Source organism: Sphaeramia orbicularis, chromosome 1 (genome assembly GCF_902148855.1).
Source record: "Sphaeramia orbicularis chromosome 1, fSphaOr1.1, whole genome shotgun sequence".
In the NCBI taxonomy this organism is placed as follows: Eukaryota; Metazoa; Chordata; class Actinopteri; order Kurtiformes; family Apogonidae; genus Sphaeramia; species Sphaeramia orbicularis.
The window spans coordinates 56986496-57130674 of NC_043957.1; the positions used below are offsets into that span (position 1 = coordinate 56986496).

The 144179-nt window shown below is 37.9% G+C and overlaps 8 protein-coding genes and 2 long non-coding RNA genes across 15 annotated transcripts in view; 3 read left to right on the forward strand and 7 right to left on the reverse strand.

Moving 5' to 3' along the window:
• Positions 1 to 322: 322 nt before the first annotated feature.
• On the reverse strand, positions 323 to 4181 carry LOC115421477 (growth hormone secretagogue receptor type 1-like; the record flags this gene model as incomplete). Its single annotated transcript, XM_030137709.1, has 4 exons — positions 323 to 1462; positions 1682 to 1872; positions 2890 to 3161; positions 4014 to 4181. Coding segments are annotated over 4 exons (1560 nt in total), but the record flags the coding sequence as incomplete, so codon positions are not given.
• On the forward strand, positions 2931 to 19456 carry LOC115420199 (zinc finger protein RFP-like). 2 transcript variants are annotated; one of them, XM_030136601.1, is made up of 4 exons: positions 2931 to 3087; positions 14156 to 14246; positions 14317 to 14406; positions 16777 to 19456. In XM_030136601.1, exon 4 carries the CDS (start codon positions 16779 to 16781, stop codon positions 18417 to 18419), a length of 1641 nt encoding a protein of 546 aa, XP_029992461.1. In that variant the 5' UTR covers positions 2931 to 3087; positions 14156 to 14246; positions 14317 to 14406; positions 16777 to 16778; the 3' UTR covers positions 18420 to 19456. The 2 variants fall into 2 exon arrangements, with proteins under 2 accessions (XP_029992461.1, XP_029991639.1); XM_030135779.1 differs by having other exon boundaries at positions 2976 to 3063; positions 14156 to 14406.
• Positions 19457 to 23190: 3734 nt separating this feature from the next.
• On the forward strand, positions 23191 to 45864 carry LOC115426805 (uncharacterized). The gene is made up of 3 exons (XR_003936395.1): positions 23191 to 23202; positions 30803 to 30808; positions 45726 to 45864. It is a non-coding gene; the product is annotated as an uncharacterized LOC115426805 (long non-coding RNA).
• LOC115426790 (rho GDP-dissociation inhibitor 1-like) lies at positions 25887 to 48114 on the reverse strand. Of its 2 annotated transcripts, none has more exons than XM_030145034.1 (6): positions 48004 to 48114; positions 39554 to 39742; positions 38000 to 38083; positions 31664 to 31737; positions 30125 to 30188; positions 25887 to 27316 (listed from the first exon to the last, which is right to left on the reverse strand). In XM_030145034.1, the coding sequence occupies exons 2-6, from the start codon at positions 39738 to 39740 to the stop codon at positions 27117 to 27119; spliced, it is 609 nt and encodes a 202-aa protein (XP_030000894.1). In that variant the 5' UTR covers positions 39741 to 39742; positions 48004 to 48114; the 3' UTR covers positions 25887 to 27116. The 2 variants fall into 2 exon arrangements, with proteins under 2 accessions (XP_030000894.1, XP_030000889.1); XM_030145029.1 differs by having other exon boundaries at positions 31664 to 31740.
• A 1573-nt stretch (positions 48115 to 49687) lies between these two features.
• LOC115427323 (NACHT, LRR and PYD domains-containing protein 12-like) lies at positions 49688 to 64712 on the reverse strand. Of its 3 annotated transcripts, XM_030145837.1 has the most exons (12): positions 64596 to 64712; positions 62451 to 62557; positions 61583 to 61684; positions 61044 to 61145; positions 60398 to 60583; positions 59869 to 60092; positions 57074 to 58826; positions 56735 to 56911; positions 55256 to 55429; positions 53187 to 53360; positions 51732 to 51905; positions 49688 to 51567 (listed from the first exon to the last, which is right to left on the reverse strand). In XM_030145837.1, exons 2-12 carry the CDS (start codon positions 62540 to 62542, stop codon positions 51561 to 51563), a joined length of 3165 nt encoding a protein of 1054 aa, XP_030001697.1. In that variant the 5' UTR covers positions 62543 to 62557; positions 64596 to 64712; the 3' UTR covers positions 49688 to 51560. The 3 variants fall into 3 exon arrangements, with proteins under 3 accessions (XP_030001697.1, XP_030001703.1, XP_030001712.1); XM_030145843.1 differs by lacking the exon at positions 61044 to 61145; XM_030145852.1 differs by lacking the exon at positions 53187 to 53360.
• Positions 64713 to 67317: 2605 nt separating this feature from the next.
• LOC115427342 (THO complex subunit 4-like) lies at positions 67318 to 77310 on the reverse strand. The gene is made up of 6 exons (XM_030145865.1): positions 77021 to 77310; positions 74059 to 74211; positions 71482 to 71629; positions 71321 to 71378; positions 67704 to 67875; positions 67318 to 67619 (listed from the first exon to the last, which is right to left on the reverse strand). Exons 1-6 carry the CDS (start codon positions 77198 to 77200, stop codon positions 67599 to 67601), a joined length of 732 nt encoding a protein of 243 aa, XP_030001725.1. The 5' UTR covers positions 77201 to 77310; the 3' UTR covers positions 67318 to 67598.
• A 1917-nt stretch (positions 77311 to 79227) lies between these two features.
• On the forward strand, positions 79228 to 83091 carry anapc11 (APC11 anaphase promoting complex subunit 11 homolog (yeast)). Of its 2 annotated transcripts, none has more exons than XM_030142893.1 (3): positions 79228 to 79369; positions 79500 to 79617; positions 82802 to 83091. In XM_030142893.1, the coding sequence occupies exons 2-3, from the start codon at positions 79509 to 79511 to the stop codon at positions 82945 to 82947; spliced, it is 255 nt and encodes an 84-aa protein (XP_029998753.1). In that variant the 5' UTR covers positions 79228 to 79369; positions 79500 to 79508; the 3' UTR covers positions 82948 to 83091. The 2 variants fall into 2 exon arrangements, with proteins under 2 accessions (XP_029998753.1, XP_029998762.1); XM_030142902.1 differs by having other exon boundaries at positions 79235 to 79369; positions 79508 to 79617.
• An 8702-nt stretch (positions 83092 to 91793) lies between these two features.
• ppp1r27b (protein phosphatase 1, regulatory subunit 27b) lies at positions 91794 to 97161 on the reverse strand. Its single transcript, XM_030142881.1, has 3 exons — positions 96595 to 97161; positions 94420 to 94570; positions 91794 to 92028 (listed from the first exon to the last, which is right to left on the reverse strand). Exons 1-3 carry the CDS (start codon positions 96821 to 96823, stop codon positions 91905 to 91907), a joined length of 504 nt encoding a protein of 167 aa, XP_029998741.1. The 5' UTR covers positions 96824 to 97161; the 3' UTR covers positions 91794 to 91904.
• An 8347-nt stretch (positions 97162 to 105508) lies between these two features.
• On the reverse strand, positions 105509 to 132154 carry p4hb (prolyl 4-hydroxylase, beta polypeptide). Its single transcript, XM_030142867.1, has 11 exons — positions 131827 to 132154; positions 130069 to 130275; positions 126535 to 126668; positions 126230 to 126367; positions 123422 to 123526; positions 123149 to 123274; positions 120755 to 120955; positions 119757 to 119877; positions 116495 to 116676; positions 114786 to 114899; positions 105509 to 107025 (listed from the first exon to the last, which is right to left on the reverse strand). The coding sequence occupies exons 1-11, from the start codon at positions 131963 to 131965 to the stop codon at positions 106954 to 106956; spliced, it is 1539 nt and encodes a 512-aa protein (XP_029998727.1). The 5' UTR covers positions 131966 to 132154; the 3' UTR covers positions 105509 to 106953.
• A 6419-nt stretch (positions 132155 to 138573) lies between these two features.
• The window catches only part of LOC115425385 (uncharacterized), a 17634-nt gene continuing 12028 nt past the window's right edge, over positions 138574 to 144179 (reverse strand). The window contains exon 3 of the long non-coding RNA XR_003936229.1: positions 138574 to 138707. This is a non-coding gene — a long non-coding RNA (uncharacterized LOC115425385). The remainder of the gene's footprint in view (positions 138708 to 144179) is intronic.

Consider the following 144179-nt stretch of genomic DNA (forward strand, 5'->3'; position numbering starts at 1 on the left):
TCCCCCTCTCCCCCAGTCTCTCTCTATCTCTATTGCTCTCTCTTTTCTCCTCCTTTACTCTCTCTCTTTAACCCCAACTGGTGAAGGCAGACGTCCATCCTCCTCAGTCTGGGTCTGCTCCAGGTTTCTGCTGTTAAAGGTAGTTTTTCCTTCCTCTGTCTCCACTCACTAGTGTTTTTTCCTGGAGGATTCTGTTGGTTTCTGTAAATTGGCTTAGAGTCTGGTTTGGACCAACTATGTGTAAAGTGTCATGAGATAACTTCTGTTATGATTTGGCACTATATAAATAAAATTTGATTGATTATATGATCAGTGAATTAAATGTAGGGAAATACCTGATTTTTACTGGAAAAATACAAAATACACAGGATAATGTTATAATAAATGATGACAAATTACTGTAGAAATGTTAAATATGGAGTGAAACACTGATGTGGGAACGGCAGTAGCAGCTTCTGTTTTGAACCCTTAAACAGACGCTGCCGTGTTCATGCTGTCCACACTCATCTGCAGGTGTTTGCACATCCTGGCTCTTACACGGTGGTTGTGGACTGGTGCAGGGTGAAGGTGTGCCCACGCTGCCCCCGTGCACCGGGGGGGCGTTTGTGTACGAGGCTGTAGACAGCGCGGCGGTACGGGGCCGACATCAGGTTGTACAGCAGTGGGTTGATGGCAGCGCTGAGGTAGAAAAGCACCGACGACACCAGGTTCAAGTACTGAGACAGGTAGTAGAGGAGGTACAAGTGGGCGTCGGCCTCTGTGGAAGGGTGGGCGTCGGCCTCTGTGTGTGGGTGGGCGTCAGCCTCTGTGGGCGGGTGGGCGTCGGCCTCTGTGTGTGGGTGGGCGTCAGCCTCTGTGTAAAGGCTGACGTTGGCCTCTGTGGGTGGGTGGGCGCCGGGATCTGTGTGTAGGTGGGCGTCGGCCTCTGTGCCTAGGTGGGCGTCGGCCTCTGTGCCTAGGTGGGTGTCGGCCTCTGTGTCTAGGTGGGCGTAGGCCTCTGTATGTAGGTGGGTGTCGGCCTCTGTTTCTAGGTGGGTGTCGGCCTCTGTGTAGAGGTGGGCGTTGGCCTGTGTGTGTAGGTGGGTGTCGGCCTCTGTGTCTAGGTGGGTGTCGGCCTCTGTGTGTAGATGGGCGTCGTCCTGTGTGTGTAGGTGGGTGTCGGCCTCTGTGTCTAGGTGGGTGTCGGCCTCTGTGTAGAGGTGGGCGTTGGCCTCAGTGTGTAGGTGGGCGTTGGCCTGTGTGTGTAGGTAGGTGTTGGCCTCTGTGTGTAGGTGGGCGTCGGCCTCTGTGTGTGGGTGGGTGTTGGCCTCTGTGTGTGGGTGGGCGTCGGCCTCTGTGTGTGGGTGGGAGTCCAGGTGTGCTGGTTGTTGGTCCGTAACGGTTCCGACAGAAAGAGAGAAGAAGATGGTCCGACCAACGTGGAAGGGCAGCCAGCAGAGAAGGAAGGATAGAACGATCACCCCTGGATGAAAGACAGGAAGGAAGGATGAAGAAAAAAGAAAAATAAACAGGAAGGAAGGATGAGAAAAAAGAAAATCAACAAGAGAAAGAAAGGAAGGATGAGAAAAAAGAAAAACAAACAGGAAGGAAGGATGAGAAAAAACAAAGACAACAGGAAAAACAGTCATTCATTCAAGTAAAAGTGTCTGTTTAAGTGTGTTTTTAAGTGTCTGTTTCTTACCCAGCATTTTAACTGTGTTTTTGTGTTTCTGGTCTCGTCTCCCGCTTTGTGGGCGGAGCCAAAGCGTCCGTCCAATCAGGCTGTAGACCAGACCCAGGATGCAGAAGGGCACCAGGAAGTAGACGTTGGACAGGACCATCATGGCCGACATCAGACCGGAGGAGACCGCCCACTGTGTGCAGCCGCACTCCCTCCTGTCCGGGGACACGCCCACCTCACCCTCCCCTCTTCCTCCTCCCTCATCTTCCTCTTTTATCTGGTCTGGTCTGTGGTCTTGTATCTGGTCTGGTCTGCAGTCTTTTATCTGGTCTGGTCTGTGGTCTTGTATCTGGTCTGGTCTGTGGTCTTGTATCTGTTCTGGTCTGTGGTCTTGTATCTGTTGTGGTCTGTGGTCTTGTATCTGGTCTGGTCTGTGGTCTTGTATCTGTTCTGGTCTGTGGTCTTGTATCTGTTGTGGTCTGTGGTCTTGTATCTGGTCTGGTCTGTGGTCTTGTATCTGTTCTGGTCTGTAGTCTTGTATCTGGTCTGGTCTGTGGTCTTGTATCTGGTCTGGTCTGTGGTCTTGTATCTGGTCTGGTCTGTGGTCTTGTATCTGGTCTGGTCTGTGGTCTTGTATCTGGTCTGGTCTGTGGTCTCGTATCTGGTCTGGTCTGTGGTCTTTTATCTGGTCTGGTCTGTGGTCTCGTATCTGGTCTGGTCTGTGGTCTTTTATCTGGTCTGGTCTGTGGTCTCGTATCTGGTCTGGTCTGTGGTCTCGTATCTGGTCTGGTCTGTGGTCTTGTATCTGGTCTGGTCTGTGGTCTCGTATCTGGTCTGGTCTGTGGTCTCGTATCTGGTCTGGTCTGTGGTCTCGTATCTGGTCTGGTCTGTGGTCTTTTATCTGGTCTGGTCTGTGGTCTTGTATCTGTTCTGGTCTGTGGTCTTTTATCTGGTCTGGTCTGTGGTCTTTTTTTTGGTCTGGTCTGTGGTCTTGTATCTGGTCTGGTCTGTGGTCTTTTATCTGGTCTGGTCTGTGGTCTCTCTCTTTTCTCTCATGGATTGGTCTCGTCTCCTCACTTCTTTGGCTCCGCCCCATTGGTTCTTTTTCCTCCCATTTCATTGGCTCGTACGCCCACCACTCATCTTCTCCTTCCTCTCCTCTGCTTAAAAACGCCCCCTGTCCTCCTTCTCCGCCCGTCCAGCTCACGTCCTCCGTCTGTCCTTCAAACCCCACCTCCTCGCCGTCCACGTCCTCCACTCCGACCATGATCAGCACCGGCGCCGCGCTGACCGCCGCCGCCAACCACAGGCAGCCAATCAGAAGCCTGGTCCTGCGGCGCGTCAGCAGGGCCTTGGCTGCGATGGGCCAACAGACGGCCAGGTAGCGCTCCAACGACAAGAAGGTGATGTGGAGGATAGAGGAGAAGGTACAGCACTCCGATAGGAACATGGTCAGTTTACAGAGCAGGTCTCCAAAAGGCCAGGGGCGGGGTCTCCACAGCTAGGACAAGGACACAGACAGGGTTAAAGGGACCTGTGGGTCCTTAAGGGTTAAAGGGACCTGTGGGTCCTTAAGGGTTAAAGGGACCTGTGGGTCCTTAAGAGTTAAAGGTGGATGTTTGGGTCTTTAAGGGTTAAAGGTGGACGTTTGGGTCTTTAAGGGTTAAAGGTGAATAAAAAGACTTTGCTATGTTCAGGTTCTCAAAAATGTGAAGGAAAAGGTGGGGGGAAAAAAAAAAAATAAACACAGCAATTACAATAGATCACAGGGGTCAAACATGCAGAGCCAGCCCATAAAAGGGTCCAGTCTGGCTCACCAAAGGGTACGGTCCGGCCCCCCAAAGGGTCCAGTCCGACCCACCAAAGGGTCCACTTTGTAAGACAGATGAGGAATAGGAGCAGATGGAACCAAACTAATGTAATGGCTGAGACGAGCACAGACTGAATGTCCTTCTGTCTGATCTGGGACAGGAACGTTAGCTGAAGGTCATGTGACCTTCTGTTGTGGAGGCGGAGCTGCTGTGGTTTGAATGTCATGTGACCCTCTGTTTTGGAGGTGGAGCTCCTGTGGAGACGGAGCTCCTGTGGTTGGACATGCAGCTCATGTGTGATTGTGGAAAACTGGTCTAAGGCCCAGATCCCCCTGAGGACAGGAACCAACCTGCACCACTGTTCCACTGCTGGAGGGGCTGGGGGGGGCGTTTCCTCCTCCAAAGGGGGTCCAACAGAACCAGACCAAGACCCCCTGGGGTAGGCGGACCCCCATCAGATGAGGGGTGTGTCTGAGGCAGACCCTCATCAGGTGAGGTGGACCCCCATCAGAGTAGGTGGACCCCCATCAGAGTAGGCGTACCTTGTACAGGTCCAGCGGCAGCAGCAGGAGGATGAGCAGGTCACTGACGGCCATGCTGCTCAGGTACAGGTAGGAGGAGCTCCTCATGTGTGGACGCAGACACACCACCAGCAGGGTGAGGACATTACCCACAATGCCCAGCAGCATCAGCAGAACGTAGAGCACAGACACACACACTGTCAACGAGAAGAGACGAAGAACGAGAAGAGTGGACACCAGGAAAAAAGGAAGAAATGAAGAAGGAGAAGAGTGGACGCCAGGAAAATGAGAGGAGATGAAGAACGAGAAGAGTGGACGCCAGGAAAAGGAGAAGAGATGAAGAAGGAGAGGAGTGGACGCCAGGAAAAGGAGAAGAGACGAAGATGGAGAAGAGTGGACACCAGGAAAAGGAGAAGAGACAAAGAAGGAGAAGAGTGGATGCCAGGAAAAGGAGAAGAGATGAAGAAGGAGAAGAGTGGACGCCAGGAAAAAAGGAAGAGACGAAGAAGGAGAAGAGTGGACGCCAGGAAAACGAGAGGAGATGAAGAACGAGAAGAGTGGACGCCAGGAAAACGAGAGGAGATGAAGAACGAGAAGAGTGGACGCCAGGAAAAGGAGAAGAGATGAAGAAAGAGAAGAGTGGACACCAGGAAAACGAGAGGAGACGAAGAAGGAGAAGAGTGGACACCAGGAAAATGAGAAGAGATGAAGAACGAGAAGAGTGGACTCCAGGAAAATGAGAAGAGTTGAAGAAGGAGAAGAATGGACGCCAGGAAAACAAGAAGAGACAAAGAACGAGAAGAGTAGACGCCAGGAAAATAAGAAGAGACGAAGGAGAAGAGTGGACGCCAGGAAAAGGAGAAGAGATGAAGAAAGAGAAGAGTGGACACCAGGAAAACGAGAGGAGACGAAGAACGAGAAGAGTGGACGCCAGGAAAAGGAGAAGAGATGAAGAAGAAGGGTGGACAGCAGGAAAATGAGAAGAGACGAAGAACGAGAAGAGTGGACGCCAGGAAAATGAGAGGAGATGAAGAACAAGAAGAGTGGACGCCAGGAAAAGGAGAAGAGACGAAGAAGGAGAAGAGTGGACGCCAGGAAAATGAGAGGAGATGAAGAACAAGAAGAGTGGACGCCAGGAAAAGGAGAAGAGACGAAGAAGGAGAAGAGTGGACGCCAGGAAAAGGAGAAGAGACGAAGATGGAGAAGAGTGGACACCAGGAAAAGGAGAAGAGACGAAGAAGGAGTGGACGCCAGGAAAAGGAGAAGAGATGAAGAAGGAGAAGAGTGGACACCAGGAAAACGAGAAGAGACGAAGAAGGAGTGGACGCCAGGAAAAGGAGAAGAGACGAAGAAGGAGAAGAGTGGATGCCAGGAAAACGAGAAGAGACGAAGAAGGAGAAGAGTGGACGGCAGGAAAAGGAGAAAAGACGAAGAACGAGAAGAGTGGACGCCAGGAAAACGAGAAGAGACGAAGAAGGAGAAGAGTGGACACCAAGAAAACGAGAAGAGACGAAGAACAAGAAGAGTGGACGCCAGGAAAAGGAGAAGAGACGAAGAAGGAGAAGAGTGGACGCCAGGAAAACGAGGAGACGAAGAACGAGAAGAGTGGATGCCAGGAAAACGAGGAGACGAAGAACGAGAAGAGTGGATGCCAGGAAAAGGAAAAGAGACGAAGAAGGAGAAGAGTGGACACCAGGAAAATGAGAGGAGACGAAGAACAGAAAGAGTGGACGCCAGGAAAACGAGACGAGACAAAGAAGGAGAAGAGTGGACGCCAGGAAAATGATGATGATGTGTGAGGACAGGACAGGTATGGAGAGTACCAGTATGATCAAAGGGTATGATAAAGGGTTAACCCTTTAATAACCCTTTAACCCTTTAGTAACCATGTAATAACCCTTTAATAACTATTTAATAACTCTTTAACCCTTTAGCCCTTTAATAACCCTTTAACCCTTTAGTAACCATATAATAACCCTTTAAAGGGTTATTAAAGGGTTAAAGGGTTATTAAAGGGTTTTTAAAGGGTTATTAAAGGGTTTTTAAAGGGTCATTAAAGGGTTTTTAAAGGCAAAACTGACCTAACTCACTGAGTCCGAACCACGGCGTCTCGTCCCACTGTCCCTCGGTGCTGGTCCAGTCCTGCAGGACACAGTTTCCATGGTTACAGCCGCTGTCTGCGTCTCCGTCTCCCAGCTCCATTGTGTCCGCTCTGACACAGAACAGAGGTGGGGTCTGGGGGAACAGTGGGAGTGGCCGGGGGCGGTGCCAGTGTCCCAGGGCGACGAGGTGACGCAGTCTGATGGATTTCCTATGATCGGATTAAAGTAGCGCCGGCAGGGTGGGACAGGAAGGAGGAGCACCACCGAGACGGACCCCCACTGAGACGGACCCCCACCGAGACGGACCACAGGACAGGACAATACGATAGGGACATGTTCCACCCCAGACCACATATGGATTATACAGGAGTTAGAAAACAGAGCACTTAGATCACAGGTGTCAAACATGCGGCCCGGGGGCCAAAACCGGCCCACCAAAGGTTCCAGTCTGGTCCATGGGATGAATTTATAAAGTGCAAAACGAAAAAATTACCCTGAAGATGTCAACAGTCAAGGGTGTCAAACTCAAAAATAACAGCATAATAACCTGGAAATAATGACTCCAAATTTTTTCTTGATTTAATGTGAAAAAAATAATGACATCATGCCTATAAATAATGGCAACACCAATTTTTTCTCTTTGATGTACTGCAAAGAACATTAAATTCTGATTTCCTTTAACAATAAAACGTCAATAACCTGAACAAATATGAACAACCTGGAATGTCTAAAGAAAAATAAGTGCAGTTTTAACAATATTCAGCCTGTTTTGTGTCTTGGTAGATCTGATCTGTAATGCACATGTAGAAATCATAAGTTGAGGCAGAATCTTGATAAAATTGTACTTATTTTTCTTCAGAATTTTTTTTTTTTTTTTTTTTCCAGTTATTCACATCTTTTTTGTTTTGGATAGAAATAGTTTCATCATCTAATGTTATTTTTTGCACTAAAAAATTTGGAGTTGTCATTATTTATTGACTATTCTGCTATTATTTGACTGGTCTGGCCCACTGGAGATCAAATTGGGCTGAATATGGCCCCTCAAAGAAACTGAGTTTGAGACCCCCGCCTTAGATTCAACATGTACTGAACATTTACATTTAAAGGTGCAGTCTGTAGAAATTCTGTTCTCAGTCATTCTAAAACTGGGGTGGGGGCTTATTTCAGGAAAATGTTCAGATTCAACTTTAGCCCAGATTTTCTAACGCTCCCATGTCTTGGGAATAAAAAAAATATGAAAAAAATTTTAATCAAGCCCAACCCCCCACCCCCACCCCGAAAATTACTTTTTCAACCGTGAAAACGTGGGGTTTTTGTCAACTTTCAAACGTTCTGCACTTTTGATAAAGTACAATGTAGCAATCTGCTCATGCTGGGCCCTTAAATGTTTTTTTTGTGAGACATGTCTTCAGAGTGCTTTGCACTACAAAAGGTGTAGTGTCAAGGTCAAATTATAGGTCAAAGGTCACCCAAATGGTCCAAATGCATATTTGATGGAATGAAGCTGTTAATGTGGGTTCTTCCACATGTTGGGCTCAGGTTCTCTCCTCAGAACACATCTGTTGACCACAAACAACTCCCATTCAATAAGACAAATTAAACACAACTATGTACTCCAGGGGTGTCAAACATGCGGCCCAGGGGCCAAATGCGGCCCCCCCAAAGGGTCCAATCCGGCCCGCAGGATGAATCAGCAAAAATTACATTTAAGATATTAATAATCAAGGATGTTGTAGTCGTTTTTGTTCAGGTTCCACACACAGACCAATGTGATCTCAACTAAAATAATAGCATAATAACCTATAAATAATGACTCCAAATTTTCTTAGTTTAATGTGAAAAACATAATATTACATTACATCTATAAATAAGTAAGGACAACTCCAAATTTTTCTCTTTGTTTAGTGTAAAAACTTACATTAAATGATGAAAATATTAACATTTACAGACTATCCTTTAACAATAAAATGTGGAAAACCTGAAATTTTGAAAGTGAAATTTTTATTATTAATTATTCTTCCTATTATTAAATATTTTGTGCCTTTGTAGATCCAATCCATAATATATATGCATGTATAAATGGTAAGTTGAGGTGTAATATTGTTAAAATTGCACTTATTTTTCTCAAGAAATTTCAGGTTTTTTTTCAGATTGTTCACATCATTTTTGTTTGGATAGTTTGCAAATGTACATATTTTTATAATTTAATTTTGATATCACTAAAACAAAGAGAAAAATTTGGAGTCGTCATTATTTACAGGTTATTATGCTACTGTTTTAATGGTTCGGCCCACTGGAGATCAATTTGAGCTGAATGTGGCCCCTGAACTAAAATGAGTTTGACAGCCCTGGTTTGCTCCATGTATTCTCCATATAGACATGTCCAAACGAACAAACGGTAGTGTCACATGACTTTGACATTTACATGTTTATGTCCTGTCATGGGCGACACAGTGGTGCAGTGGATAGACCTGGTGCCTCACAGACACAGGGTCCTGGGTTCCATTCCAACACCAGTCCATGGCGGTGGGACCTGAACTGTGTGGAGTTTACATGTTCTCCCCGTGTCTGCGTAGGTTCTCTGGCTCCTCCCACCATCCAAACACATGCACTGATAGGTTAATGGGTTAATCTAAATCGCCCATAGGTGTGGATGTGACAGTGATTGTTTGTCTCTATATCAGGGCTGTCAAACTGATTTTGGTTCAGTTCCATATTCAGCCATATTTGATCTGCAGCGGGCCACACCAGTAAAATAATGACTTAATAACCTATAAATAATGACAAGTCCAAGTTTTTCTTTTTGTTTTAGTACAAAAAACCCCCAATTAAATTATGAAAATATTTACATTTTACAAAAAAGATGTGAATAACCTGAAAAAACAGAAATTTCATTTGAAAAATTAGTGCAATTTTAGCAATATTATGCCTCGACTTATTATTTATACATGTACATTACACACAGTGTTCCATAAACATTTGGTAACAGGCAGAATATTGTTAAAATTTTGGAGTTTGGAACTAAAATTTGAACAATTTCTACAATATTCCAACTCTTATTATGAACACAACTCCAGATCACAGTGGATCCATAAATGCACCAAACATTTAGTAACAGGCAGAATATTGTTCAAATTGCACACTTCGGGTTGTTCATCTTTGTTTTCATTTATATATTTATTTGCATTTTATTGTGAAAAAATAGTTTTGTAAATGTTAATATTTTCACTGTGTAATGTTATTTTTTTCACTTAATTTTTTTCCACATAAGTTTTCACAAAGAAAATTCATAGTTGTCATTATTTACGGTTTATTGTGTTGTTATTATTACTGTAGATCACATTGGTCTGTGTGTGGAACCTGAACCAAAAGGATTTGGACAACCTGGACTGATCAGGTTTATTTTTGCGCTTTCATCCCGTGGGCCGGATTGGATGGTTTGGCGGGCCAGATTTGGCCTCTGGGCTGCATGTTTGACACCTGTGCTCTATATGTTTAGTCCTGCGATGAACTGGTCACATGTCCAGGGTGAACCCCGCCTTCGCCCGTAAGTAGTTGGGATAGGCTCCGCCCCCGTGACCCTATAAAGCGGGTTCAGAAAATGAATGAATGAATGAATGAAGTGTTAGTGATTCCCACCAAAATGTGTGCTAGTGTTTCCCGCTACACTAATGGCGGCAAATTCAAATGGAATGTCCATGTTTTAATGCACAGGTGTCCAACATGCGGCCCGGAGGAAAGTGTAAATATTAACCTGAACAGTCAAGGGGTTTTTTTTTTTTAAACAATTTTTTTTTTTGCATATTATCTCCATGAAGTAAGTAATGACTAGTATTAGTGTATGTTAAAATGTGAAAAAACATCAGATTAGCTGCATTAAAAATGTTTTCATTTCATAGTTCTCATTCAGTTTATCAGTAAATATGTTTCTTTGCTTCAAAAATTTAATGCATGGCATCCAGCTGAGTGGACATTTTTGCAACTCCATGAAAAATGGGTTCATAAAAACGATTTCAGTTGCATTGTTTTTTTTTTTAATGCCTAGAGGAATAAAAACACTCAGGAAAAAAATCTTGATTAAGGCTCTTATAATTCATGCATGAAAGGGTTGAAGCCATGGAATCGTTTCTCAGAGGATGAAAGTCACTTGAATACACATCAGCGTTTTTACAGTTGATCCTCAGGAGCGCAGGTGTCAAACGTGTGGCCCGGGGGCCAAATCTGGCCCCCCCGCCAAAGGTTCCATTCCGGCCCCACAGGATGAAAGTGCAAACATTAACCTGATCAGTCCAGGTTGTCCAAATCCTTTTGGTTCAGGTTCCACATACAGACCAATGTGACCTACAGTAAAAATAACAACACAATAACCCATAAATAATGACAACTACAAATTTTCTTTGTGAAAAATAATGTGGAAAAAATTTAAGTGAAAAAAATAACATTACACTGTGAAAATATTTACATTTACAAAACTGTTCCTTCACAATAAAATACAAATAAATACATAAATAAAAACAAAGATGAACAGCCTGAAATGTGCAATTTTAACAATATTCTGCCTGTTACTAAATGTTTGGTGCATTTATGGATCCACTGTGATCTGGAGTTGTGTTAATAATAAGAGATGGAATATTGTAGAAATTGTTCAAATTTTAGTTCCAAACTCCAAAAGTTTAACAATTTTATGCCTGTTACCAAATGTTTATGGAACATTGTGTGTAATGTACATGTAGAAATAATAAGTCGAGGCATAATATTGCTAAAATTGCACTAATTTTTCAAATGAAATTTCTGTTTTTTCAGGTTATTCACATCTTTTTTGTAAAATGTAAATATTTTCATAATTTAATTGGGGTTTTTTGTACTAAAACAAAAAGAAAAGCTTGGATTTGTCAATATTTATAGGTTATGAAGTCATTATTTTACTGGTCTGACCCGCTGCAGATCAAATATGGCTGAATATGGAACTGAACCAGACTGAGTTTGACAGCCCTGTTTTAATATTTAGTCTCTAATGTGTCTTTAAAGGGCCAAAGGCCTTGGGAGATCCCACCAGGAAACCAGAGGGAACAGAACTGAGGATAGATTTGATCAAATGTTGGAATGGTATGAAATTTTGAAAAAACTAGTCATTTTGGTGACCTTTAACCTCCAACATGACCTTGACATTAGACTTTTCATACTACAAAGTACTCTTATGATACAATATGGCACTGACAAGATCATTAAATGTCCCATCATGAACATACTGAACTGGACAAAAGAGTGGAGAAGCTGAGAAAGTTGCAATTTTCAGAGTTAAAAAAGTAATTTTCAAGGGTGGGGGGGGGGGGGTGTCAGGACGAAAATTTCAAAAAAATTACACAGGAGTTCTTAGAACATCTTGTTGCATCAGAAAATCAGGGCTAATGTGGTATTTGATATTAAGCCCCCCCCCAATCCAATCCAACTTTATTCGTAAAGCACAGTGGATTAAAGTACTGTACAGAAAAATGAATAAAAACCAAAATAACAGGGAAAAATACAAGAATAGATTAAAAGACATAGAACTGTAAAAAAAAAAAAATAATAATAATAATACAATAAAATAGATAAAAATACAGAAGAATAGATTAAACCTTAATAAAAGAATAAAATACAAGAATAGATTAAAAACATAAAAAAGCTGTACAATTAATGCCAAATTTAAGAGGAATAAAAACAAAAAATCTTTATTAAGGTTCTCATAATCCATGCGTGAAAGGGTTAAGGTCTGATTGGACCCAAAAATGCTGCATCAGTGAATGTTAGCTGACACCAAACAGGATCCACAGATCTAGGTTTGGTTTCCTGGATTTGTGGATCCATCTCCTTCTCTTTTCTTTGTCTTTCAGTGTCTGTAAAACGATAGCTCCCACTGCTTTAAGAACCTGAAAATACAATCAGTCACACAACAGCTCTGCCCCATTTTTTATTAAATGTTCTTCAGTTTAGACAGAATTGAAGCCAACGCTGTCACTCATCTCCCTCTCTCTGACACTCAGTGGGCGGAACCGCGGTGACTTCACTAGCGGTGATGTCACGTGCAGACCCTCTATATATGGACATGGGCTATCCTTCTAAACCACAGGTGTCAAACATGCGGCCCAGGGGCCAAAACCGGCCCGCCAAAGGGTCCAGTTCGACCCGTAGGATGAATTTGTGAAATGCAAAAATTACATTCAAGATATTAAACGTCAGTCCTTGACATATAAAGCCCTACTTTAGCCTCAAGTGGGTCAGATCAGTAAAATACTACCATAAAAACCTACAAATAATGATAATTCCAAAATTTCCCTCTGTTTTAGTGTAAACAAGTGAAATTACATGAAAATGCGTAAATTTGCAAACTAGCCTTTCATAAAAAATATGGAAATACTAGAAATGTCCTAAGAGAAGTAAGTGCAATTTTACTAATATTCTGCCAGTTACTAAAATATTTGGAGTATTTGCAGATCCATTGTGATCTGAAAGTTGTAACGCACATTTACAAATGATAAGCAGAGGCAAAATATAGTTAAAACTGCACTTATTTTTCTTAATAAATTTCAGTTTTTTCATGGTTGTTCATCTTATTCACATTTTTAAAAGGACACTTTATAGATGTAAACATTTCCATAATGTAATTTTACTTTTTGTTTTACTATAAAACACACTGAAATGTTTGGAATTGGCATTATTTATATATTATTATTATATTTTTTTTATTATTGATTTATTTCGAATATGGATATGATACAACCTTCCTGATTACTACTATTTGACTATTTGACTATTATTATGTTATTAATTCACTGGTCCGGCCCACTTCAGATCATATTGGGAGGATATGGGCTCTGAACTGAAGTGAGTTTGACACTTCTGTTCTAAAACAGTTAGAGCCCCTGTGGACAGAACATGGTGTTTGTCTGACACCTAGTGGTCTTTTTAGGTAATAACATCTCACTGCAGACCTATTCTTCAGAACACATACTGTTTCCATCCCTATTTTAACTGGATTCCTACATATATCCAAACATTTTATCTGTCTTATTATTACCTCTCCCGGCATTGGTTTGTCTGTCTGTCTGTCCGTGTGCAAGATAACTCAAAAAGTTATGGACGGATTTAGATGAAAATTTCAGGAAATGTTGATGCTGGCACAAGGAACAAATAATTAAATTTTGGTGGTGATCGGGGGGGTGGGGGCACTGATTGGCCTTGGTGGAGGTCTGCGCTTTCCGAGTGCTTGTAGTTTATAATAAAATAAATCAGTAACTTATCTACTGTTAGTCTACTTTTGTCCAATTTTGCTATTTCTAAAATAAATCATCACATCAATTTATCATAACTATTTTGACAAACAAACAAACTCAGAGTAAAAATCCTGCACCTCCATTGGAGCAAGGTTCTAATAGTTTTGGATTTTTTCATTATAGTTTAGTTTTATTTAGTTTTGACTTCTTTTTCTCTAATTCAGTTCATTTGAATTCATTTTTAGAGCAGGTTTGCTAGTTTTTATTTTCATTGTTTTGGAAATGCTTAGTTTTAGTTTAGTTTTAGTATTAATTTTAGTTTTGTTGTATCTTTTCTCTTCTTCGCCGTCGTATTCAAATAAATCCCACACAGGACTCTGCTGTTTTCTCCCAACTTTAGTCTCCATGTTTCCAGGTAGAGTGGGGACCAGAAGACGATTAAACGAGAAGTGACGGCCCATATGGTGCTAGCAGCTAAAATTGCTCGAGGGAAATAAATCGATTTCATATCAATCCGACATTGACAAAGACGAAAACGAAGGGAATTTTATCCATAATTTTTATCTGTTTTAGTTAGCTGGTAAACACACAATACAGTTTCAGTTAATTATCATTTTTTTCTTTTAATTATAGTTTTTATTTATTTCAGTTAACGAAAATGTTTTTACAATTCTTATTTTTATTATTTTGTTAGTTTTCGTTAACGATAACAACCTTGCATTGGAGGTGCAGGTTCAACAGCTGACTGGACAGATCCTGCTCTTCCTGCTGTTTCTAAACACCCACACTTCCACACCTGCATTTACAGAACCAGAACCAGAAGCCTTCTACATGTCGTTGGTGCTCTGTGATAAAACAACACACGCTCGGATTTCACCATCACATCCAACAGGAAACAGGTCAGAGGCGGAGCCACATTCCACACAACACAGATCACTTCCCAGAACTGAAAGTGAAAGTTGTTTCCAGTGTGAGCGGAGCTGCAGACGTGTGTGTGGAACCGTCCGACAAACCTTAAACCCACTTCATCAGATCTGTTTCCAGTCTCAACGAACAGAGGTGAGTCCAACTGAGCTGATCTACCGCTTTAACACCGCACTGCAACTGCAAACACACAAATACAAGTTCCTCTGTTCATTTCACACCAGCTCTCCTGGAATGGTTCCTCTCACTGAACCACATGGACAAACCCACAGGATTTACATGGATCCTAGATGATTCCAGCCCATGTCCTTTCGATGGTCTGGACTTGGACTGTTGGTCTCTTCCTGGTTTTGTCACCACTAACATTTTCTACAGTTACACTTCAATGAACTTCCTGAACATTTCAAAGTCAAAGGGCCTGATTTACTAAGATCGCACAAACCTTTAGTAAATCAGACCCAAAGCATTGGACTGACGTCATGGATTTGAAACACTGCTGCAGAGTCATGTGACTAACCAGTCAGACTTATAAAACACCTAAACGACTGTTATGGAAATGATCACATTATGATAAACCACAGGTGTCAAACATGTGGCCCAGGGGCCTAATCCGGCCCGCCAAAGGGTCCAGTCCAGGATGAATTTGTGAAATGCAAAAATTACACTGAAGATTTTAACAATCAGTGGTGTCAAAATCATTTTCATTCAGGTTCCACATACAGACACATACAGTCCAATTAGATTTCAAGTGGGTCAGAACCAGTAAAATATTATAATAACTAACCATAAATAATGACAACCCCAGATTTTCCCTTTGTTTTAATTGGTGTAAAAAAAAGGAAAATTACATGAAAATGTTTACATTACCAAACTGTACTTTACAAAATATGTGAATAACCTGAACAAACGGAAATGTCTTAAGAAAAGTAAATGCAATTTTACCAATATTCTGCCTGTTATTAAATGTTTTGTGCGATTATAATGCACATGTGTAAATAATAACCTAATAAACTGTGGCAGAATATTGTTAAAATTGCATTTGTTTTTCTTAAGACAATTCAAGTTGTTCGTGTTATTCAGATTTTTAAGTAAACTTTACAGATGTAAACCTGACCCTAATATAATTTAACTGTTTTCACTGGTATTATTTTACTGGTCCGGCCCACTGCAGATCAAATAAGGCTGAATGTGGAACTGAACTAAAATGACTTTGACAGCTCTGTGATAAACACTGATATTATAATTATAAATGTTTCAAGGTTTAAAGTTCAAGGTTCACTTTATTTTCTCCCATGGGAGAAATTTGGCTGAGACCAAGACAAAAACAAACTGCAACATAAAACACAACACATGCTGCAAAAAACACATCAAATATGTGACATATAATACATAACTTAAATTATTATAAAGACAAAAACCTAAAATACATACATACACACATACACACACTCATACATACATACATACATACACACACTCATACATACATACATACATACATACACACACTCATACATACATACATACATACATACACACATACACACACTCATACATACATACATACATACATACACACACTCATACATACATACATACACACACTCATACATACATACATACATACACGCATACATGCATATATACATACACACATGCATACTTACATACATACATACACACATACATACATACACACATACAGGCATACATACACACATGCATACTTACATACATACATACACACATACATACACACATACATCCATACACACATACATCCATACATACACACATACATACATACACACGCATACTTACATACATACATACACACATACATACATACATACACACATGCATACTTACATACATACATACATACATACATACATACACACATACACACATGCATACTTACATACATACATACACACATGCATACATACATACATACACACATACATCCATACACACATACATCCATACACACATACATCCATACATACACACATACATCCATACACACACACATACACACATACATACATACACACATACATCCATACATACATACATACACACATACATCCATACACACACACATACACACATACATCCATACATACACACATACATACATACATACATACATATACATACATACACACATACATTTGTACACATCATTTGACTTCCTCCTTTTGGTAGCTCCACCTAACTGCTCATTAATGACCTTGGTTGAAACTGGAATAACAGAATGTTTAAAGGGTTGAACCTGCACAGCAGGACTCTGTACCTTCTGCCTGAAGTCAACAGAACACACTCTGGAAACAGGACATGTGATGGTGGTCTGTATTTATGTCTTGCGTCATGAGTGGACCAGGGGTCCCCATGATCTTCCTTTCCATCTTCACCAGGTTATGAATGTGAGTTTTGGATTTGACTGTCAGAGCCCAAACCTGCAGGTGATTTCAGTGATGTGTGTGTTCTGTTGGTCCACAGATATGGCTGCTGCCGGTTGGGTCCGATCTGAAGATCAGTTCCTGTGTTCCATCTGTCTGAAGGTCTTCACTGATCCAGTCTGCACACCATGTGGACACAACTTCTGCAAATCCTGCATCTTTGAATGCTGGGATAATAATGAAATCTACCAGTGTCCCATGTGTCAAAAAGCTTTTGACCCACGACCTGAGTTGTACGTCAACACTTTCCTCTCACAGATGGTGGCTCAGTTCAGACTTGAAGCTCAACATGAACCAAACATCTCCAGCTCAGACCAACAAGCTGCCAAACCAGGAGAAGTTCCCTGTGACGTCTGCACTGGAACCAAACTGAAGGCCCTGAAGTCCTGCCTGGTGTGTCTGACCTCCTACTGTCAGACTCATCTGGAACCTCATCTGACACGTTCAGGACTGAAAAGACATCAGCTGATCCACCCTGTGGAGAACCTGGACGACAGGATGTGTATGAAGCACGACAAACCTCTGGAGCTGTTCTGTAAAACTGACCACACATGTATCTGTCACCACTGCACCTACTCAGACCATAGAAGTCATGACGTTACTCCTCTGAAAGACGAACATGAAGAACAGAAGCCAGAGCTGAAGAAGACAGACGCTGAAATTAAGCAGATGATCCAGGAGAGACGACTGAAGATCCAGGAGATCCAACGGTCAGTGGAGCTCAGTAAGAACGCTGCAGACACAGAGACAGCAGAAGGTGTTGAGGTCTACACCGGTCTGATGGAGTCTGTTCAAAGAAGTCTGAACCGGTTCAAAGAGGAGATCCAAGAAAAGCAGAGGAGCACCGAGAAACAGGCTGAAGACTTCATCAAAGAGCTGGAACAGGAAATCTGTGAGCTGGAGAAGAGAAGCACTGAGGTGGAGCAGCTGTCAGGCTCTGAAGACCACCTCCACTTCGTCCAGAGGTTCACATGTGTCAAAGCTGCTCCACCCATGAAGACCTGGACAGAGGTCAGCGTCCGTCCACCATCATATGAGGGGACTGTGGCCAGAGCTGTGTCTGAGCTGGAGGACAAACTCACAGAAGACATGAAGAAGGTGGTTAAAGCTGAGCTGAAGAGAGTCCAACAGTATGAGGTGGATCTGACTCTGGATCCAGATACTGCCCATCCTAGACTCGTCCTGTCTAATGATGGAAAACAGGTTCATGATAGTGATGAAACCAAGAACCTTCCAGACAAACCACAGAGGTTTTCTGAATGTGTTTCCATCGTAGCGAAGCAGATTTTCTCTTCAGGAAGGTTCTACTTCCAGGTTCAGGTCAAAGGAAAGACTGACTGGACTTTAGGAGTGGCCAAAGAGTCCATCAACAGGAAGTTATCGATCACAGCCAGACCTCAGGACGGATACTGGACCATCTGTTTGAGAAATGGAAGTCAGTACTACGCTTGGTCTGATCCTCCTGCCCGTCTGTCTGTGCAGTCTGGTCTTCAGAAGGTGGGGGTGTTTGTGGATTATGAAGAGGGTCTGGTCTCCTTTTATGACCTAGGTTCTTCAGTTCTCATCTACTCCTTCATTGGCTGCTGCTTCAGTGATAAACTCCTCCCATACTTCAATCCATGGCCTAATGATGGAGGTCTGAACTCTGCTCCTCTGATCATCACTCCTGTCCACACTGAGTAAGAAACTCATCAAACGGACAGATTTTCTCAGATTTACTGGAGTCACTAAACTTAGAGATGACGTAAACTGTTTGAACGTGAATGAACCTGGATCCAAATGCACTGAAATACTAACATTTGTGCTGAGAATAATCCTGGTTTGACACATTCTGATGCCTGTGGTTTAGTCCAATGATAAGGATGGTGGGTTTTTTTTGTTCTTTTTTAAACATTCTTTTTATTGAACATTTTCAAAATGATCCAGTCCAGAGCAGTACGTACAGGTTGTATGAAATGTAAAGCAGATCCAAAATACGTCCACAGCAATGATCTCAAAAGTCCGTGTTAAGTCTGTTTCAGGTCGTTGCAGTCTGAGTTCCCAGATATTCCAACACTTTTCCAAACTTTGCTGTACAGACGTCCTTCTTATTAATATAAAATCTTAGTCTTTCCAGAGAAATATAGTCTGAGATCACAGACTTCCACAGATGGACTGAAGGAGGTTCTTCTCCAACCCATTTGGTCAGAACAGCCTTTCAGCCCAACATAAACACAAACTGAACAGTATATTTATGTGTTCTCAGTGGTTCCAGGATACATCCAAATAGACACAGTAATGGCTTAAGCTGTACCTGGTGCTTAATGACCACACTGACCTCAGCACATATTGGTTTACCAAAACTGTTGAATCTGTTCACATTCCCAGAGGCAGTGAAGTCTGGTCCCTAAAAGAGTTTGACATTTGGGGCAGTTTGGACAGGCCCTTGCTGTAGATTTACTGTACATATATGGACATATATAGACATTTTGTAAAATAGAATATTGCATTTCTCTAAATCTGTTACATATGGATATTTTTGAAGGTAAAAGTAAGATTTCCTCCCATACGCTGGTATTTCATTTCATTTATTAAGATCCCCATTAGCAACTGATGATTCAGTTGCTATTGTTCCTGGGGTCTCCTCTACAGTACATTAGCGTCAAGTCACTCGCCTGTTGACTTTGAATCAAAAAATTAGAATTGAGATAATGATTTAAAAAAATGATAAAAGAGAAAAAGAGAAGAAAAAAATGGAATTGAGAATGATTTCAAACTTTTTGTAGTTCAATAGTATAACATCTTAAATTTGTAAATCCATTACAATTTTTGCTAAAACAGGATTTTCAAGGAAATTACAGAACTTTTTATATGAACTAAATTCAGTCCCTCAGAAAGTTCTCTAAGAATGAATAATAACAGAACTTATCGTTGCTATAATTTGAAATCTCAATCATATATTTCTGTTTTCAATATAGTTTTATGACCTTTTATACATCCTTTTATCATTATAAAAATCATTTTGTCTGAAAAATTGGTGTGAATTGCTTTTTTTTAGCATTTTAATGTCAGATGGTGCCGGTTATGTAGGGAATTTCACTTTTCTCAAAAAACATGTTTTTTTTTTTATTATTAATTAATCAAATGAGCTAAACCACTGGACATTTCTGAAAGAAAGCATTTAACCCTCTGCTTAAGCATGGCTTCATTGGAATTTAAGATTATTTTGTCACTAATCTAAAAAAAAGATGTATTTTTTTTCCCTGCATAACCAAAAATAGGTCTGGACATGAAATAGCTGCTTGTGAAGGATTTTTTTTCTTTCATTTTCTATAGATTTAACTTTTCAAATCAATAATTATGATATTCTGTTGTCTTCATATGGATTTGCTATACATGAGTATTAGATTCTCTGGAAAATATTTCCTCTTAATTGAGATCAAAGGGTCGTTATGACAGGATATGGATGGGACTCAACTTCAGCGGTCTGTCAGCTGGTCTGAATGGAGCCACAGCCAAGTTCCTCAAAACTGGGCCAGTCTCAGAGCTTCTCTAAAGCTTTAGCCACCAGCATCCCTTACTTCAAGACCCACAGCTTCATCAAGAACAAGGAAGCAGCCTACTTCAAAAAGAAGCAGTCCATCCAGGATCCTAGTCCAGATGGACTTCAGTCAGAATGCCAGCAGTCTGTGGCAGGATGAGGTCCACAGTGGTCACTGGTACAGAATAAAATGTAGTCGGGGACTCCCTACATAACTGTGTGACTTGACCCATTATAATTTTAAATTTTTACATTAATCTTACACCATGTTCGCCCACACACACACACACACAAACAGGACATATACAACAGCCCAATGCAATTAAAATAAATAAACAAAATAAGTACTATACATTCGTACTCCTTCACCAACCAACAGCTGTCTGATACAAATCATGAAACATCTTTCAAAATTAGCAATACTCATTCCATTTAATGCCTGTTGTGTACACAAAAAAGTTCTAATTCCTTTTGAAAACATTTTCTATTATTTTCCAACAACAGAAACCCTGGCAATCCATTCCATGCAACCATGGACTGATAAAAAACAGTGCACTGTAACTGATTTGTTCTGCCTAAAGGCGTCTATCTATTATATATATATATTATATTCTTCTTGTTAAAAACTCCACTTCCTGGTTGGGGAGGGACCTAACCCTCACCCATCAGGCCACACCCAAGCCTTTAAGACGAAAGCTCAGGCCCAGCCCGTCCTCTTTTCCCTTTGTTTGACATGGAGCGTGTGGCCTGAGGAAGAAACAAAGACTGAAATGCTTGGACTGGATAGATGCATATCTGAGCGAGTTATACTTTGTGTTACTGTTACTTAAATATCCTTAAATATGTTTGGAGTTGTTTCTGTAATAGTTATTGTTTCCCTTTGTTTAAGACTCAAATCATCTCATCCATGTCATCATCTGCACCATTCCACCTGTAATAATTCTGCCTCAAGAGAAAATAAAAGCAGAAACGGAATCCCTGACCAGTTTCATATCTAACTGCATGCCAATGCAGAAGTTGTAATTATTCCATCACAAATCAGCCCTTCATTATCACCCTTCATAGTTTTTACACTTATTATATACAGGTATCTACTGTTGTTTTCAGCTGAGTTTCCCATGGTTTCCATAAGAATGATAACTTATCAGTGTTCAAATGCTGCAGCTCTGACTAAAATTTGGAGACAAAGTGACTTTGATGAAGACTATCTAAAAGGGTTTTCTAATAAACTGAACTCATCTGGGAGATTACGAGGATCCATTTTGGTTTGTACATAGTGTCTGACCTGAAGGTGTTTATACAAGTCTTTTGTTTATAGTCTGTGTTTAGTTTGCCATATGGAATTTAAGGGATGATTTTACACAAGAATACAGCATAAATTAACGTTACCTGACACGAGTCCAGGTTTCGTTGCCTGGATTCCAGTTCTTTCTCTGAATTGCAGCGATCCATCTGCTTCTTCTGTCTGTGGCTTTAGGTCGACGCTAAAACGATAGCTCCCAGTGCTTTTTAAAACTATTTATGCGATCAATGGCACAACAGCTCTGCCCCATTTTTTAGATCGTTCTAAAGTTTTCGCAGTATTCAAGACAAAGCCTCTACTCATCTCCCTCTTTCTGCCACTCAGTGGGCGGAACCGCGGTGACTTCCGTTGGCGGTGACGTCACGTGCAGACCCTCTATACTCCGGGCAGCTCCTCGCGGCGTCTATTCCCAAACTGCAGGGGGCAGTGTGACACAAACACACGTTTATCACAGTTTAAAAAAAACTAGAGAAGAAGAAAATTATCAATAAACTTACCTCCTCCAGAGGGAAATGTGTGTGTGTGTTTCCTTGTGTTTAATTAAATTCCAGATCCAGCTGAACTCTCTCAGACTGGGTGGGTCGTTTGGCCCCTCCCCCTGGTCTCCACTTCTCCCTCTGGTGGTCTTTTTGCCTTCACATCTGTCCTGAATGTTTTTCCAGGTTTTCTTTGCCCATTCCTCCTCTTTGCTTCTTCTACTTCTACTTCTACCACCAGGAGCTCCTGAAGGTCCGCCATGTTGTCCGGAAGTCTCTTACAGATTTTCTGAGGCGCGCGACGCGGAAAGTGAGATGAGCCGCGCGAAGGGGCGTGGCTGTTAAAATGACGTCAAATGACCGCGTGAAGCCGCGCGAGCTGGCTGACGCGGTAAGAATAAACCAGCCTTAAAAAAAAAAAAAAAACAAAAAAAACAAAAAACCCCTCCATCCTTCCAGAGTTTGGAGCTGTAACCTCTGTGCTGCACTCCAACACATACAGCAGAACCCACATGTTCTACCACCACAGCAGACTGGACTGGACCACCCACAGAGAAGATGGCACCAGCACTTATCTGACTTTAACTTTTTCAATTCTAAGTTAGTTTCAATTTGAAAATGTGATTTTTATTTATTCTAAAAGTTTGTTTTAATTTGAAAGTGTTGGGACTGTTTTCTGAAATCTGTAAATGTGCTTTTTGCATTCTGCACTTTATTAAAGCTAGTCTTTATTTCTAAACATGATCTTGATCTTGATCAGGGGTGCCGAAAAAAGAATGGACAATAACGGAAAATAACCATCTCATAAAAATGCGGCAATTTTCCATAATAAAATACAGTTGTTTGCCTTGACTTTATATGAAATTTTACATATTTTTTGACTTTTTAATGTTTAATAAAGAATATTTACATGTATTAAAACAATCAGATTATCTATAAATATATATATAAATAATTTTCAGTGAGACTCAGTTGTCCAATCCACTGATAAAAACTGTATTTGGACAGTTTATCAGTGCTTATATGTATTATACATTCACAAAAATACATTTATTCAACATTTTTGTTGTGAAACCTCCTAATTACACAAGATATTTGTCAATTAACAGACAAGTCTGGTTCAACTGACAGAACAAATACTTCAACGGTTGTCAGTAATTTTATCTGGTTTTATTTATTTATTTACAGTATTAAACTTTAAATTAACAGTTTAATCTCAAATAGAAAATACATATTTGTGAAATTACAATACATTTTCAAATGTATTTTAACTGTATTTTTCTGTGAAAAATATAATTTTTTTAAAAATGGAAATTTTATGGTTATTCAGTGAGTTCTGTTATTTTACATTTGACATGTAAAATCAGTCTATTTTTGTCATTTCATTGATATTTTCCTGTATCTTAAAAATACAGGAAAAATCTGTAAAATAAATGGTAAAAATTCTGTTAAATTATCATTCATTCATTCATTTTCTGAACCCGCTTTATCCTCACTAGGGTCACGGGGGTCGCTTGGAGCCTATCCCAGCTACATAGGGGCGAAGGCGGGGTACACCCTGGACAAGTCGCCAGTTCATCGCAGGGCTGAACATATAGAGACAGACAGTCACTCTCACATTCACACCTATGGGCAATTTAGATTAACCAATTAACCTATTAGTGCATGTTTTTGGACTGTGGGAGGAAACCGGAGTACCCGGAGAGAACCCGGAGAACATGCAAACTCCACACAGACAGGTCCCACCCCTCGTCGACTAGTGTTGGAATCGAACCCAGGACCTTCTTGCTGTGAGGCACGTGTGCTAACCACTGCACCACCGTGTCGCCTCTGTTAAATTAGATTTTTTTTTATAGTGCAGGATTCTGAAAACATCACAAATGTTGGAGGCCAAAGTTGAGCAAAATCTTTATTGACTGATAAGAGCAATCACACATGATGATAGAATATACAACCCCACCAGCATGCCAGCGTTTTCATAGAAACTGTACAATGTGAAGGAATGTATGGAGCAGGAATACATATTCATAAACATTAGAAGAAAAAAAAGGTTTACATCCATATGTTCTGGTACAGTACAAGTCGATTTTAATTTAGTGTAACAGGTCAGTCACGGTTTAAAAGCCTCCGCTCATCACACGTCTTCCCTTTCTGAGAAGGTCAAAAGGGGTTATGGAAGTAAATGTGTCATCAGGTTTTGAATCATAAATGACATTGAATTTGTAGCACTGGATTTTTTTTTGCACTGAAATTAAGTATCTGAATTTTTTTTTTTTGCATTGAAATTAAGTATCAGAACTTTTGCTGCACTGAAATTTAGTATCTGAACTTTTTTTTGCTTTTGAATTTTTTGCATCTGAATTTTTAAATTAAATTTAAATTTATGAACATAGTTGAATTCAGAGACAAAACATTCAGATACTTAATTTCAGTGCAAAAAAAAAAATCTGATACTTAATTTCAGTGCAAAAATGTTCAGTGCTAGAAATTCAAAAGCTTGTATAACTCAACATCTGAGGAGACAGATTTACTTCCATAGGGTAAAAAAAACAAAAAGAAAAACCCGACAGAACAGCCTGATCAGTTTAGTGTTGGTGACTGAGACCAGACGCCGCCGAGGTCTCCGACGGCGGCAGCAGCAGACGGCGCCTGGCTCCGCCTCGTCCTCCTTCTGGACTTTTCCTGGCACTTCTTCTCCACACCTGCAGGCTACACTTGAATGAGGGAGGAGCAAGATTTAGATTGGGGGGGAGGGGGGGTGGGCATTTACATTAAGGCAAAAGGGAACAGAACCAAATTTTTTTAAAAAACACAATTTCTTATTTTCTAGTGACCACAGGGAGAGCTAAGGCCTCATGGCTCAAAGGAAAAAGAATACGACAGCGTATTAGGGCCACATAAGAGAAAAAAAAAAAAACACTTGTCACTACGAGAATAAAGTCGTTATTTAACGAAAATTAAGTCGTTATATTTCGAGAATGACATCATAATATAATGAGCAGTTGTACCTACTCATCAGTGTAGAACTGTGAACATTTAGTTCAGTTCTTCTTTCATTTGGGGTTCAGACACAAAGGCCAAACACTGAGTCTGTCCTCCATCAACATTAGTTTAAGGACTTTGAAGAGTTTACACACATTTGGGTTTGTTGTCAGAACTGAACGGATTTGTGGTAAATTGTCTCTTTTGTTTAGGACAAACTGCTGCAGTGTTCGTCTGTAGGACTATCAGTGGAAACAGCAGAACTAAACACAGAGGGTTTGTGTTTCTGAACAAACTGAGGATTCTACTGGGAGTTTGAGCCCAACAGAAGGAAAGGTGCTGCTTCACTTGTTGTCTTCGCTGTAAAACCAGAAATTCTGTCGAATTTTCAAAATATTACGAGTTTAATCTCATAAAAATACAACTTTATTCTCGTTAAATAATGACTTTATTCTTGTTAAATGAGTTTTTTTTTTTTAAACTAAGACTTTATTCTCATTAATTACTGACTTTTATTCTCGTTAATTAACAACTTTATTCTCGTTAAATGACTTTTTTAAAACTATGACTTTATTCTCGTTAAATTACACCTTTATTCTTGTTACATAACAACTTTATTCTCGTTACATAATGACTTTATTCTCGTAAAATAACGACTTTATTCTCGTTAACAACTTTATTCTCGTTAAATTACTTTTTTAAAACTATGACTTTATTCTCGTTAAATTACAACTTTATTCTTGTTACATAACGACTTTATTCTCATTAACTACTTTATTCTTGTTAAATAACGACTTTATTCTCATAGTGACAAGCGTTTTTTTTCTTATGTGGCCCTAATACGCTGTCGTATAAGAAAGCCAAGATTCATCAATACTGATTTCCACTGGGTTTTAGAATCTAGTCTCCAGTTGGGAACATTCTTTTTTTTTTTTTTTTGGGGGGGGGGTGTATGTGTGTGCGTTGTATCAGAGTAACTCCACCACACCAGGGCTCCACATGGTTGGTATCAGTCAGTAGTCAGAGTAAGCCCTGTACACACACACACACACACACACACACTCTGTAATGGCTTCGTACACAAGGCATGTGAATTCTGCTCCGTACGCTCGTACATCTGGGCAGGACAGACATGAACACGTTTAGTTCGATACCTAAGGCAGCTTTTGTTTTTTGTTTCTTCCACCCTTCTACTTTTACTACCTTGTTTACTTTGGCCCCAATCCCATTTGAAGGGAAGTGGGTGAACACATTTCGGGGAAAGGACGGAGGCGCCCAAGAGCAGCTCAGAATTGATAGTTTTTTGTTTTACAAGGCAGGTATCGGTAATTATATCAAAAGACAGCGAGAAAGTAGGCGAGTAAAGAAATGCTAAAGATAACTATAGAGTGGAGGGGTGTGTGGAGGGGAGGTGGAGGTGGGTGTGGATGTGGTGGGGTCTGCTATGAACAACAACAGCTGAACAGTGATGTGAATACAGTCACGTTACACAACCACTGATACGATTATATAAAAAAAGGCAAACTAAAGTTGATTGTACAGTTGCTTTTCCACATGTACTTCATACTGAGAGAGGAAGACGCCATTCTGGAGAGGTGGAAGGCGGGGGTTTAATCTCTTCAAGCAGCAAAAAAAAAAAAAAAAAGAAAAAAAAAAGAAAACAAGACCGAAAAAAAAACAAAACAAAAGGTGTGTGTGAGGGAGTTAATGTGCTACATGGCACAGCTCAGTAGTGACGGCGTTTGTGGAGTCAAGTAGTGAACATGGCAGGTTTGGTGGACAGAGGCGCCTCTTGTGCAACCGAGGGAGGTGAAGGATGGACGGACAGATGCGGGCGGGGGGGGGTGGGCTGCTACTGCTGCTACAACTACTGACTGAGTGGTCAGGAGGATGCTGGAGTGTGAAGTACAACGGGGCGGGGACTAAGGCATGACAGCGTAAAATGCACAACAGTTAAAAAAACAAACAAGGCAGAAATGGTGGATGCAGAGGGGAGGGGGGATGAGGATGAAGAACGCACATGGGGGGTGGGGGACCGGGGACTCCGTTCCCCTCCTACAGCCCCCACCCAAACACAAAGGCCTCTCTTCTTTTTTTTTTTAGTCTTTCCAGTCTTTCTTGATGTGGAGGTTCCACTCCCAGGACAGGTGGTCGTGCTTGTCGTCGTCGGTGAACTTGGATTTAATGTTGTAGTGTCCGCGGGCCATCACACCTTTGGGGGCTTCCTCAGTCGATGTCAGGAAATCGTATTCGGTGGGACGTGGCCCGTAGCTCCCCACCATGTATTCTGATTTGTCAACTGACACAAACACAGGAAAAGGATTAGACAAGAAAAGACATGGTCATGTGAGCCTTCCTCCAGGTCTCAGATTACCCATGAAGACCCAGCGCTACTTTTGTTACAGTTCCCAAATGAACTTTTCTGTCTATTTAACCTTTAACAGATTTATCACCATTTATTACAATATTATCCTCTGCATTTGGCATTTTTCTACGTGAATCATGTATTTTCCAATATTTAATTCACAGATCATGTAGATCACAGGTGTCAAACATGCGGCCCGGGGGCCAAATGTGTCCCACCAAAGGTTCTAATCTGGCCCGTAAAATGAATTTACAAAGTGCAAAAATTCCACAGTCAAGGCTGTGGAACTCATTTTAGTTCAGGTTCCACATACAGACCAATATGATCTACAGTCAAATAATAACATAATAACCTACAAAAAATAAGGACTCCATATTTTCTTCTCAGTTTGATAAATAACTTCAAATTTTTGTCTTTGTTTTAGTGCAAAAAATAACATTAAATTATGAAAATATTTACATTTACAAACTATCCTGTAACAATAAAATGTGAATAATCTGAACAAATATGAACAACCTGAAATGTCTAAAGAAAATGAAGCACAATTTTGACTATTTTCTGCCTGTTCCTCAGTGTTTAGTGTCTTTGTAGATCTGATCCATAATGCACAGGTAGAAATGATAAGTTGAGGCAGAATAGTGTAAAAATTGCACTGATTTTTCTGAAGAAATTTCAGTTTTTTCAGGTTATTCACAGCGTTTTTGTTTGGATAGTTTTTAAAAGTAAGTATTTTCATAATTTAATGGGGTTTTTTGCACTAAAACAAAGACAAAATCTGGAGTTGTCATAAGTTATTTCGTTATTATTTTACTGGTCCAGCCCACTGCAGATCAAATCGGGCTGAATGTGGAACCTGAAAGAACATGAGTTTGAGAGCCCTGATGTAGATGTTCATGAAAACTCAGCGTAAATTCAAAGGTTATTACATCAAAACAGAGAAAACTGAAGAAAAAGTCACTTTTCTGCGAGGATATAAATGACTGAACCTAAACCCAGTGTGTCCATCAACTGTCATAGATTCAACTCCATGGGTTTTACTGGTGAATCAATGTCGGTAGGGATGGGAATCAATAAGAATTTCATGATTCTGATTCCATTATCGATTTTGCTTATCAATCCGATTCCTGATCGATTGTCATTGGGTGAAGGAATAAAAGAGTACAAACGGGTGTGTTTGCATTAACTGTCTTTTATATTTCCATCTGTACAGAAAATATAACATATACAGTATGTACAAATAATAAGAACAGATGACGCTGGGCCCGGTTTGGGGGGGGGGGGGGGGGTACAGTGAAAGTGAAAGTAAAGACTCTTTACTAATTCCTCTATTGCCGCATTTCTACTACGTGGAACTGGCTCAACTTTGCCCGTCTACCGATGTGCACCTCATTTCCTTTCCCCTACCTTCGAAAACTTGTATTTGAGGGGTTACGTTTGTTGCCTGCACCAGAACCAGAACTGGGCCCGGATGATAGCCTGCCGCTAGATTCACAAGTGTTGCTAAGTAGCAAATCGATGAATCACATGCTGTGGACAAATGTTTGAACAGATTGGAGGGATTCCACCCTTTAGAAGAAATGGAAGCTTTGACAGTGTTCCAGTGGACCTGGTGTGGTCTGTTTGGACCTGGTGTGGTCTGTTTGGACCTGGTGTGGTCTGTTTGGACCTGGTATGGTCTGTTTGGACCTTTTCTGCCTCAACGCCATGTCCTGACCAAAACAATGCAGCGTATGTGTGATGTCATCGCACATGTGCAACAAAGGCGGAATTGATAAGCAGAATCGTTAAGCAGGCAGGCAAACGATTCCAAGGAATTGAGCTACTGGGATCCGGTTCTCAAAAAGAACCGGTTCTTGATTCCCATCCCTAAATGTTGTAGAACACAGATGTCAAACATGTGGCCCGGGGGCCTAATCCGGCCCGCCAAAGGTTTCAATTTGGCCCGTGGGATGAATTTGTAAAATGCAAAAATTACACTGAAGATATTAACGATCAAAGATATTAGAATCATTGTAGGTAAATTCAATCTAAAGTGGATCAGACCAGTAAAATACTATCAGAATAACCTATAAATAATGAAAACTGCTAATTTTCTCTTTGTTTTAGTGTAAAAAAAAAAAAAAAAGTTATATTTCACAAAAATGTTTACATTTACAGACTAGCCTTTCAGAAAAAATGTAAATAACTTGAAATGTCTTAATAGACGTATGTGGGATTTTAAAAATATTCTCCCTGTTATTAAATGTTTTGTGTATTTGTAGATAAACTGTGATCTGTACGTTGTGATGCACATGTATAAATGATAAACTAAGGTATAATATTGTTAACATTGCACTTTGAATTTTCAGGTTGTTCGTGTTATGTTCAAGTACAGTTTGTGTATTTAAACATTTTCATTACAGAATTTTACTTTTTTCACTCAAAAGTTCTTATCCTATTATTTACATTCTTTCACTGGTCTGGCCCACTTTAGATCATATTAGACTGAATGTGGCCCCTGAACTAAAATGAGTTTGACACCCCTGTTGTAGAAGATGACTGTTTCCACGTTCACTACGGAGCCTCTGAGTGTCCAAATGGGTCATATCTGATGGCCATGAAAAGATGAAACTGTATTCTGCACCAATTACTGACATGGATTGACAGGATTAGTGGATGAACAGGTATTAAACAGTTCCATCAGTAGATGATTTGGGGTCTTTAATGGTTAAAACAGGTGAATGCTGGTTTAAGAGAACTCACTCTTAATTCCTTTCCTGAATGTATTCTGGACATACTTCAGACCTGAAACGATCTCCCTGTTCACCTGGGGAAACACAAACACAATTCAAAACATTTTGCCCAAACCACAAATGCACTGTAGTCTGAAAGACCCTTGACTGATTGATTACTTAACGACTTAAATAGAGTTCGGCCCATAGTGGATACTGGTTTAGAGCAGAAAAAGCCCATAGCTGATATCACCCTCATCAAATTTGAACTGAATATTTATTAATTCTCTTTCCCTTGTATAAAAATACATTTACAAAATATTTCAACCCAAGCATCATGCCGTGCTCATAACACCTTACAATTTTAGATGTATTCTGATTGGCTCTTGGTTTCTACTATTTGACACCGTTATCCAAAGATATCCTAAACTCCAGCACCTTACTGAGTTAGAAGGATGTGAAAAGCTTCACAGACAGTTACAAGTGTGGATGCCCTCAACTGAAACCTACCTTACAATCAGGTTTAAAAGAACACCGTCACTGAAGGATTGTTCTAAAATATTTCTCAAGATCTAAAGAAAATCCAGGTGTGGTTAAAAAAAAAAAAAAAAGCATTACTTTAATGATAAAAAAAAAACGATATTTACAGAAAATAACTGAAACTAGTGTGTTTACTGAATCATCTCAAATAGAACTGTGTACTGGCAAGAATCTGGTGATACGATACAAATCACAATACGAGGATCGCGACACAATATATCATGATACTGTTAAAAAGGCCATTTTTTGTTTGTCTCTTTTTTTACAATAATGATTTCCTGGAAGAATTTAATTACAACAGAAATATGCACAAATACTAAACACATTTTTATATGATCAAAACAGGATCTAATGTTATATCACAAAATGTTCCTGTGTTCAAACTGAAATTATGTTTTACAGACATTACAGTTTAAGATCCTGTTCAAATGTTCCTATTCTATTAGTTCAGAACTACATTTTACATTTATGCATTTGGAAGACGCTTTTTTCCAAAGCGGCTTACAGGGGAAAAACCAAAATAAAAGAATAAAATACAAGACTAGATTAAAGGCATAAAACAGCTGTACAATTAAAAACAGTGTCATACAGAGGAATAAAAAAAAAAAAAATGATAGACTAAAATACAAGAATAGATTAAGAAGAAATAAAACAGCTGTACAATTAAAAACAGCAAAAATAAAAATACCAAGTAAAACAGAATAAACATAATAATACATTAATAATACATCATAACATTATTTTTGTAAAATCCCAACAAAGGAACTACCATTATTTAATAAAACAGAGTTAAATAATAATAAATAAAATATAAACAAAAAAGAAAAACAAAAAAACAAAACTGAACCTCCGCCATATCTGCATTTGAATAAATACCTACAAATATCGATACAGTATTATGAAATGAAATATCGCGATATATTGCAGAACCGATATTTTCTTATACCCCTAGTCTCAAATGAACTAAACAGATGGAAAATATCTTACAGCATCTTTGTTAATAAACTAGTGGCAGAATGAAACGTCTCACCTTAAAGCTGATTTTTATTTTGTATTCGACGCCCTCCTTCAGCACAAAGGTCTGGTTCTTGATGCCGTCAAGGTCTGCAGGGAAACAAGGGACAAGGTTCACAGGTATCACTACTGAGTCCACTCACGTCCACTTCTGTCATATTCCATTCTACAATATGTCACTCTGATATTTGGCCTTTTGTATATTTTCAGTATAATTTTGTGTGCTCCCTCTGCCAATTTCTGGCTTAAGGGGTATTGTAATCATTTTGTCGTCTGTCTGTCCATTCAACAACATAATCACATTATCTGTAGAAGGCATTGACATATCTGCACCACATCGATACTGTGGATGCATCTTGGCATGGAGCAGAAGAATACTGAAAATAGGTGACCTTAAATATCCAACCCTTCTGGGGGAAGGTTCACTCAGCTCTGTGATGTGTTGGGATATGCAATCCCAAATTCTTGTCTTGTTCTGTACCTCGGACATCTACAAGAATCAGTGCATAAAGAAGACAGATTTCTTGTCGAGATCCTCCTGGTGGCCGGGAAGAAGACCAGAACAAAGAACTGGCTTCAGACTGATGCTCCGTCTGATTAACAATGGCTTTCAATCATAGATGATATACTTGTCATGGAACATCTTACATATAAACTGAAGTTAAAAGAAAATCTCTTTATGAAAAACTGGGGAAAATGGCTGACATTCAGAGACAAATGTATCTTTTACGGGACCTTAAATATTTCGACACCAACACAGGCTGTTCTTTTCATTTGTTTGTTGCTCTTTTCCTGCTCCTCAACCTGAGGAGATTGTATTGTACTGATAAAAATGAGAAATAAAAATTGCAAAAAAAAAGGTCAAATGGCCTTGTGCAGTTATAATATCTGAGTACTTCCAAATATATATATGTATGAAATAAGTTTTAGAATCTAATCTAAATTAAAGGGCAGTAACTTTCGACAGAATCTTACACCATATTTGGCCGGGGGGGATTAAAAGTGCACGACACGTTATGTTTATATACAGTCTTTCTTTTGACTTTACGAATCTGCTGCTAAACTGATTTTCATTGTTCTTGTAAGATCTATTCTATTTCTTATGCCCACTATGATATTTCTGGATCAGCAGAGCAAACGGGTTTGCATTTGCAGCATTTGAGCGTTTACAAACCTGAATGAACTGAAGCAAAAGGGAACCCCACCATCAACATGAATGTTATTAGTGGCTTCATTTTAACCATGTGATCGATATAAACACAATAAAAAACACAAATATATAAAAAGACAAAGTATAGTAGTATGCCTTGTATGTGTTTTCATACTTTAACCACAGTTTACATGTACAGTACACCAATACTTATTCATTCTTAAGTAATCTTACATGATCCCTCCTCCAGAGTTTTCCATAAGCATATTTTATTACTTTGGCTTTTTTAGGACACCACATCTTCAGTGTTCAGGGTTTTTTGCAGATTTTCCTCTGAGTGGTGTTACATTCTAACATTATATATGATGTAAATATACAATAGGGATGTAACGATATGAAAATTTCATATCACGGTTATTGTGACCAAAATTATCACGATTATCATTATTATCGCAGTATTATTGAAATTGTGCTCAAAATGTTCAAAAAGTACTGATACACACACTGAAATAATTTAACCAAGTTGTATTTAAAAAACAAAAAAAAAACAAAACATAAAATAATTGGCACAATGTACTTTCTGTTGCAGAAACATTCAAATATTAACCCTTAGTGGTCTGAGCCTATTTTGTCTGTTTTTCAGTACTTCTGATTTTACCTTTATATTAGGGCTGGGCAAGTTAATGCATTATTACCACGTTAACGCATTCATTAAATAACGCCGACAATTTTATTTTATCTCCCATTAATGCTGTTCTGCCTTTCAAGCAAGTCTTAGTTCATTTATACATACGGACTCTTATTTTGAAACTCATGCTTTTATTTTGGCACTCCACACGCACCAAACGCCGGTGCTGGTGTAGCTGAGAGGAGAAAACTTTCCAAGTAATGCTGAATCAAACTTTGTGTAACTCCTGCAGAAGCAATGCCTGTATGCATCAATCATTCTGTTGTTTACTTAATAATTTCACATGCAAACGTGCCGTTGGAAACATGTTTATGACGTTATTTTGCTAGCAGTCACAGATGGGTTGCTAATTCTTTCTGCAGGCTCATGTTAAGTTTATGTAAATTCATTGGTTGTGTTTAATATACCAGCCTTTGAACTAACCTTTACTGATTTACGATGTGATTGTTGTATTAGCAGTCAATTTAAGTTTATAATAATTACATCTATGCATTCTCTGTGAATATGCATATCATTAATAGACATAACTAAGTGATTTATTTTGTCTTTATTTTATAGTTTCACTCTGTCAATCTGCATGATGCCAAGTATGTACATTAAAGCTGCAAACTTCATAGAGGACATATCTGGCATTGTCAATTCAGAGTTTAGCTCGCTGTCTAGCTCAGACTAAGTACAGGCGTCTTAGCGAGGACAGTACAATTCTAACTCCTATTCTTCTGCTTGTGTGCATGTAGTGATTAGCTGCAGATAGACAACAGGTTTAACAAGAAAAGCCGGATGCCCAAAACTTCTGTCCAAATCTGTTCCTGTAGACTCACAGTAAAACTGCAACATACAAACAAAATATGTCTGAGTTCTGTTCACTGCCTTAGTACATTTACATGGCATTATACATTTAAATGAATGGGAAAAAGACCACTAGCTCGATACTAACTTGAATGGGAAAATCCATAGACACGCTAACGATTAGCATTTACAGATTAATTTAAGATTTACGTCTTTTTATCCAGTAACAAAGGTTCACATCAGAGATATTTGATAGTATTCATTCTGACAACAACTGAACATAAAATACTCACAGACAAACATTTTTGGGGCCACACAAACAGAGTGAAAGAAACATGTCTGTTAGTTCCTTCTTATGTCCGAATTGACTACGGGAACACCGCAAGGACAAAACATACATTAGTGCAACTTATTCTGACCACTAGAGGGCCCCCTTTGTTTACTTTGAACAACTGAACATCACATATTATTGGGCTTATTAGTATTAGTACTTATTAGTGGGCTTAAGACTCCTGTCAATCACTCACAAGCAGAAATAAACGTGTGGACATAAACATGGAGAAAAGTAGCGGTCTGTTCCATGGACATTTTCATTATAAATGTCTTCAGATGGTGGAGTTGAGAAGGACACAGGTGTTTGGAAGCACTGACGTGGAATAATTTTTATCACTGGAGTACTTCCAGTCTGAAATATCACTGAAAGGCAATACACGCTGTTGATGCCAGCAGGCTACCCCCCCCCCCCCCCCCGATATAACTATGCGATTAATCACAGAAATCCACGCAATTAATCGCGATTAAAAATTTTAATCGCTGCCCAGCACTACTTTATATACTATATAAACAAATGTTTACTATACCCATGTTTGGTATCTTTTTTTTCAGCACAACTTGATTTATATCATCTGCCTGTTATTTTTTCACTTTAACCTACTATAAAAACATAAAAGGTCAGAAAACACATACACACAAAAAAAGAAAAAAATATCCGATTTGAAAAATGTATATAATTTATTGCATAAATAACACACAGATGCTTAGCGAACCTTTTCAAAGATTTTAAAAGTGAACATTGGTTCCAAATATTAGGTATATACAATTAAAATTGTAATAAATTAACACTGTACTCAAATACTTGACATAAAAGCAGATCTTTACATAGGCGTTTTTTCCCCTAAAAGTGCGGTAATCAAACACGGTTATCATGATAATTAGAATTTAAATGGTACTATACTAACTGTTGGCAATTTTACCACGGTTTATCGTTATACTGGTAATCGTTACATCCCTAATATACAAAGATCCTTATTGAAGTATTCAACTACAGTAGAAAATCTGACTAAACCTCAGCAGCATCACTGGCTTTACATTCAACTCACAGCAGACAAAATATGAGATGTGACCAGATGATGTGAATAAAATACTACCAGTTATTCAAAACAATGGTACATAATTAGGGATTTTAAATGACACTACTACTCTTACTGATACTGCTCATTGATTCAGTGCTTCAGTGGCATTCTTTTTTTAGGTAAGGATTACAGTTTAAATTATGTACACAACTTTTTGTTTTATTTTATCATTTGTATATTGGACTTCTATTATCGTTTTGAACTAATCACCATCACTGACTCGGATTTTCTTATGGTAACAGCTTGAAACAAATGTCATAAATAATTACAATTAATTAATATTTACAGCAAGAGAAAGTAGTCTTTCACTCAAGGCTGTTTTGACAGTGTAGTGGTTTTTCCTGCAGTCTCTAGACCTCCATATCCCCCTGTTCTGAATTTGTGAACAAACTGCCTTTTTCTGAAATGTGTGTTTTAATGCAGGTTCCATACTTCCTCTATATTTAGCTCATAAGTGAAGCCATTCCCATCACATACTACTGACGCTGTAAAACAACTCTGTTGTATTCTAAAACGTGGTTCCCCCTGGGTGCTGACAGTAACTGTGCTCTAGTTCCAGGCATCTACAAATCCACCTTCAGCATGTTTTCTGGCCAGGGCATGTGACCCTCCTCCTCTTCACTTAAATTAGAGTCTGAGTCTCTTTAGTCACAACAACATGCCATCAGATGGACCTGTTCTACAGAACATGACCAGATAGCTTTACAGGAACTGCTTACACATAATGACTAACTCCACTACATCATCTAGTGCACGACTACTAGCTCCTGCACTCTGCAGTATTTTATTCTTTTCCAGGAACTGATTGGAGTCTGCATCACTGCAACATAAACCCTGACACTGCTGCAGTTTATACAGCATTCATTAAAACCATTAACAACCACATGCTGCTACTACCTATATCTGGACTTGATACTTTTCTATTTTGTAACTGCTGAATCATTAACAGTTCATGAGTGGTGAAACTTTTCGGCATTTACAGACTCTGGTTCTGCATGTTTTTCCTAATGCATACACTCAACCCTCCAATAGGCCTTTTCCACCTAATTAGTTCTGCATCTTGAACTAGATCCACTCAGGTTTCTTTGAACCTCCATTCCCTCTAGTGAACCAGTCTAGTTTTCTACAGGTTTCAAGTGGAACTATTTCAATCAAAGATACATGAACAGAGGGCGATGGATACTACACATTGTAGTATAATACTGCATTGTATTAACCCAGCCCCTATCACCTTTTACTCTCTCCTTTTAGCTTTTAATTGAACCGTGCAGATGTTTTAATCTCCACTAAACACTGGGTTTAGTTAGCTTCTATTCCTTTTTAACCAGTCATTTCCTTAAATTATTTATATAAGGCCTATACATTTCTTGTTTACAGATTCTAAAGGTCAACCAGAAATACAGTATTTATTTATGTGTTCCTGTGCTCAATACCAATAAATGGCTCTTCTTCATTAGGTATATAAATAACCTAGAGTTAGGCTTGTGCTGTACTAATGTATTTAGATGATCAGAAATGTGGTTTGTTGTTGACTCTTAGGCTTTTTACCATCTATATTATCAAAGCCAAGTGGACTCTGTGTACGTGCATGCATGTGTGTGTCTGGGGACTCACACAAAATCTGGAAAGAGCTGTCTGCTGCAGTTTGGCATATGTATGTACTTTTGGTCAAGGAACAGACCAGCGAAAAGAGCAAGTTGACAGGACCACTATTTTGGGAGATATTAGTAATTTTGTAATACAACAGCCTTACAATGACGTTGCTATACCCAGAACGCTTTCGTGGTGACTGCTGGACAAATGTGGTGCAGCATGCACAAACACACAACAGCATAAAAACTACCACATCTAGAACCTGTGGTTCCCCATGGGTCAATGCGCTAGTTTACGGTTTAATTGTCAACTTAAATTTATTTTGTGAAAGCTACTGCTGGGATCACCGATGGGATCCAGATGCTTTTGACCACTGACAAAAAAATATGGTTTACTTTCACTAACATAGTGGGTGTCTGTTCTTTTCAGCTGAGCAGAGAACGGAACACACAGGACAAAATGTTCTGGGTGGACACAAAACTAGGCCAGCTGAGGGTAGAGACAGCCTCAGAGGTGGTGGTCTCAATGTGATGGGTCACACACTGTGAATACAGTTCGGCTCAGGCTGTCTGGAGCCATCATGAACTGCTTTAGCCTGTTTTATGCTGACATACATTCACCACTGTCCGTTAGGGTGATGTGAGGACAAACACAGTGCTCATGAATTATAAGCATTTTGAGGAAATCTCTGCCTCATTAAGCAGCAGACCAGGAACTGACCTTGCAGGTCGAGGACCAGGGGGTTTGGGGCGCCTTCACACACCAGAGACATTCGGGTCACTTGGACATTGGGAACAGAGGGATCTAAGGAGAGAGCAAAGAAACACGCAGTTTGTATGATGATGGGTTTGAATATTAACATTATGAACTACCTAATGACATTAATGATCATTTTTCCTTAACTGTAATACAAACATCCCAGGCTTTAATTACTTAATTAAAAAAAGATAACCCATGACATCAGGATGAAAAACAATTTAGACAAACAGGTACATTTCATGCACACTAAACCCTCACAACCCCCCCCCCCACCCCCACCCCCACCCCCCCACACACACACACACTTTATTCTGAGGCTGGGGTGTCGATAAGGGGGGGTAAACATGACAACAGACAGTACATCAGAGGTACAGAAGCGTTTGACGCATGTTAAGTTTCCCTTTCGGTTTTCGGTAGTTATGGAGCGCACCCCCCTATGCCCCCCCCCCACCTTCACTGGTCTCCTCCACTGTACCAAAAACAAACTGAAATGTTTCTGTTCTGTTACACCCCTACTTATTTCTGTGATTAAAGGTGAATTGAGCCATTGTATGTAAGACTGTGCATATGTGAACTGTTTCCTACTGACCTAATGGCAGTGATTTAAAGTGATTTAGTTTAAAGTAAGCAGAGTTTACTAATACGCTGCCTGGTCACACATCACTTTGCCCCTCCTGCTCGCTGATACTGCCCTCTGGGGCCGGCGGGGGTAATAGAGGGCAGGGGTATAATAATTATTGAGCTCCAAGGATCTCTGTGTGGGAGAGTATGTGATCATTATTTTGTGTACAAGAAAATATCAGGCTAGATAAACATTGTTTTGCTAACTTTGTGCAACAAAATGTGACAAATGTATAGTTTTGTAGTTAGCTCTCTCTGAAAAATGGCAGTTCTACAGGCATAGAATTATATTGATTGATCTCCAAAGGAACCAAAATTAACCCCTGGGATCACTGACCAGATGAACTACAATGAATTTATATTTATGTTATTGATATTATTACATGATATTTATACGTTGTAATATTTATATGTTACACGTTCAATATATTCAGTTAACATTACTTAATTCCCAGGTCATTGCTCTGGCATCAGGAACCACTTCCACATCTCTCTCCCCTTTCCACAGTCAAGTGCATGAGTAAGAACACCTCTAGTTTCTGATTCACTGGAATAGTGTTGTGTAGATTAGTCCGAGTCACTTAGTTGTTTATCAGCTTCTTTTTTCTGAGTATCTGACCCTTTACTAAGCCCCTGTCTATAACCACTACTGTCCATAGTATTACGCAGCGAGCAGTGTCCCCGTGATCTGCACGGTTAATTTTCGAAAAGCATGGCCAAAAAAATGGTGCATAGCAGGCTCAAAGCCGTGCTAATTATCCATATATTTTCCTCTTACCTTGTCACAGCCTAAAATTGGCTAAATCCATCTATTTTTCACAAAAATGAAACAAATCATTAATTAACTCTACAGGGTCCCTGAACATGTCAGTGCGTCCCACACACACACATTACCAGATTCAGTAACCGATGCACCAAGCAGGGCTTCCTTATATTTGCGTAAGCTCTCGTCATCCTTATCCAGCTCCTGAATCTCTGCCAGGGTTTTCTGCGCTGGTGCTTTGTAGTTCACTGACTCTGGCTCATCATTTTCGGCTGCAATGGCTGCTATCTGCTCCGGAGTCAAGTCATCCTCAGCCATGTCTGTGGAGAAGTGTCAAATAATAATGATGGATTAGATTTATATAGCACTTCCTATTAATGCATACTCAAAGCCTGTACAATGGATCCATTATTCATTCACTCACACATTCACACTCTGATGGTGGTAAACTACGTTCGTAGCCACAGCTGCCTCAGGGCAGGCTGATGGAACAGCCCCTCCGACCACCACCAAACATTCACACGCATTCATACAATAGTTGGCCTGATCACAATCAAGGTGTACAAGTATATTTGCATCAGTTATTAATCAGTATTGCAAAAAGATACCGCCAAAACCATTCCCAAAAATGTTTCTTTGGCCATCTTATTACTAGATCTTGCAATCCTCCAAATTTGAAGAAAATCAGATAAAAACTGATAAAATGGCGACCCAATGAGCGTGAAAACGTGCACAATTTTGTTAGAGAGCAAAATTATTATACAGAATGTTTTGTAACACAATAAATAATTACTACTCAACTCCTGTCTTTTTTATTACAAAATACACACATCACATTGCTTTTCATTTATTGATCATTTTTGTTGAACAGCTGTTTGATTATGAATTCTTATTTTCAGTATTAAGACAATCCACCATTTTGTTCTGAAAATCCTTCTTTTCCAGCCCTTTAATTGTAATAATAGAATGGGAACCTGTTCTTTCAGTATTATTAGGACTAAATATGCACAACTAGACAGATTTTGGTATGCTCCCTGGCTGCAGAAAATTTGGGAACAATGTGTCAAACAGATGTTTACATCGATCCCGCATGTTTTCAATGGTGCGTTGTTCACCAAAATTCATGTATCGTCCGTACACCAATATACTTCCATCAATAATATCGCGTATATGCCTTATAGATCTATTGTTCTAACTTGTTCACAAATGTTTCTTTCCTCCTGTACCTGGAAGACTTAGTTCCAGATGGAACACAGATGCCACCATGTGCTCAGACAGATTTCCATTCACATCTGGTAGAGTCCATACACCAAGTAGTGTCTGTACACCAGATTCAAAATATGTGGGTCTAATTTTATTGTTTCTGTCAATATATGGAATTTTTCAGCAGGCATGCTTTGGACACCACATCTATGCAATAAACAATACAGGATTCTCCTGAGTGCTGAAACATTTGTATATCTGTGTAGGCATTAAATATGGAGGCTATTAGGCTGGAGTGTCCGCACACCCAATCATTTCTGATTTGACAGGTACAAGCCTGCAAAATTTTTAGTAGACACCAGAATAAAAAAAATATTTTGGACTTTAAAGGAGAAATATCAGACAAATAATATGGCCTGTCTGATTTTTTGATAGAGTATTATTATTTTTTACCTATATGTGCACCCTTTCTGGTACCCTGGATTGTGATCAGGCCGTAGCGTGAGTAGCAGCACTGGAGGCAAGGTGGGTGAAGTGTCTTGCCCAAGGACACAATGGCACGTGACTAGGACAAAGCGGGATTTGCACCACCAACCCTTCTGTTATTGAATGACCCGCTCTACCTCCTGAACTACAACCGCCCATATTGCATGTGTCATAGAGGCAAAATAACAGCGTAAAGGAATGGAAAGAAAACATGTACAAGGCAGAAGGACAGAAAGATAGAGGTCATGGAACCAGGAACTTTGAAAAACCACACCAAATTATCTGGGTTAAATAAAAAATAATAATAATAAAAAAGACTTTCCCCAGACTTTACCTGAAAAAAGTTACTGGTAGGGGGGTCTAGTCAGTGAGCAGCTGTAAACTTTTTTATTCCATTTCTACAAGCTTCACATCGTTTGTGTTTTGATCATTTGGAAAATGGAGCAAACCAAGAGAAAGTGGATGAATGACCAGGTCCATTTGCCAAATAAGCTTTCACTATTTAGCTCAAGCTGAGCTGAGTGTATTCGGGTGCATTGCAATAATCTGTCTGTCCAACTGAATATCAGCTCTCCCTCAACAAAGGCATTTCTATCTCAAGGGACTTCCTGGTTAAATAAAAGAATATCATCTGGATAGTGAGTCAGAACCTTGTCGAACATATTTGTTGAATTCATTCTTTTTGTGCTCCATTTTCGAAAATTAATACACTGTTTTGAGCGTATTCAACTTGAGTTGAGCTGAGTGTATCTAGCACTAGTCCAGCCAAACTCAGTGTATTTGTCTCACTCCTATGAGTGTATTGCAATCATCTGTCCATCCGAATACTTTAAAGCAGGGGTGCCCAATCCTGGTCCTCGAGAGCTACTATCCTGCATGTTTTCCTCTTCCAACACACCTGACGGTCATTATCAGGCTTCTGCAGAGCTTGAGGATAGGCTTATCATTTGAATCAGGTGTGCTGGAAGAGGGATACATCTAAAACATGCAGGATAGTAGCTCTCGAGGACCAGGATTGGGCACCCCTGCTTTAAAAAATGTATTGAGGAAATATGCCCAAAACAGCCTGGACCTCATTGAACATATGTTGAATGCGCACAAAAAAAATTCAGCAGGTCTTCGAGCAGTCGGCAACTCCAAACAACTGATCCTCATTTGATTACATTTTCAGGAACTTTGGGGTGTGGTGGAAACACAAAGCACACAGATTACCAGGAATTCTTTTACCCAGGTAAACAAGTTGTTGGTTATCAAAGTCCCTGGTAATCTGGTGGAAAAGGGGCTAATATGCATGAATGTCCTGCCTACTGCACTGGTAGCTGCTTTAAGGTGGCCATACACTGTGCGATTTTGGAGACGATTTCTCACTTGTGCGACTCTTTCTGGGATGGGTCCAGATGTGCCTCTAATCGTGTGTGGTGCTTGGTGCAGTGTACATGGGCTAAGGTGAAGCCATTAACACCTCACAACCACCTCACGATCAGCAATCGTGTGTTCGCAAGGAAAACGGAGCTGTTTGAAATCCTGCTCGCTCCTCGTGAGGGTATCGCACTGTCAAAGCAGTGCCACGAGCTGATGTGCCTCAAATTCTTACACATGTGCGAACACAGAAGCGTACAGTACCGTACAAGCTAACAGTAGCTGGCTATTGTCCTAGTGCAGTTTAGCTGTTGCAGCTTACTTCTACTTCTCTTTGCTGTAGGATTGACAGCCCATACTGTCCACATCTGAACAACCAGTTCCTGCACCAAACACGTCATTGTCTTTTCTTCTTTTTTGATTCCCCGCAGATAATGGCTCATATTGCCAAAGCAGCTCGTTGGTTTTTGTTTAGCACTACCATTTCGTGACTCACGCCAATACACAATCGTCTATGCACTTTTACGGATTCCTTGGTATTTTAACGTTGTATTTCCTAATCCAACACTCGAACGTGTCGTGCGTCCTCTAGTGTATGGTCCTACAGTGTGAGCAGTCAGGTCGCATACGAGTGTGAGAACATGAATCGTGAGCCTGACTTCACGATTGATTCGCACAGTTTGAGATGGAGCTGTGTGCAGCAATCGAAATAATCGCACAGTGTATGGCCGCCTTTAGGTTGTGCAGCATCAGCTCACCTTTTCTCTACTGCTAGCGCTGACCCAACTGTGGCTACTGTGTGAGATCACCTAAAACAGGGGTGTCCAACTCATTTTAGTTCAAGGGCCACATTCAGCCTAATAGGATGTGAAATGGGCCAGTAAAATAAATGCAATGAAAAAAAGTAAACTTACATTATGAAAGTGTTTACATCGACAAAGTTTCATTAAAAATGTGAATTACACAAACAACCTGAAATGTCTCAAGAAATGCAAGTGCAATTTTAACAATATTATGCAGTCTATCATTCATACATTTGCATTATTACAACATAGTGGATCTACAAATACACTAAACATGTAATAACAGGCAGAATATTGGCACAATTACATTTACTTCTCTTAAGATATTTCATTTTGTTTATATTTGTTCAATTTATTCACATTTTTGGTGAAAGGATAGTAACTAAACGTAAACATTTTCATGTAATTTTACATTTTTATTCTTAAAGAGAAACATTTGGAGTTGTCATTATAGGTTATTATGATGGTATTGCACTTGAGATCACATTTGTCTGTATGTGGAACCTGAACTAAAATGATAATGACGTCATTGATTGTTAATATCTTCAGTGTAATATTTTGCATTTCACAAATTCATCCCAGGGGCCAGGTTGGAGCCATTGGTGGGCCAGTTTTGGCCCACAGGCCTTGTGTTTGACACCTGTGACCTAAAACACTTATCTGAAATAACATCACCATCACAAAGAGAATCATGAATGAGGCGTTGTACATCACAAGCTTCTCCCCGAGGAAAAGGTTTGTGGGAAAAGCTGTGGATCTCAACAGGCGCAGACACTATTTAGGTCACAGAAAAGGGACTGACTCTTAAGGTATGACAAAAAATGAGCCCAAAGGGATGATTAAAAAAAAATAAATAAAAAAGAAAACTGGCTGCCTAGCTTCTGCTCTTTCACTGCAACAAACATACAAACAAATCATAGATTAATACAGCGGAAGCAGAGAACTACTTTTACACATATTTCATTTGAGAGTTAATGCAAAGCTTAGTGGCACTGTAACAGTCAATAACTTTGTTTTTTTCTTGGTTTCCTCTGTAAAGAAGGTTATCATAGGAAAAGCAATTCTTAAACCGAAACATAATGAGTAACAAAAACAGGAACAGCTTTGTTTATGCTGCAAGCCTTCGTGTGAAGGCCATCCACAGGCCCTGCTTCAGAATCCAGTGCAGTGAGGGAAACAAGTCTGAATAGTTATTTGTGTGTCTATTAGGGTTGGGAATCTTAGTTGTAAGGCCGAAACAATACGCATCTCGATACAGCATTTCCGATCCAATATAGTAAAGATACATGTGTGGTATCTCGCGATGAGATTCACACCCAACTCATGATACAGACCGATTAAGCACATTCTGATTCAACACATTCATTCTGGTAAAAAAAAAAAAAAAAAAATGTAATGCAATTCAATGAGCTTGATTATTTATTTATCAAATAAAACCATGACTTTTCACAAAGTGGCTTTTGTGCGATTTCAGAACACATGCCTCACATACAGTCAGTGAAAAACTTAGGACGCCCCCTTTAAATCTGTGTTTCCAAAGTCATTTCTCTGTATGTTTCTCATGCTCAACTTCTTGCTCCCTCCCCAAATCAATTTAGTATTTGTAATGTAGGTAATACAGAAAAAGGTTCTGTCACTTTAAGAGAGACCTGCGCAAGGTATTCTGGGATGCGCTGTTTGATATTTATGTCACTGTTTAAAGGTGCGGGAGACTTTTGTGACCAATTTTTCATCAAATCTGTCAAACCTCAGTCATATCCTCAGTATCATGAATCTGTAAGTCTTTCTGTCTTTACTCACCTGAATCTCTTGCATTACGGTGAACAGTTTCTTAGTGCCATCCACCAGAAACAAACCATGTCTTTACATTCAGAGCCGGGAGGGAACTCGGGCATCTTTGGAATTTTGTTGCGACGTGCATTGTGGGAAAGGGAGGTTTGCACAGCCGCCTGACAGCGGCAGCGCAACCATATGATATTATATGGATGAAACAAACACGACGCGGAAACGGCTGAAACGCGGAAATGGCTGGAGGAATATGAATAGAGGGAAGGGAGCTCCTGCCATTTCCACGTCGTATCTGTAGCAGCTGCCGCTGCCAGATGGCTGCGCGAATCTCCCTTTCCCACAATGCACCTCTATGGGAATAAAGTTGAATACAAGAACAGTCCTAATATTATGAAAATAATGTCGTCATATTTCAACAATAAAGCTATAATATTACAAAAATAATGTCATATTTTTAAAAACAGGCAGGAAAAATATCATAATTTATGAGAGTAAAGTCGTTCACACACTTCGCCTAATGGAGAACTTGGAACATTTTGTGAGATTATACTTTCATTTGTGGTTTACGCACGGCAAAATACTGAGCCCACCATCAACACATTATCATTAATTGAAAGCATCTGAAGCGGGTTTGCTTTGTCGTAAAAACCAAACGGATTTGGAGCAAATTGCCTCTTTTGTGGGGGAGGAACTGACTGGAAGTGGTCAGCTGCAGGGCTATTGGTGGTTACACCACAACTTTATTCTCGTAAATTATGATATTTTTCACGCCTGTTTCTAAATTATGACGTTATTCTTGTAATATTATGCTTTACTCTAAAAATATGACAACATTATTCTCATAATATTACAACTTCATTCTCATAAAATTATGACTCTTTTGGTATTCTCGTAAAATTATGGGTTTTATCTCAATATTTTAAGACTGTATTCTCGTAGTGACAAGTGTTTTCATTTTCTTATATGGTCCTGATACGCCGTCGTACTAACATTATTTTATTTTACAGCTCACATCACATTGTTCAAAAAAAAAAAAAAAGGTGCCTTGAATATAGCTTAACTCTGCTACATGGTGCCTTATTCCCTGCCCCTGGTTTGAAGTCCTGTGTGCACACCTCTACTCTGACCTGCCTAAACTGGCAGCCGTCAGAGGAATGTCTGCAAGCAGCGAGGAGACAAAGTCACTTTAGAATGTACTCACGAACATGTCTGAGCAAGAGAGCAAGAGCCCAAGACCCAAATTCTCCCCTTTTTTTGCCATCTTTACTGCGTACAACTACACAACAGTATGTACGGCCTTTTTCCATCTGAAAGAACCAATTACTGGGGATTAATTGTAAAAAAGATTAATTTATAACACTTAGGTTTTATAAATGTTCATTAGCGGGTCGCACACATTATATGTGATCAAATATCTCCTTATAAGGCACTCGACTATACTGTCATCCTCTGACATTTGGATAATGAGACTGACTTCCACTGTCACTCAGCCTTTTAGGAAATGACTATCTAGACCTGACAGAAGACAGGCCACATGACAAAAAACTGCAGCAAAGGAGTGCAGGCTCTTTTTATTGAGCATTCGTTTGATCTCAATATGCAGTCAGTCCGCTGCTTTGCATAACTTAATTTGATACCCACCAGAGAAAAATTAGATCAAGGCTGTGTATACTGACAGTGGTGGTGGGATGGGATGGGTGGGGGGCTTCAGCATGAATATATTATGTAACTGCTGGCATTGAACCCTCTGTCACTGTGTTGAAAATCCAGTGGTGCCTCTTCCCCGTGCTTTAAGTAGATGGAGAGATTCCCAGTGCAGTGGCCATGTCTGTTGCAGCAGGAGGTGGTCACGTTAGAATTTTTTTATATAAATATCAATTTGTAATAGAAACTATGAGATGTCTGCAGTCCTGCTCTATTTCATCATATCTGTTTGGTTTCTTTAGTTCAGTGCTGGTGGGAAAGGTCAAACTCTAATGACAGGTTAGCCAAATATAATATAAGAGGTCTCATTATGCGCTGTCATGCAAAATAGCAACATTAATAGATTTCATCATGACTGCACTGGAATCTAAATCTGAGGAGGCCCACTCCACCCAGCTACAGGGGGAAAAACAGCCTTTGGCAAGCAAGCTGCTCGCTGAACGGGACAGGAAGCTGGCAACTTCAGATGGATATGCACAAAAGGAAGGAGGCTGGAGTCTGATTGTGTTTCTGTATGTAAGTGAGGTTCACGTCTGTCTGCTCCACAGTTTCCACTGAGGACAGAAATCCATTTCTATATTCAACAATATCAAACTGAAGGGCTGAGGCACCAGGGTCTTTGAACCTCTGCTGGTTCTGACAACACATGTCAAGAAGACACTCACATTTGTACAAAATTATCGTTTACTTGTCACTTAGTAATACTAGAGTTTTCAGAAATATAAGCGTCTGTAGTTTGTGACTCATCAATAGAGCTTCGAGAAAAATCTGAAAATACGAAGCTTATGGTGTTACCACGTGACTTTTAAGTGATGTAGTCTTTTTTTATGACATGTATGTGTCAAACAGTGTGGAGCTAGCTACCTCTATAGTCTGGCATCTTTTCAGAGAACCGGCTGTTCTATCAAAGTGACAGTGCTAAACCCAGACAGCTTCAACACACTGCGGCTCACTACACTTACACATGCTGCCTGCTTCAAACAACAGCAAACACGGAGGATCCTACTTCTGTTATCGCTGTCCGTCTCATGTAGGGTGGGACTGACAGACAAGCGGCTAACGGGTTTGTTCAGAACAATTCAGCCAAGCTAACTCCAGCCCAGGGCTAGCATTAGCCTGGACACTTCCACCAGCTAACGGCGGACAGGAGTGAAGCTGAGCGGCTTTTCAGGGACGTACGCCGCGGAGGTCCTCTGAACAGAATGCCACTGGGTGTACCTGAAGACGAAGAGCCTTACCTTAAAATTAAATGCAGTTGTATTGCAGGTGCCTTTGCTGTAAGTGCGTTAGTTGCTCTGCGCTCCTCTGCCAGTATGGCGAACAACAGAACGGCGCCGCCCCGTGCGCCGCCCGCGCAACATGTTTCCGGGAGCATGCATGCGCACGCCGTACGTAAGCGACGTGCCCGGATTTGCGGCGGAGGCGCGCCTCTCAAATGAGGTAAACGTGCAGCCTGATTTATTTTATGATGTTTGAACAGGATGAAAAAAAAAATAAATGTTTGAACAGGATGAGCAGCATGTATGGATGTAAATCTGTCTCATTAGATTTTGAGTTATAAAAGCTATTGAATTTCTAGCACTGAATATTTTTGCACTGAAATTAAGTATCTGAATGTTTTGTCTCTGAATTCAGCTATGTTCATAAATTTAGAATTTTAAAAATTCAGATACAAAAAATTCAGATGCGAAAAATTCAAAAGCAAAAAAATCAGATGCAAAAAATTCAAAAGCAAAACATTCAAAAGCAAAAAAAAAATTCAGATACTTAATTTCAGTGCAACAAAAGTTCAGATACTTAATTTAAGTGCAAAAAAAAGTTCAGAGACGTAATTTCAGTGTAAAAAAAATTCATATACTTAATTTCAGTGCAAAAAAAAAAATCAGATACTTTATTTCAGTGCAAAAAAAAAAAAAATTCAGATATTTAATTTCAGTGCAAAAAAAATTCAGTGCTATAAATTCAATGTCTTTTATAATTCAGAATCTGATGACACAGGTTTACTTCCATAACCACAGCCCAACGAAAGAAATGTGACATAGTGTAAGGCACAGGTGTCAAACATTCGGCCCGGGGGCTAAATCCGGACTCGCCAAAGGATCCAGTTTGGCCCGTGGGATGAATTTGTGAAATGCAAAAATTACACTGAAGATATTAAAAGTCAAGGATGTTAAAATCATTTTAGGTCATTTCAGTCTTAAGTAAGACCAATAAAATACTGTCATAATAACCTATAAATAATGAAAAAAGCTATTTTTTCTCTTTGTTTCAGTGTAAACAAAGTAAAATTACACAAAAATGTTTGCATTTACAGACTAGCCTTTCACAGAAAATGTGAATAACCTGAACTAATAAGAACAGCCTGAAATGCCTTAAGAGAAGTATGTAGAATTTTACTAATATTCTGCCTGTTACTAAATGTTTTATGTATTTGTAGATCCACTGTGATCTGTACATTGTGATGCACTTGTATAAGTGATAGACTATGGTGCAATATTGTTAAACTGCACTTATTTTTCTTCAGAATTTTCAGGTTCATATATTTTTATGTTATGTTCAAGTATAGTTTGTAGATGTAAACATTTTCATTAAGGAATTTTACTTTTTTCACTCAAAAACATAGAGAAAACTTTGGAATTGATATTATTTATAAGTTCTTATCCTATTATTTTACTGGTCTGGCCCACTATAGATCATATTAGGCTGTATGTGGCCCCTGAATTAAAATGAGTTTGACACCCCTGGTGTAAGGGATACTACCAGTGCCGGGAGGTAGACACACTAGACAAAGTTCTTTTCCCCCTTCTTTTTTTCATAACATGGCTATTGTAACCAAAATTATCAGTTATCATTATTATGGCGGAATGGTTGAAATGTGCTCAAAATGTTCAAAAAGTACTTACACACTCTGAAATAATTTAACCAAGTTTTATTTTTGCAAAATAACAAATAAAATAACAAGTACAATGTACTTTCTGTTGGCAGAAACATTAAAACATCAAACATACAAATGTGCATTAAAGATTGCACCTTATGGCCATAAGAGGGAACTGCACTTTGTGCAAATTGTAGATAAGAACCAAGACTAGATCTGGTCTTACAGATTTAAGAGCTGATACAGAAAGAACACTTTCACTGTTTCATGTGCCTTATCAAGAAATCAAATGAGCATATAAAAGCAACACTACCATTTTAAACAAAGTAATGTGGCACAAACATTAACCACATTAAACCTTTTAGTGGGGGGGGGGGATTATTATTATAATTTTATATTTATTCATGAAATACACAGAACAAAACTGGCACATTTAAACAGAACATGAAATGTGGTATACAACAAGGCACATAGAATATCAAAAGGCAGAAGTACTTTAGAAGTAATTATTGCAGAGAAGATATAAAAAAATGGTGAAGGGAAAAAAATCAAATAAAGTGCATAAAGACATAGGCATCCCTGAGTTTGCGAGGTCAGAGGTCACTGAAAATATTAAGATCATTTTATGCACTGTGCAGAGCTGCTGCATTTATCCTTTTCATCAGTCTTAAAGAGCTGAGGCTTTGTCTTTGTCCATTTGGAGCTGTGAATGAAATATTTAGCTAACAGTAATAGGTTGTTTAAGATCAGGTCATACATGTTGACCTTCAAAATGACACCAAAGATAATGTCTTCCTTGGTAAGAGGAACAGATAGAACCATTTTGGTTGACAACCAGTCTTGAAAATCTCTCCAGAAAAGCTGTTGTGTACATACATTCAAAAAAAAAGATGAGTGGTAATTTCAGTATCTTGTTCACAGAAACTACAGCTGTTGTAATCAGTGCCAGATCTCAGTCTCAGCAGTTCATTGGATAGATACACGTTATTTAAAAATTTGAAGTGGACTTCTTTTGTCTTAGGGCTAACCGGGTATTTGATGTATATAGTTTGAATTTTCTTGATGTCAGATTCTGAAAACCGTCAGTCAGTCCCAACGTGATATCATAAACACACCACTTTTAACTGGCGTGTTATCTGTACGCATTATAAGCTTTCCACGTGTATGTTCACACCACGTAAAATAACACGTGATTAGCTGTTAGGGATTAGTGCGATTAGCAGCTAGCGTGATTAGGGTTAGGGTTAGCTTTAGGGTTTCTGGTTATGGATATGTAAACCAGAGATCTTGGTGTACACTGACACACCATCAAATGGCGTTGAATAACACGCAAAAGGATGAAACTGCGTATGTATAGCACGCCAAATGCAACAAGAACTGGTGTGACATACAACATGATTTCATGATCAGTCTGTCCATCCAGACAGGTGTGGATGAGGGAGGAGGTCCAGGGTCACAGATAGCCTATAATGATTCTTCATTCTAACCATAATGCTGACAGATGAACGGAAACAGCAGGAGCAGAGGCGTTCCTTCTGGGTTAAATAGCGCATGCTTCATCGCAAATACTGAGCGAACGATGGTTTAGCAAACGCAACAAGCCCAGAAAGGGATTTTGCGTTCCTTAAGCTGACCCATCGTTAGCTCAGTATTTGCAATGAAGGGTGCACTGATGGGTGTGTTCACTATTTAACCCAGAAACAAGCCCTGGGGCTCCAGAGAACAGGACCAGGGCTCCAGAAGACCAGGATGTGGGTGGACCTGAGGCTCTGATGGTGGAGCTGTTCTCACATCAGTGATGTGGTCCAGTCTCAGCCTTTGTAACAGGAGCTGTTGCTGCTTTAACATGTGGAGATCATCAGGATCCAGCTGGTCCACACACAGCCCAGATCACCAAGACCGGTACAGAGATCAGAACCCCTACCATCTGATGAATGAAGACAGAAGAAGAAACCAGGAATCAGTTAAGTTATCGTACTGACGAAAAAAAACACTAACCAGCCAACCATGATCTGATCTGATTGGTCGACTGTTCTCTAAACCTGAAACTGTTCAACAAACTGACATGGACCGACTCCGACATTTACTGACCTCAGTTTCTGCTGAGAAGACTCTGGACTCTGCAGAAGATCCCTCAGCTCCTTCACATCTTCCTGCTTCAGGTTGTTTTTGGTCAAATCCAACAGTGTGAGATGGGATGGATTGGACTTCAGAGCTGAGACCAGAGCGGAACAGCTGGTCTTTGATAACCTGCAGCCCCTCAACCTGAATAAAAAATAAATGACGTAGATGAAAATCTATTACTGTTGTACATTTGTTGTATTGTATTTATTTATTTACTGTATTGCACATTTACTGAATGACTTTGGACACATTCATCAGGGTCGGACATTCACACTGATACTTGGTTCAATTACAGTCCACAAACTGATCTGACTCAAATCAAACTGTTTTAGAAACTGAGACTGGTCTCATGAAATTGCGTTGTATGTCACACCAGTTCATATGGCATTTGGCGTGCTATACCTACGCCAGGGGTGTCAAACATGCGGCCCGGGGGCCAAATTCAGCCCGCCAAAAGGTCCAGTCTGGCCCTTGGGATGAATTTGTGAAATGCAAAAATTACACTAAGATATTAACAATCATTTTAGTTCAGGTTCCACATTCAGACCAATGTGATCTAAAGTGGGTCAGACCAGTAAAATATGATCATAATAACAACTCCAAATTTTTCTCTTTGTAAATGTAAATATTTTCATGTATTTACACTAAAACAAAGATTAATTTTGCAAAAAATGTGAATAACCTAAAAAAATATGAATCTGAAATGTCTTAAGAGAAATAAGTACAATTTCAACAATATTCAGCCTGTTACTGAATGTTTTGTGGATTTGTAGAGCCACTGTGATCTGCAAGTTATAATTTTACATGTTTAAATGAAAAACTGAGGCAGAATATTGTTAAAATTACACTTATTTTTCCAGTTTGTTCATGTTATTCACATCTTTTGAAAGGATAGTTTGTAGATGTAAACCTTTTCATGATGTAAATTTACTTTTTTCACTCTAAAACATAGAGAAAAGTTTGGAGTTGACATATAATAACATAATAATATACAAATTTTACTGGTCTGGCTCTCTTCAGATCAAATTTAGCTGAATGTGGCCCCTGAACCAAAATGAGTTTCACACTCCTGACCTACGCAGTTTTGACCTTTCATGTGTTATTCAACACCATTTGATCGCATGTCAATTTACGCCGTGATCTCCGGTTCACATGACCATACCCCTCAGTGTGTGGTATTTGACACAGCCTGAACATACATGTGGAAAGTTCATAATGTGTACAGATAACACACCAATTAAAAGTGGCGTGTAAATTTACACAAGTCATGATATCACTTTGGACCTCTGAACGTTGTCTTCAATAAACAGTTCTGTGGTCGTTTGCAGATGTACGGTACATTTGACTTGTACATAAAAGAGGTTCAGATGTTAATGAAATGTAAACTGGGACAAACTGGGACTGTGCAGACAGTGAACTGACCTCAGAACCTGAAGCTGACATTGTGGACTCTGTAGTACATCACACAACCGCTTCACTCCTGAATCCAACAGGTTGTTATATTCCAAGGTCAGGTGTGTGAGATGGGATGGATTGGACTTTAGAGCTGAGGCCAGAGAAGAACAGCTGGTCTCTGATAAACAGCAGAAAGTCAACCTGAATAAAGAATAAATAATAACAATAAAATACAACATAATATAATGATGGCATGCGCACAGACAGACCCTTAGTGATGCTCAAGCTCCTACCCTTTTGTCCTGGATGAGAAAAGTGCCCTTTCTGCTGAAGCCCGATTGTTTCTTCATTCCAAGGTTCTAATAGTTTTGGATTTTTCATTATAGTTTAGTTTGATTTAGTTTTGACTTTTTTTCCCTAATTCAGTTAGTTTTAATTAGTTTTTAGAGCAGGTTTGCTAGTTTTTATTAGTTTTCATTATTTTCTAAATGCTTAGTTTTAGTTTAGTTTTTTTTTTATTATTTTTTTTTTAATCTCTTTTCTCTTCTTCTCTGTCGTATTCAAATAAATCCCAGACAGGACTCTGCTGCTTTCTCCCAACTTTAGTCTCCATGTTTCCAGGTAGAGTGGGGACCAGAAGACGACTGGAAACCACAAGTGAACACAAGTGACAGACCCTTAAATATCATATGGTGCCAGCAGCTAAAATTGCTTGAGGGAAATAAATCGATTTTATATCAATCCGACACTGAAAAAGACGAAAACGAAGGGAATTGTATCCAGAATTTTTATCCGTTTTAGTTAGTTTTGTAAGCAAACAATACAGTTTCAGTTAGTTATCGTTTTTTTCTGTTAATTATAGTTTTTATTTATTTCAGTTAACAAAAATGTTTTTACAATTCTAGTTTTCGTCATTTCGTTAGTTTTCGTTAACAATAATAACCTTGCTTCATTCATCAATAGTTAAGAATCAAAATACTCTGTCATCAATTCCCCACAAATGTGTTTTGATAGGAGTTCTTTTGAGAAATCTGCCCCACCATGCTCCATGTCGCTCACCAGCCCCCGCCGGTTGCGCCCCTTCCTTTTCCTCCTCCACTTAGCGCTCATGCAGTGCTGAACCAGGCCAGGCCAAACTGCTGCTGCCTACTTCTCTGACCCACAGTATTAGACAGACAGGTCATGACAGTGTTTGTGCAATCCCCTGACATTGTTTGGTGCTAAATTAACCATAACATTAGCGCCACTGAAAACATTACGAAGCTACTGGCCCGATGTTTCCTAAAAAACAAACAAAAACACAAACAAACAAAAAAAGCCTCAGGAAATCTGTGACTTTAAAGCCTTGTTCAGTCGTTTACTGGCGTTTGTCATGTTTAATGTAGAGAGAAAGGGAGAGAGATACAGGCAAGCAGAGAATTTACCGACAGTTTGACTGTTCTGCAAATTAGACTATTACACTAGTTTGCTGTCATTTAAAATTGTAATTATTAAATGAAGGTTGGTCTTAAGTTGAGCTACATGACAGTCCGGTGAGGTATATTGTGGAATATTACTAATATGTTTATGCTTAAAATGTCAGAAAACAGTAAAAAAAATGTGTGTACTGTGTTGACAGCTTTATAGAAATTCTGTAAGTCATTATTGATTATTGTGGCCTTTTTTTTTGGCTTGAACACCTGCCCCCCCCCCCCCCCCCCCCCCCCCCCCCCAAACTGTCTGTGCATGTGTCTGATGTAGACTGAAGTCCATTAATGAACCAGTCTGATGTTTTCAGACATGCAGCTCAGAATTACTGTGTTCTATTAATTTTCAAGTAGTAGTGGCTGATTTTTCAATCATAGATTTAACTTTTTACCAAACAAATATTCATTTTAATGTCAAACTTTAAAACCTTAGAAAATGAACAAGGTTTGTTGGACTCCGACTCATGGACAAGTGGACTCAATGCCTCTGAGTAGAGGAATTTAGTTTTTTCAAAGAAATATTCTATGATATAATTGTTCAGTGTTTGCCCCTGCCTCATCATCGAGATGTGAAGAATAAAAAAAAAAAAACGTATAAATATACAAAATATCAGCAAACAGAGAACCGACCTCAGAACCTGAAGTCGACATTGTGGACTCTGTAGTACACCACATAACAGCTTCACTCCTGAATCATTCAGGTCATTAGAACTCAGATCCAGTTCTATGAGATGGGATGGATTGGACTTCAGAGCCGAGGCCAGAGAAGAACAGCTGGTCTCCGATAACCTGCAGGAACACAACCTGAAAAAAGAATAAATGATGTAGACTGAAGTCCATAAATGACCCAACACTGTGCTTTAATTTAAAGCTGCGGGAGACTTTTGTCACCAATTTTTCATCAAATCTGTAAAACCCGAGTCATAGCCTAAGTATCACAAATCTGTAAGTCTTTCTGTGATTACCCACCTGAATCTCTTCCCTCACGGTGAACAATTTTGAAGTGTACTCCACCATAAACAAACCATGTGTTTACAAACAGAGCCAGGAGGCAACTCGGTTACCTTCGGAATTTTGGCGCGACGTGCAACAAACACGATGCGGAAACGGCTGGAGCTCCACTTCCCACAATGCAGGCCTATTTTTTGTTTGGTTAAAATGTCTGAGAAGGACTGTTGATGCTTGTGTCTTGCAAGTTTTTTGTTCTGCTCTTTACTGTACATTGTTAATGTTACAGTGAACTTTAGTAGAAGGTGCTCATTGTTGAACGGCTGTGTGTCTGTGTTGTTCCTTCACTGTCAATGTGATGACGTCATCATAACACTTGTCGATTCGACTTTGACTTTATTGACAAATAAGTCGATCTGAAAAAATCTGAAATCAGTAATGCCCTTATAGACAGTGTAGATCACAGGTCTCAAACATGCGGCCTGGGGGCCAAAACCGGCCCGCCAAGGGGTCCAGTCCGGCCCTTGGGATGAAATTGTGAAATGCAAAAATTACACTGAAGATATTTAGTTTAGGAGCCAAATTCAGCCCAATTCAATCTGAAACAGGTCAGAACAGTAAAATAATATCATAATGACCTATAAATAATGACAACTTCAAATTTTTCTGTTTGTTTTAGGTAAAAAAAAAAAAAAGTGTTTAATTACATGAAAAAGTTTACATTTACGAACAGTCCTTGCCTGAACAAATATGAACAATATGAAATTTTTTTAAGAGAAGTAAGAGCAATTTTTTTTTTCATAATATTATGTCCTTTATTAAACATTTTGTGTCTTTGTAGATCGCAGGGGCATAATATTGTTAAAACTGCACTTATTTTTCTTACAAAATTTTAGTTTGTTCATGGATGTTCATGTTTTTCACATTTTCTTTAAAGGATAGTTTGTAAATGTAAACACTTTCTTGATGCAGTTTTACTTTTTTCATTCTAAAACATAGTGAAAAGTTTGGAGTTGTTATATTTATTTTTTTTAAATATATGTACAGTATATTATTATGTTATTATTTTACTGGTTCTGGTCCACTTCAGATCACATTGCGCTAAATGTGGTCCCTGAACTAAAACGAGTTTGACACCCCTGGTGTAGATAGTGAACTGACCTCAGAGTCTGCAGTCTGCAGTTTGGATTCTTCAGTCCAAAACAAAGAATCTTCACTCCTGAATCTGTCAAATTCACGTTAAAACTCAGGTCTAATTCAACGAGATGGGAGGGATTGGACTTCAGAGCTGAAGCCACAACTTCACAGAGATTCTCCGAGAGTCCACAGTGGGCAAGTCTGCACATGAAGGAAAAGTTAAATACGATGACAATTTTTATTGAATATTTACGTCTTGACAAAGCTAGCTTCATGTTTCTTTTAACACCAGTTCTTTGACACACACTATTTTACAAACAAAAAAATGACAGAAAAATAACGTTAATAATCACAAGTACTCACTGAGCCTTTCTACAGTTCCTCACAGCTGGGATTAGTCTCAGTTGTCCCTCATATGATGTGTTGTACTTCTTCAGGTCCAACTCATCCAGAACCTTGTCTGACATCTGCAGCATGTAGGCCAGAGCTGAACACTGGATCTCAGACAGTTCCTTCTTTGATCTGTTCTCTGACTTCAGGAACTCTTGGATCTCCTGATGGACTGAGTGGTCGTTCATCTCCGTCAGACAGTGGAAGATGTTGATGCTTCTATCAGGAGAGATGTAACCAATGTTCATCTCCTTCAGGTTCTTGGTGATTGCCTGTATTGTCTCAGGACTGATGTCTGTTTGACCCAACAGACCTCCTAAAAGTGTCTGGTTGGACTCCAGACAAAGGCCATGAAGGAAACGAACAAACAGATCCAGGTGACCGTTTTCACTTTTGAGGGATTTTTCCATGGTTTTTTTCAAGAACTCATCGAGTGTTGAATTATGGTTCCAGTCTCCCAGAAACCCCGCCAGAACCTCTTTGTCGTTGGTGGTGTAACAGTGGTAGATGTAGACTGCAGCCAGAAACTCCTGAACACTCAGATGAACAAAGCTGTAGATGGTTTTCTGGAGGATCACAGTCTCTCTTTTGAAGATCTCTGTACAGAGTCCTGAGTAAATCAAGGCCTCTGTGACATCCAGACCACACTGCTCCAGGTCTTCATGGTAGAACATGAGGTTTCCTTTCTCCAGATGTTCAAACGCCAGCCTCGCCAACTTCCGAAGAACCTCTCTATCAGCCTCCGTCAGCTCTATCTCATGTCCTTTTTCATACTTGTTCTTCTTCCTCTTTGTCTGGACTATGATGAAGTGTGAGTACAGGTCTGTCAGGGTCTTGGGCAGCTCTTCTCTCTGGTCTGAAGTCAACATGTGCTCCAGAACCGTAGAACTGATCCAGCAGAAGACTGGGATTTGACACATGATGTGGAGGCTCCTGGATGTCTTGATGTGTAGGATGATTCTGTTGAACAGATCTTCATCAGTGGATCTCTTCTTGAAGTACTCCTCCTTCTGGAGGTCAGTGAAGCCTCGGACTTCTGTTACCCTGTCCACACATGAAGGATCGATCTGATTGGCTGCTGCAGGTCTGGAAGTTATCCAGATGAGAGCTGATGGAAGCAGGTTCCCCTTGATGAGGTTAGTCAACAGGACGTTGACTGGTTTCTTCTGAGTGACGTCTGAAACCACCTCACAGTCGTGGAAATCCAGTGAAAGTCTGCTTTCATCCAGGCCGTCGAAGATGAACAGAAGTTTGCAGACGCTGATCTGCTCTGCTGTGACCTTCTGTAACGTTGGATGGAAAACATGGAGCAGCGTCAGCAGACTGTACTGCTCATCTCTGACCAGGTTCAGCTCTCTGAACGACAGCAGAACCACCAGACTGACGTCCTGGTTTTCTAAACCCTCTGCCCAGTCCAGAGTGAACTTCAGCACCGAGAAGGTTTTTCCAACTCCAGCCACGCCATTGGTCAGAACCACTCTGATGGGGTTCTGCTGGTCGGGTAAGGCTTTGAAGATGTCCTGACACCTGATTGGTTTATCTTGGAGGACATTCTTGGAAACTATCTCCAGCGTCTTCACCTCATGTTGGGTATTAATGTCTTCACTCTGTCCCTGTGTGATGTAGAGTTCAGTGTAGATCCGGTTTAGACGGGTTCTACTTCCTGTTTCATCAGTTCCTTCAGTCACACATTCACATCTGCTCCTCAGACTGAGTTTATGTTCATCTGAAACCACACAATAAAAACACGGTTTCTCTGAGTTCATAACAACAACAGATTCCAAATACAGGACTCTAGACCTGGCTCTGCTCATCTGTCCATGAACTGATGATGGACTAACACACAGCTGGACATGGAACAGCTGAGCAGGTCTTGGTCCTGGATAAAAACATCTGCACTTCAAACACATGTTCAGGTTGTCAGATTGAACTGATCCGATTAAAACCGGTCAAAGACATGAAGAAAATATTTCATCTTGACCTGATGGTTTAGATCAGGGCTCTCAAACTCATTTTCTTTCAGGTTCCACATTCAGCCCGATTCGATCTCCAGTGGGCGGGACCAGTAAAATAATAATATAACAACCTATAAATAATGACAACTTCAAATTTTTGTCTTTGTTTTAGTGCAAAAAATCCACTAAATTATGAAAATACTTACTTTTATAAACTATCCAAACAAAAAAGATGTGAATAACCTGAAAAAACTGAAATTTCTCAAGAAAAATAAGTGCAATTTTAGCAATAATCTGCCTCAACTTATCATTTGTACATGTGCATTATGGATCGGATCTGCAAAGACACTAAACACTGAGGAACAGGCAGAAAATAGTTAAAATTGTGCTTAATTTTCTTTAGACATTTCAGGTTGTTCATATTTGTTCAGGTTGTTCACATTTTATTGTTACAGGACAGTTTATAAATGTTAGTATTGTCATAATTTAATGTTATTTTTTGCTATAAAACAAAGAAAAATTTTAAGTTGTCATAATTTTTAGGCATAATGTAATTTTTTTTCCCACATCAAATCGAGAAGAAAATATCAAATCATTATTTATTGTAGTTTTTTTTTTTTGCTTTTATTTGACTTTAGATCATATTGGTCTGTATGTGGAACCTGAACTAAAATGAGTTTGACAGCTTTGACTGTGGAATTTTTACACTTTGTAAATTCATCCCACAGGTCGGATTGGAACCTTTGGCATTTGGCCCCCGGGCCGCATGTTTGAGACCCCTGGTTTAGATTAAATGTACAGAATCAGTCTTACTCTGTACAGTGCTGTCCACCTGCGGTCCAGTTGTGGTTCTGGATCTCTTTCCACACTGGGGACAGGAGGAGTCTCCTGATGGACTGGACTGGTCCCAGTATGAAGTGATGCACTGTCTGCCGAACCAGTGTCCACAGTTGGTCTGGACCGGATCAGTCAGGACCTTCTTACACAAATAACAGGACTGCGGGTCCACTTCAGGACCAGAACTCCTCTTCCTCCCTCTGTGGATATAATCACATATTAATGATGTTTTAAACCTGGATTATTCATCAATAACCTTCACTTCCTTAATGGGTTATATTTATTCAGCTCTAATTAACTTGAAGAACAAACTAATACATGTGACAATAGAAATGCAAATGCAATGAGCATCACTTGAACTCTAATCCTACATGTACTGACCTATCATCTGTTTGAATGAGGAAATAAAGCAGCCAATCAGAGAGCCCGTTCTGATAGCAGGAGGTGCTAGGAAGCTTAGAGGTTTTTAGAGAAAACAAGTAGGTCCAGGTTGATCATAAATCACCTTGAAGGCCCAGGGTCTTCATTCTTTTTTTCAGGACTGGTCACCAACTGTTGGACTTTGGTCCAAATTTGTCCAGTCTGTCCAGGTGGTGAAGACGGTCCTGGTTCATTAAAATCTGGAGGGGCGTCTTTAGACCAGTCACTCTTCATAGACGGACAGACAGATGCTGGAGACTCTGATCTGTATCTGATAAATAATAAAGTCATTTTATCAACACAGTAAACAGTTGGACAGGGGGATAATAACAGCATAAACATACAAACAGAAAGCTTATAATACATATACATAAAACGCCAATTCAAAGTGGTGCCTATATTTATGTGAGTCATGATATCCTGTTGCATTTTGCAAAACCTGAAGAAGAAACCTATAACCCCCACCACCACCACCACCACCACCACGATGTCCATATAAGGAGTAAAAATGGACCCTAGGGGCAGAATATACAAAGAAAACAGGATCGGTCCTAGAATAGAGCCTTGGAGAACCCCAAAGCCTAAGGATGAAGCAGAAGAACCAGCATATTAAAAAGGAAACCCTGAACTCCTCACCCTTCTGTCTTCTCGTCTTTATTTAATGCTATTTAACAAATGAAGACCAATCAGCTGAATGTCAATCAGTAAATAGTGTGAACTAGTGGACTCACTGTGGAGCAGAGGGTCCTGGTTCATTAAAATCTGGAGGGGCGTCTTTAGACCAGTCACTCTTCATAGACAGACAGACAGATGCTGGAGACTTTGATCTGTGTCTGATAAATAATAAAGTCATTTTATCAACACAGTAAACAGTTGGACAGGAGGATAATAACAGCATAAACATACAAACAGAAAGCTTATAATGCAAATACATAAAACGCCAATTCAAAGTGGTGCCTATATTTACATCAGTCATGATATCCCGTTGCATTTTGTAAAACCTGAAGAAGTAAACTATAACCCCCCCCAGGATGTCCAGGAGTAAAAATGGACCCCAGGGGCAGAATATACAAAGAAAACAGGATTGGTCCTAGAACAGAGCCTTGGAGAACCCCAAAGCCTAAGGATGAAGGAGAAGAACCAGCACATTAAAAAGGAAACCCTGAACTCCTCACCCTTCTGTCTTCTTGTCTTTATTTAATGCTATTTAACAAATGAAAACCAATCAGCTGAATGTCAATCAGTAAATAGTGTGAACTAGTGGACTCACTGTGGAGCAGAGGGTCCTGGTTCATTAAAATCTGGAGGGGCGTCTTTAGACCAGTCACTCTTCATAGACAGACAGACAGATGCTGAAGACTCTGATCTGGGTCTGTAAAATAATAAAGTCATTTTATCAACACAGTAAACAGTTGGATTGAACAGTATGTTAGTGTCATTAAGCTCTGAACGCTTCATCTTCTCTGACCTTTGTTCATCACTGATTTGGATTTTCATTGGGTCTGAAGGAGACATTTGGATGTTAAAAACGAAATCTTCCAACATTTCCTCTGGATATTTCAGGACGTTTTTTTAGCAGAAAGAAGAGTTTTATTGTCATAGATCTGTTTTTCTGTTTTGGGGAAGGGCAACATGTTTCAGACTATTAACAGTTTTATAAAGTCATTTAAAAATCATTTCATTTTTAAAAATGTCCTAAAACTATTAAAACTTAGCTTTTGGAAGTAAGAGTAATGACATTATATTATCATTTTGTTCAACTAAATAATTATGAAGATGTTCCTTAAGAAGTGAAATCAGAAAAGACATGATGATAATGAGCTGATTTCATGACAGTAACAAAGTTTTATTGTAAAAGCTGTCATTTTAAGCGCATGTAATTAAATTTATGTGGAGTTAGAAGAGGACAAAGGTCATCTAGGACTGTTTTTTCGACCCTGATATCATTTTATTGTTATCAGACAGTGATGTTGGTTCAATTTGCAGATGTCGACTCATCTCCACTTCACCACCAAATTAAAAAGGAAACTCTGAACTCCTCATCCTTCTGTCTTCATGTCTTTATTTACTGCTGTTTAACAAATGAAGACCAACCAGCTGAATGTAAATCAGTAATTAGTGTAAACCAGTGGACTCACGGTGGACCGGAGGGTCTTGGTTCATTACTGCCCCCTGGAGGATCCTTCATAGATAACTGTGCTCCGTCCTCTTCATCTACGCTCAGACTCATACTGTCGACTTCAATCTGAAACCACAACAAACCAATGAATGTTTTATTTTAGACATATAAAAACAATACCCCCCCCCCCCAAAAAAAAGATCAACATAAGAGTCCATTAAACCCCACTAATTTTTTGTCTCTCCCAGTACTCCAGATAAGCAAACCTTATGCGTCTGAAATAGGGATGTAACGATATGAAAATTTCATATCACGGTTATTGTAACCAAAATGATCACGGTTATCATTATTATCGCGATATTGTTGAAATTCTGCTCAAAATGTTCAAAAAGAACTTTTACACACACTGAAATAATTTAACCAAGTTGTATTTTGAAAATAAATAAATAAATACAATAATTGGCACAAAGTACTTTCCGTTGGCAGAAACATTCAAGTATTAACCCTTAGTTAGTATTAACCCCAATTTGTTTCTAGTTTTTAGACTACTTAACAGTTTTCTTAAACAAAATGATTTTTTTTGCATAATATCTCCATAAAGTGAGTAACAACTAGTGTTAGAGTATGTTAAAATGTGAAAAAACATCAGATTAGCTGCGATAATTGATGAAAAACTGAGTTTTAATGAAAACTGCAGATCTGTGTGTAAACAGGGCCATCAGCGCCTCCACTGCCTTAGGAAACTGGAACACTTCCACATTGACTGAACCATTTTAACTTTGTTTTATCGTTCCTTTATTGAATCTGTTTTATTTTTTTGCCTGGTGGCGTGGTTCGGTCAGACCTCAGCTGCAGAGAAAAACTCACTGAATCAAATAGTCAGATGGTCCAGTCGCCTGATTGGTGAGTCCCAGTCTTGTCCCGCCTCCCTGTCCACTAAACAGGTCCAGAGGATGGCTTCATCAGTTCTTAACAATGACTCCCATCCTTTACCAGGGGAAATTCAGCTCCTTTCCTCTAGACAGAGGTTCTTAGTCCCAAGGTGCAGGACACAGCGTTATAAAAACAGCTTTGTTCCTGTTGCCATCACTGAGCTCAATAAGAAATAGTGACATTACACTTTATTAACTTATTTAGTTATTTATTCCATTTCTTTGCTCTATTTATTATTACTGTGATTTCAAATGTTTAAATTTTATGTTCTTATCCTGATTTTTTTCCTGGATTGTTTTTATCTTTTCTGGTTTTTATTGTGTTTTATTACATCTTGTTTTAATTTATTTGATCTTATCCATTTTATTCTTTTACTTATCCATGCTGCTATACAGATGAATGGTGGAACACTGAGCACTTTCTGTCCTGTCTGTAAGCGTGATCAAGTGCCTGTCTTGCATGTTTAGTGTATGTGTTGTTGTAATGCCAAGGCAATCACCTAGACTGCAAAACAAATCTACCTACGGGAACAAATAAAGTAACCTTGACCTTAAAATGTTTTTATTTCATAGTTTTCACACAGTATATCACTTTTTGATATTGCGTTACAGGCATGGTGCCTAGCTGAGTGGACTTTTTTGTAACTCCATAAATGCCAAGAGGAATAAAAACACTCAGGAAAAAAATCTTGACTAAGGTCCTCATAATTCATGCATCAAAGGTTTAAATAAAGTTAAAAAAAAAAAAAAAAAAAAAAAAAGGAAGTAAGCCTTTATGCAAATACCCCTCTCCATTACTTGACACAGGTTCTCAAGTCTCGGCACATCTCCTATCAGCACTGATTGCGGTTTCTGTACGTTTTAAGTGAAATAACCGCAATTTAGTACAAAAAAAAAAACCCAACAGTTGTGACAGACAGGTGTGTTGTGTTTGTGTATGTAGTGTATGTGTGGGGTTTTATTTGGATGGCGCCATTTCATCTGAAAGGGAGAAAAACGAAAGTTAACAGTGACCTCAGCTCATTTCAGACCACCTGTGGCTCCACTGTTTGGGTCCAGTCACAGTTCCTATGTTTGTACTGACACCTGAAAAAAAAAAACAGTCTGGACTTTACGAAGAAACCAACTCTGGTCTGTTTTAAACCAAGTACGTGTGAACCCCTCCAACCCAGTGGACTCACATAAAACTCACTTTCACTGGAAGATTATCTCATAAATAATGTCACTCTTACCTTCGACTAAACGTCTTCGACTTCAACAAACGAACACTGATGGTCTGGACATCTGGACACCTGGACATCTGGACCTGGAGCTGCTGATGTGACCCTCCACTCCGTGCCGGGGTTTCACAGCGGAACTATCGCGACAAGATGTTTCGAAACCTCGCGTCACCAGGCGAAAAATCACGTGACTCCTCAAATGAAGCTTCATTACGTCACGTGTCACTGCAGCTTTGAATGAAGGGCGGGATGTCAAAGTCCAAATGCTCATAAATGGACACAGTCCCCCAGAAGGTTGTGGGGTTTCAGAGGAGGAGTTTGACTTGTGTTACAGTTTCAGTGATTTAGAACAAAAGAAGGTGAGGTTTACGGTAAGAGTAGAACAACAGATGAACTGGCACAGAGTTACACACACACACACACACACACACACACATTGATTTATATACCTGCATACACATACACACATATTAGGCACACATACAGACAAACATTAGTTCATTAGTTAGTTGGTTAGTTAGTAAGTAAATTAGTATGTTAGTAGGTTGGTTAGTTAGTATGTTAGTAGGTTGGTTAGTTAGTAAGTAAGTTAGTATGTTAGTTAGTTAGTAGGTCAGTTAGTTAGTAAGTAAATTAGTATGTTAGTTAGTAGGTTGGTTAGTATGTTAGTTGGTTAGTTAGTTGGTTAGTTAGTTAGTAGGTTGGTTAGTTAGATAGTAAGTAAGTTAGTATGTTAGTTAGTTAGGTCAGTTAGTTAGTAGGTTAGTTAGTTAGGTCAGTTAGTTAGTAGGTTAGTTAGTTAGTAGGTTAGTTAGTTAGTAGGTCAGTTAGTTAGTTAGTAGGTTAGTTAGTTAGGTCAGTTAGTTAGTTAGTAGGTTAGTTAGTTAGGTCAGTTAGTTAGTAGGTTAGTTAGTTAGTAGGTCAGTCAGTTAGTTAGTTAGTAGGTCAGTTAGTTAGTAGGTTAGTTATTTAGTTAGTTAGTTTGTTTGCAAAAGGGTCTTCTCCAAAGCTGGAGAAGTCATCTCAAAGAAGAGGAACAGAGTGAAACCAAACACAGCTGAAATGATTTTGTTTTTAAATAAAAAAATCTTTGAAACACCCAAATCCCATTCCCAATGTCACAAGCATTTCATACAACTACTGTCATCACAGTCCCTTGTTGGACAAGCATTTCACTTTTTATTTTGTAAACATATTTCTGTATTTCTATCACTCTTTCAAAAATTATATATATATATATATATATATATATATATATATATATATATATATATATATATATATATATATATATATTTAAAAAATTCGCTTTTTCATCAGTTACTAGAAATTTCAGGCGACCCCACATGGTGTCCTGACCCCAAGGTTGAAAAACACCATTTTAAACATTTCAGACAAGTGGTTATGACTTTATAAGCACATGTAGAAATGCTTCAGTGCACTCTGGAAATGACTTGATATGTCTAGGAAAACTACGCCACCTTAAAATGCACTATTGCAAAAAAAAAGCAAAAAGATTCCTTGACCCTAGAGGTGATCAACTGCAGAAATGTACTGTATTGTTACTGGGTTACTGTGACTGCCAAGACAAAATTAAATTCAAAAAGTTTAGATATTATCAAATCAAATTTTATTTATATAGCACCAAATCATAACAAAAGTTACCTCATGACCTTTTACATCTAGAACTGGTCAAACTAGACTGTTCAGCCAATTTACAGAAACCCAACAGAAATCCTCCAGGAAAATACTGATAAGAAAACAGAATAATAAAGTAATATAAGCAAGGAATGTTTAACTTGATGAATAGAGGGAACATTCCTCCTGAATTTACCAACAATAAGTTAATAAGAATTAACCAAGACTTAAATCATAGACACATGAGAAGTGACGTGTTTTTCTTGGATTTAAAACATAGCATTGTTTGGAATAAATGTAATTGTAAAAATTTATTTCAAGTTACAGCAGAAGATAAATGCAGCTTCACCTTTATTTTTTCCTTTGTAAATGTATTTTTCTGCTTTTCTATTAAATCCCACTGTCTAGTAAATATTACTACATTCCTGCTTCTCTGAGGTTTTCCTAAGATGGTGGGAACCATGTTTACGGTTGAGTTCATTTGAACTACTGTTTTTCATTGGTTATTACATCAACATAACAATGCATTTTACTCTATAGGTCCGTCATGTTTCTAGTGTCATTGTCCTTAGAGAACCACATAATATCCAGAAACAATTCAACTTTCAGACACTTTCCATCTAATTAGAGAACATCCATATGGAAGTAAAGCTGTGTCATCAGATTTTGAAGTATAAAAGACATTGAATTTGTAGCACTGAATTTTTTTTTTTGCACTGAAATTAAGTATCTGGATTTTTTTTTGCTCTGAAATTAAGTACTTGAATTTCTTTTGCACTGAAATTAAGTATCTGAACTTTTTTTGCTTTTGAATGTTTTGCTTTTGAATTTTTGCATCTGAATTTTTTGTATCTGAATTTTTTAAATTCCAAATTTATGAACATAGTTGAATTCAGAGACAAAAAATTCAGACACTTAATTTCAGTGCAAAAATATTCAGTGCTAGAAATTCACTAGCTTTTATAACTCAAAATCTGATGAGACCGATTTACTTCCACACATCTAGTCTGACTGAAGACAAATCATGTGGTCAAGACACAGTAACTTCCTATTTACCCAAAAAATTAAGAATAAAAATAACCAAATCGTGATAGAATAAATTCCATTTAGTATGTTTATGTGCAAAAATATTTAAAAATGTTCACAATTCACATTTACAGCAATTGGCAGAAGTAATTACAATAACTGCTAATGTCACATTGAGTCAAAAATTTCAATTGTATTCACATGACTGGAAATAAAAAAGGCTCAAATTTAAAAGAAAAAGTAGTCCATATTAAAAATGGCTCTGAAAAAAAAAACTGTACAAAAAATAACTTCAGAATAACTGAAATGAAGGCCGCCACCAGATTAAAATGAATCTTGTCTTGTCCTCTTCTAGTTGGTGTCCATCTGAAACTGAAAGAAGAGAAACAACTTGATAAACTATCACAGAAGGGCCTGATTCCAGATTGAATGGCTGTGTGTAATCTGAGTGCTCACCTTGGCGTTGTAAGCATCCAACTGGGCATCCAGCTCCTCCGCAGAAAGCTGTGGTCTGTTCCCACTTCCTCTTCCACGGCCTCTGAAACTACCGCTGCCGCCACCTCTCCTCCAGTCTGTCCTCTCACTCCTGTCAAACACTGGCTTTCCCAGTCTGCTTCTGTCAAATCCTCTGTTTAAAAGAGAAGATGATCCATTGAAGGAGTCTTAATTTTTACTAATAGTGAACATATGCCCTATGATGACTGGGACCTAGCAGATAATGGTCTAAACCAGGGCTGTCAAACTCATTTTAGTTCCGTTCCACATTCACCCCAATATGATCTCAAGTGGGCCGGACCAGTAAAATAATACCGGTAAAAAAAAGTAAAATTACATTATGATAATGTTACATCTACAACTGAGAAATCTGAATAACGTGAACAACTTCAAATGTCTTAAGAGAAACAAGTGCAGTTTTAACAATATTCTGCCTGTTCATCATTTACACATGTGCATTACAACTTACATTACAATTACAAATAGGGCTGGGTACAAAAATAGATTTGATGGATTTTGGATCGATTTCTTTTTAATTTTGCGTAATTGGTTAATGGTGGATGAGATCGATTTTTCAGAGCAGGACTGCGAGTAAATGACCTGGAAACCGCCGATGCAGAGGCGTGACTGGCTCCGTCTCACGAGCCCCTTGGTCGTGCTCACGACGGTTCTGGCGTGGGAGGAACGTGGAGGAAGGGTGGGGAAAACCCCCCACCACCACGGGAGGTCCTCCCAGCCTCAAACTAGTGATGGGACTTTTGGCACTTTGAAGGGAGCCGTTCAATCAGGAGCCGTTCACTGAAAAGAGCCGTTCAAAAGACTGGCTCTTTTATGTTTTTGCATTATTTTGAAACACCAGTGTTTTAATGACTAAACAGGCTACATGTGATGATTGACATTACATTTTAAAGGTGTTTAATTGGCGCGGCAGTAAATATTATCTTATTATGCAATATTATGCAGCAGAAACAATACTTTCACAGTCCGACTGAACAATACCTGACGGAGAAGGCGCTGATGCGACAGCTGAAGAAACTGACGACACACTCGCATAATCACTGTCACTTTCAATTGTAGAACTCGTATCATCTGTGACTGTGACATTTGTGGAACACAAGTACAGTCGGTGCTGAGTTTTCAAATGGCGGTGCAGATTATTCGTTGGCCCACACTTGAAAGATACATATTTTTTGCAAATATTGCAAGTTGCATGCCCATCTTTTCTTTCTGAAAAGCGCATCCAAATACTCCTCCTTTTTCTCTGGCTGATTACTCATAGGTGCTCATTCAGTCACTCTCAAACTTTTCTCTGGTTTTGACCAGTCTTCCAGCTCCAGTATGCTCACCTCACACTTCAAACTGTTGTTTTTTTGCTAACTTCTTGCCATGAGACATGTGCAGTGCACAAGCACTCTTTTTTTTCTGCTCGAACATTCTCCTCCTGCCCAATGCCTCCCCAGTGATGCTACATTGACAGGCAATCAGACACTCCCTCTTTAAAAAAAAAAAAAAGAAATGAACGTCTCTTTACAAAGACTTGGTTCCCATCATTCATTTCAAAGAGCCGTTCAATTCGTTCATGAATGTCACATCACTACCTCAAACTGGAACCCGCAGTGCGGAGGAACTGGCCGGCAGAGGCGGGTCGCAGAAGCCAGTTGTTCTAGAAATATTAACTTGGATCACCTGTGGCTGAGTGTGGAGTTAGAGGAATAGTAAAGTGGAAATCACAAAGCTCCGCCCACCCTCCCCCTCCAGTGAGTTTCTTGTACCAAGGGCCCAACATGAGTCTGTTTCAGGGGGGCCAGACTGGTGTCAGTGCCCCAGGGTGACAGTAATGAGCCTTAAGGCTGGAAGCAGCAAGTATAAAACAGAATAAAGATGAAGAAGAAATCTGTTCTGATCCACTGTAGAAATAATGGACATGTTTGTGTTCATTATTTCAGAGCAGATTCATCTGTTTACTGATGAAATGTCAGATTTATTTCCTTTCTAATGTCAATATAGATTCTGTGTTGCATGGCTGCAGTAGTCAAATAATCAAGTTACAACTCAAAATTGTACTTTGGTATCACTACATGAATCTGAATCAATCAGTTTATACTGAATCGAATCCTAATTAATCGATTCAGAACCTTATGAATCGAAATCGAATCGATTAAGGAAATTGGCCATGATACCCAGCCCTAATTACAAATACACAAAACATTTAGTAACAGGTAATTTTATTGATAAAATTGCATTTTCTTTTCTCAAGACATTTCAGGTTGTTCATATTTCTTCAGGTTATTCACATTTTTTGTAAAAGGAAGGTCTGTTAATGTAAACATTTTCATGCAATTTCACTTTTTTACACTTAAACAAAGATAAAATCTGCAGTTGTCATTATTTATAGGTTATTATGATAGTATTTTTCTGGTCTGACCCAGTTGAGATCTAACTGGTCTGTATGTGTCTGTATGAAACCTGAATGAAAACGATTTTGACACCATTGATTGTTAATATCTTCAGTGTAATTTTTGGCATTTCACAGATTCATCCTACGGGCTGGATTTGGCCCCCAGGCCGCATGTTTGACACCTGTGGTCTAAACTGTACTTTGTGTTGAATGTCAAAGTAATGAGCAACAGATTTACCATAGCTGTGCAAACAGACACATCAGCTGTTTTGTCTTTATAGATTTAACCCTTTCATGCATAGTGGTCACTCCAGTGGACAGCTGTTCTACGACTGTTTTATTGTTTATTCATGGGTTTTGTTGTTTTAGTTCCATATCAGCCAACACAGTGGACTCTTATGCATCATCCAAAACACTGCAATTCATACAATTACTGTAATTTTGCTGTTCTTGATAAACCTGATCTGCAGTATCATGTTTTAGTGTAAATCAATTGCTAATTGGTATTAGACTGTAATTAACAATTTTTTTTGCATATCCCCCTGAGACCCAGCAATGCATTTTGTCCTCTGTAGGGGACAAAAGTTTGACAGTTTTACTTTAAAAATGCAGTGCATTACAAAGGACATTCCATTAAAAAAAAAAATCAATAAATAAATAAAAATTATTTTAAAAATGTATCTGAAAAAACTGTTGCATTATGCAGTTTCCAATCGAGGCAATTTTTTAATGTAAAAAAGCTACAACTGTCAGTTTCCTGGGTCTCAGAAGGATTTTACCTCCATGAAATGAGTAATAACTAATATTAGACTATGATAAAAATGTGAGAAAACAGTAGCAATTTAGCAATTAGCGGCATTAAAAATGTTTTTTATTTCATAGTTTTCACACAGTAGATCACTTTCTGATGATGATTTTTAAATAAATGTTTCTTTGCTTCAAAACTTAAATGCATGGTGTCCAGCTGAGTGGACATTTTTGTAACTCCATGAAAAATAGGTTCATAAAAAAAAAAAAAAAATCAATTGCATTGTTTTTTCACGCCTAAAGAGGAACAAAAACATTCAAGAAAAACATATTGACCAAGTTTCTCATAATTCATGCATGAAAGGGTTAAAAACCTGAAAAGGCAGGCCTGTGACCCCTCAGTCTGTTATGTCTGTAATGGCACATGGCTTACCTTTGTGTAGACTGTGTGTTAACCCCTGATGTCACTTGCTGGATTTTCATTGGACGGCCTAAACAATTTAAATAAATATTCATATGTTAAAACTTATCTTAAGCAGAAGTACAGACAATTCATAGATTGAGTGATAAGTGACAGATAACTGGACCCATTACCATCCAGTGGGACTCCATTGTAGTGCTTCATAGCCTTGACTGCATCTGCCTTATTTTCAAAGTGAACATCTGCCGTTCCTTTACTGCGACCTGACTGATCGTAATGCACAGACGCTCTCCTTAAGGTGCCGAACTCAGCAAAGAGCTCCTGAAAAACAAAGAACGTGAAAATGTCAGAGGTCTAACGGATGAAGAATGGCAAAACATCTGCCATTTTCAATGGAAAAGTACAAAGTCTCACTTATGGAAAGAATTCTGTTGGAAAAATGTAACTTGTTTCTTTATTACCCCTAGCCATAAATCACACTATACAAATGGGAATTCTCAGTGCTGGAGGAATAGTAGCTGCCACACTGCACATCATTTCCACATATTCTGGGAATGCCCAAAAATTAACCATTATTGGAAAGAAATACATAAAGCCATAAAAATCCTTCTTAATACCTACTTACCTTTTGATTTTAAAACAATGCATTTGAGATACATTTCTCCACAGGTCAAAAACATAAACAGATACTTATTCAGCATATTACTAACTGCAGGAAGAAAGGCAATAACTAAACAATGGATGACACAAGAAGAACAAACATTAAATAACTGGATAGACATAACCATGGAAATTTATAGGATGGAAAGAATAACCTTTACTGTAAATTTGAAGATAGATTTTTTTGTGCAACACTGAGAGGCATGGGTGAAATATGTGAAGCCTTAGAGATCTGATTTTGCTAAGATGAATGCATGAATATGAACCCAAAAATCCTCTGAAGGAAATATGTTTTTCAGCTAAAATTTCTTTAGGGGGTCAAATGAGTGGCCATTTTTGTAAAAGAAAAAAAAGTTGTAAGAAATGCATAGAACTGTGTTGAAATAATGCTAATCCATTTGTGCACAGACTACTGATATTATTTGACAGTGGAAGTTCTATTTTCATAAATATTGGATTTGGGATAACACATGTATATGAAAACTTTTGCTGGTGGACGGACGTGACATTACCCATGATGCTCTGGTCAGTACCAGTACTTTATTAGTAATAAACTTATAGACTTACTATTGCTAATTCTCCTCTTATTCATAAATGTTCGTATTGTGGATCTAAAACAATAACAGCTTAGACAAAAACACTAAATGTGTCAGTGGACGGATGTGACATGGTTGTTGTGGATCCCATCATACTGATGCTCTGCAGCCATGTCAGCGTTTACACTAATGATCCCTGTGCAAAAACTAGGAGCACTATTATTTATTGTATAGTTTGTCATCATATTAAAGAGGAAATAACAATATAGAATTGTTATTTCTTTATAAAAATGCTTATTATTAGAAAACTGTTGATTTAAAAAGTGACGTGTGACAGTCTTAATATACAGGGTGAGGAAGCAAAATGTACAATATTTTGAGGCAGGGATTGAAAGACAGTGTATGACCAATTAGTTTATTGAAAGTCATGAGAATTTATTTGCCACAAGAAAACTGACATAATAGAAAATGTTTTTATTCTATGTGTCCTCCTTCTTTCTCAATAACTGCCATCACACGCTTCCTGAAACTTGCGTAAGTGTTCCTCAAATATTGGGGTGACAACTTCTCCCATTCTTCTTTAATAGTATCTTCCAGACTTTCTGGTAATAGTTTTGCTCATAGTCATTCTCTTCTTTCCATTATAAACAGTCTTTATGGACACTCCAACTATTTTTGAAATCTCCTTTGGTGTGACGAGTGCATTCAGCAAATCACACACTCTTTGACGTTTGCTTTCCTGATTACTCATATGGGCAAAAGTTTCTGAAAAGGTATGGATAATAGTGTTAGGTATGATTATGACATCAATATATGTTTGGTTTCAAAACAATTGACGTAGTGCCTGCTGAGAAAAAACAACTAAATGTTCATTGTAAATTTTGCTTCCCCACCCTGTATGTATTGGTGTAACATAAGCAGGATGGATCAGCACCATACTCCATACTGCAACCTGTAAAAATAAAACATGTGATATGTAGGAGAGAATCTTGTGAGAAAAATTGGGGAATCTAAAAGAACAGAATATTTGTTTTTCAGGTAAATTCAGTTAAAATATAACTTGGCCATTTGTGATGTGAAAATATAGCATTAATTGTGATGAAATTGGACATTTTTGAGCTGAAAACATAGTTCATATGACCATCAACACGTTGAACAGAACTGAAATCTTGTATATTTGCTGAACTTGCATTTACCAACACAAAGTTCCTTTGGGGATTCACTTAGATTGATTTCTTATGCACAAAGACAGAAATAAGACCTCTAAGCAAATTTTAGCTGTTTTGTGTTTTTATTTATCTTTATTTATACATTGATTCTTTACTTTGAGATCCTGTATACCAGGACCATGATGAGCTGCTGTAAATGTTTTTGTTTTGTTTGTTTTACACCTACTGTCTGGATGTGTATAGTTTGTGTTTGTTTTTTTCAATGTGTGAAAAAAATCTGAATCCTTTCAATAAAAAGAGAATTAAAAAAAAAATGTCAGAGGTCTTGCTTGCTACACTATGCCTCGGTAATATCAAGTGGGCTAACAAAGGTTTGATGAATTACTTGGATATCCGAGTTGGACACACCAAAGTCCAGATTGGAAAGCAGCAGCTTGGCACTGTTCTCCACACCTCCTGCACCTGGAGATTCTCTTCTGCTTCTGCCACTGTCATCCTCAAACATGTCATGCTGCCATTTGTCCGGTAACTCTCTGGGCTGTGAAAGACAACAAACGAAAAACTATCAGGTTCTAATTGTTCTATCAACGTTCATAGGAAGGGATGTACCGATTACCAGTATAACGATAAACCACAGTAAAATTGCAGACGGTTAGTATTACCGTTTAAATTCTAATTATCATGATAATCATGTTTGATTACCGCACTTTCCACGCAAACTTGATGTGGAAAATGGTTGAACAATGGCCATAAGGTTCCATCTTCAATGCACATTTGTATATTTGATGTTTACATGTTGATATTTGAATGTTTCTGCCAACAGAAAGTACATTGTGCCTATTATTTTATTTGTTTTGGGTTTTTTTCAAAACATAACTTGGTTAAATTATTTCAGTGTGTGTATTAGTACTTTTTGAACATTTTGAGCGCAATTTCAACAATACTGTAATAATAATGATAACCGTAATAATTTTGGTCACAGTAACCGTGATATGAAATTTTCATATTGTTACATCCCTATTCACAAGAAACAGGAGGTTGAGATCAAGGAAAAAAGTACTTTATTGCTGCTTGCGGTATTTGTTGATACTGAATTGAATATTTGTTAAATAATCTTTGTTATGCATTTAATTGTCTTGCACGAAATGTTCTTGTTAAATGAAGGAAAATGTATCCTATTGCTGCAATAAATATGAATAAGTGCCACTGTGTGACACACTGTGAGTGTGACTGTGCTGCTGGACGTTGTGTGGTGGGTTGATGTGTCCTCCTCTTCTTGGGCTCTGCGTGCTGCCCCCCCATAGCCAAATTAATGTAAATTGACTCATATAAACTCAAAACAGATATTAACAGATACAAATACATTATCACAAATATTAAATTCTTTAACTCGTTGTTGGATTGTGACTGCCTCCGCTGCTACCACCGCTACAATAATACTAGCAAATTAGGCTACTGGTATTATTATTATTATTACATATTTTTGTATTATTACAACAATTATTATTTTCCTCCTCACTCCCCCCTCTCTCTTTCTCTTTCATTCACACCCCCCTCTTTCCCTTTTCCCTAACGCCACTCACCAAGCTATATTGTTTAGCTGTTATTTACATTTATAATCTTTTTCATTGTAATATGATGTTGTCATTGTTGTTGTTTGTCAATACTCTGTCGTCGTTGTTTTTGGTTTGTGTGTTTTTTTGTTTGATTTTCCCTTTGTTTATGTTGTTTTTCTGTCCAGTTTTGTTAACTATCACTAATTTAAAAAAAACAAAACGTGTGTGTGTGTATATATATGTATGTATGTATGTATGTAAGTGCCACTGTTTTTTGCTGTTCATAATCCGACTATTGATAGAAACGGTCATTAGTTGCAGCCCTAGTGACAGAAGCTGTAGACCCCTCATAAACGTTAGTCTTCAGCCAGAATTAATTGAAATGATGATACATGACAGGGTTGGTCCAGCATATACAGATCTGATGAAGATATTTAACCCTTTCAGGCATACTGGTCACTCCAGTGGACAGCTGTTCTACAGCTGTTCTCTTATATATTCATGGGTTTTGTTGTTTTAGTTCCATATCAGGACTCTTATGCATCATCCAAAACACTGCAATTCATACAATTACTGTAACTTTGCTGTTCAGATAAACCTGATCTGCACTAACATGTTTTAGTGTAAATCAATTGCTAATTGGTATTAGACTGTAATTAACAAACTTTTTTTTTTTTTTTTGCATATCCCCCTGAGATCCAGCAATGCATTTTGTCCTCTGTAGGGGACAAAAGTTTGACAGTTTTACTTTAAAAATGCTGTCCATTACAAAGGACATTCCATTTAAAAAAAAAAAAAAATCAATCAATAAATAAAACTAATTTTAAAAATGTATCTGAAAAAACTGTTGCACTATGCAGTTTCCAATCAAGACAATTTTTATGTAAAAAAGCTAAAATTGTCCATTTCCTGAGTCTCAGGAGGATTTTATCTCCATGAAATGAGTAATAACTATTAGAGTGTGATAAAAATGTGAGAAAACAGTAGCAATTTAGCAATTAGTGGCATTAAAAATGTTTTTATTTCATAGTTTTCACACAGTATATCACTTTCTGAAGATGATTTTTGTATAAATGTTTCTTTGCTTCAAAACTTAAATGCATGGTGTCCAACTGAGTGGACATTTTTGTAACTCCATGAAAAATACGTTCATAAAAAAAAAAAAAAAATCAATTGCATTGTTTTTTTTCATGCCTAAAGAGGAACAAAAACACTTAAGAAAAAAATATTGACTGAAGTTCTCATAATTCGTGCATGAAAGGGTTAAAATTTTGTACTGTACACTCAAATGTTGTTAATAAAGTTGTAAAAAAAAAACAACCAACAAAAAAAACTGAGGGTCCGTTGGAAAACAAAGGACAGAGTTTTGGTTCCATCTGATCTGCTGGTCAGTGCATGTGGGGATGAGTTCAAAGCCCATCTCACGTCATCTGCTTCAGTTCAGTGTGTGATCAGAGGAGCCACAAAGAGCGGCCATTTTGAACCTTCCACTGAGGCCCGGCTCCTGAGGGAACCTGCTCTGAACACACTCATTTAGCAAAGGGACAGTCTGACTAAGCACCCTGACCACAGCACAGACCCGGGGGTACTCCACACGGACAGTTTCTGATCGGTACCACACGGGTTCTGTCTTTTTCGGAGTTTGTGTTAACTGTTCGGTACTCACACACACTGATCCTCTGATACTATTTACCTCCTAGTGTTTTCATTGTCGGTGGTTCTTACCCTGGTGGTCTGTTGTTGTTACCCTGGTGGTCTGTTGTTGTTACCCTGGTGGTCTGTTGTTCTTACCCTGGTGTACGGGGCCGGTCTGTTGTTCCTCCTGAACTCATTCTTCTGCCGGTTGGACCTGGACCAAGCACCGGCCCGGACCGAACCTCCAGCTCTGCCCGCTCTGGACGCTCCTCCGCGGCTCCCTTTCTTATTCAGCTTAATAATATCGTCCAAAGACATATTCATCTTATCCGCCATTGTGGACAGTTTAGACTTTTGTTAATGTCCCAGATGAAGAACTTTGTGTTCCTGTGCGGATGTTAGTCAGCGGTGGCGCGAGCGGGATAGTTTGCGGAAGTAAGTCGTTGGTGGCCCCGCCCCATACTCCGCCCTCCCTTTGAAATATTATGAGCGTGACGCCCTCTAGAGGAAATGCCGAGGATTTATTTTTAAAGCGACTTCAGCCTCGAAATGTGAGACCAGGGCTTCAAAGTGATTTGAGTTCAGGGGCCACATTCAGCCCAGTATGACCTCAAGTGGGCCAAACCTGTACAAGAACACTGGAAAGAAGTAAAAATTAAATTATCATAATGTTAATATCTACAAAAATCTGAATAACATGAACAACTGGAAACATCTTAAGAAAAACAAGTGCAATTTTAAGTCACTTTATTGATAGAGCACTTTTCACAGACAGTCACAAAGTGCTTTATCAAATCAAATTTACAATATACAATTATTAGATTTTTTTTTTTTTGCTTAATTCAAGATTTTTTTTTTTTGCTTAATTCAATATTCTTTTTTGCTTAATTCAAGATTTTTTTTGTTAATTCAAGATTTTTTGCTTAATTCGAGATTTTTTGCTTAATTCAAGATTTTTTTGGTTGAATTCAAGATTCTTTTTTGCTTAATTCAAGATTTTTTTTTCCGCTTAATTCAAGATTATTTTTTTGCTTAATTCAAGATTTATTTATTTATTTATTTTTTGCTTAATTCAAGATTTTTTATTTTGCTTAATTCCAGATTTTTTTTTTGCTTAATTCCAGATTTGTTTTGTCTTAATTCAAGATTCTTTTTTGCTTAATTCAAGATTTTTTTTTGTTTAATTCCAGTTTTTTTTACGCTTAATTCAAGATTTTTTATTTTGCTTAATTCAAGATTTTTTATTTTGCTTAATTCAAGATTTTTTTTGCTTAGTTCAAGATTTATTTATTTATTTATTTTTCTTAATTCCTGATTTTTTTTAACATCTACAAAAATCTGAATAACACAAACAACTGGAAACATCTTAAGAAAACCCAGTCCAATTTTAACAATATTCTGCCTCAGTTTATCAGTTTATCATTTACACATGTGCACTACAACCTACATTACAATTACAAATGCACGAAACATTTAATAACAGGCAGAATATTGGTAAAACTGCATTTATTTATCTTAAGACACTGCAGGTTTTTCACATTTTTTGTGAAATAACAGTTTGAAGTATAAACATTTTCATGTAATTTTACTTTTTATTTACACTAAAACAAAGATAAAATTGGCTGTTTTCATTATTTATAGGTTTAATATGATAGTAATTTACTGGTTCTGACCCACTTGAGATCTAATTGGTCTGTATGTGGAATCTGAATTAAAATGATTTTCACATCCTTGATTGTTAATATCTTCAGTGTAATTTTTGCATTTCACAAATTCATCTCACGGGCCAGATTAGATCTATCTATCTATCTATCTATCTATCTATCTATCTATCTATCTATCTATCTATCTATCTATCTATCTATCTATCTATCGTTCTATCTATCGTTCTATCTATCTATCGTTCTATCTATCTATCGTTCTATCTATCGTTCTATCGTTCTATCTATCGTTCTGTCGTTCTATCTATCTATCTATCTATCTATCTATCTATCTATCTATCTATCTATTGTTCTATCTATCTGTCGTTCTATCTATCTATCTATCTATCTATCTATCTATCTATCTATCTATCTATCGTTCTATCTATCGTTCTATCTATCGTTCTATCTATCGTTCTATCTATCGTTCTATCTATCGTTCTATCATTCTATCATTCTGTCATTCTATCGTTCAATCTAGCTATCGTTCAATCTAGCTATCATTATCTATCTATCTATCTATCTATCTATCTATCTATCTATCTATCTATCTATCTATCTATCTATCTATCTATCTATCTATCTATCTATCTATCTATCTATCTATCATCCACTCCAGAAGGTGGCGGTAATGCGCATACAGGCTGTGTGCCACAAACCGCCTTCAACAAAAGAAGAAGAAGAAGTTCTCCCAGCTGTCAACTATTGACCAACACCAATGAATTCGTTGTTGCAAAAAACAACATAACTTCACTGTATTTGTATATCTACAAACACAGGTTATCTGGCGCAATAGACGCTGCGGGTAAGCTAACATCTTTGCTCTGCTAAGCTATTTAGCTACTTGTTAGCATTAGCTGTTGCGCTAACCTCAGCTGCAGAGGCTCATACAGAGCAGAGTGTTTTTGTTTTTGACTGTTTTCGGCTCTTGTCAGTCCCGCAGAATGAAGGTTAAAATCCGCCAGTGGAACGGTGTGGCGTCCTGGTTGTGGGTAGCCAATGATGAAAACTGTGGGATCTGCAGAATGCCATTTAACGGCTGCTGTCCAGACTGTGAGTAACAGAGCTAGCTTAACTCCATATGCTACAAAAGGAAGAAATCATGTTGTGCTGAATTCTACTCCCTGCCGAAAACAGCTCCCCCTTCCTAAGTCAGCCATAAAGAGGACAAAGGGCACCAAATTCCCCCTGTCACACCAGAATAACTCCAAATGTGAGCTGCTAAAGTCATTTCACTGCTTTAGCTTCACAAGCTAATTCTGATAGAGGATGCAGTTTTCAGCAGTATCTGATGCTGAATTCTGCTCCCTGCCGAAAACTGCATCCCCAGCTGCAGGTGATGTGGTTTTCAGCAGTATCTGTTTATATTGTTTTATATTTTGTGTGTTGTGTATCCAAGATTTAAACTTAGAAAGTTTTATATACCTTACAGTTTGCACATTCTTTAATATTAAACAGACAAAAAACATAACTGCAATATTGTCCTCTTCATGGCAGACTTAGGAAGGGGGAGCAGTTTTCGGCAGGAAGTAGAATTCAGCACTACACCAAGTTGTTTATTTTGATGTTTTTCTTTAAGATATTTCAAGTCCACAGTACTGTTACAATCAAAGTACACACCACAGTTAAAACAGTCGAATGAAATGCCTGCACATTCTTTAATATTAAACAGATAACAAAAACATAACTGCAATGTCTTACAATATTGTTAATTCCTTAATTGCTACACAGGTATGATGGTGTTAAGAGGTTGAATAATTCACAGTTAATTTCATACCCTACAGTCAAAGGAGAAGAAGTTGTGACAGGGTGAATTTGGTGCACATCATCCACTTCATGGTTGACTTAGGAAGGGGGAGCAGTATTCAATAGGGAGTAGAATGTGTCTGATCATAACAGTAGTTGTGCCGAGTTGTTTATTTTGATGTTTTTCCTTAAGATATTTCAAGTCCACAGTACTGTTACAATCAAAGTACACACCACAGTTAAAACAATCAAATGAAATGCTTAATGTTGTGTGAGCTATTTACATTCTACATACAGTTGAGCCGAAAAATGAGCGTGATTCTTAAATTAAGCATATGTCCCAATTGTTGTGCCAAATTTTACTTCCTGCCAAAAACTGCATCGCCATCAGCTGCCGAAAACAGCTCCCCCTTCCTAAGTCAGCCATAAAGAGAACAAAGTGCACCAAATTCGCCCTGTCACACCAAGACCATTTTTAGTCTAATACTATCTAGGGATGTAACGATATGAAAATTTCATATCACGGTTATTGTGACCAAAATCATCACGGTTATCATTATTATCACAGTATTATTGAAATTGTGCTCAAAATGTTCAGAAAGTACTAATACACACACTGAAATAATTTAACCAAGTTGTATTAAAAAAATAAATAAATAAGATAATCGGCACAATGTACCTTCTGTTGCAGAAACATTCAAATATCAACCCTTAGTGGTCTGAGCCTACTTTGTCCGTTTTTCAGTACATTTGATTTTGCCTTCATATACTATATAAACAAATGTTTACTATACCCATGTTTGGTATGTTTTTTTCTCAGCACAACTTCATCTATATCATCTGCCTATTATTTTATTCACTTTAAACGACTATATCAACACAAAAGGACAAAAAAACACACAAAAAATAGAAAATCCAATTTGAAAAATGTATGTGATTCATTGCATAAATAACACAAAGATGCTTAACCAAACTTTTCAAAGACATTAAAAGTGAATGTTGGTTCCAAATATTAGGTGTATAAAATCAAAATTGTAATAAATTAAAACTATACTCAAATATTTGACATAAAAGCATAACTTTACAGAGGGATTTCTCCCATAAAAGTGCGGTAATCAAACACGGTTATCATGATAATTAGAATTTAAACAGTAATACTAACCGTCTGCATATTTACCGTGGTTTATTGTTATATTGGTAGTCGTTACATCCCTAATATTATCACATGTTCTTTTGATATAATCACAAATCATAGGATCTACATCCACCAGAAACTGATACAATTCCCAGTGTGTGTTAATTGCATTTGATGACTTCAGTTTATGTCATTGAATGTTTGTGCACATGATGCAGACTGTGATTATGTGGATAAGACATGACGTGAAGGGTTGCGTTGAGTTTTGAACCAGAACTTCAACAACTCTGACTCATAACCCTGATGTATGTAGGGGAGTGTGTGTGTATTTTAGTGGACTGGGTTATGAATTGTGATGGTTAGCTTATAAAACCATTTATGGTATGTAAGCCATTTGGGAAAAAACAGATGGTGAGAAGTGTTTTCTTCATTATACTGAATACACTTAATGGTATTTAACCCTTTCATGCATAGTGGTCACTGCAGCGGACAGCTATTCTACAGCTGTTCTCTTGTATTTTCATGGATTGTATTGTTTTAGTTCCATATCAGCCAACACAGTGGACACCTATGCATCATCCCATACACTGACATTCAGACCATTACTGTAACTTTGCTGTTCTTTATAAATCTGATCTGCACTAACATGTTTGAGTTTAAATCAATTGCTTGTTATTGTTAATAGACTGTAATTAACCATTTTTCTTAAACAAAAACATTTTTTGTTGCATATTATCTCCATAAAGTGAATAATAACTAATATTAGAGTATGTTAAAATGTGACAAAACACCAGATTAGCAGCATTAAAAAAATTTATTTCATACTTTTCACACAGTGTGTCAGTAAATACATGTTTCTTTGCTTCAAAAATTAAATGCATGATGTCCAGCTGTGTGAATATTTTTGCAACTCCATACAAAACAGGTTCATAAAAAAATCAATCGCATTGTTTTTTTTACGCCTAAAGAGGAATAAAAACACTCAGGAAAAATATCTTGATTACGGTAAAAAACAGTATTCAAAATCTCTCTGACGGGACATTTTAGAGACAATTTGACCCACATTTTTACTTTTAAATTCATTTTTGCTTTAGTTGGACCATAATGGATTATCCAAAACAAGGAGCTACTTTATATTGAAATAAACGTTGGAATGCAATCAATTAAATTTCGCTCTCTGACAGGACATTACTGTGATTTGACCCATTAAGGTTTTCATAATTCATGCATGAAAGGGTTAATGTACTTAATGAGGCAGAATTGATCGATGGTAACCAGTCATATGTCTTGTTGTGAACATGATCTGAAAGCACAGTGCTTTAGTCCTGTGTGACCTTTATGTCGTTTGTTTCTCAGGTAAAGTCCCTGGAGACGACTGCCCGCTGGTCTGGGGTCAGTGCTCCCACTGTTTCCACATGCACTGTATCCTGAAGTGGCTGAACTCGCAGCAGGTCCAGCAGCAGTGTCCGATGTGTCGACAAGAGTGGAAGTTCAAAGAGTGAAGGAGCTGCTGCTGCACAGATGAAGGAGGAGCTTTTATCAGCTGTAAATAATGACTTTTTTTTTTTTTTGTACCTCTGTATCTAATTTGACTAATACCTGTCATCATGTTACATATTTGAATAAAAAAACAAGTTAATGTGTAATTACACTGTATGGCTTTTTTTTCTTTCCATCTGTATAATTTGAAGCCTCCATGGCAGTGTTTTAGAGACAAATTATTTAGATTGTTCCTCTGCCAGTTCCTGATTATGCTTTTAATTCGTTTTGCTGACGTTTACCACATCTCCTTTTGTTACCAGTTTACTCCTGAGAGGCATGTAATGGCTGTAGTGGAAGTGGAATAGGATTTGAGATTTTAAAATCAGGGGTGGGTAATTAAGTTTCCTATGGGGCCACATGAGAAACTTTGACAGTTGTTAAGGACCGTATCAGTACACTTGCAGCGCTTCTTAATATATCTATATAAATATACAGGGTGGGGAAGCAAAATTTACACTATTTTGAGGCAGGGATTGAAAGACAGTGTATGACCAATTAGTTTATTGAAAGTCATGAGAATTTATTTGCCACAAGAAAATGTAGATAATAGAAAATGTTTTTATTCTATGTGTCCTCCTTCTTTCTCCATAACTGCCTTCACACGCTTCCTGAAACTTGCGCAAGTGTTCCTCAAATATTGGGGTGACAACTTCTCCCATTCTTCTTTAATAGTATCTTCCAGACTTTCTGGTAATAGTTTTGCTCATAGTCATTCTCTTCTTTCCATTATAAACAGTCTTTATGGACACTCCAACTATTTTTGAAATCTCCTTTGGTGTGACGAGTGCATTCAGCAAATCACACACTCTGACGTTTGCTTTCCTGATTACTCATATGGGCAAAAGTTTCTGAACAGGTATGGATAATAGTGTTAGGTATGATTATGACATCAATATATGTTTGGTTTTAAAACAACTGACGTAGTGCCTGCTGAGAAAAAACAACTAAATGTTCATTGTACATTTTGCTTCCCCACCCTGTATATACTTTACTATAATACAAAAACAGTAAATGCAACAATACAATAATAAAATGAAAATGTGGAGCACAGAATACAACTATTTAATGAATATTCACAAAAAGACTTTAGAAAATGTGGCTCCACATTAACTTTACATGAAAAACTATAAACACATCCAGCTTTGTTTGTTTGCATATCACAGTTCCTTTTTGTTTTCTTTACCTCTGACTTCAGTAAAGAAATACTTAAAAGTCCATGTCTTGTTAAAAACTCTACATTCGGAATCAGTCTTTCTTTTTTTGCCGTTAGCTGACATCTTCATGGGCTGAAACTGACCAACAAACCAATCAGTGCATCAGCCTTACGCAAGTACAGAAAGTATGTGTGGGGAAAAAAAAAAAGTAAATTAGCAGATCCTTCAAAATAAAAGCAGTGGGGTTGTACTGGTTACATCTGTTATGATGATCTATATTTGCACTGACTTTTACTTTACCACTGACCTCATGTGGGCCAGTTAGGGTCAGCTGTCTGGCCACATGTGGCCCCCGGGCCTTACAACACCCAGGTCTGCTTTAAATGAAAAATGAATATTGACTTGAGCGGTGTCATTATTAGGCAGGTAAATAACATAAATTAAACATTTTTGTTCAAATTTAAAGAAAATCTATTTATATCAAACCATTTTTATGATGTATTTCTTTCCTTTGTGACCGCCTCCTAAAGCTGCTGCAGTTTCACACCAGAACAATAAATATTTATCATCTGCAAATAACACAAATTTTAACACATTTGATACCATGCAAATGTTATTATACATAATAAACAGTTTAGGACTTGAAACGGATCCTTGAGGTACCCCACATGTAATATTCACCAGTCTGGATTTATACGGATTTATTTGTACAAACTGTAAGAATATAACTCTTTAACTAGTTCCTAACGATACCTTGGAAACCATACTGACAGCGTCAAATGCTTGTTAGCATCAGTTATTTCTTCTACCAAGTCAGTTAGTGCTAAGCAAGGTTATTATCATTAACAAAAACTAACGAAATGACGAAAACTAGAATTGTAAAAACATTTTCGTTAACTGAAATAAATAAAAACTATAATTAAAAGAAAAAAACGATAACTAACTGAAACTGTATTGTGTGTTTACAAAACTAACTAAAACGTATAAAAATTATGGATAAAATTCCCTTAGTTTTTGTCTTTGTCAATGTCGGAATGATATAAAATTGATTTATTTCCCTCTAGCAATTTTAGCTGCTGGCACCATATGATATTTAAGGGTCCGTCACTTGTGGTTTCCAGTCGTCTTCTGGTCCTCACTCTACCTGGAAACATGCAGACTAAAGTCAGGAGAAAGCAGCAGAGTCCTGTCTGGGATTTATTTCAATATGACGACAGAGAAGAAGAGAAAAGATTTAAAAAAAAAAAAACAAACTAGAACTAAACTAAAACTAAGCATTTAGAAAATAACGAAAACTAATAAAAACTAGCAAACCTGCTCTAAAGACTAATTAAAACGAACTGAATTAGAGAAAAAAAGTCAAAACTAAATAAAACTAAACTAGAATGAAAAATCCCAAACTATTCGAACCTTGGTGCTAAGGCTGTCGATCTCTTATATCTAATTCATTAAAAACTCATGGTTCTCAAAACTGTCAAAACATTTTATGAAGAGCTTTCCAAGTTTTTTTTTTTTTTGTTTTTTGTTTTTTTGAAAACTGGGAAAGTACTGATACTGGTCTGTAATTAGTAAAGTGGTGTTTATCTCCTGCCTGGTAAATGGTTATGGTTATCTTGCTTTATTTTTAAGGGACAGTGTGACTGGATACTTTGTATTTTGCATATCATGACACACATACACAGTATTAGTATTACCAATTATTATTAGCAAGCATGTTGTTTGTGTTGTTTCATACAAAATTAGGAACTGTTGTTTTTTTAATTCAAGTAGAATAAGTTGTTTGAGTCGACAGAGGGAAAGAGTAAAAGAGGACATAGATGGTTGAGAACAACAGCAGATGGGCTACAACACCACTTAAAAACAGCCCTGTGGACCAAGGTAATAATAGTGTTGGACTTTTCATTCTAGTTTAGTTTTATTTAGTTTGGACTTTTTTTCTCTAATTCAGTTCGTTTTAATTCGTTTTTAGAGCAGGTTTGCTAGTTTTTATTTTCGTTATTTTCTAAATGCTTAGTTTTAGTTTAGTTTTAGTTTTTTCATATCTTTTCTCTTCTTCTCTGTCGTCATATTCAAATAAATCCCAGACAGGACTCTGCTGCTTTCTCCCAACTTTAGTCTGCATGTTTCCAGGTAGAGTGGGGACCAGAAGACGACTGGAAACCACAAGTGAACACAAGTGACGGACCCTTAAATATCATATGGTGACAGCAGAGAAAATTGCTTAAGGGAAATAAATCGATATATATCAATCCAACACTGACAAAGACGAAAACGAAGGGAATTTTATCCATAATTTTTATCCATTTTAATTAGTTTTGTAAACACACAATACAGTTTCAGTTAGTTATCGTTTTTTTCTTTTAGTTACACTTTTTATTTATTTCAATTAACGAAAATGTTTTTACAATTGTAGTTTTCGTCATTTCGTTAGTTTTCGATAATAACCTTGCTGTGGACCCTCTCCAATGACCCAACCACACCTACAAAGGACACTGTACGTATGGAGGATTTAGTTCAACAGGTGACACTGAAGACTGGGGTTCGATTCAAGGCAGCAGAGGGCGCTGTAGGTAACTCTGCCCTCGGTAGGTGTCCCCCAAACCACCCTCCAATGCCACCCTGCCAAGACCTCTTGCCACATTAACCTGTTTAACCCTGGGCATATTTTCAGGGGAAAAACGCCTAAACAGACAAACCCAAAGTAAATGAAGAATTCCTTCACAATAATAAGGTTCATATGGATGTTCTTGGTGTCTGTGGACATTTACAGACCTCACAGCATCTATTCCCATTGTCTAAAATATTGTATCTATTACTCTGCCTGAGTAAACTGGAACAAACTAAAAGAAAAATTCGAATTTTTTATCCTCACCTGTTTTTTTTCGGCTGGATTGACGATGATATGTGTAAATTAATTGTTCGTGTTGGAGATTTTTAATAGCGTATATTTCACCCCACAAAGATTAAAAATCATGTTTGAACATTAAAGTTTGCACTGAAATACACTTTTGATGCACTTTTATTAACATTACTCAGTAAATTTGCCAGTGTAAAAAATGCAGTGTCAAAGTATTTTAATTCTTTCGGAGTTATTCCAACAATGGACAGAGTCAAATTTAACAAGATAACTTCCAGTGTTGGTGAAAATAATTGGAGTTAACAGAGGTTTTACACTGTCAGTGTCATATATTCAGTGTTAAAGTAAATCGACTCTCTCAAAGTTAATTCAACACCGATAAGAGCAAGATACCTTTCAGTGTTAAAAAATAATGACTCTGAAAAGCCCCGCCCACAAACCTCCGCATTCAAACTGAGACAGAAGTTGGACTCTGGCATCGCCATCTTCCTCACATGGAAAAACTGCGTTTGTCAGTTTGTGTAAATAAACTCTTGCTTTTGTTTTTCCATCCACGCAGAATCTGTGCAAGAATAAAGTTACGTCTTCGTTGTCAGTGTTGGGTACGTGTTTTCAGTTACTGAATTTCAAATGGATAAGGTGATGTTTTTCATTTTACGTGTCATTTTATGTTTACTTTTAATCGCAATATTTCATTTTTACTTGGAATAAACTGGGAACAGAAATAATTGTATCTTTTTTTTTTTTGGCCCCGCAGACACTGGGACTATAGTCCATCATATGTAACACTGGTAGGAGGCAGTTAGAAATCAACACTCTTTGGAGTAATTTATTTATCAACATGTAGTGTTAAGTAGGTTTAACACTGGAAAAGTTATTTCTTAACACTTAACTCTTCAGTGTTGAATGTGAATAACACTATGGGTGTGACTTCTCACATAGTGTAAAACTTGATTGACACTAATTAGTGTAGTGTGGTGTAAAATATTAACTCTTACTAGAGTAAAGTTGACTCTGGAAATGTAACTCTATCTTCAGTGTAAATTTTACACTTTGTAGATAGGGACCATATGTTCACTGAGGTAGTGTTAAATTTAACTCTTTAAGTGTTATATAAACACTGGCGATTTTACTGTGTAGGGTCTAAACTTTGAGCAAAAGTTGAAAAAAACATCCATTGTCCTGATTTATTATATTTTTATAGTAGATGAATATTAATATAATTTTTTCGGCCCGCGGATGGGCTGATAGGGCTAAAGTGGATTTATTCACCTGTCCATGTAAACTTTTCTAGATCCACCACCCTTTGTCTGGTTCTAGATCAGGGGTCTCAAACATGCGTCCCGGGGGCCAAATGCGGCCCACCAAAAGTTCCAATGTGGCCCCTGGGATGAATTTACAAAGTGCAAAAATTCCACAGTCAAGTCTGTGGAACTCATTTTAGTTCAGGTTCCACATTTTTATTTATTTATTTAACCTTTATTTAACCAGGAAGTCCCTTGAGATGAAATCTGTTTTTTGAGGGAGACCTGACCAAGAGGCACATCAGTACAACACAAATGAACTAACAGAGGATAAAACTACAGACAATTAAGACAACATAAAATGACTGGAAACATAAAAGCTACAAACCAGTTTCAGAATAGCAGTCACACACTTCTGTTAGACAGTTTGATAGAAGAGATTTGAAATCACCCAAGGCAATGAAATGCTGAAGCTGAAGTGAGTTTTGCAAATTGTTCCATGAGCGAGGTCCATCGTAGGAAAAAGCTGTTTGACCAAGTTCAGAGTGGACTGTGGGGACTCTGAGGAGGAGCCGATGGGATGAGCAGGAGGTGGATCATCTGGTGAATGGAGACAGGAGGAGACAGAGATATGGGGGTAGTCTGCCCAGTACAGCCTTGGAGGTAAATACAAGTACATACATACAGACCAATATGATCTACAGTCGAATAATAATAGTATAAAACCGACAAAAAAGAATGACTCTGTATTTTCTTCTTGGTTTGATGTGAAAAAAATATTACATTATGCCTATAAATAATGAAAACTTCAAATTTTGGTCTTTGTTTTAGTGCAAAAATAACATTAAATTATGAAAATATTGACATTTACAAACTATCCTGTAACAATAAAATGCGAATAATCTGAACAAATATGAACAACCTGAAATGTCTAAAGAAAATTCAGCACAATTTGAACTATTTTCTGCCTGTTCCTCAGTGTTTAGTGTCTTTGTGGCAGATACTTCAGGGCCAAAACAGGGCTGAGCAGCCACTGCAGGAGCCACAGAAACTGAAGTCAGGGTCGTCATCCAGACCGATAGACCAACAACAGTGTCTTTGTAGATCTGATCCATAATGCACATGTAGAAATGATAAGTTTAGTCATAATATTGTTAAAATTGCACTTATTTTTCTGAAGAAATTTCTTTTTTTTTTTTTCAGGTTATTCACATCTTTTTTGTTTGGATAGTTTATAAAAGTATTTTCATAATTTCAGTCAAGATCTTTTTATTAAAGTTTTCTCAGAATAATACAAGTGCAGTGCTGAATGGTCATCAAAGAAATCCCAAGTAAGCATAGGTGTAAATTAAAGGCAACTAGCACCATAGAAAAACAATTAAAAAAAAAAAAAAGCAGAGCAAACAACAAACTACAAATAAAATAATCCCTCCTCAGTCATTGCCAGTGCACTAAAAATAATAATAAGGGCTCACTATCATGGCAAAAACCTACAGTAGGAGTAGGTATGGAGTAAGCAGCATTATTAAAGTGCACTTAAAAGTCAAGCATTTACAGGGTCTGGAATGTTTTTACACTCAACAAAAATATAAACGCACCACTTTTGTTTTTGTTCCCATTTTTCATGAGCTGAACTCAAAGATCTAAAACTTTTTCTATGTACACAAAAGGCCTATTTCTCTCAAATATTGTTCATAAATTTGTCTAAATCTGTGTTAGTGAGCACTTCTCCTTTGTCCTTTGCTGAGATAATCCATCCACCTCACAGGTGTGGCATATCAAGATGCTGATTAGACAGCAGGATTATTGCACAGGTGGGACTTAGGCTGGCCACAATAAAAGGCCACTGTAAAATGTGCACTTTTACTGTATTGGGTGGTCCAGGGGGGTCAGAAAACCAGTCAGTATTTGGTGTGACCACCATTTTCCTCGCACAGTCTTCTTCATGAATTCTCTGAAACAGCTTTGGAGATGGTTTATGGTAGAGAAATGAACATTCAATTCACAGGCAAAAGCTCTGGTGGAGATTCCTGAAGTCAGCATGACCAGTGCATATTCCCTCAAAACTTGTGACATCTGTGGTATTGTGCTGTGTGATAAAACTGCACATTTTGGAGTGGCCTTTTATTGTGGCCAGCCTAAGGCACACTTGTGCAATAATCCTGCTGTCTAATCAGCATCTTGATATGCCACACCTGTGAGGTGGATGGATTATCTCAGCAAAGAAGAAGTGTTCACTAACACAAATTTAGACAGATTTGTGAACAATATTTGAGAGAAATAAACCTTGTGTGTACACAGAAAAAGTTTTAGATCTTTGAGTTCAGCTCATGAAAAATGGGAGCAAAAACAAAAGTGGTGCGTTTATATTTTTGTTCAGTGTAGGAAGGGTCCCCACACTTTCTGGAATTTCCCATTTGATTGCTGGAGTGAATATCTAATTTTCTCCAGTTTTAAGCAGGACATAATGTCTTCTAACCACTGTGCATGAGTGTGGGGGGGGGGGGCATCCCTCCATCTACACAGGATTGCTCGTCGAGCTAGAAGGACGGCAAAGGATAAAGTGCGTTGTTTTTCTGTAGGTAGTTTAACTTCACCTTCCATTCCACCAAACAGAGCAGTAAAGGGCTTTGGTTCTAACTTGATGTTTAACAGCTGAGAAAGTGTATGAAAAATTTCAGTCCAATATTTGTCGAGGCTTGAACAGGACCAGTACATGTGGATGAGAGAAGCTTCTGCATGTTGGCATTTGACACAGTGTGGACTAATATCAGGGGATATGGAAGACAAGTTTGCTTTTGAAATACAAGACCTTAAACTATATTAAACAGTGACGTGACGTGCACAGTATTTTCATAATTTAATGTTTTAGGGTTTTTTTGCACTAAAACAAAGACAAAAATTCGGAGTTGTCATTATTTATAGGTTATTCTGTTGTTATTTTATTGGTCCGGCCCACTGCAGATCAAATGTGGAACCTGAAAGAACATGAGTGTGAGAGCCTTGTTGTAGATGTGATCAAAAACCATAGTCTCCTTTCCGGTGCTTTAAAAGGTTTTATTTTCAAACAGATCAAAGAAGGGAATGCTTGACAATTATTAAAGCAGTGCACTCTGTACAATTTTTATAAAAGTATAAAAATCATATTGAAAATCAACCAGGATACAAGACTTCAATAAAAAGAGAAACATTCTATCGTTAGGGTTTGCAGCTGTAAACACAGTCACTCATTTGGAAGTCAACAACACAGCTGTTTCTGGGTTTGCTAACTGTAGCTAATGAGCAGCGCAACAACAACAGCTTCAAGTTGCACCATTTCAGAAGCCATCCTCATACCAGTGACACGCCAAATACAAAAACACACCATCTGTCCAATTCACTGCAGTCCACAGACTCGGAGCGCTCCCCTGCGGAGGCCAACAGGAGGGAAGGCCCTGCTGGATCAAGTTCAGTCCGTTCAGAGGGCAGCCCCCACCCCACCCCCACCCCCACATCCAGATTCTTTGACCGTCGAGGCTGAGACGACCTCATAAAGTCAGGATGCTGGGCTGACACTGCTCTCCTTGCGTCTCCGCTGCTGCCTGACTGTCACACAGACTGGGCGGCTGTAGGTTTCTCCACACACGTGCATCAGTTTGTGGTTTTAAAACCCACAAAGTCTGTCAGTCGTTGACGGCCAGGCCAAAAATCTGCAGCAGCTCTTTGTTGTCCGGCTCAATGAGGTCAGCTGGTTTCTCCCCACAGTCATTCTCCAGGTCAGGGTCAGCGCCCAGCGACAGGAGGTAACTGCGAAGAAACACAACAGAGGAGACTCTAAGCACAAGGCCTCGCACTCATGTTCTTTCAGGTTCCACATTCAGCCCACTTTGATCTGCAGTGGGCCGGAGCAGTAAAAATAATAACAGAATAACCAATAAATAATGACAACTCAAAATTTTTGTCTTTGTTTTAGTGCAAAAAAAAAAAAAAAATCCCATTAAATTTTGAAAATACTTTTATAAACTATCCAAATTTTAAAAAAAAAAGTGAATAACCTGAAAAAAACTGAAATTTCTTAAGAAAAATAAGTGCAATTTTAACAATATTATGACTAAACTTATCATTTCTACATGTGCATTATGGATCAGATCTACAAAGACACTGTTGTTGGTCCATCGGTCTGGATGACGACCTTGACTTCAGTTTCTGTGGCTCCTGCAGTGGCTGCTCAGCCCTGTTTTGGCCCTGAAGTGTCTGCCACAAAGACACTAAACACTGAGGAACAGGTAGAAAATAGTTCAAATTGTGCTGAATTTTCTTTAGACATTTCAGGTTGTTCATATTTGTTCAGGTTATTCACATTTTATTGTTACAGGATAGTTTGTAAATGTGAATATTTTCATAATTTAATGTTATTTTTGCACTAAAACAAAGACAAAAATTTGAAGTTGTCATTATTTATAGGCATAATGTAATATTATTATTTTCACATCAAACCGAGAAGAAAATCTGCAGTCATTCTTTTTTGTGGGTTCTTCTGCTGTTATTATTTGACTGTAGATCATATTGGTCTGTATGTGGAACCGGAACTAAAATGAGTTCCACAGCCTTGACTGTGGAATTTTTGCATTTTGTAAATTCATCCCACAGTCCGGATTGGAACCTTTGGTGGGACGTATTTGGCCCCCGGGCCACATGTTTGAGACCCCTAATCTTCACTGTAAAAAAAATCTGTAATTTAACATAGTTTTTACTGTTTATTTTACAGGTTTTTCCTGCATTTTTAAGATACAGGAAAATACCAGTGAAATGACAAAAACAGACTGTGATTTTACAAGTCAAATATAAAATAACATGAAAAAACTGTTACTGTGAATAACCAAAAAATTTCAATTTTTTAAAAGAATTTTTTTTTTTCACAGAAAAATACAGTTAAAATACATTTGCAAATGTGTCATAATTTCACAAATATTTATTTTCTATTTATGAGATTAAACTGTTCATTTAAAGTTTAATACTGTAAAAAAATAAATAAATAATAAAATGAGATAAAATTACTGACAATTAACTGTAAAAGAAGTATTTGTTCTGTCAGTTGAACCAGACTTGTTTGTTAATTGACAAATATCTTGTATAATTACAGGAGGTTTCACAACAAAAATGTTGAATAAATGTATTTTTGTGAATGTATAACATATATAAGCACTGATAAACTGTCCAAATACAGTTTTTATCAGTGGATTGGACAACTGAGTCTCATTGAAAATTATTTATATATATATTTATAGGTAATTTGATTGTTTTAATACATGAAAAAATTCTTTATTAAACATTAAAAAGTAAAAAAAAAAAAAAAAAAAAAAAAAAGAAGCAAAATCTCATGTAAAGTTAGGGCAAAAAACTATATTTTAATTATGGAAAATTACTGTATTTTTATGCGATGTTTACTTTCCGTTATTTTACAGTATTTTTTCGGCACCCCTACTGCTGGAATAATATCCTTTTTTTTACTTTTTTTTTTTTTACAGCATAATGTGACTCTGTGTTGCTATGGAGGTCAAGCAGACACAGGAATGCAGCTGATCCTGCGGTTTGTGTTATTGCTATGTGTGTGTGTGTGTGTGTGTGTGTGTGTGTGTGTGTGTGTATGCTGATTTGTTCATCCAGAGCTTAAACATGTCTTCTCATGCCTCCTTTTGGTTCCATTTTAGGGAAAAATGGAAGTGTCATGTAGATGGGAGCAGAAATGTGATTCACCTACAGGGAATTAACCCTTTCATGCATGTATTATGAGAACCTCAATCAAGATTTTCTTTCCTGAGTGTTTTTATTCCTCTTTAGGCATGAAAAAAAAAGGGATTGAAATGTTTTTATGAACCTATTTTTCATGGAGTTATAAAAATATCCACTCAGCTGGACACCATTTGCTTAATTTTTAGTCTGCATTGGTATTTATTGATTATGTATTGTTGATTATTTAAATGCATTTATTTGTAGTTGCTTTCAATAACCCTGTATTTGTGCACTGATTTATTTATTTGTCTCATTGCACTTTGGATGTGGGCTGATGTCTGCGGTAAGCTGCTAATGAACTGCCCGTATGGGATAAATACAGTTTTCTGAATCTGAATCTAGGCGTATGCATGCAGACTTTTACACCTCTTATGAGTGGTTGTTGTCAGAAACCTGGATGCTCACCGTGCGATGTGTGGGAATCCGTCGCTGCAGGCCATGTGCAGAGGAGTCCAGCCCTCCTCGTCCCTCTGGTGAATATCTGCGCCGTACTTCACCAGCAGCTTCACACACTCCAGGTTCCCAGTCAGCACAGCCTCATGGAGGGCAGCCATGCCTTCACACAGGACAGGAAACAGGAAAAAAGGTCAGCACAGATCAGGGGTGGGTCACATAGGGGGTCACATGTGGCTCTTCAGCGTCTGTCTGTGGCTCCTCTGGTCCAAAAACAGAAGGAACATTCTGAAATGAACTGAATGAGTCATTACTTTCAACAGTCTTATTCTTAAAGGCCTAAATCTATTCTAACTTTGTCCATCTGCAAAAATGCACAGGCTTTAAGCGGAATAAAATAATTTTGACGGCATAAAAACCAAAATGGATTATTTTCTTGCCAAATTCAATACAAGATGCTCAATTTGCATTTAGTTCGTAGTTTGTAAGAAAGCCACTATTTATGAAACATGAGCTTTTTCTCCATTACACAAAGTAATTATGTTTAGGAAATAGTGTCCATCATTAAAAAAAATGGTATAAATCTTGAATGTTTTATTTCTTGTTGCCGTATAATTTCATAAATGCACCAGCCATTGCAATATCGCAATAAAAATACAACACTATGCTTATGTAAAAAAGAAAAAAAAAGGGTGTCTAAAAATATTTCTGTACTGAGTAAAGCAAAATATGTGTTGGATTATAAAGCAATGAGAATTTGATATTGTTCACTTATTCTGCCATGTTTGAGTTATTGTATTGAAGTATGGGGTAACACATATATGAGGAACACAAAAGAGACAGAAAAGAGCAATAAGAATCATGTCTAATGTTAATTTCAGAGAACATACAAATGAGTTGTTTATTAAATCAGGATTGTTTAAGTTTACAGAGTTAGCTGAATTAAGGACATTCCTGATTGAGTTTAGAGCAGGAAATGGACTTTTGCTGCAAGTTTGCAGAGATTATTTGTTTTAGTATGACAGGATGAAGAACACAGAAGGAGGTTTAACTTTAAACAGCAAAGGGTTCGGATTAATGTGACGCAAATGTGTATTTGTGTTGTGGGGGTCAGGATGTGGAATTCTTTGGCAGTGGAAGAGAAGAGCTGCACAAATATTTTTCAGTTAAAGAGGTTGTATAAGGAAAGAATAGAGAAGCTTTATAAAAGCATGGAATGAAATAATTCAACTTATGGATGTTGGATTTGTTACCTCCGCCAAGGAGGTAATGTTTTTGCCAGGGTTTGTTTGTCTGTTTGTTTGTTTGTCTGTCCGTTAGTGTGCAACATAACTCAAAAAGTTATGGACAGATTTGGATGAAATTTTCAGGGTTTGTTGGAAATGGGATAAGGAAGAAATGATTAAATTTTGGTGGTGATCGGGGGTGGGGGGGCCCACGGGGGGGGCCACTGATCAGCCTTGGCGGAGGTCTGCGCTCTCCGAGTGCTTCTAGTTTTATTTGTATTGACTGTCATGTAAACTGTTTACTGTAATAACTGTAATGGCAACGTATCTGATGGAAGCAGATGTTTGAAGAAAGGGGCAGGTATTAGAAGTTTACTTCATCCTGCTCCTTTCCAGTCATTTAGATTTAAATAAATAAATAAATAAATAAATAAACTAGAAGCACTCGGAGAGCGCAGACCTCCACCAAGGCTGATCAGTGGCCCCCCCCGTGGGCCCCCCCACCCCCGATCACCACCAAAATTTAATCATTTCTTCCTTATCCCATTTCCAACAAACCCTGAAAATTTCATCCAAATCTGTCCATAACTTTTTGAGTTATGTTGCACACTAACGGACAGACAAACAAACAGACAAACAAACAAACAAACCCTGGCAAAAACATAACCTCCTTGGCGGAGGTAATAAATAAATAAATAAATAAATATTAGAGAGCAAACTAATCCCAAACAGCCTACAGCAGAGCAGCCACCTCATGGTAAACTGCAGATGGGTTTAAATATGTTTTTCATGGCTCCAGTCAGATTTCTTTCTTTTTTTTTGGAGACAAAAATGGCTCTTTAGGTTGTAAAGGCTGCTGACCCCTAACGCAGATCAACAGAAAACAGTACAGTGTCATTGTATACTCAAGCAGGACATCCACTGCATTTCCCCGTTTGGTTGTGTGGGGGTGGAGTCTCACCTGACAGGTAGATGGTGTCCAGAGTCACTCGCTTTGCTCGGATGAAGCGTCCAATCCTCTCCAGCTCACCTTGTCGTACGTAGTCCTGGAAGACGATGTCGTTGGGGAAGTGCACGTTTCGGACCGGTTTCAGAGAAGCTGTGGCTTTGCAGCTCAGAGGGACGCTGCAGTTCTTGGGGTAAGCTTCAAGTCCAATGGTCTGGGGCACGGGGTACTGATAGTACTTCATCTTGGTTTGATTTACCTAAAAATCTTGCAAAAAACAAAAAAAACAAAAAACAAAGCAAACAACCCACAAACAAATCCAACCAAAGGCTTCAGATCAGACTCAGACTGCTTTTCCTTTAAGTCTTCAGGTCTGAGTAGACTGTGTCCAGGTCTGGGTCGGTCTTTGTGCTGCAGAGCTGTGGCTGTGGTTCTCAGGGTGGTCCTCTGGTGTTCTGAGCTGTCACTCGCCTTCATCTGGGTCTTTTTATACTCTCTGTGAGGCTATTTTCAGGAGCTGACATGCTGCCCATCCAGTGGCAACACATGGAAGATGAGTAGCCCTGCGCCTGGGTTCCCCCCTCCCACTAACCTGGTGGGACGCACAGCTCCCATCTCAGGTCATGACAGACAGTGACCCCTTCCTCTTGTTTACCCCCCACCCCCATGCACTTAAAAAAAGACGTGAAACCCCATCATCTGAGGAGGAGGAGGAGGGAGGTGGAGGTGGGCATGATTTCTTGTAAACACAGGCCGGATAAAAGTGGTTTTACTGCAGGAGTGTGTGTGTGTGTGTGTGTGTGGGGGGGGTAAGTAGTAGTAATCTATGAGTTAACCTGCTGAAAATAAATGGGCCCATGAAAGGGGTTGAGTCATAAGACCCTTTTACACAGAACTGTGTAGTAGTAGCAGCAGTACTAGTACTGTTAGTACTAGTATTTGTAGTAGTAGTATATCCACTGTTAGTACTTATATTTGTAGTCGTAGAACATCCACTGTTAGTACTTATATTTGTAGTAGTAGTATATCCACTGTTAGTACTAGTACTTGTAGTAGTAGTATATCCACTGTTAGTACTTATATTTGTAGTAGTAGTACATCCACTGTTAGTACTAGTACTTGTAGTAGTAGTATATCCACTGTTAGTACTAGTACTTGTAGTAGTAGTATATCCACTGTTAGTACTTATATTTGTAGTAGTAGTATATCCACTGTTAGTACTAGTACTTGTAGTAGTAGTATATCCACTGTTAGTACTTATATTTGTAGTAGTAGTATATCCACTGTTAGTACTAGAATTTGTAGTAGTAGAACATCCACTATTAGTACTAGTATTTGTAGTAGTAGTATATCCACTGTTAGTACTAGTACTTGTAGTAGTAGTATATCCACTGTTAGTACTTATATTTGTAGTAGTAGTATATCCACTGTTAGTACTAGAATTTGTAGTAGTAGAACATCCACTGTTAGTACTAGTATTTGTAGTAGTAGTATATCCACTGTTAGTACTAGTATTTGTAGTAGTAGTATATCCACTGTTAGTACTAGTACTTGTAGTAGTAGTATATCCACTGTTAGTACTAGTATTTGTAGTAGTAGTATATCCACTGTTAGTACTAGTACTTGTAGTAGTAGTAGTATATCCACTGTTAGTACTTGTATTTGTAGTAGTAGTATATCCACTGTTAGTACTAGTATTTGTAGTAGTAGTATATCCACTGTTAGTACTAGTATTTGTAGTAGTAGTATATCCACTGTTAGTACTAGTATTTGTAGTAGTAGTATATCCACTGTTAGTACTAGTACTTGTAGTAGTAGTATATCCACTGTTAGTACTTGTATTTGTAGTAGTAGTATATCCACTGTTAGTACTAGTACTTGTAGTAGTAGTATATCCACTGTTAGTACTAGTACTTGTAGTAGTAGTACATCCACTGTTAGTACTAGTACTTGTAGTAGTAGTATATCCACTGTTAGTACTTATATTTGTAGTAGTAGTATATCCACTGTTAGTACTAGTATTTGTAGTAGTAGAACATCCACTGTTAGTACTAGTATTTGTAGTAGTAGTATATCCACTGTTAGTACTTATATTTGTAGTAGTAGTATATCCACTGTTAGTACTAGTACTTGTAGTAGTAGTACATCCACTGTTAGTACTAGTACTTGTAGTAGTAGTATATCCACTGTTAGTACTAGTACTTGTAGTAGTAGTATATCCACTGTTAGTACTTATATTTGTAGTAGTAGTATATCCACTGTTAGTACTAGTACTTGTAGTAGTAGTATATCCACTGTTAGTACTTATATTTGTAGTAGTAGTACATCCACTGTTAGTACTAGTACTTGTAGTAGTAGTATATCCACTTTTAGTACTAGTACTTGTAGTAGTAGTATATCCACTGTTAGTACTTATATTTGTAGTAGTAGTATATCCACTGTTAGTACTAGTACTTGTAGTAGTAGTATATCCACTGTTAGTACTAGTACTTGTAGTAGTAGTATATCCACTGTTAGTACTTGTATTTGTAGTAGTAGTATATCCACTGTTAGTACTTGTATTTGTAGTAGTAGTATATCCACTGTTAGTACTAGTACTTGTAGTAGTAGAGGTATATCCACTGTTAGTACTAGTACTTGTAGTAGTAGTATATCCACTGTTAGTACTAGTACTTGTAGTAGTAGTATATCCACTGTTAGTACTAGTACTTGTAGTAGTAGTATATCCACTGTTAGTACTAGTACTTGTAGTAGTAGTATATCCACTGTTAGTACTAGTACTTGTAGTAGTAGTAGTATATCCACTGTTAGTACTAGTACTTGTAGTAGTAGTATATCCACTGTTAGTACTAGTACTTGTAGTAGTAGTATATCCACTGTTAGTACTAGTACTTGTAGTAGTAGTATATCCACTGTTAGTACTAGTATTTGTAGTAGTAGTATATCCACTGTTAGTACTAGTATTTGTAGTAGTAGTATATCCACTGTTAGTACTAGTACTTGTAGTAGTAGTAGTATATCCACTGTTAGTACTTGTATTTGTAGTAGTAGTATATCCACTGTTAGTACTAGTACTTGTAGTAGTAGTAGTATATCCACTGTTAGTACTTGTATTTGTAGTAGTAGTATATCCACTGTTAGTACTAGTACTTGTAGTAGTAGTATATCCACTGTTAGTACTTGTATTTGTAGTAGTAGTATATCCACTGTTAGTACTAGTACTTGTAGTAGTAGTATAACCACTGTTAGTACTAGTACTTGTAGTAGTAGTACATCCACTGTTAGTACTAGTACTTGTAGTAGTAGTACATCCACTGTTAGTACTAGTACTTGTAGTAGTAGTATATCCACTGTTAGTACTAGTACTTGTAGTAGTAGTATATCCACTGTTAGTACTAGTACTTGTAGTAGTAGTATATCCACTGTTAGTACTAGTACTTGTAGTAGTAGTAGTACATCCACTGTTAGTACTAGTACTTGTAGTAGTAGTATATCCACTGTTAGTACTAGTACTTGTAGTAGTAGTAGTATATCCACTGTTAGTACTAGTACTTGTAGTAGTAGTATATCCACTGTTAGTACTAGTACTTGTAGTAGTAGTATATCCACTGTTAGTACTAGTACTTGTAGTAGTAGTATATCCACTGTTAGTACTAGTACTTGTAGTAGTAGTATATCCACTGTTAGTACTAGTACTTGTAGTAGTAGTAGTATATCCACTGTTAGTACTAGTACTTGTAGTAGTAGTATCCACTGTTAGTACTAGTACTTGTAGTAGTAGTATATCCACTGTTAGTACTAGTACTTGTAGTAGTAGTATATCCACTGTTAGTACTAGTACTTGTAGTAGTAGTATATCCACTGTTAGTACTAGTACTTGTAGTAGTAGTATATCCACTGTTAGTACTAGTACTTGTAGTAGTAGTATATCCACTGTTAGTACTAGTACTTGTAGTAGTAGTATATCCACTGTTAGTACTAGTACTTGTAGTAGTAGTAGTATATCCACTGTTATCCACAGTCTATTTTGTCTGTTTTTCCGTCCTTTTGTTTTTGCCTTTATATACTATATAAACAAATGTTTCCTATACACATGTTTGGGATCTGTCTTTCCAGCACAACTTCATCTATCTCATCTGTCTATTATTTTTTCACTGTAACCTACTATAAAAACATAAAAGGCCAGAAAAAAAAAAAAAAAAATCCAATTTGAAAAATCTATATAATTTGATGCATAAATAACACACAGATGCTTAACGAACCTTTTCAAAGACTGTAAAAGTGAATATTGGTTCCAAATATCAGGTATAGAAAATTAAAATTGGAATAAATTAAAACTATACTCAAATATTTGACATAAAAGCAGATCTTTACATCGGTGTTTTTTTGCCTAAAAGTGCAGTAATCAAACACGGTTATCACGATACTTGAATGTAAACGGTGATACTGTCTGCAGTTTTACCGCGGTTTATCGTTATACTGGTAACTGTTACATCTCTGGACATTAATAATATTTTATGTCAGACTGTTCCTTTGCTCCTACACCGGGATGAACAGTTTAGTTTTAAAAGTCCAGACGGTAGTGAGATGCATCATGTACGACAACACAGCTGGAATTCAACCAAAACAAATGAACAAAACTCTGTCACCGCTGGAAAACTACACCGTTTTAATCCTAACGTTCCTGACATTTGTACTCAGTGTGATAAGGAAACACACACTTTGGTTCATTGTATGTGGACCTGTGAGAAACCTCCGAATTTTTGGAAAGACACTCTTAATTTAACCCTTTCATGCATGAATTACGCGAACCTTAATCAAGATATTTTTTTTCTGAGTGTTTTTATTCCTCTTAAGGCATGAAAAAAAAGAAAAAAATTATAAACCTATTTTTCATGGGGTTACAAAAATGTCCACTCAGCTAAAGAAGGAAAGAAACATGTATTTACTGATATACTGCATGAAAATTCTGAAATAAAAACATGTTTAATGCTGCTAACCTGATGTTTTCTCACATTTTAACATACCTGCATGGAGATGCCATGCAAAAAAAACCCCAACCAAAAACAAAAACAAAACAAAACAAAACAAAAAAACAACGAAAAAAAACTTGTTAAAAAAAACCAAAACAAAACAGTTAATTGCAGTCCAATAACAAATAACAATTTTTTTTTACACTCAAACATATTAGTGCAGATCAGGTTTATCTAGAAGAGCAAATTTACAGTAATGGTGTGAATTACAGTGTGTGGGATGATGCATAAGCGTATCCACTGTATTAGCTGATATGGAAATAAAACAACAAAACCCATAAATATACAAGAGAACAGCTGTAGAATAACTGTCCACTGTAGTGACCACTATGCATGAAAGGGTTAATTTACAGCAGTGTTTTTCAACCTTGTGGTCGGGACCCCACATGGGGTCACCTGAAATTTCTAGTAATTGATAAAAATAAAAATTTACTAATAATTATATGGTGAGTTGACAGAGACAATCCCAATCCATGAAAGACACGACAAATTGTGAGTGTGAACCTGCAGCACTGTGGTTCTGTTTATGTGTCAGATGTTCATTGTGGTCAGTTTCAGATGCTGCAGCTCTTTCATAATTCATAGTTTCAGTTCTTGTTTGTTCAGTATTAATTGTCCTCCTTGTAAATCACAGCTGGACTGACTGGACAGATCCTGACCAAGGAAAATACAATTCTCCCTTTGTGCAGTAATCTACACCTGGATTTACTGCCTCTGTCCACAGTAATATACATTATATAGACTACATATCATCTAAAATTAACGTTTATTTGCAACACAGTATAGCAAACTATTACATGATCAAAAAAACATCAGTTTTAGCAAAAAAAAAAAACCCAAAAAAAGTCTCCGTTTTGAATGTCTGGGGTCGCGAGAAATTTGTGATGTTAAAATGGGGTCATGAGCCAAAAAAGGTTGGAACCACTAATGTACAGATTTACAGAACGTGTTTTCCCTGTGGAGCCAAAATGGTGTATTTTGCACATCTTTTCTGAGCAGTTTCAAGTAATTGGAAGAAAAAGGAAACTTTTAGATTTTTGTTTGTTACAAGCCAAATGAGTTATTTCTTTGAGATGGAAAGATATTCAAGGACCCACAGCGAACCAATGGATTAAAGAAATGTCTTCTAACCTGGCACTGGAAAAGCTGACGTACCTGGACACAGGAAAGACCCAAGACTTTTAAAAGATCTGGACACCTTTTTTAAATTTATTTATTTATTTATTTATTTTTTTACAATTTTTAAAGGACTTGTCTGTATAGTCAGTTAAGTTGTGTCTTTCAAGTATGTTTTGTTGCACTGGGAGTGGGTGGGGGGTGGTAGGGATTGTTTTAATGTGTTGTGGGTTTTTTTTGCTTGTTGTCATAAAACAATGAAAATTACAAATATATTTCTGGAAAAAATAAATAAATAAAATAAAATAAAATAAAATATAAATATAAATATAAATATATATATATATATATATATATATATATATATATATATATATATTAGGGGGGGCAAGTTAACGTGTTATTACCACGTTAACGCATTCATTAAATAACGCCGACAATTTTTTTTATCTCACGTTAACGCCGTTTTATTATTGTTCTGCCTTTCAAGCAAGTCTTAGTTGATTTATACATACGGACTCTTATTTTGAAACTCATGCTTTTATTTTGCCGGTCCACACACCGGTGCTGTGTGTATGTGCAGCTGAGAGGAGAAAACCGGCGAACTTTACAAGTAATGCTGATGTTTAAGCTAATTCGTTTATGCTAGCAGTCGGAGATGGGTTGCTAATTCTTTCTGCAGGCTCATGCTAAGTTTATGTAAATTCATTGGTTGTGTTTAGGTCTCATATGTCAGCCTTTGAACTAACCTTTACTCATTTACGATGTGAATGTTGTATTAGCAGTCATTTTATCTCGATGCTAACTTGAATGGGAAAATCCATAGACACGCTAACGATTAGCATTTACAGGTTAATTAAAGATTTACAACGTCTTTTTATTCAGCAACAAAGGCTCACATCAGAGATATTTGATACTATTCATTCTTACAACAACTGAACATTAAATACTCACAGGCAAACGTTTTTGGGGCCATACAAACAAGAGTGAAAGAAACATGTCTGTTAGTTCTATGTCCGAACTAACTACGGTAACACTGAAAGGACAAAACATACGTTAGTGCAACTTATTCTGACCACTTCAGGGCCCCTTTGGCTTGCTTTGAACAACTGAACATCACATATTAATGGGCTTATTAGTATTAGTACTGATTAGTGGGACTAAGACTCCTGTCAATCACTCACAACTGTAAATACACTGGTGGGGACATAAACATGTGTAAAAGTAGTGGTTTTTACATGGACATTTTCATTTTAAATGTCTTCAGATGGTGGGGGGGAGAAGGACACAGTTGTTTGGAAGCACTGACGTGCAATTATTTTTATCACCGGAGTACTTCCAGTCTGGAATATCACTGAAAGGAAATACATGCTGTTGATGCGCCCCCCCCCCCCCCCCCCCACAACTATGCGATTAATCGCAGAAAGCGATTAATCGCAATTAAAAAATTTTAATCGCTGCCCACCACTAATATATATATATATATATATATATATATATATATATATATATATATATATACATTAGCAACATTAGAAGACATGATTGCAGTATTGCTCCCACAAACCACAGTCCTCATGTTTAGCTGAGCTCTGCAGTGCTTCAGCTCAGTGTTCTGCTTATGGGTGCTTCTATGAAACTGGGTACATTTGGTACCTGGCAGCTTTTTAGATCCAATAATAAAAGAGAAATTTAGACATATTCCCCCCATGATGTACCTAATGATGACCTCTGATGCAAAAAAATATTTATACTCTTGCTCTGAGCCATTCCAAAATTAATGAAATTTTAATAAAATATTGGGGCCAAAAATAGAACCCAAATATGGACATTAACTCTCCCTAGGTGTCAGTGCATTAGATGTGTAAACATGTGTAAATGCTCTTCTACAGACTCTAAATAAAGACGCTGTGTTCAGTGTGTGGATCCTCGTGGTTTTTCTAATCCACACATGAGTTTGGCATCAGTCTCAGTCTCATTCCAGGTTTGGTGTGGAACCCATCGTGTCCACTGGTGTTACATACAGAACCTGAACCTTTAAACACTAAAAAATCGTGAGTGATTTTGCAACAGTGGCCATTTTTGTGAAACACTCTGACTTGCATAAGTAGTTCAATTCCCAAACTGTACCAGTGACAGAATACAGAGATATTCCAAAAAGTAGCGTTTAATTTTCATATCTTTTTGGCCACGTTACGTGCAGATTTTTTTGTATTAAATATAATGTAAAATAATATAAAAATGTGTTTTCTTAAAAAATAGTTTCTCTTTTATCTCAGTAAATATTATATATAAATATAGAAGAGTAATGTAAGAGGAAGAGGGACATATATTATTAATAATATTGTAGAGAGAGGGGGTGGGATTAAATAAGTTACACTTCTTCCCACCCCTTTTCGGGCATGTAAATGCAATTATTGTGCTTTGCTTCTAAGATTGTTATGATTCTTGATATTTGTATTATGTATGTTTTGCAAGTGCATATATGTTAAATTTCATTGCATGTTCAGAATAAATCACTAAATCAAATCAAATATTTATTTTTAAAGTAGACCCAAAGTGCTTCCAAACCTGCTTCATAACATTCGTCTACATCTGGTTTGAATTTTTAGCCTCTGACCTGTTTTTAGGACCAGTTTCATGGAAGAACCCACATGCATCGATTACATTAAGATATAGTTTCACTGTTTTTTTTGTTTGTTCTTATAACACACTGAAAATGACAATAAATATATTTTTAAAAAAAACCAAAAACAAATGAACAAAACTCCAGACTCGTGTTTGGGTTTTTTTCTTCTTTTTATTGGCCACCATTTCACGTTTCCACATCAATTTGGATATGATGGAATGCTTTGTTGAGGTTCCCCCACCGTTGTACAGTTGTTGAACCCATCCCCTTACTGTGCTCAACCCTCCCCGCCAACCCACACTCACACACACACACACACACACACACACACACACACACACACACACACACACACACCTGTGGCAACGAGGAAAGTGAGTCAAAGGGGATGTGGGAGGTACAGTATGGGTGGGGGGGGTGAGGCTGTGCGTCTGCTCCCTCATACGCTTCAGATTTAACAGACACTTCTCTCGGACCAACCTGACCTGTAAACCGTACCAATCTCTGTCTGCTTTAGTAACCGCAAGGAATCTCTGCTTAGGCGTGAACGCAGTGCAACCTGTCAGAACTGGGTTCACAAACCGGCCCAGGTCTGAGAGTAGTGTGTCCAAGGGCCGACTGACCGACTGCCCCCACAGGCCAACTGACCACAGCTGGGCACAATGGTACATTAAAAATGACAAAACCTAAATTAAAAAAAAAAACAAAAGAAATACTCAGTGATAGCAATTAAATAACAGGATTTTCCCCAAAAAAAGTTAACCTTTGTTCCATTTTAGAAAAAGTCAGCAGCCGTGCTGAAACGAGGACACTGTACTGAGAAGTTATTTGGGAATGAAGAAAAAGAAAAGTAGACTTCCCCCACACGAACATAAAGAAAGAATTGGTCTCAGCTACAGAATGGGGGGAGGGAAAAGGGAAAGGGGAGGGGCTTTGTGCTACACTGGACAAGCTCTGAGGTGAGGGTAGTAATAGTGAAGACTTAAATACAAACACACTGATAGGATGGCCCCATGTCCCCTGAGACATCAGTCCTTCCAAAAACCACCAGGAACCAGGTCCTGTGGACTCTGATCCCAGGGAAATGAACACTGGCAGCACCCCCCTTTAGGTATGGACATGTACAGGTCACATGACTGGTTGAACTCTTACCCACAGTGAACAATGGCAAGAGGAAGGAGGGGAGCGACCGGAAGAAAAACAGAACATTTTTGAAAACTGGATTTCAATGCCATTTTTACATTTGGTTTAAAATACTCAAGGCAAACAGCTGATGTGGAGCTTTGTAGAGAAGGCATTGAGGTCTCCATAGAGGTGGTGGTCTGTTCCACAGAGCCCTGCCAGCTGGGACCAAACCAGTCCAGCCACAAGTGACAAGGGTGGAGATGTGAGGTGGCGAAACGCTCCGGCCACGCCACTGATGGACGAGCTGGCTACCAGACCACTGACGGACCGAGAGGCAGTTAAAGGGGAAGTATTAATGTTCGTAGGACAGGGAGGGGCTGTAAGAAGGTGAAGGTGATGGTGACTGGTGGAAAGGTTGGGGAGGGGCGGGGCATGTCTCCTCTCTTCTCTCTCTCTCTCCTCTTCCAGCTCTTACAACTCATCATGTCCATCATCCTCTCCGTCTGAGTCCTCATCCTGTCCTTCGTCCACATCATCCAAGTCCTGGAAAACAACAAGGGGCGGACAACGACAAACATGAGTTCTGTAACAGGACGTAGGTCAGGGGTAGGGCTGCTCGATTATAGAAAAAAAAAAAAAAAAAAAAAAAAAAAAAAAAATCACCATTATTTTAGCAATTGAAATCACGATTATTAAAAACGATTATTTGTTAACCTTAAAGTTGTTTATTTTTTTCTTGCAAAACAATGTAAAATATACTCTTTAAACATAAATAAAGCTTTTAACCACTAAAACAAAGTATGTTCACTTTTGTATGAAACAAAAAAATCTTTGAATGCAAATAAGTGTACTGTAAATTCAAGTATGTTTCCTTTTGTAAATAAATAGTGCACTGTAATTAAACTGCTATAGACTTGCCATAGAACTGTAGCAATAAAAAAAACAAGCTCACGTAAAGTGCAAATTATAAATTCCAGTATGTTCAATGTAGTATGAAACACAGTAAATTCAGTGGCGTGCCGTGAGGTTTCAGTTCAGGCCTTCTGTATACATCAGCCATCTAGAATACGTACGTTAGGGTTATACGGGTTAGGTTAGGTTAATACAGGAGTTGCAGCGTAAAGAGATTCGGAAACTGAAGATTGCATTGCGGACAAAGTTGTAGACGGAGTTGTTTTTATGTGTTTTAGTTTTTCATGAGATTATGATAAAGGTGGCGGTGGTTAAACTTTAGATGGTTACAAAGGTTTGTTGTGTTAGCGGTCGGTGCGGACACAACTATGAAACACTTTTTGCACGTGTTGTGTTTTTGCTCTTCGTCTTCTTCATCAAACCCAACGTGATTCCATACAATTGAATTGGACTTGCCTTTTTTGTTTACCAAGCACTTCTGCTGTGATTCTCCTGCCGTTTTTCCAGACCGCTAGGTACAACTGTCCTCTTGGGGTGAATCTGCCGGCTAGCTGGCAGCAGTAGCTTAGAGGGGGGCGGGGCAGAGCAGCTCATGGGAGCTTGCCTGCGCGTGAATTAAAACGACTCAAAATTAATAATCGTTTTTTCTCGATTACATAATTTTTGTAATCGTTGCGTGTAATAATCGAAATCGTAATTGAATTTCGATTAATTGCACAGCCCTAGTCAGGGGTGTACACTCATTTTCTTTCAGGTTCCACATTCAGCCCAATCTGACCTCCAGTGGGCCGGACCATCAAATAACAGCGTAATGGCCTATAAATAATGACAACTCCAAATTCTGTATATACAAAAAATCTGATTAAAGTATGAAATGTTTTTCATCATGAGAAATGGGAAGAAATCTGTCAGTTTCAGTGGTCTGCCACAAATTTGTTAGAATGGAGAGAGCATTGTTGGAAAAATGTGGGTAGATTTTTAAGACCCCCCATCAGGGTAAATCCAGAGGTGGTTCTTCTGAGCGTTGGACACAGTGTGGATCAAAGGAGGCCGATCATGATCATGTGTTCTGGGACTGAACCAACACGCACCGATACTGGAGGGATATTCCCAGGACTTTAATATCGGTCTTCAAACTTCATGTCACCTTTAACTTTGTAAATCTATATCTTGGTGATGTCTCGCTACTAGAGCGGAGGGAGGATACAAAATTATTACAGGTGCTTTTAGCAGCCAGCAAGAAATCTGTTACTAGAAGGTAGTTAAAGCCAACTCCACCAACATTAGAAGACTGGTACGAGACCGTCTGGCAAATTTTCAAAATGGAAAAATTGACTTTATCAGAATCGAGAGGGATAAATTTGACCATCTTTGGGACAAATGGATTAAGTTTGTATCCTCTAGCCGTCCAGAATTTGTATCACTCCTCTAAGAATTTCTTCTTTATAATCTCCCTGTCTTTATTCTTAGCGAATGTTTTACTTTTGCATAAACATGTGTAATGTTTAAAGAACCCAGAGGTACTGAAAACTGTGATTGTCTTTTTTTTTTTTTAAGGGAGAAATACCAAAACTGTAAGCACTCAGTTCATGTTTTTTGGGTTGTTTTTTTTTTTTTTTGACACTGTTGTATGTATAAAATAAGAAATACAAAAAGGACTCTAATAGATATCATGTATGAATGGTAATGCTGAGATATCTTGCTCCTTTTCCAATAAAAACAAAATAAAAAAAAAAAAAAAAATCTTTTTCATTTTACAAATGAAAATTTTTTTTAAATGTTTAAATTTTATGTTCTTATCCTGGTTTTTATCCCAGATTGTTTTTATCTTTTCTGGTTTTTATTGTGTTTTATTGCATCTTGTTTTTATTTATTTGATCCTATTTATTTATTTATTTTTACTTATCCATGCTGCTATACTGATGAATAGTGGAACACTGAGCACTTTTTGTCCGGTCTGTAAGCGTGATCAAGTACCTGTCTTACATGTTCAACGTATGTATTGTTGTAATACCAAAGCAATCACCTAGACTGCAAAACAAATCTACCTACAGGTACAAATAAAGTAACCTTGACCTTGAAACTATCCAAACAAAAAACTAGAAAAGCACAGAGTGCAGACCTCCGCAAAGGCAGATCATTTTTATTTTTTTATTTTTCTTTATTGTTTATATCTTATTTATTAATATTTAACACTGTTTTATTAAATGCTAGTTCCTTTGTTGGGATTGCACTCAAATAATGTTCTGATGTTAGTTCTGAACTAATAGAATATGAACATTTGAGCAGGATCTGAAACTGTAACATCTGTAAAACAGAATTTCAGTTGTAACAGTTAAATTTTGTGATATAGCATTAGATCCTGTTGTGATCAAACACAGATGTGTTTAGTATTTGTGCATATCTCTGGTGTAAATCACTTCTTCCAGGAAATAATCATTTTTAAAAAAGAAACAAACAAATAATTGCCTTTTTAACAGTATCATGATATATCATGATATATTGCATCATGATCCCAATATTGTGATTTGTATCGTATCGCCAGATTCTTGCCAATACACAGCCCTAATTACTAATGAAAGCAACATTAACTTTAAGAGCTGTCAAAACCAAGGTTCTAATAGTTTTGGATTTTTCATTATAGTTTAGTTTTATTTAGTTTGGACTTTTTTTCTCTAATTCAGTTCGTTTTAATTCGTTTTTAGAGCAGGTTTGCTAGTTTTTATTAGTTTTCGTTATTTTCTAAATGCTTAGTTTTAGTTTAGTTTTAGTTTTGTCGTCTCTTTTCTCTTCTTCTCTGTCGTCGTATTCAAATAAATCCCAGACAGGACTCTGCTGCTTTCTCCCAACTTTAGTCTCCATGTTTCCAGGTAGAGTGGGGACCAGAAGACAACTAAACGACAAGTGACAAGAGGTGACGGACCGTTAAACATCATATGGTGCCAGCAGCTAAAATTGCTTGAGGGAAATAAATCGATTTTATATCAATCCGACATTGACGAAGATAAAAACAAAGGGAATTTTATCCAGAAATTTTATCCGTTTTAGTTAGTTTTGTAAACACACAATACAGTTTCAGTTAGTTATCATTTTTTCTTTTAACTATAGTTTTTATTTATTTTAGTTGACGAAAATGTTTAAACAATTGTAGTTTTTGTCGTTTCGTTAGTTTTCGTTAACGATAATAACCTTTGTCAAAACAATATATAAGACATTTTAAGGCCTAAAATTCATTGATTTTATTTTACATTTTAAAGAAGGTGCCCATATATACCCTGGAAAAAATCTCAGACTCAAAACTAACTAGTGGAATACATCAAATCACTCCCTCACTCAGAACACGTAACTAATACAGTCATCAACAGCAAAGCATATAGAGCTAATGACATGTTGAGTTTGCATCCCCATTCCTCCACGTCTAGTCTGAAGACAGCTGGGCTAAGCAGGTGGACTCATGCAGACGGCTGTTAGTGCAGTCCAGTGCTGCACGTGCTGCCATCATGGGAAGCCTCAGGTCCCCAGGCTAAAACCAGTACCATTTTACTGGCTCACCAGCAGCTGCTTAAAGTATTACTGGACTAGAGTCTACCGTGGTAAAATTAGACTTCTGAGAATGGGGCGTGTCGACAATAGTGGAGTGGAAAGTGAAGGACCCACACTGGTGTGCGCTGCAGCAAACCAGTCAGTGATTCAAATGCATGACTGGTGATGTCTTGTATCCTCAAGTTTCTATAGAAGTGCACAAATCTACAACAGTAACACCATCAGATGAATCTATTTTCCTTTTATTTAGACAGTGCTGTCAAAAATACCTGCATCTTTAGATCACGAACCTCATCTGACAAATTCCTTGCACATCCTATTCAGTTCAGGCTTCCATGTAAAATTATCCAAATCCACAATGTGCCCAGATGTCCCACTGAATGCATTTTTCTTATTTCCATTTCCTACCCTGTTTTCCAACATTCTCCCATGTCACTTTGCAATCTAACAATTAGGGGTGTAAGAAAATATCGGTCTTGCAATACATCACGATATTTCATTTGACAATACTGTATCGATATTACAAAGTACTGTATTGATATTTTTAGGTATTTATTCAAATGCAGATATTGTAGAGGTTCATTTTAGTTTTTTTTTGTTTATATTTTATTTATTATTAAGTAACATTAATTTATTAAATAATGTTCGTTCCTTTGTTGGGATTGCACAAAAATAATGTTCTGATATTAGTTCTGAACTAATAGACTATGAACATTTGAGCAGGATCTGAAACTGTAACATCTGTGAAACATTAAAGTTTTAACAGAGGGAAATTTTGTGATATAGCATTAGATCTTGTTGTGTAAATGTGTTTAGTATTTGTGCATATTTCTGTTGTAATTCAGTTCTTCCAGGAAATAATCTTTTAAAAAAGAAACAACCAGTAAAAAATTGCCTTTTTAACAGTATCGTGATATATCGTATCGTGATCCTAGTATTGGGATTTGTATCGTATCGCCAGATTCTTGCCAAAACACAGCCCTGGTAACAACCTTTCTGTACTTTCTACCCATTGACAGAAAATTAACTTCAGCATAGGCTGCAAACTCTCAAAAAATACAGAGCCTCGACATAATTAAGTACAGACGTCTTGAAATGTGAACAAGTGTCTGTGCATCTGTGTGGTAAGGTTCGTGACGATCCTGTGGATTCTCCAAGACACTGGTCAGCATCATTTTCCTAAACACATGCTAGTATATGCTTACTTTAAATTATCTTTTCAAAAGAACCAGTGTGTAAGATCTAGGAGGATTAAAGAAATTGAGAATTATTGTATTTTCACTGACTTACAATCGGACATTTAGATTTACAGAGGAAGCAGGTCACTGGTGAGTTTGACATGATTCTCATATTATAATTATTCAACTAATGTCGGTTGAACTTCATCTTGTGCGCGTGCTAGCGTTTTGTGCCAAACATCCATCTAAAAAGTGTGTCACTACTAAGTTTACACAGGTCTATTTTAGGTCCTTTTAGACATGACACTGAATATGCATGTAAAAAGCACGGGGTGGGGGTGGGGGTACATCAATGCCAGACCTGGGGCTGTATTCCTAAAGATTCTTAGTGCAAAGACTTGCTCCTAGTGGCCAAATTCTACAAAAATTCTTAGAATCATAATGTTTTCTTAGAATTTCCCCTAAAAATGAAGAGTAGATCCTAGTAGAGATAAAAGCTATTCCTAAAGAATCTAAACCCTTACAAGAGCTCCTAAGGTGAGATCTGTGAAGAGCAGGGAAGAGGAGTTCCATAAGCAGAGGACAAAATGGCCGACAGAAGAGGCAGGAGGGAGATTCTCCAAACACTGGATGACAGTGACTTAATTAGACGCTACAGATTGGATCGTGCAGGAATCATATTTGTGGTTGATCTCATTACAGATGCACTTACTTCTCCAACCCAACCCCACAATGCAACACCACCCCAAATTAAAGTCATCACAACACTCAGGGATTTGACAACAGGGAAAATGCAACAATGCAGCAGTGATGACCTGGGTCTGTCACAACCGTCCATCAGCAGGGTCATCAACCAAACACTGATAAACAGCACTGTCACAACCTCCTGAGGCCGGTCAGCAATCACAGACACTGATGAAAGCTGAGCCTGTTTACCCTCGTTAAGACCAAATTGAGTTGAAATGTTGAAAGTGCAAAAATTACCAGCATGCCAATTAATATGAGCAAATAAATATAACCATCACCGTGTGAATAGTGCGCCAGTGGGCCTGAGTTTTTTCACACATTTTGTCAGATAATTTGGCTCAGATAGTAGAGCGGGTTGTCCAATAACCGAAGGGTTGGCAGTTCGAATCCCGCTCTGTCCTAGTCAGTCTGTTGTGTCCTTGGGCAAGACACTTCACCCTCCCTGCCTCCAGTGCCACCCACACCGGTGTATGAATGTTTGGTGGTGGTCAGAGGGGATGTAGGCGCAAATTGGCAGCCACGCTTCTGTCAGTCTGCACCAGGGCAACTGTGGATACAGATGTAGTTTACCACCACCAGAGTGTGAATGTGAGAAAGAATGAATAATGGGTCAATAATGTAAAGCATTTTGGGTGTCTAGAAAAGCACTACATAAATCCAATCCATTATTATTATTAATTTTAAAGTATAGCTTACTATTCATTTAACAGATATTTTCTTTTATGTGAAACATTAGTTACAATTACACAGTCTTCATAAGATTAGATTCTACAGGGGTTGGACAAAATAATGGAAACACCTTAAAAAATCAACAAAATATAATTTAATATGGTGTAGGTCCGCCTTTTGCAGCAATTACAGCCTCAATTCTCCGAGGTATTGATTCATGCAACTTGTGAATTGTTTTCAAAGGAATTTTAAGCCATTCTTCAGTTAGAATACCCTCCAACTCTTTTAGAGACGATGGCGGTGGAAATCGACGTCTTCCTTGAATCTCTAAAACTGGCCATAAATGCTCAATAATGTTGAGGTCTGGGGACTGTGCCGGCCATATGAGATGCTCAACTTCATTAGAATGTTCCTCATGCCATTCTTTAACAATTCTAGCTGTATGGATTGGGGCATTATCATCTTGAGGTGAAGGTGTTTCCATTATTTTGTCCAACCCCTGTATGATTAAGTTTATGGATTTGAGGGTCCATCCCTTGCCCATTATCACCAAAAATATATTTTTTTTCTAGCTTTTAGGATCAACCAATCACAGCTTTTGAAATGATGAGTCATACCTAGCAGCAGGGTCAACCACATGTCCTCACTAAGATAGGAGTTTCTGTCCATTCCTTGCTCAGAGTTCTCAGAGTGTTCTGGAATCACTCCTAAGCTAAGACTCCTTGCGAGGAATTTTTAGGTGAAGTTAGGAGCTCTGTGAGAGGATTCTCAGAATCTTCAGGAATACGGGCCCTGAATCATTAGCCACTTTTACACAGATCCTGGAAAAAAGGTCAGATGGTGATCCCACCTTTTTTCCACTATTGACTGATTTCTACCGCGAAGCCAAAGGAGCAACAGAGGTGAGACAGGCTGGTTGTTGTTGTTTGGAACATGTGGAAGAGGAAGCACACACAGCAGTATTGAAATTATAAAATCCCTACAAATGATGACGTTAACTAAAAAGACACAAATCTGCAAAAATTTGCAATTTTCTGTTTGCAGTTGCAGCCCAAAGGTAAATGTGCTTTTTTTCCCTCATGCAACAAGGGGAATTTCAAAAACATCAAGTGACAGATGGTGAAAGGAAGGAGACTGAGAATCCTTCCACTGTGAAAACTTGATGCCTTAGAAATGCAGGGAGTTAGTGTCACAAACCCTGGTAATAATACATCTTCAGACAGAGAATATGGACATGTCTTAAGAAAATCTCACCTCTGCATCCAGATCGTCATCATCGTCTCCTGCAGGGGCCCCGCCCTCCTTGCCACCACTCTCCAGGAACTTTGTGAAGCCTTCCAGTGTTCTCTCCCCATTGTAGTCGATCACCTGGCAATGAGAAGTCACTTCAGATACATGTGCATCTGACTGCATAATTTCATTTCCCCAGTTTTCTATTACGGCTGTAAGAAAATATTGATTCTGCAATACATTGCGATATTTCATTTCACAATACTGTATCGATATTAAAAAGTACTGTATCAATATTTTTAGGTATTTATTCAAATGCAGATATTGTGGAGATTCATTTTATTTTTTTTGTTTTTCTTTTTTGTTTATATTTTATTTATTATTATTATTTAACAATCTTTTATTAAATAATGTTAGTTCCTTTGTTGGGATTGAACTAAAATAATGTTCTGACGTTAGTTCTGAACTAATAGAATATGAACATTTGAACAGGATCTTAAACTGTAATGTCTGTAAAACAGCATTTAAGTTTGAACACAGTAGAGCTGCAACCGATTAATCGACTCAAAGTGATCCAAAAAAAATTATTCAACCACAGTTCTCCAGAATCAAAGCTTTGTTTCCTTCATTTCTCTGCTGTTAAACATTGGTTCCACTGTTGTGTTTCACACGGACGCTTATTGTGACGCACAAAGAAGCTTCAATTCAGGTAAACTGCAATAGAATATCTCCCTTCAATCAATTCGAGTTGATTAATCGAATCAGAACTTTTTGCATTGACTTCAAGCACCTAATCGATTTATCAGTTGCAGCTCTAGAACACAGGAACATTTTGTGATATAGCATTAGATCCTGTTGTGATCAAATAAAGATGTGTTTAGTATTTGTGCATATTTCTGGTGTATCATGATATATCGTACCATGATCCTAGTATTGTGATTTATATCGTATCGCTAGATTCTTGCCAATATACAGCCCTATTTTCTATAAACTACATCTGAGACCGATTCCTAATTGGGCCATTCTAAAAGAAGCCGGGCACTCTGGCTATATCCCTGCATCTTTCTCTTCTCTCATAACTCATCACCTAGACAAGTTGTGAACACCTGGAAGGCAGAGTGAGCAAATGGAAAAATGCATTTGCTTTCTTCGAGGATGTCCTTTGATTGCACTTTTAATGTGCATCTTCTTTTAGCAATAAAGGCCTCCTAAAGGGCACCCCATGGCCACAGCTGCAGCTCCATCCTTTCTTAGCAGCTCTATATCATGTGCATGCTTCTTCTAAGTAGGGTCACAGGCCAATCCCTCTACCTAATATAGGACGACCACAGTATAGAATTCTCATCACAGTCTGCTGAACTGAAGTGTTGCACGAGACCGCCCGGTTAATAGATGAATTATGACAGGTGCAAACTGAGTAGTATCTTCAAGTGAAGTCATGGACGAGGCAATATATTGCTTAAGAAAATGACAAGGCCAGCAGGCTCAGGTTTCTGCACGTGATTAACAATGCAATCACGGGCCAATAATGACTCTCGCAGGACGCTTTTGGCAACAAAATTAGACTCAAATTACCGGCCAGATCACTATAACTCACAGCTGAAAAGAAACCGAGGGATACAGGAGGTGAAGACACTGATGCTTTCTATGCAAGTCGTTCAAATGTCCATGCATCTCTTTTCAGCTCCAGAAAGTATTCCTGGCGCATAAATAGTCAGTTACTGGGCGCTCACCTTGCGATCCTCTCCTGCAGGGAAGAATTTAAGAGTGGGGAAACTGTGGACTTTGACTGCCTCGATCTCATTGGCTGTGGAGTCCATCTTGGCCACAATGGTATCAGCGCTATCCTTATATTTCTCTCCCAGCTTTTCCCAAATGGGGGCCAGCTGTTTGCAGTGTCCACACCAAGGTGCATCTGGAATGACAAAAAAAAAAAAAAAAAAAAAAAAAAAAATGATAAGCCATGTATTCCAACATGGTGAACATTTCACTCACATAACCAAAGACATGAGTTTATTTGGTTGAAAACATAATTTGCATAACCCCCTGCCTTTTTTTTTAATATTTCTTAAATTTGCTTTATATTTTTATTGAAACATGACTATTGCATACACGTTTGGTCATAGAATATACTTAACCACAGAGTTAGACACGTAATAGAGCTGCTTTGTGATCCATATTGGCCTTTTCAGTCACCATAGTATTGTTTTTATTTTTTTAATAAGTACAGTATGTCAATGTCTAAGCTTTAGGTGTTAGTGTGGCAAGGTTCTCAGGACTCTTGTAGAAGTAATGGGTTACAAATACCAACAGACCAAGCTGTACATCACCTAATTTATGACTCCCAATCTCCCTTTATGTATAAAACATAGTAGGTGTCCAAATTTGAAGTACTAGTTGCTTGGTATCAAATCTATTTTTGTGTATAGTGAGAAGGAGCTGGTCTCATGTATCAACTCTTCAACATCTGAAAAAAAGGCAAAGAAAAGAAGGCCAAGACTCAAGTTTCAGACACTGCAGTAAAACAGCTTTGCCAAACTTCTCACCCAAGGGCAGTGGGTCTTAACTTCCAAAACAGAAACCATTCACCAAGTGAACTAGCGGTGAAACTTTAGGCTTTTTTCACATAGGACTACTATGAGCAAACACAATGACTGTAATTTGATGATTCTGTAATTGAAAATACATTCAACTACACTCAGGTAGACTGGTTGTTTGACATCTATGAAAAAAGATACAACATCAATGTAACTGACAGGTTGCTATGCTAGTGAGTTTCTCAGTCCATTTATAGTGATACTTTAACTCGAGTTTGTGCAACGCGTTTCACTGCTGAAAAAATGATGAAGAATTACAGTAAGTGCATCAGTTACAAGCCTAGATTCTGAACTGTGACATGAAATGAGACCTATTTGCACAGATGCTTACAATTTATGCTTTTGGGAAATGTTTTTCGATTCATTAGAAAACTCCAGTGGGACATATTGCACCACTACAGTCTGGATAATTAATGGAAACACAGCTAAATGGACAGGGAAAAAGTCAACTTGTGTTTACGTCATCTAGATGTCAAATAATGTTGGTCCAAAATTATGCAGAAAGGCATCACTTCTAGTAAGATATGACAAAAAGTTATGACACATAGCCAAACTCTCCAGAGACCAGAGAAAACCAGAGGAAAACTTGATAGTTTGGTTGCAACTCATCTACATATTACAAGATATAAATAAAGTTGCAATCCAGATCATGGATTGTTTTTGACCTCAAAAGATTATAATACGATCCTTTGGCTGGTTCGCCCAGCCCTACACTGGCAGCAGGAGTACATACACTGGAGATTTTACATGGAGCCTGAGCTTCATGGCCTTATTCCCCTTTGGCTAGTGAGGAGGAAAGTCCGCACCTGGCCTGTCAGGGAGTATGAACTTACCCCACTGTGCATGATAAGCTGTATTTAACCACCAGTGAAAATTGGGATGTGGTTGCTCAAATAAAAAAATCCAGCTGCTATATTTAACCCTATCATTTCAACAGTAGTGTCTGGTAACAAATCAATTTTAATGTGTAGTGAGAAAGAGTCTGTCTCATGCATCAGCTGTTTGACATCTGAAAAAAGGGCAAAGGAAGAAAGGCCAAGATTCATGTTTCAGGCACCAGCTTTGCTAGGTTTTTCACCTACTAGCAGCTGCGCTCAAGTTCCAAAACAAAAAAAAACTTTTACCCAGTGAACTAGTGGTGCAAAGCACCACTGCTGACCCATGATCCATTGGGAAGTTTGGTTACTTAGCAAAACAGAAAAGAAAGAGAATGCGAGTGTGGCCTATGTTCTCCCCTTTCATCAAGTAAATATGAAAAAAAAAAGGCACACTCAGTAAGGCTGTAATACTACAGACAGACAGATAAATACGATTGATCTCAGTACCTCTGCCTTTAACAATGTGTGGTACAACTATGATTGAATTCAACTGTTCGAACACTTGTTTAATGAAAAGACAGCAACAGTGAGCCTGTTCACATGCACACCAATACTCCGATCATTATCCGATTTCTGGAGTTATCCGATTATTCAAGTGATCATGTAAACAGGATAATCTGATAGGCTTTATCCAATAACGGCAGTTATCTGATTAGGAGAAATCTGATTAACACACCTAGATTTCTCCTCAATACTCCGATGTCTTCACGCATGTATACAAGTCAGTCTGATTTCTTTTTGGTTTTTTTACATCCGCACATTTGTGTTAAAAAAAAAAAAAAAATCTATATAGACGGAAGTTATGCAGCGACAACATGAGCCTAAGGAAAAAGGTAAACAAAGAAGGAAATGAAGGATAGCAGCAACATGTGACCTATTTTGTAGTCTTATTAGCTCCTCCCACATTAGGACAGCTAACGCTGACACCGTAGGCATTGCCATGGTAACAAGACAAGATCAGATGTTTTGAAAATGACAGGAAGTGTATGTCTTACATCATAACATACGTACGTACTCCAAAAGAAATCAAACTGACTGAAACATGTAAACCAGGGTTTTTTTGATTATCGCATTTCTCAAGTGCATGTGAACATGTCGCATCTGATTACAGCAATTATTGGATTACTGCCAATTACCTGATTTTTATGGTCATGTAAACAGGCTCTGAATGAACATCTGACCTATGGTCAGCCAAGATCTCAAGTGTCAAAACAACATAGTGAGACCACTCTGTTCGTTTTACCACATGTTTTTCTTTGCTCTTCTTGTCCTTGAAACGTTTGTTTGGTTGTCGAAGTCACGACACAGTGAGTGAGTGCACTGTATCTTATTTGTAGGAAAAAATATAGCTCTGTCCAGTAATATTAGGTTATGTAATGTGGTGGCTACAGTTATTTTATAGTCAGATAATTCATGATATTCTAGTCTCCCTTTTTTCTAATTTGAAATGTGATTGTATCTGGATCATGATCCGAACTACGATTTTGTGTTTTAACAGCAACAATGAAAAGGGTCCTTACAGAATTCCACAAATACATTCTTTGTTGGATCGAAGGCAATCTCCTCAAAGTTCTTGCCGACCAAGACCTTGACTGGGGTCTTGTCCCAGTCTTCAGGGATGTCCTGGCTCATAAGGTGAGGCTGTGAGAAAAGAGAAAAGTTCAGTATACACTTTAAATCATTTTGTTCCAGTCAAGAGCACTCTTACTTGACAAACTGATGTAAAAAACAAAAAGGTCAAGTGTGCAAACTTTCATGTTTGTTGAGCCAAAAAGTGATGGTCAAGCAAGTTATGTTAATGAGGAAAGCATGAAAAGCAACTAGGGATGTAACGACTACCAGTATAACAATAAACTGCGGTAAAATTCCCGACTGTTAGTATTACTGTTTAAATTCTAATTGTCATGATAACTGTCTTTGATCACCGCACTTTTAACACAAACTTGATATGGGAAATGGTCAAACAATGGCTATAAGGTTCCATCTTTAATGCACATTTGTATGTTTGATGTTTACATGTTAATATTTGAATGTTTCTGCCAACAGAAAGTACGTTGTGCCTATTATTTTATTTGGGTTTTTTTTGTTTGTTTTTTTTTTTTTTTTCAAAGTACAACTTGGTTAAATTATTTCAGTGTGTGTATTAGTACTTTTTGAACATTTTGAGCACATTTCAACAATACCGTGATAATGATAACCGTAATAATTTTGGTCACAATAAGCGTGATATGAAACTTTCATATAGTTACATCCCTACAAGCAACAAAAAAAACTCCAAAGAAAAACAAACCAGTACTTTCTGAATGTTCTAACTATTTCAGAGTAGCTACATTCTGAATCACAAACACCTGCATCTTCATAAAACCACAACAGAGAATGAACAGAGCTGAAGCATTGGAACCCCCCCGATATGCCAACCTGTGCAGACCATGGCTTTAATAGGAGTGGGGATTTAACGTACTATTACTTAATCTCGACCACTACTGCATTGTGTAAATAACTATTCAACAGCTCTGACCTTCAGTTTGCCCTCTGTGAACTTAGTGCAGAACTCTGTGATGCTTTCTGCTGTGATGTCATCAGACTCAGGCTTGTACTTGGTCATCTCATCCTCCAGAGTGATGAGGCGGATGGCGGGGCACTCCTCTTTCTTCAGGCCAAAGAACTCCAGGATGCGCTGGTTGTCGTCAACGTCACTGTCGATAAAGATGAACAGGATCTGGACAGGGAGATGGAAATTCAGCGTTTAATTTGAGCAGGTCACACAGAAGCTGACTTTCAAGGATTCATGACACATTAGCAATGAATAAAATCTTTACAACAATATATATTTGAGTTTTATCGAATAATCAAACAGGTTCATGAAAGGGTATCTTTAAAAGTCTCTGATCTCAAAACTGTATAAAGAAGTAGAAAGTTTAAAAGGTAACAATACAGTGGGTACGGTTACATGATGTTTTTTTAAATCTGATTTATTTTTCCAGAAGAAATTAATCCGGAAATAAAGTACTTTCTCTTCTGTTTACATGGAAATGTTAAACCCAAATAAAGGTTTACATGAGAAACGTTTATTCAGTTCTTGCAGCCCTTCTGTTAGCTTAGCTTAGCATGTTCACTGCATTTCCATGGTCACATGTAGCCAGTTTTTTTAAAAGGTGATTTGTTGTCTTTTGCAAGTGATTGTGAAATCCGATTCTCCCTAATTATTTCTTTAGATCTGCGACTTACTGCACTTGGACAATCTTGGGACTGTTGTGTTGACGGAAGTTGGAAAATCTTTTTGTTGGAAAGGATGCATGCGCTAAATTAGCTTTGCTTTACTGTTTTAGCTTTGCATTAGTTTTTATTTCCCCAGATTTTATTAGTGCAGTAAGTCACATCGCCATGATTTGAGCCTCAGTTTGTGATCATATTGACCCCACCGGACTAAAGCAATGTTTAGCGAGACTTGAATTTCACAAAATCACTCATAAAATACTACAAATCACCTATAAAAGCCTGGCTACATCTGACCAGAGGAATGAAGCGATTATACTAAGCTAAGCTAACAGAAGGGCTGCGAGAACAAGGCAATCGGTGCACTGCAGTGCAAACTGATTTGCCCACTTATTGAACTCATTAGTGCATGACAAATAAATTAATAAAAAAACAAGTGGTGAACTGTTCCTTCAGGGTTTTCCAGGCTGGTAGATCCCATCAGAATAGCCCACTGGAACGCTTTGGTAAGACTAGACTGCAGTGCATATTCTTCTGCCAGCGCAGAATGTGTGCGTCATCACGACAGGACAAGTTAACGAGCATGCGCAGAATGGAAGGAATAAAGTTCAAACGGAATAATGGGTTTACATGTCCAAGGAATAATTTAGCCTGGATTCAAAAGTGGATTAAAACAGTGACTTTAATCGGGTTTAGATTTACTCCAAACTTTTCTTTTTCAACTGGAATAAGGTGTTTACATTGGCATCTTAAATAGGATCTAACCTTTAATCAGTTTAAACCAGGAATAAAAGTTGTCATGTAAATGCACGGAGTATATATAAAAGAAAAGTGGGGGAAAAGAGGTGGGAAGAACGTTATCGTAGGAGGAATGGGAGTATATCAATGAGCAACAATGGAAAACAACATGCTCCCCATCATGGAGGGAATATGGTTGGCAGAACATTGTGAGATATTTGATTACACCAGCGCAGAAATCTCAGGATACAAGATGCTGGAGACTATGTGGTGAAAGTAAAGCCAATCATTTTCATATATTTTTCATATACTTTTTGACAGGCTTTGAAGAAAAGCATGGAGAAAATTTTCCAAGTCCAATTTCCATCCACATTTGAATCACACATTCACAGGATAAATATCTAATCAGAATATTGTTGGTATCAGGTAAAAAAGCCATCACTAGGAAGTGGCTAAAAAAGGATGCACCAAAAATGGAGGACTGGATAGAGGTTATAGGTGACATCTATAGGATGGAGAGGTTGACTTTCTCTGTCAGACTGGATTCAGACAAATTCACGAAGTATTGGAAAAACTGGGTTATTTTATAACACTATTAGGAACCGATTTTGCTTGATAAGAGTAATGTGCATTTCGATTCATGTAAACCCTTGGTTCGTGCTTCACATGTTAAATGTTGAATGCTCATCTTATACAGGGGAAAAGAATGGAATGTGAAATATATTTGTTATTTCCCTTTATATTTTGTGTTGCTTTGTATATTCTTACCATTTTTGTCAATGCTCCCCTGTTTGAGTATGTTTTTGGTTTTTTGGGTTTTTTTTTTTTCTTTACATACATAGAAGTCATGCAACTGATGTAAAATGCAAAGATGATGCTGACTGAAAAAAAAAAAAAAAGATAAAAAGATAATTACAAAAAAAAAAAAAAGTCTCTGATCTCTTCAAACAGAACTTACCCGCCCCTTGAATCCCTCTGCCGCCTTCTTAAATTGGTCCATTTTGTCCTGGAAGTCTGAAGCAGCTTTGGGCAAGAACAGCAGGATGTGGGACTTGATGTCTCCACCAAAGATTTTAGGGGCAGTCTGCAGAGAACCGAAAAGAAACAAGTATAAGAAGTGACAATTTACACTTTTCAGTCAAGGAGTGCCATTGATGTGGATTTAGAAAAAATAAATAAATGGTGAAAGGTCATTCATGAATATAGTCCATGTAAGGATGACCGTCATTACCTGCTCAGTGAACTCAATGACCAGAGGCAGCTGGTTGGCCTTGACAAAAGCCAGGAGGTTTTCTTTGGTCAGCTCTCCATCAAAGGTATTACGGCCCTCATCAAACTAAAAGCAAACATGGAAACATTCAGATGTAAATACTGTCCGCCCAGCTGCTGTTCAGTCTAGTCTGCCTGTGAACACCAAACCCATTTACCAGACAAAACACCTCTTAACACTACTCACTAGAATCCTCTGGAAACCCCCCCAGTGGGCAGAGCAACCAGCAGACCGTACGGATTTACCAGCTTTTAAGAATAGACCTGGAGGTACAGCTGTGCCAAGCAGCACTTACTGGCACACAAAAGGAGGAGGGCGTTTGGCTGCTAACACCCTGCCAGTATTACAGGCAATGAAACCCAAGACCCTAACCCCTGCAGCTATAAACAAGTGACAGGGGTTGGCTGTTTATTAAGAGTGAGCCCCTACTTTGAGAGTGTTTTTCTGACAGCAGACACGTGGCTAAAGTTACAAACAAGGATCAGAGGCCAGGCCATAATAGTAAAGGGAATGAACCGTCTGTGCAAGCGTCAATGAAGCAACAACACAAATGTGACATTTTGGGTGTTGAAGACACAAGGTTTGTGGGATCATTTCTGATTTGTGATCTGAGTGAGTTAGATGTTGGATTTCAGCCTTAAAGACCCATAACTATTTTTGTCACAACTTTCAAATAATTTTTTTGTCTCTCAAGTGATATGTCACCAGTTATTAGAATATAATTGTGTTTTTCAGTGAAAATCATGACATCATGTATTTTCTGATGACCATGAAAAGACAACAAACTGTATTTTACACCAATTATTTAAATGCATTGTTAGGATTAGTCGATGAACAATTATTAAAAATGTTAGATCAGTGGATGATTTTATTTATTATTTACCTTTAAACACAAAGTCCCATTGAGATTAGAAATCTCTTTTCCAGGGAGATCTGGTTGAGAGTCTGGTTTCGACCGACTCTAGTGTATATGTAAAGTGTCATGAGATAACTTTTGTTATGATTTGGCTTTGGTTATATTAATACAATTTGATTGACACATAAATTTGATTGAGACCTGGTCAAGTTAGCAGCCATACAAAGTCAAAACTAGATAAAAAACACAGATGACACAATTAATAAAATAGAACAATTATTATTATTATTATTATTATTATTATTATTATTATTATTATTACCATAATGGCCTCAAGAAAAACAGTGACATTCCTCCTTCACTGCATTCTCCATGATACTTTTAAAATCATTAACAGATGAATGTTTGTAGTTTAAGACTTTTTGAAGATTATTCCATGGCCATGGTGTATGGCATTTTGGTTGACAGTGAATGTTTAAGTCTTTATGGGTTAAAAGATAATATCTTTTTGTGCTGTGTTCTACCTATATTGTTTTTGCATTTTTTGGATTAAAAAGAACATGTTTTTGACTCACTCTCCACATTCCTGCTCGGTCTCGAGTACTACAGTTTCAGCAACGTCAACACGACTGTGTTGCAGGCATGGATATTTACCATCTCAAGTTCTGATCAGCAGCGTGATAAACGCAACACTTAAACACATCTGCTATTTTTCACCCCTTTTTTTGTCACCATGCTGTGATGCCAATTAGTTTGTTTTTTTAACAGGAATTCTCCTTGGTTGAGGGGAACATACAATTTGCTATTTTCTGTTGTGCTTGACCTAACAATATCAAATGTGATACACAAAGAAAAAAAAAATTAGGTGAACTCTTCTGTCAGTTGGAAAAAAGTGACAGATGACAGTTGGAAAAAAAAAATTACTTTCTTTTCTCTCTATATGAAATGAATACATGTCAAAATGACACAGGCAAAAGTAGGTGAGCTCACTGATCACGTTACTCAAACTATATGGCAAGGGGGCCTCTGGACCATCTTTCAGTTACTGAGGAGTTAGACGCCCTGACATTACCCAGTTGCTTAATTTTTTATTTAGTACACCATGGACCTTGAACCATTTTGACAAATCAACATGACAACAGAGATACCAGTTTCCTGATAAGAATGCAGGATAAACTATGACCTTGGCTGTAAGAAATGTTGCAGTCAGTACGTGGACAATTAGAGAAGTGACTAACCTTCAGCATAAAGACACTGTGAGTCTGTAAGGTGTTGAGTCAGTTACAAGACACTGGGGAGAGACATGACATTCTTGGGGGTGAGGCTGTGAAATTCAAAGAACTGAGGCTCATCTGAAAAACGTTGGATGTGCACAACAGTGTTGGGTCATCTGGCTTAATTCAGCTGTGAGCCAGTCAAACACATGATGCAGGCCCACTTTCATGGTGGATTACTCTGCAGCATGAGCACTATGTTTATGCAGTTCCATTTCTTTTACAGTTCAAAGTGGACTGCATGCTGCTGTCCAAATAAAAACAATTAAATAACCCAAAACATAGCCTTTTTGGTATTAAGTAAAACGTGTCCGAGCCAATGGGGCTTCTTGGGGGGGCATGCCATCACCTTAAACAGCTCTTAGCTCAACATGTTGAAGTCATTCATCTTGTAGGCTGAGCAGCAGGCCCACGGCAGGCACGTCTGGAAGGCTTGGGTATCACAGACAGCCCCAGTTTAGTAACAGAGAGCGTAAACAGTGAGGTCAACAGCCTCACATTACCAAGATATAGATTAAAAGCACTTCAGCAGCGAGCCCTAAACTTATCCCATTCATTAATTTATTTATAATCTATGTTCTATATATATGACACTGATCTATAGCTCCAAAATTAGTTCCAAACCAAGACTGTACGTACCTTCTTGAAGAGGACAACGCTGTCCTTGGACACTTCAAACTTGGAGTACACAGCATCATCTGAGGTCATGGCAAAGGGAATGTCATCGATGGCCTCAGCTGCTTTTTCATAGGCTTGAGCACCAGGGGATGAAGCATCCTGCAGACACAGGCCCACAAAAAATAAAACTTTGTGCAAGTGATCCCGTGATTTAAAGTTTAATACACAATTGGTGGATTTTGACTTTCAAGAAATGTAAATTAATGACATAAAAACACAATAATGTCCAGTGCAATAGTTCAAATCTGGAGAGATCAGGATCATACCTTGAAGAATCCAATGACTGCCACCTCATTGTCAGCGATCAGAGACTCGGCCTTGGTGACTTCTGCCAGGGTGGCGACTGCTGGGCCTGTGCGCTTCTTCAACCAGCTGACGATATCATCTGCCTGTCTGCCAGCTGCAACATAAAACACAATAACTGACTGGACTACCTGTGTGTGCAGAGAGAACATTTAACTGCAACACATTCCACTTATTCTAGACCAGGGCTCTCAAACTCATTTTAGTTCAGGGGTCACATTCAGCTAAATTTGATCTGAAGTGGGCCGAACCAGTAAAATAACAGCATAATAACCTATATATAATGACAACTCAAATATTTCGTCTTTGTTTTAGTGCAAAAAAACCCCAATAAAATCATGAAAATACTTACTTTTATAAACTATCCGAACAAAAAGGATGCGAATAACCTGAAAAAACTGAAATTTCTTGAGAAAATCAGTGCAATTTTAACAATCTTCTGCCACAACTTATCATTTCTACATGTGCATTATGGATCAGATCTACAAAGACACTAAACACTGAGGAACAGGCAGAAAATTGTTAAAATTGTGCTTAATTTTCTTTAGACATTTCAGGCTGTTCATATTTGTCCAGGTTATTCACATTTTATTGTTACAGGATAGTTTGCAAATGTAAATATTTTCATAATTTAATGTTATTTTTGGACTAAAACAAGGACAACAATGTGAAGTTGTCATTATTTATAGGCATATTATATTTTTTTCACATCAAACTGAGAAGAAAATATGGTGTCATTATTTCTTGTAGGTTATTATGCGGTTATTTTACTGTAGATCATATTGGTCTGAATGTGGAACCTGAACTAACATAAATTCCACAGCCTTGACTGTGGAATTTTTCCACTTTGCAAATTCCTCCCACGGGCCGGATTGGACCCTTTGGCGGGCCGCATTTGGCCCCCGGCCTGCATGTTTGACACCTGTGTTCTAGACAATGTGACCAGTTAATAGATTTAAAAAATAAAAACCAAAGTTTCCCTTTAGATTTTTAACAAAGGTAAATAAACATTATCTATAATGAAGCAGGAAGGGACATAAATGACCTCAATCTAAATCACTGTTTCTCAATCTTTTTTGACCAAACACCCCTTTACATTATCATGACCCTCCTGCCCCCGAAAAAAAACCCAAATACATTGGGGGGGGGGGGCGGTTGATTGAGCTTATTTATGTTGCATAGGTAGTGCGTGACAGACGTTACCACTGAAGACCAGGGGGTGAGGGCACTGACATAACATGCAGCTACGATATTGATACTCATACAGACTACTGCCCCCATTTCAGTCTCAGCACCCCCTTCTCAGCTTTCTCATGCCCCCCCCCCCCCCCCCCCCCCCCCCCAAACGGTGTCCGAACCTCCCGTTGAGAAACACTGATCTAAATACTGCCACACCTCTGGGGAACATGTGTTTAAGTACATTTTCACTACCCTTACTGTGGTTAAACTGTACACACAGATCTGTGGAGACACCCTTCATAAATTTACTAGTGTTAAAATGTGGTGTAAGCCATTCCTGAGAAATATATTTAGACAATAATATCTGTGCTCAGTGACCAAAGAAACACTCCCTGCCTTCAGAACTTGTTCAAAAGCTCTACTCCTGAATTCAATGACATGAATTTTAAGACCACCAATGCCCCCTTTTGTCCGTAGAGTGGAACAGTGTTATTTCATTTTGGCCCACACAGAAGGCATAGCTTGCAAACTGTGGAGATACTGACTTCCTATGACAAAAACTGTACTGGGTAAGAATCACTTAGTCCTTTAAAGTCTGTGCATCATTAAAGGAAAAAAAAAAAATCTACAGTAACTTCAGCTGTGGTGGAATGAAATTACGTATGTATTATGACTGTATGCAACTTTATATATGCACCATTACATCTGTGAGGCAAGTAGTGCATGTTTTACCACAGATGCCTAAAATGCAACATACACAGTAATGCAATATGTATTGGTCATTTTAATCCAAAATCATATATAGTAAAACACTGCCCAAATTAATGTCTAGATTGTACACGTTACTACAATTTTTCCAAAATTTTGAATGTCAAACTATAGTATTAGAATATTATGATGTATGATACTTTTTTTGATACTTAATTTTTTCCAACACCTCATGCAACTTCAAAGGCTACCTGAAAAATTCTTGACAAACATTGATTACTATAATCATCATTATTATTATTACTGTTAATATTGTTATTATCATCATGCCTAATAAATAAGTTAAAAGTCGGTGAAGTTGAAAAAATGGTTTAGGTTTCCTTGAACTAAGGAAACACTTAGACTTGGTAGTCAGGCAGAACCAGTGATGCAACATGGGGCAATTTCACTGTGAAATGCACAATAATACAGCACACAGACGTGATGCACTGCTCTGAATACTTGAGCAGTGCATGCGGGACAGTAATAGGGTGTTTTCTACAAGCTGTATTCAAGTCAACAGTCCATTCCACAAAACACTTCCCAACATCCTCCTCCCCCTCCCTTTTTTGTAAACCAAGCCTGGCCTGACCCAGCAGAGAAGAGGCGACGTGAAGAACTGCACATCTCCCCGCTTGGCCAGGAGGCGGACTCAGAGTCAGCATGAGGAGAACGTGCAGAGGGCGCCCGGCCCAGTGTGCTTCAGTCATACTGCTGAAAGCCAATTGGCTAACACTTGGGTCATGCTGCTACACAGCTCATATTACCAGAACGTACAAACTACAACTGTTCTCAGAAAATACAATCATCTATGAGACCTGAATGACAAAACTTTCATTATGACAGGGCTTACACAAGATTGCATCACTTTATGTAAAAATAAAGGAAGTTCTTTGGGCATAGAGAAAATGTCTCAGGATATAAACGGTTCTGAAAGTCAGCATGAGTATCTTAGCATCTGACATGCCTCCTGCTCTTTAGATTTGCAGTGCATTTATAATAATAGGGCTGCAACTATCTATTTCAGTACTCAACTACTCATCCACTACTGTAACGACTTATTTCTATTTATTGTAGCAATAAAAAAAGACATTACACCTTTAACAAGAACACTGGGTGCACAGCAACTAGAATGCGATAGATAGATAGATAGATAGATAGATAGATAGATAGATAGATAGATAGATAGATAGATAGATAGATAGATAGATAGATAGATAGATATTCAACAAATACCGCAAAATACTTTCTTCAGTTAAAAAGTGCATTTTGTGCATAACAATTACAGTGCCTAACAAAGTTGGTTTAACGAATAACTAAATACTCAAGAGTTGCAATCAGCATTAAAATAAACATTTTTCCTTGAACAAAGAAGTCACCAACGACCTGGCGACTACTAAACTAGTCGTCGACTAATTTTACCTTTGACAATTTGTCAACTAGTCATTGTTGCCCTACATAGTAATAGAATTGATATACTACCAAAAAAAACTGCATCAATAAAAACTTGCTTGTACATGTCTTAATTGCTTTAATTTAAGCCTCATCTGATTCAAACAGCTGAATCTTACCAGAGTACTCTTTGGGTGACCCCTTCTCTCCACCCTTGAAGAATTTGATGGTGGGGTATCCTCGTACGCCATATTCTTGGGCCAGTTCAGTCTCTTCTGTTGCGTCTACTTTACCCAGACGGATTTCAGAGCCCTCAGACTTCAGCATGCCAGCAGCCTTGGCGTACTCTGGAGCCAGGGCCTTGCAGTGACCGCACCATGGGGCATCTGTGGAGTACATAGAAAGGTTTACATTTGAGCCACATTAATACTGGGCAAAATAAGTGCAAGAAAAACAGCAAGACCAATCACTGATCAAATTGGCTATTATTTGTAAGTTAATGTCAGAAATTCTTCTCACAATTTCCAATATTTATGAATTTCTTAAAACCCAAGCTAACCCATGATGGTATTTAACAGACTAAGCAACTTGTGCCTTTGTGTTAGAGCAATGCCCCTGTTCAAGAATATAAACAAGTTTGTTGTTTAAAACTATAAAAAAAACTCCAATGAGAATCACTGATACATGTCCCAATGTCCAGCCAGTTCTTAGCAGGATAATTTCATTTCTCTGGTTGTTTCATATGATAATTTGAACGCCATGGTTGTCAGTTACACATTTAAAGGAAAGGACACGTCTTCCCAACACATGATCAGCTCTGCAGGAGTGACACGTCAAGTAAGTGACCTGCATTGCATCACCTTATGTTCTTGACAAGGAACAAAAACTTCCTTGTTTTATTCCAGCTCATATAAACGTTCAGATGAACTTTTGTAGAAGTACACGTCAACCTAGCTCCAGACGCACACAGTCCCGCCCAGCTGAGCGGGACGTGAGCAAACTATGCCCCCCCCACCAGAACCCCTCCCACTCTGAGCCCATTGGACACGCTCTCACACGGCGAACTCTGACTGGTCCACGCGTTTGTCACTCAACTCGAGCAGGTCAACAATCTGACAAAAGTGTAGCGGGATAGGCCTGCAGGCTGAGGGAGTCCAAACCTGAGCCAGAACACTACAGATGCACGTCCATAAACACAGGTTAGGTTCAATTATTAATGTTAGGAGGTGGATGACCAATGGAAGCATTTCCACAAAGCACAACACAAAGCAGGCAATTCAGAAAATGAAAGTTTCACCGAAACTTTTATCAACTAATCGAAACTTACAAGCTGTGGGCGACTGAAAACACACATTCTAAACCCAGTGATGCTGATTATTCTGATCTTTCCTTTTCCTTTGTGACTGAATACTAACAGTGTTATTACTGCACCACGCCTGTGTTCACTGTCAGTCTGTTTCATACTGTGATGATGACTGATAAAATCCCACAGATGTGGTCAAGTAATACCAATGCCAAAGCTTATAATTAGCTGAAATACGATTTACTCTAATGATAAAAAGCTGTATTGACAACTTTACACTACATCGGCATGTTGGGTGTCCGAATCCAAGTTTAGCATTAGATAACGCTTCGATGCTAGTCAAACTCAACGGGGAAATAGTCTTACAAACGCAAACAGGGTCTTAAACCCCGTCCACTTCATATTTACATAGTCTGCACCATTAACGCTTGGCAAATTTTAATTCCGCATGAATGCAAAATTGGACACGACATAATTATGCTAGCCACGAACAACGACAACTTGTAAGAAGTGTCAAAGTTTAATGCTAACGTGTGGCTACGTTAGTTAATTTAGCTAGCTTAGCCCGGAGACCGGTAGCCTCCTGCAGACAGCTAGCGTTAGCTAGAGAGATTTGGGATGTAGGTTTACTTACAGAATTCAACCAGAAGGTTGGGATGTGCTTTGAGAGCTTCGTCGAAGTTACTTTTCTTGAGCACCAGGACATCTTCCTCCTCAGTGATCTCAGCTCTGCTGGCCACAGCCAGTGTACACACGAGCAGAAACTTCAACATTATTGTTGTCGAGCGTTCTTCTACACAGAGAGACGGGACCTGCAGACACAGTGGGCGACGGCTAAGCTGGAGAAATGGTCTTCGTTCTGGTCTTTTCCTTGTTTAAGGTTGGGAGAGTAGCTGGTATTTTGTGTCTACCGCTACTAACGTGGCATCGCACGCAGAAACCGGAGGGGTCAGCCGTGGTGCGCATGCGCATTTATCAGGCCGAAAGCAGTTCGTGTTGAATTGTGAGTGGACCACAGCAGAGTGCACCTGGAAGTGAAACACTGAGGCTCCACACACACACACACACACACACACACACACACACACACACACACACACACACACACACACACACACACACACACACAGCCCTGTTCAGTGGAACAGCCAACTAACAGCGGCAGCTACGACAATAAATATTTTAACAGCTCACATCTTTGTAAGCCGAATGAATCTTTACATTTCAATCATTCAGGGATGTGTTTTATTCTGCATTGTAAAAAAAAAAAAAAATCTGTAATTTAACAGAATTTTCACTGTTTATTTGACAGATTTTTCCTGTATTTTTAAGATACAGGAAAATATCAATGAAATGACAAAAATACACTGTGATTTTACATGTCAAATGTAAAATAACACGAAAAAACTGTAACTTTGAATAACCATAAAATTTCTTTTAAAGTGTCAATTTTTTAAAAGAAATTTTTTCTTTTTTCACAGAAAAATACAGTTAAAATACATTTGCAAATGTGTCATAATTTCACAAATATTTCTTTTCTATTTATGAGATTAAACTGTTAATTTAAAGTTTAATACTGTAAAAAAAAAAAAAAGATTAAAACTAGATAAAATTACTGACAATTAACCGTTAAAGAAGTATTTGTTCTGTCAGTTTAACCAGACTTGTTTGTTAATTGACAAATATCTTGTGTAATTACAGGAGGTTTCACAACAAAAATGTTGAATAAATGTATTTTTGTGAATGTATAACATGTATAAGCACTGATAAACTGTCCAAATACAGTTTTTATCAGTGGATTGGACAACTTAGTCTCATTGAAAATTATATATATATATATATATATATATATATATATATATATATATATATATATATATATATATATATATATATATATCTATAGGCAATTTGATTGTTTTAATACATGTAAATACTCTTTATTAAACATTCGAAAGTCAAAGAATCTGCAAAATCTCATGTAAAGTTAAGGCAAAAACTGTATTTTAAATACAGAAAATTAGCGTATTTTTATGAGATGGTTATTTTCCATTATTTTCCAGTATTTTTTTGGCATCCCTGCTGCCGGAATATTACTGTTTTGTTTTTTTGTTGTTTTTTTTTTACAGTGTGTGTAATGTTTGAAGTATGGCACGCATACCAGCCAAATCAAAGAGTTTAAACAGAAGGTATACCATGCAATATGCCTCTAAAAGGTTTTACTGAGACAGAAGAATAGCCCCACAGGTCCTGAGTGATTTTTTTTCTAAGGGTAAGACTTTGTAGGGTTACAGATAGAATTAAGTTTAGGGTGTAAGAAATTCCTTATGTCAGTGGAAAATCCCCACAGACTAACACTTATATGACAGATAACATTAATAATATGAGGGGGCGACTGAAAAGTTTTGAACCTAACATGGAAAGGATTAAGATATGAAGAACAAATCTGGTCCATGAAATCTTTCACATATCTTAATCCTATCCACTAAATTTCTTGGTCATAGCAATCTTTTTCCCTGTTTTCCAGGTCCCTGAACTTTCTGTATCAAGTGTTTCCTGAAAAATGTGCAAACTTGAGTATGGGGCTGTCATCAAGTATGCGTACGACCTTTTCCTTCTTTGGGGTTGGTGACGTGGGATGTTTCCATAGTTTGGACTGCTCCTTGGTCTCAGGCTGATAGTGATGGACCCCAGTCTCATCCACTGTTCCAAATCAGCCCCATACTCAAGTTTGTCCATTTTTCAGGAAACACTTGATACAGAAAGTTCAGGGAGTTGGAAAACAGGGAACAAGATTACTATGACCAAGAAATTTAGTGGATAGGATTAATAAATGTGAAAGGTTTCATGGACTAAATTTGGTCTTCATGTCTTCATCCTCTCCATGTTAGGCTCAAAACTTTTCAGTCGCCCCTCATATTTGCTTAAGTTAAACTGTATATACATAAGACATAAAACACACCAACTAAAACCCTTTTAAACCTGCAACTATGATAATGAAAAGAATTGGAGTGTAGAAAATCTAAAGTGATCATGAGTTTAAATGCAACTGAAGTTGCTGTTGAGGTTTTCATTTGAAGACAAACTTTAGTCACTATCCCACTTTCGTGCCAGCGTTACACCAGCCCTTCCCTGCTTCCTCACCGCTGTCACAAACAAACACACAAATAGGCTATGGTGTTTTCATCATCAGCCCCCAAGTGCACAATATGCAAATGTTATTGTGTTCCACCCGATGTCCATTTGCAGATTGAACCTTATGGCTTGATCCTACTGGCCCTAACAAACACTACACTGACTCCCCCTGTGTGTATGGGTGAGTTGGATCCTGGTTTAGAAACTTTAAATAAATAAGTAAATATACTCAACAGAAGGTCTTTGTGAGTCAGTACGTTCAGACTGTAAGGGAACTCTAATAAGAATAGACCATAGTACCTGTATGAGCTGAGGAGCCACACACAAACAGCTTCTTTAGGGTATAAAGTATTTAATTTATGAACTAATATTTAGAGAACATACATGCACAGCAACACTGACTGGTGAGTTAATTAGCTATTTTTTGCCCTTAGTTGCCCTTAATCCAGTATCACAAAGCTAGTTCACTTTTAAACTGGGTAGATCATTTTACCTTATGTTCTGAAGCAGGTTAACTTTAGATTATCATAGGGCTGAGTGATCAAACCATGACGATATTTAGTATGATACAAAATTAGATCACAATAAATATTGTCATTATATGCAATTTTCTTTGATATTTTCTGTTTATTTTTTTCACTATATTACTTAATTTTATTCAAATATATTTTGTCATTACAGAGGTTTTAAATGTGTGGCATTTAAATATCTGAGAAGTTCTATTGTTAGGTCAGTGTTTGTCCTGTTCTGACCATAAATAAAAGTTTTAAAAGCAGAAATAACATCTGTTATATCGTTTTCATTATGCTGTGTCTATTATATTGGTTTCATTTTCTTATATCTTTTACATTATTTTCATCTTGTTACATCTTTTATGTTGTCTTCTTTACACTTGTTTTTGTCCCATTGCCTTTAAACTTTAAAGAAATAATTTGAAATTTATCATGACAATTATCAGAATAATCTACTTTAATTTTTTAAATCACAGTAACATTTTTGGCTGTATCACCCACCTCTAGATTTTCATATTCAAACCTGTCCATAGCTTGACCACCAGCTAATCAAATCATTCATGAAACAAACATAATTCCTTCAAGAACCAAGAAAAACTCCTGACTTTACAACAATACTAATAACAAAAAGTAATAACAAACAGTTTATGGGCTTTTTATGTGAAACGCATAGTCCGAGTAGAATACTTTGTTCATCATTACCTCCACCAGGAGGTATTGTGATCACTTTGCAGTGTGTGTTTGCGTGCATGTTTGCATGTTTGTTTGTTTGATTGTTAGCAAGATAACTCAAAAAGTTATGGACAGATTTTCATGAAATTTTCAGGAAATGTTGATACTGGCACAAGGAAGAAATGATTAAATTTTGGTGGTGATCGGGGGAGAGGGGCAGATCTGTCTTGGCAGAGGTCTGCGCCCTCCGAGTGCTTTTCTTGTTTGACAAAAAGTAATCACTCTTTCACTCTTATATGTATATGGGTTTAAGAAGTTGTTGCAATTGAAACATATTCATTAAAGCAGTACTTATCCAATGGAAGGATGTGAACCAGTGTTTTTCAACCTTGGGGTCGGGACCCCACATGGGGTCACCAGGAATTCAAATGGAGTCGCCTGAAATTTCTAGTAATTGTTAAAAAAAAAAAAAAAATAATAATAATAATAATAATAATAAATATATGATGAGTTGACAGAGACAATCCCAATCCATAAAAGACATGACAAACTATGAGTCTGAAACTGCAGCACTGTGGTTCTGTTTATGTGTCAAATGTTCATTGTGGTCAGTTTCAGATGCTGCAGCTCTTTCATAATTCATAGTTTCAGTTCTTGTTTGTTCAGTATTAATTGTCCTCCTTGTAAATCACAGCTGGACTGACTGGACAGATCCTGACCAAGGAAAATAAAATTCTCCCTTTGTGCAGTAATCTACACCTGGCTTTTGTGTCTCCGTCCATTATAATATACATTATATAGACTAAATGTCCTCTAAAATGAACCTTTATTTGCAACATAGTACAGCAAACTATTACATGATCAAAAACAAATAAATTTTAGCAAAAAAAAGTCTCTGTTTTCAACGTCTGTGGTTACCAGTCATTCAAAACATAAATATATTTCTATTTCTATGTTGTCTGTATGTTCTATTGTATTTGATCTCATTTCGTTGCCTTATTCATTGCTCTGAATGTGTGGCCTGTAACATGACTTGTAGCTGTTAAACTCAGCTATCAAAATCACTAATATTAGTTTTACTGAAGCATACACTTATGATTAAAATTGCTGTTTTGATGCATGGACAAGAGTAGAGTTGGGTGGGCTAAGGACATTAGCCAGCACCTGCCTAGGTTTCAATTGTTCACAGCTATTAAGTCCTATTATCACTGTTTATGTCTGTTGGACTATAAATATACCAATGAATGAACTTGAGTCTGCTATGTGAAGGCTGCTGTAAGTTGGATATTCACAGTGTCATGCTGTGTCACAGAGAATACAGCTACATGTAACTGGAGACTGCGATGTTATCAGGAAGCTGGGGGGGGGGGGGGGGGGGGCATAGCGTAGGGCAGAGTCTAAATGATGACTAACACTTAGTCACATGACATCTCATTTTCATGTCATTCATGTAGTTACAAGTCATGTAGTTTTGCTGTGACTGAAACATTGCATTCAGTTTCAGTCCCAAACAGAAAATTCTGTGCAGCAAATAAAATCTGATACAAACATATATTACCTTTCTGAGCAACATCTCAGATTTTTCCATTATCAATGAGGCCAGTCAGAGACTGAAAGGAGGAATAACACGTTGATTTATGTTGAGTGGTTCAGCAGGTACAACTGGTGTTTTAATTACGGAAATGTCAGTTAAAAGAAAACTTGTTCATCCAGTGAAGCAGCAGGTTTTGGTAAATGTAACTGAGATGTGACTAAGATTATAGATACAAATGAACATGTTAAATCCTTTTTTTTAACCCTTAAAGACCCAAATAACCACTGGGAACCCAAATCATCTACTGATATAAGATGTTTAATAACTTCCGAAATGCTAAACTTATCAGTACGTTGAAATAATTCAGGTAAAATGCAGTTTGTCGTCTTTTCATGTTCATCAGATACGACCCATTTGGACGTTCAGAGGCTCTGTAGTTACCATGGAAACACCGTCATCTTCCACTACATTGATTCACCAGTAAATCACCAGTTGGATCAATGACAGTGGATGGACACACTTGTGTTTTTACATTCAGTTAAGGGTATCTTTGCTGAAAGGCACTTTTTCTTCAGTTTTCTCTGTTTTTGATATAATAAGCCTCAACTTTAATCTGAACTTTTATGATCATCTATATAATCAGTGAATCAAATATAGGAAAATACCTGATTTTCATAGAAAAGCATAAAATACAGAGGGTAATACTGTAAAATGAAAAAAACAAAATCTAAATTACTTAAGAAAGATTAAAAAGAGAGAAAAATTCATTTGAAAACTGCCTCAAAAGTAGCACTGGGTCAGAAATATGAAGGCTTACTCATGTCAAGGACATTTGTTTGTGATTCAGAAGCTTTCATGTCATTGAATGAGCTGCTTTATTATCATTTTATGGATGGACACAAAAACTGGTCCACGTCATCTCAGGATATAAGTAAATTAATCTTAATCAGAACCCCTTCTGAACAACAGATTAGCTTCATTTCAACAGGGTCATAATAATCCAAGGTCTTTGGCAGTATTTCAGGACTTATCATCTTTTCCGCAGAATAAAAAGGAGAATCGCATAAGGCAGGGGTGTCAAACTCATTTTAGTTCAAGGGCCACATTCAGCCGAATATGATGTGAAGTGGGCCAGTAAAAAAATAGCAATGAAAAAAAGTAAAATTACATTATGAAAGTGTTTACGTCTACAAAGTTTCATTAAAAATGTGAATAACGCGAACAACCTGAAATGTCTCAAGAAATGCAAGTGCAATTTTAACAATATGATGCCTCAGTTTAACATTTATACATTTGCATTATTACAACATAGTGGATCTACAAATACACAAAACCTGCAGTAACAGGCAGAATATGGGTACAATTACATTTACTTCTCTTAAGACAGTTAATTTTGTTTATATTTGTTCAATTTATTCACATTTTTGGTGAAAGGATAGTAACTAAATGTAAACATTTTCATTTTTTTAAGTAACATAATTGAAAAAGATGTCTTTCACCAGCTAAACGACTTTTTAACACAACACAACTGCTATGATGTCTTCCAGTCAGGTTTTAGACAGCACCACAGCACTGAGCCTGCTCTGACCAAAGTGATGAAGGACATCTGTTTGAATACAGACAATGGAAACATGTCAGTGTTAGTCTGACTGGACCTCAGTGCTGCGTTTGATACAGTCCACCACATTCTATAACTGAAACAACTGGAGAACTGGGTGGGTCTGTCTGGACCTGTACTAAACTGGTTCAAGACATACTGTACTTAGAGAACAGGAAGTACTTTGTGTCATTAGGTAACTTTACATCTGAGCAGACAAGAATTACATGTGGGGTTCCCCAAGGCTCCATCCTGGGGCCTCTTCTGTTTAACGTCTACATGCTCCCACTAGTGCAGGTTATAAAGAACAACAATATTAGCTACCATAGCTATGCAGATGACACACAGATCTACAGGGGTTGGACAAAATAATGGAAACACCTTAAAAAATCAACAAAATATAATTTAATATGGTGTAGATCCGCCTTTTGCGGCAATTACAGCCTCAGTTCTCTGAGGTATTGATTCATACAACTTGTGAATTGTTTCCAAAGGAATTTTAAGCCATTCTTCAGTTAGAATACCCTCCAACTCTTTTAGAGACGATGGCGGTGGAAATAGACGTCTTACTTGAATCTCTAAAACTGACCATAAATGCTCAATAATGTTGAGGTCTGGGGACTGTGTCGGCCATACGAGATGCTCAACTTCATTAGAATGTTCCTCATGCCATTCTTTAACAATTCTAGCTGTATGGATTGGGGCATTATCATCTTGAGGTGAAGGTGTTTCCATTATTTTGTCCAACCTTGTATATCACAATGTCACCTGGAGACCAAGGCCCTGTACAGGCTCAGTAAATGCATTGAGGAGATTAATGTAATTTTACGTTTTTATTCTAAAAGAGAAAAATTTGGAGTTGTCATTATAGGTTATTATGATAGTATTTCACTTGAGATCACATTTGTCTTGCGCCGTTTCCACTACGTGGTATCGGCTCAACTAGACTCAACTCAGCTCAGCCTTTTTGCGTTTCCATTACGAAAAGGACCTGGAATCTGGTACCCGGTACCACTTTTTTGGTATCACCTCCGCTGAGGTTCCAGGACTGGGGACCAGACACTAAAACGTGACGTATAAACACTGCAGACCACTGATTGGTCAGACAGTTTTCTCTGTGACCCGCCGTTTTACAAAAAACAGATGCAGAAGTTGACAGTAAATACAGCGGTACATTAATCCACATGATAACAGCCCAAAACTACACCATGGTCAGTCCAGGAGATTCAGTCTTTGGTGGCCGACGTAAAAATTCAGACGAGACAACACGCAGTGAGTGAGTTTATCAGCAACTCTCTGAACAGACGACACGGAAGTAATGCACTGCATCGCTATGACGACCAGGTACTGTAAAGTCGGTAGTATCTTGTAATGGAAACAGTCTCCAGGAATACCGAGTCAAGCCGAGCCGAGCCGGTTCCATGTAGTGGAAACGTGGCATCTGTATGTGGCACCTGAACTAAAATGATTTTGACATCCTTGATTGTTAATATCTTCCGTGTAATATTTTGCATTTCACACATTCATCCCAGGGGTCAGATTGGAACCTGAGGCCCACGGGCCGTATGTTTGACACCTGTGACATAAGGGAATCCAACCAAGTCATGAGCCTGTAGGTATTTAGGGAGTAGCTGGAGTAGCTATACAAATGTTATCAGATTTGACAGTCCGATGATAAGGCTTGAATGGCTGCTGGGTGCAGGCTCCTACTTAGGATAGTTATATTGTGGAAGGCAGCCTAATTCGACAGAGAAAAAAATATTATATCTGACAGAGGTTTTCCAAAAGTATTGGTAACAGCATTTGAATGGACTGTCGCTATCAGTGGAAATACTGACTTTAGTGAAACTGCCCTGTTTTTATTTTACATGTACATCCAGATTTTTTTTTGATTTATCGCTTTAAGTTTAATGTGCAGTGATTAACCTTCTGTTGGATTTATACATCTAGGTACTCATTACTTTGTCACACATGTTCAGTTCTACAGTTATCCACTTCCAAAAAAGTCCAAAATAGACATGTACATTCACAACAGTGTTGTATCCACTGTCTGCTTTTTCCTTTTAAATATTATCATCATTATACTGGCCTCCATTCCACTATCAGTTGACCTCTACTGTACAGTGACTCCTTCTGCAAATAACACTTTCATTTATACAGTCAACACTGGTGCTTTATTCTCTGTAGATGTTGTAACTGTACATTTTGTAAGAAAGGTTATTTGAAATGGATGATCAGGATTTCTGACTTCCTCTGTATTACATCTGACAAGCAGTATTTTCCCGTATTTGGACACTGGTTTATGTAACACATCTGCAGAAAGGTTACGACTGCAAAGACCCTGGTAAATATTGTTTTAAAACACAGGTGTCAAACATGTGGCCCGGGGGCCAAATCTGGCCCGCCAAAGGGTCCAGTCCGGCCCTCGGGATGAATTTGTGAAATGCAAAAATTACACTAAGATATTAACAATCCTTTTAGTTCAGGTTCCACATTCAGACCAATTCAATCTCAAGTGGGCAGGACCAGTCAAATACTAGCATAATAACATAGAAATAATGACAACTCCAAATTTTTCTCTTTGTAAATGTAAATATTTTCATGTATTTACACTAAAACAAAGTATAATTTTGCAAAAAAATGTGAATAACCTGAACAAATACGAACAACCTGAAATGTCTTAAGAGAAGTAAGTACAATTTTAACAATTTTTTGTCTGTTACTAAATGTTTTGTGTGTTTGTAGATCCATTGTGATCTATAAGTTGTAATGTACATGTGGAAATGATAAACTGAGGCAGAATATTGTTAAAATTACGCTTATTTTTTCAGTTTGTTCATGTTATTCACATCTTTTGAAAGGATAGTTTGCAGATGTAAACCTTTTCATAATGTAAATTTACTTTTTCACTCTAAAACAGAGAAAAGTTTGGAGTTGACATTATTTATATATTATTATGTTATTATTTTACTGGTTCAGCCCACTGCAGATCAAATTTAGCTGAATGTGGAACTGAACTAAAATGAGTTTGACAGCCCTGTTTTAAAACTTCACAAAGACAATTTCTGTTCATATTTTCAAGCTTTCTGTCTTATTCTGGAGTTAAACTTGTCTTCATTTACAACGACAGAGTGGCAGAGTGTTTAGATCTCATACAGACTGGGTTTTAACCTCCTCAGACCCAGCTATGGGTTTTCTGTCCACATTTGTGGACAAGAGTTTCACAACTTTATACAAAAACAAAAAAAAAGAAAACTGTCCACCACAAAGGACATACCATAAAAATTTTAAAAACTGCATCTGAAAAAATGGTTGCATCACGATGTTTCCAATAGAGACTCTTATTTCATTAAAAAAAAAAAAAAAAAAGCTTGTACTTTGCTGACATTTCCTGGGTCTTAGGAGGTTAAAATGAGATTCAGAAGCAAAACTTGGAACAGGTTCCTGGCAAGGTTATTATTGTTGACGAAAACTAACGAAATGATGAAAACTAGAATTGAAAAAACATTTTCATTAACTGAAATGAATAAAAACTAGAATTACATGAAAAAAACAATAACTAACTGAAACTGTATTGTGTGTTTACAAAATTAACTAAAACATATAAAAATTATGGATAAAATTCTCTTAGTTTTCATCTTTGTCAATGTCAGATTGATATGAAATTGATTTATCCTGCTTGAGCAATTTTAGCTGCTGGCACCATACGACACTTCACAGTCCAACACTTCTCGTCACTTTTCGTTTAGAGTCGTCTTCTGGTCCCCACTCTACCTGCAACATGGAGACTAAAGTTGGGAGAAACCAGCAGAGTCCTGTCTGGGATTTATTTAAATACGACAGCGAAGATATGAAAAAAATAAAACTAAACTAAAATTAAGTATTTAGAAAAAAATGAAAACTAATAAAAACTATCAAACCTGCTCTAAAACTAATTAAAACTAACTGAATTAGAGGGAAAAAAAGTCAAAACTAAATAAAACTAAACTATAATGAAAAATCCAAAACTATTATAACCTTGGTTACTGGCAACAGGCTCTGTTCAAAGCAATAATGTTAAAGTACATTAGTATTCACTAATAACTCCTTTAATCCCACACCCATGACTTTACTGCTATTATGATATGGTCACCATGGAATCGCATGGATACATTATCTCTTGGTCATGTTTATCCATAGTGGTTGTACACAAGGTGACAGGAAATGAGCCAGGGCTCCAGACTCAGGTCTCGGCAGGACTGCTGATGACTTCTTTAACTGGATTCTGTCAGTAATTCACTGTGACAACAGATCTGGCATGAGTTTATGCCAGTGGTTCCCAAACTTTTTTTTTGCTCGTGACCCCATTTTAACATCACAAATTTCTGGCGACCCCAGAACTAAGACATTGTTTTGCTAATATTAATTTGTTTTTGACCATGTAATAGTTTGCTATACTATGTTGCAAATAAACGTTAATTTTAGAGGACATTTAGTCTATATAATACTGTATATATTATTATGGACGGAGGCAGTAAATCCAGGTGTAGATTACTGCACAAAGGGAGAATTTGATTTTCCTTGGTCAGGATATGTACAGTCAGTCCAGCTGTGATTTACAAGGAGGACAATTAATACTGAACAAACAAGAACTGAAACTATGAATTATGAAAGAGCTGCAGCATCTGAAACTGACCACAATGAACATTTGACAGATAAACAGAACCACAGTGCTGCAGTTTCAGACTCACAGTTTGTCATTGTCTCTGTCAACTCACCATATATTTTTTTTATAAGTAATTTTCATTTTTTATTTTTAGCAATTACTAGAAATTTCAGGCTACCCCATTTGAATTCCAGGCGACCCCACATGGGGACCCGACGCCAAGGTTGAAAAGCACTGGCTTATTCAGAAATCGTAGTAAAATTCACATTACTAGTGCACATATACTGTTGCACCGCAGAGTCTCAGGACATGCTTTTAAATTTTATTTCTGTTGTCGACAAGAAAGGCCAAGTCTGTGATAAACACAAGTTGTATGTGTCATTAACTTTCAGTCGTCCCCTGTGTGAAGTAGTTGAGCCTATTGACTTTGCAAATCCGGCAGTTTATCACTTTAGCACTTGGTTTAGTCACCTCATGCAATGTGTGACATGAAACAAGCAGTTTCATACACTGACAAGGACAAAGATGGAATTTGAAAGTGATCATCTCATTAAGCATGAACAAATGAAGCTGAGAATATAACATTACATAACATAATTACTCACAACAGTCACAGCAGATGTTCTAACTGATAACACAATTTCTAATATTACACTAGACTATTTCAAGGCCTAAATGTGTTTGTTACTTAGATTACCCTGAATATATTCAAAAAATAAACTACTACCTTTCCTAAACATAAGGTCACAACCCAAAATGGGGTGGTTAGCCTTTTTATTGGGTTGCCAATTGACAGACTAAAATATGTAACAAAGCTCTGAGGTGCAAATTCATTTTCCAAATCATGAAGAGGAGAGTTGGTTTTTGTTTTGCCCATTAAATTCAAAATGCA

What these genes read in the sequence shown, in the direction of transcription:
- anapc11 (XM_030142893.1), top strand. Translation starts at nt 79,509, where the DNA reads ATGAAGGTTAAAATCCGCCAGTGGAACGGTGTGGCGTCCTGGTTGTGG. An exon ending in TAACGGCTGCTGTCCAGACT is followed by an intron (nt 79,618 to 82,801) that starts GTGAGTAACAGA and finishes TTTGTTTCTCAG; the next exon opens with GTAAAGTCCCTGGAGACGAC.
- p4hb (XM_030142867.1), bottom strand. Translation starts at nt 131,965, where the DNA reads ATGTTGAAGTTTCTGCTCGTGTGTACACTGGCTGTGGCCAGCAGAGCT. An exon ending in GAATGTATTTGTGGAATTCT is followed by an intron (nt 116,677 to 119,756) that starts GTAAGGACCCTT and finishes TTGTCATTCCAG; the next exon opens with ATGCACCTTGGTGTGGACAC. An exon ending in ATGACGATCTGGATGCAGAG is followed by an intron (nt 107,026 to 114,785) that starts GTGAGATTTTCT and finishes GTTGTTTTCCAG; the next exon opens with GACTTGGATGATGTGGACGA.
- ppp1r27b (XM_030142881.1), bottom strand. Translation starts at nt 96,823, where the DNA reads ATGAAGTACTATCAGTACCCCGTGCCCCAGACCATTGGACTTGAAGCT. An exon ending in GGACACCATCTACCTGTCAG is followed by an intron (nt 94,571 to 96,594) that starts GTGAGACTCCAC and finishes TCCTGTGTGAAG; the next exon opens with GCATGGCTGCCCTCCATGAG. An exon ending in GGATTCCCACACATCGCACG is followed by an intron (nt 92,029 to 94,419) that starts GTGAGCATCCAG and finishes GTTTCTTCGCAG; the next exon opens with TTACCTCCTGTCGCTGGGCG.
- LOC115426790 (XM_030145029.1), bottom strand. Translation starts at nt 39,740, where the DNA reads ATGGCTGAGGATGACTTGACTCCGGAGCAGATAGCAGCCATTGCAGCC. An exon ending in TGCATCGGTTACTGAATCTG is followed by an intron (nt 38,084 to 39,553) that starts GTAATGTGTGTG and finishes CTCTCTCCTTAG; the next exon opens with ATCCCTCTGTTCCCAATGTC. An exon ending in AAATAAAAATCAGCTTTAAG is followed by an intron (nt 30,189 to 31,663) that starts GTGAGACGTTTC and finishes GTGTTTCCCCAG; the next exon opens with GTGAACAGGGAGATCGTTTC.
- LOC115427323 (XM_030145837.1), bottom strand. Translation starts at nt 62,542, where the DNA reads ATGAGTCTGAGCGTAGATGAAGAGGACGGAGCACAGTTATCTATGAAG. An exon ending in CCAGGACCCTCTGCTCCACA is followed by an intron (nt 60,584 to 61,043) that starts GTGAGTCCACTA and finishes ATTATTTATCAG; the next exon opens with ATACAGATCAGAGTCTCCAG. An exon ending in AGGAACTGTAGAAAGGCTCA is followed by an intron (nt 56,912 to 57,073) that starts GTGAGTACTTGT and finishes CTTCATGTGCAG; the next exon opens with ACTTGCCCACTGTGGACTCT.
- LOC115427342 (XM_030145865.1), bottom strand. Translation starts at nt 77,200, where the DNA reads ATGGCGGATAAGATGAATATGTCTTTGGACGATATTATTAAGCTGAAT. An exon ending in AACACACAGTCTACACAAAG is followed by an intron (nt 67,876 to 71,320) that starts GTAAGCCATGTG and finishes TCTTTTAAACAG; the next exon opens with AGGATTTGACAGAAGCAGAC. An exon ending in TGGATGCTTACAACGCCAAG is followed by an intron (nt 67,620 to 67,703) that starts GTGAGCACTCAG and finishes CTCTTCTTTCAG; the next exon opens with TTTCAGATGGACACCAACTA.
- LOC115420199 (XM_030136601.1), top strand. Translation starts at nt 16,779, where the DNA reads ATGGCTGCTGCCGGTTGGGTCCGATCTGAAGATCAGTTCCTGTGTTCC.